Source organism: Coccinella septempunctata, chromosome 6 (genome assembly GCF_907165205.1).
Source record: "Coccinella septempunctata chromosome 6, icCocSept1.1, whole genome shotgun sequence".
In the NCBI taxonomy this organism is placed as follows: domain Eukaryota; kingdom Metazoa; phylum Arthropoda; class Insecta; order Coleoptera; family Coccinellidae; genus Coccinella; species Coccinella septempunctata.
Genome location: NC_058194.1, coordinates 9,944,557 through 10,084,118, shown reverse-complemented (window position 1 = coordinate 10,084,118; position 139,562 = coordinate 9,944,557). Strand labels below are relative to the sequence as shown.

General features: G+C 37.6%; 3 protein-coding genes across 3 annotated transcripts; 2 read left to right on the top strand and 1 right to left on the bottom strand.

Moving 5' to 3' along the window:
- Nucleotides 1–33,342: 33,342 nt before the first annotated feature.
- Nucleotides 33,343–34,788, top strand: LOC123315957 (zinc finger MYM-type protein 1-like). Its single transcript, XM_044901865.1, has one exon. It carries the CDS (start codon nt 33,343–33,345, stop codon nt 34,786–34,788), a length of 1,446 nt encoding a protein of 481 aa, XP_044757800.1.
- A 40,778-nt stretch (nt 34,789–75,566) lies between these two features.
- Nucleotides 75,567–136,120, bottom strand: LOC123315828 (8-oxo-dGDP phosphatase NUDT18). Its single transcript, XM_044901703.1, has 4 exons — nt 135,577–136,120; nt 135,224–135,508; nt 86,743–87,013; nt 75,567–75,788 (listed from the first exon to the last, which is right to left on the bottom strand). Exons 1-4 carry the CDS (start codon nt 135,834–135,836, stop codon nt 75,600–75,602), a joined length of 1,005 nt encoding a protein of 334 aa, XP_044757638.1. The 5' UTR covers nt 135,837–136,120; the 3' UTR covers nt 75,567–75,599.
- LOC123315827 lies at nt 101,790–103,288 on the top strand. The gene is made up of 2 exons (XM_044901702.1): nt 101,790–103,133; nt 103,187–103,288. The coding sequence occupies exons 1-2, from the start codon at nt 101,985–101,987 to the stop codon at nt 103,187–103,189; spliced, it is 1,152 nt and encodes a 383-aa protein (XP_044757637.1). The 5' UTR covers nt 101,790–101,984; the 3' UTR covers nt 103,190–103,288.
- Nucleotides 136,121–139,562: the final 3,442 nt, after the last annotated feature.

Here is a 139,562-nt window from a genome sequence, read left to right as displayed (position 1 = left end):
TCAGACAAACAGCAGTCGCAGAAAAAGGTAGAAAGTTCCAATTTTTATTCGTCCAGAGTCTTGAAAGCTCTTCTAAAATTCATTGATAAAGTATTGATTTATTATTGAGCGCTAAGTTGGGAAGTTGAATTTTAACCCAAGATTTTGGTTATGAAAGTATGTTGGTTCGCGCTTATTTGCATGTGTTTAAGAAATTGAAGATTTTTTGTTGGTCATCTTCGACCGAGTACGTATTTGTAGAGAAGTTCCAATTTTATTTTTCCAATAGATTTAATTGTTAAAGTTTTTCATGAGTTTCATTTAAACATCTCCCCAGAAATAATAATATTCAACTTCAAGACCTGTCCTTCGAGCGACGGGCCGAATCCTCATTATTTTTCCCCTTTCGAGGGCCTTCAATTTTTGTGTATTTAACATCTAAAAATAATCACCCCATGATCAGTGGAAAGCCGCTCTTCTACTGATCGAGATACTGGGGTGCGTTATTACACTGGTGACAGCGGTGGGATTTAAGTTGATTTTCTGGGGTAGAATACCAAAATTGTTTTGTTTGAGAAGTTGATTTTTAAAGTTTTAGTTGTTCTGGAGGGAGTCGAGATAAAATCCAATAATTCAATCGGAGCCATTGTAGAAGTATTGAGAGAATTTTGTTTTAAGAATTTTTGGGGTTTATTAAGGGTTGATTGATGGATTTACTTGCGATTATATCAATGAATTTGAGGACTTTCGGATGAAGGAACTCTGAGTTATTTCTATTGCCAAGAATAGTTTCATTTTGCGTCGATTTTTGTTTGTTTCAAGAGAATAATCGAGTTATTTTGTTAAAAGTGATAAGTAGAGTCGGGAACAGAAACTTTTGTTTTCGTTCAAGTCTAGCTGCCGTGATATTAGAGAAAGTTGAGTAGAGTTGGATAAAAGTTCGATAGTTACTCTTCGTTGTGGTAGATCAGAATTTTATTTCAAAAATCGGATAAGTTATCAAGTTTTTTAATCGGTAGATAGTTGGAAAATTTTATTCGTGAAGAACGTTGGTGTTCAATAATTTGTGGAAGATTTAATTAATTGATTGATGGAAACGTTAAGAAAAATTTATAAAGTAGTTGATCAGAATTGAAGATTTGAGTTTAATTCTTCGCGATAATTTTATTGTTTTGAGGGTGCATTCTTGGCTGATGGTGAAAGATATTTTTTTTTCTTTTATTGTTTTCAGGTGAATTATTTTTTTTGAAGTGTATATTACTGTGTGTTTTGAAATTTTTGATTTTGCTGGAATTTGATGGTTTTGAAGTGAATAATTTTTGAAATTTTTTTTTGTTGAGTATCAATTACGTAGGATTTTGAACGCAAAGTTGTGTGCGCGGATTTATTGAATTTAGACTTGTAGTTTATCGAAAAATTTTAGAAGAAAAGTCGTCAATCAAGTTATAATTCTTTGGCGTGTTTAATAATTCATTTTGTGTTTATCGGTGACTAGTCGAATGATCGGTAATTTTGTTACAAAAAGTGGGTTGGAGAATTAGTTAGTTTCATTCAAATTTTTTTTTTCTCTTGCGAAATTAAAATCAATTTAGAAAAAGCAGATAAGAAAAATTGAGACGTTTTTAATGCTGTTTTATTAGAATTTTGAACACGGATTTAAGGAAATCATTTGAATTATTTTTTTTGTTTTTTCAATTTGGAGGCTAAAATAATTTTGAATTTCGGTCATTTGAATTTAATTGCTTCAATTAAGTGAAAATTTTGGAATTTTGGTAATTTCAAGTTGAGTGTTTTGATCAAATAAACGTCAGAATATTTCCGAATTTTAAGTCAGTTGGATGTAAAATTTTGATCGGTGTTATTCACAGAATAATTCGGAAAGTTAGGACAAGATAGGGTTGCAGGTTTTTTTTTTTTTTTCAGGGCATTTTTTATTGAATTTTATTTTTGCTGTTGAGATATGATTTTTTTTTCAGGGCGTTAATTATTATTGGGATCACAGTTGCGTTCAGGATAATATTTTTTTTTGAGTGATATAATTTTTTTTTCAGGGCGTTAATTATTATTGGGATCACAGTTGCGTTCAGGATAATATTTTTTCGGTGATATAATTTTTTTTTCAGGGCGTTAATTATTATTGGGGTCACAGTTGCGTTCAGGATAATATTTTTTTTGGTGATATAATTTTTCTTTCAGGACGTTAATTATTTTGGGGATCACAGTTGCGTTCAGGATAATATTTTTTTTTGGTGATATAATTTGTCTTTTAGGGCGTTTCCATATAAGGTTGATATATTTTGAATAGAGAGAGTATTTGGCGTTTATAGTTTGATTAATTCTATCGTGTGTGCGCAGCGTATTTTGGGATTTTTTTTTTTTTGAATAGGAATACTTGATTCATACTTTGAAATATCGTAAACCTAATATAATTGTTTGTTTTGGTCGTTTAATTTGCGGAGTTTAAAGATAGTTTCGGATTAAATTGTTATTGAGGTTATTCACAAGGTTTTGAAAAATGTTGCCGGCGGCTAGTGCTAGTGCTACCACCCCTGCGGTGGCTGAGAAAGATGTTATGAGATTTCCGTTTATGTATTCGTTGGGGATGATTGCGACAACCCTTGATAGTTTTTCGGGAAAAGATGCGAAGCGGTACTTTGACAAATTAGAGTTGAGATCGAAATTGGACGGATGGAGTGAGGAAGAAACCCTCACTCTATTGAAATTAAAACTGATAGGCGCGGCGTACGAATATTTTAAGTCTGATGAGGCGTATGATAAATTGAAATACTCGGAATTGAAACAGCGGCTAATTTTAAAATTTACCCCATCAAAATTGCCAGGGGAGAGTCAGTGGAATTTAAGTCGTTGTTTCCAGCGACATGATGAAGATGTTTCATCATTTTGTACTAGGCTGCGGATTTTAGGCGCGGAATTACTCAGGGAAGATTTGGGCGGAGCATCGCTAGACGAAGAAGCGGGAATCAAAAAGAAAAATAAAGAGTTAATACTAAATCAGTTTAAAACAGGGTTGCGCAAAGACTTGATGAAGGATATGGGAGTAGCGCTATTAAGGGAAGAAAATTTGGACTTAGAAAAAGCGGAGAGACTAGTCATTTTACAAGAAACTGCAACCAGGATGATACAAGGAAGGGCATCAAACATCAGAATATCGGCAGTTCACACACACAAAGTGTGTCAGTTATGCGAGCTGCGGGGTCACTCGGCGAAAGAGTGTAAAAATAGCTGGAGGAGTCAGGGGAATGCAGAACAAAACACCAGAAAAGGGTGTTATTCATGTGGTAGATCGGGCCATTTCGCTAGAGAGTGTAGGAATTATAGTAGGTCAGGGCAAATGACTCAGGGAGATTGTTATACTTGCGGTCAAAACGGTCATTGGGCTAGGGATTGTCCAAGACAAAATCGTCAGGGACGAGAGAATTTTAGGGAAAACAGAGTGCAGAAACCCACAAACCTAGTAAGAGGGAGTGACGTTAATTTAGAAATGATTCAACGAAGGGGGCAGGAAAAGGTTCAACATTCAACTAGAGAAGGGAATCGAAATACGGAAGCTATTTCCAACCGATTGTCTCCATTTTCGAGGGAGTTCCAACCCAGGAAGCAAGAGGATAATATACATAGGTGTATTAATACTATCAGAATAGAAAATCCGGACCCAGCGGGGGTAGGTCACAAGGATGGTGATAGGTTGGCGAACCTAGAGTCACTGTTGGGAATCCCGGTGAGGGAAGATGAGAATGGAAAGGGAGACAAGAAGAATAGCGGTGAAAGGGAAGCAGCTTGGGAACTGCGAGAAGAAAGGTCTTCGATGGTTAGAGCAGAAGTTGCAGAAGGAATTCAGGAGAATTCAGGTGTTCGGAATGAAAAAATAAAGGGGAAACCGGTGGAGGCATGGGAAAAGGCAGCCTCAGATAAAAATACTAAGGATTTTGAACGTGGAAACTTAGCGAGAAATACGGAAATGATAGGGAGTAATGCTGAGTACTTACGTGAAAAGGGGCCCAGGGGGTCAAGGATTAGTCGACGCGTGCCAAGGACGGTCGCGACGGAGGAATGCCAGTTGGCAGAATCGAATATGGGAATAATCGATAACGTAGAGCAGATGATCGACGTAGATCAGGGGCGTAACTGGAAAACTGGTGTTTGCCATGAACAAAGGAGTTGCATGGAAGGAACTGGGAAGGAAATTCGGAAGAATTTAAAAATTAGTACCGGTTATACTAGGAAGAAACGAGGGGATGAAGATGATAACAGGGAACAAGGAAAAAGGTACAAGGAGAAGTTTACTGAAATAGTAGTGGATACGAACGAAGTGGAGTATCAAGAGGAAAATAGACCCAGGGGGTCGAAATCAAGTAAACGAGTATCATGGGACGTCAATACAGAGGAAGATCAGATGATGGAATTTAGGGTAGGAGACTTGGTATATTTCAAGGAGATATCTGAAAAATTGGAAAAGAAATGGTTAGGGCCATACAGGATCAAGGAAATGTTTGATTCGGTAACCTGTAGGATATGGAAATGTGGAGGATGGGAGGACAGAATTGTCAATATAAACAGGCTGAAACCTTATGTCGCTAAGGTTCGGAAAAAGCGCCCTGACGAACATCTGTCAGGAAGGGAGGAAAGATTTGAGGACCTTAGTATGACCGATTCGGAAATAGAGAAACCTCGGAGTTTTCATCCGATAATGTTTCCACAGGGGTATGGGAGACATACACGGAATTCAGACACGGGATTAGAGAGCAATGATGAGGAGGAGGTAATGGAGACCGATCAAGAGGAAGCAGAAAGGGTGGTAAGGAGGTCTACCAGGATTAGGCGTCCCCCAGATAGATGGAGCCCAACCTAATCAGATAGGAGATCCAGGGTAGCGGCAGGAAAATCTGTAGGATTGACCTGTCAGGAGAAGTGAATCGACTCCTGCCCTTTCGCAGATTCCAGGGGCTCTCACTGACCCGGAGAGTCACAACCTGAAAGGGGTCCTTCTTCTTTTTTTTTGGGTAGTGGCAGGACATTTTGGCTGATAGTCCTGAAAAAGGAATAATCGACCTTTCCCATTCCACAGATTATAAGTAGAATAACAAGGAGGTCCGGTAATAATGACTTATAGTAAGGGAAATGAACGGTATAAAGATGGGTTTCTTTAATTTCTTTTTTTGGGTCAGACGGACGCCAGGGTTGAGTATCATAACGAATCAATCTCCCGAGAAACCCTTGATCATTATATAGCAATTGTTTCATTTTCGTTCAGATTGAAATCGTTAAAGTTAAAGGTTGTTTGCTGTATTAAATATGAGAAGTTTTGGGAGAGACACCCACGAGTTGAAGTATTTTTAGTTAAGTTTCAGCTAGAGTCACTATTGAGTGATAGATTTTCGTAGGAGCAATGTCATTTCGGTTGTGGTAGGAGCGTTATGTTGGAAGTTAGATTAACGAAAGAAGGGGTTAATTTTGATTTGCTGATGGATGATTTTAAATATCATCCATAAAGAATATCGGGAACAGATGGGATGATAGAAATAATCCTTGTCGGAAAAGGATTATGAAGAAGCGTTGTGGTCACCCTTTAATGTGAGCACAACGTTCTGCATGCTATTTCATAAAATTTGAGTTTTATTTAGGTATATGTTAGGTATTTTTATGATTATTGTTTTCTCCATGATTAAATTGCATGCTCATGGGAGATGAATTGTTTTGTACGATTTTGCATGTGTTGTTTTATTTTGTTGTTCTTGTATTTAGTCGATAAGTTGGTTTTGGTCAATCAATATCCAAAAGGAGGTATCTTTGAAAGACAATCCATGGCAGATTTTCAACCAGAAGGAAGGTACAATCATCAGGTCATCATCAGTGGGATAACCTCTGAATGGTGATTAACCTTAGTTACCAGGTGGCGACGGCGATAGTATACCATAGTGCGGAAAACCGAATATTGCGGCTATTTCATTAGAAATGTTAAGTTGTGCGTCAAAGAATTAGAAAGAAGAAATGAGAGACATTCAACTCAAATGTGAACGTGTGCGTACGAGGGTATTCTGAACTGATCAAGTGCGGTTTATGGAACAATGTCGGTCCGCATATAAGGCTCGAAATTCATCATCCAGAGGTAGACGTAATCGTCATCAGTAGAACGACGATGGTTCAGCTTAAAAAGGTTCTTCGAGAGATGCGAGTGGAAGGCAACCAGAAGAGAATTAGATTAGAGACGGCGGGACATAGACTGTCCACTACATACTTTGACGTTCAAGAAGGAATAGTATAAGCTCACCAAACTGCGATTAATCAAAATGCATCACTCAGTAAAGAATATTTTCAACTTATGGGAGACGAATAACGACGTTAAAATTCGAGCAAATCCGACGTCGAAAGTAGGCTACCAAAAACAAATCGAGCAATATCCAGGGTTACACCCAATTTTACCAATAGTGATACCACACTGGACTGAGAGACATAGCCGGTAAACGATGCGCCGAATAATGTGCCGCGTCAACAAGGTCGAACTGAGTTTGTGTTTTCGTAACCCAGATGATCATACGATATGGACATTAGCACGGGTTGAACAGTGGCGTTCCGTGTAAAGAAGCTTTTCCACCTGAGGTAACTTTTGGTTTTTCACCTGAAGAGTTATTCCATATGATTCCGAGGATATATATGGTTGTGTGAGAATGTTCGCGATAGTGAGAAAGAATTCCGAAAATTGAACCTAAGGAACTCCATGTTGGAGATAGTGAAGTGATTGATGAAAAGATGTGGGTAGAAACTGTTTTGATGACCATTGTCCGAATAATGTACTATTTAGATTCAGTTTGTTTATGTTTGTTTTTCTTGTTATTTTATGTTAATAGAGCTTAAAGATGATGTGTGATTCAAAGGACTACTACATAAGTAGAGTTGTTAGAGCATTTGTAGGTTAAGTGATAAGGAAGGAACTGTAGCTTGTGAGGAAAATTTGTTTGTGAAACTTAATTTTTGGTGAATGTTAGTTTTAGGAAAGAGCAGAATATGATGGAGTTTGGACGAATATATGATGATTTAGGAAAAGTTGTGGCATCCAATGCCAAAACTTTTTAAAAGGGGGGAGTATTGTAATAAATCGGAATAAGAGAATTCGAATTAATTGAAACGAGGTTTCGCTGAAACCTTCATACATTGTAGCAGACGTGCTGCAGAGGCGATTTTTAGTTGGAAATATGATACTTTGAGGCGCTTGAGATCAGACGGTATTAAGTCGCGGGAGTTTAAATAATAACCTGATCGATAAGAGTTGAAAATGTTTTTCATGACACTCAGTAAGGAGATCTTTAATTGATTTCAATATCCGGTGATAGGGACTTCGGAACAAGCGAAAATGGTTAGTCATGTAGATTAAGAAAGATTTATTAGTCTGGAGACCCTGAGAGGAAAACAGTTCTCAGAATTCGAAGTAGCCGAAATTTTCTTGTAACCGCCGAGCTTGGGAACGCTGATTTTTCAACTCAGCAAGAATGATCGTCCAATGATTTCGATTTTGGGACGTTTTGGTACCACCCATAGCGTGGGAGAGAAAGACCGGGGAAAAATTACATCAAAAAAAGTTAGTCAGTCGGTCCGAGGAGCGTGATCAAAAATAATACCCCTTTAAGTCGGTCCGGGGAGCGTGATCAAAAATAATACCCCTTAAAAGTCGGTCCGGGGAGCGTGATCAAAAATAATACCCCTTTAAGTCGGTCCGAGGAGCGTGATCAAAAATAATACCCCTTTAAGTCGGTCCGGGGACGTGATCTGAAAATTATCGAAAATATACCCCTTCGAGTCGGTACGGATAAGTTGAGGAATTATAAGTCTTTGTAGAGTCAGTCATTCAAGATAGAGAAAAGGGACTTAGAATAAATAGGTTTTCACGAAGTAAGAGAAAAGTATAGGTAGATCACGGAATAGAATCGGAGACTCGGTCGGCTCATAAATATTTGGAAAAGTTCAGTATAAAGAAAAGTCCAGTCCTTTGTTTTGTTGGTTTTGTTCAAGTAGAAACGGAATATCGGGAAATAGGTAGTTAAAGAGAACGGAAATAATTTGAAGTTAAATTCAGTTTATCGGAAGTCAGTAAAGTAACATTCGAGGAGTGATCGTTAATTTTCTTGATTCGTAGTAAGACCAGATATAAAATTGTGTTGGAATTTTTGGATAGGGAATCTTAAAGCGAAAAACGTTTGCGACGGAAAAGTGCGGGAAGTTCGGTTGAGTGTAAAGAATTCGCCGATAAGTGCGGGTAAGGTCTGGTGTCGAAAAGTTCTCATCGGCAGCGTCAGACAAACAGCAGTCGCAGAAAAAGGTAGAAAGTTCCAATTTTTATTCGTCCAGAGTCTTGAAAGCTCTTCTAAAATTCATTGATAAAGTATTGATTTATTATTGAGCGCTAAGTTGGGAAGTTGAATTTTAACCCAAGATTTTGGTTATGAAAGTATGTTGGTTCGCGCTTATTTGCATGTGTTTAAGAAATTGAAGATTTTTTGTTGGTCATCTTCGACCGAGTACGTATTTGTAGAGAAGTTCCAATTTTATTTTTCCAATAGATTTAATTGTTAAAGTTTTTCATGAGTTTCATTTAAACATCTCCCCAGAAATAATAATATTCAACTTCAAGACCTGTCCTTCGAGCGACGGGCCGAATCCTCATTATTTTTCCCCTTTCGAGGGCCTTCAATTTTTGTGTATTTAACATCTAAAAATAATCACCCCATGATCAGTGGAAAGCCGCTCTTCTACTGATCGAGATACTGGGGTGCGTTATTACAATTATTTTAGGCAATGTTATTCTTGAAAGCTAAGAACCGGAGAAATTTATTTTGTATTCTATCAATTCTCTCTATATAGTGCTTGTATTGAGGATTCCAAATTATTGATGCAAGATTCAGGTGACTATAGACAAACGAAAAATACAGCACTAAGAATGTTTTATTATTTCTGAAGGTCTTGCAGTGTTGAAGAACAAATCCGAGCATCCTATTGACATCCCCCAGAATTTATTCGATATGTTGATCGAATAAAAGTTTTCTATCGAATATAACCCCCAAATCCAAAATATGGTCTACTTGTGAAAGGGAATAAACGGCCATGGTATATTGATACTCTTAGGCCTGCCGCAGACATGCAACTTTACGTTGCGCAACAGTTTGATTGCAAGCGGTACGAAGGCGCACACATACGCAATCGCTTAGTTTGTGTCGAGGATGAAACTATTCGATCGCAAAACTTTTCAGTTGCATGTCTGCGCGGCCCCATATTAATGCATTGTACTCACTTCTGCAACTAAACAGTTGATTTAAGAAAATACCCCAAAAAGTTTGTAACGGGGTTTTCTTCGGCGGACTCGAGCGCCAGCTATTCTTTAAGGGAGAATAGCAAACCTACCCCGGCAGCTACTAGCCGGAGACAGGGTTCCCTTGTGTCTAGGATGTTAGCGACGCACAATGATAGGCAGAATCAACGTATACAACTTTTATTTGTCGATTCGAAAAAGGGGTACACAACTAGCACTATTACAAAATTCAGAGACTCGAAATCGGTGAGAATTACAGGGCAAAAACTAACGGAATAACATTGGATCCGATCTCAACGGTATACGGGGGTTAACGGAGTTGTTCGCCAGCCAGAACCTGAGACGTACACTTGACGGACAGATATTGGACTTCAGCCGGGTTAGGGGATAAAAGACAGCACAGAAATACGGGTACGTCACCCCAAAGTGTCTTCGGTACCCCCTGGGCGTCCGCACCTGCAGGGTACTTTAATGACAGTAGGGGTGAGCTAGATAAGACGGGAAATTTCGGGAAAGGGTGAGCCACCCCCAAGTGTCTTCGGTACCCCCTGGGCGTCCGCACCTGCAGGGTACTTTAATGACAGTAGGGGTGGAACTCAGACTCGGGTATGAGAGACGGAAAAACTGAAGTTCCAATATTAAAAAAAATAACGGCGTGTAGTCTTACCTTTGGCTTGGCCACTTGCACTCGCGAAACAGAAAGTAATTCGCCCCAACGGCGGTGAATGAGGAAAAAGCAAAAAAAAAGAACTTGAACTCTAATATAAAGAAACAAAAAAAATCTTCTGAAAAACTCCGGCGGACGGCACTAATGATCGCAATTAGCAAGTCGACAGTCAGGAAATCTTAAGTGAAAAACGTAAGTCGCAAGTGAAGTGGCCTGCGGGGGAACATCTGATTTTATACCCACAGGGGGGGTGCGGAAATCAGATGTGCCCGACAGTCGAAATTCGGTAATTTTGCGTCGATGAAAACGTCTTAATTTCGACTTATCTGTGCTAGCAAACCAAAAAACTCGGTTATCTTCCAATTCAGGATGTTTTATACGGTGCGACATCGTTTTTAGGAAATAAAAACGGAATAAAAACGGTACGGTATGTTTACAATTCCGAACGATGTCGGAATCCTGAATTGGAAATTCGAAAAGATTCCTCGGAAATTAATTCGAAACAAAATTATTTAAAAAGGAAAACTAAAATAATTATTCTAAAATGAGGGAATAGGTTGGAAAACCCATTTTCTCATTACATCCCCTCGTCTCCGGTTGAAAAATTGAATCCACGATGAAATAGGGGATTAAATTTTTCACGGTGAAATCTACTAAGTCCGGTTAACGGTTTGACTATTCACGGCAAGACGATTGAGATCGGATTTACAATTAACAAGTTCACCTAATCTACTCCAGGTGGCGTATACTTGGCTAATGCTATCAAAGAGTTGGTTACTCTTCGACGCTATCTCGGTTACTCCCACTCTATGGTCCGCTCGGTGTGTTTCGATGATGCTGTCGGTGTCGGTGACGTGACGCAGTTCTGTAGTCTATCAGCTAACCTCCAAAGTCCAATTGTCAAATTTCGCCGGGTGGTTCCAAATTTCAATTTCCATTTCCATCGATGAAAGAAACGCCGGAAAATAGTGGAAACAGTGCAGGACGGAATCTTCAAAGTGAGTACCATTTCGATTTGTCATTCGTTGTGTTATTTCTGAACCATTTTAGGGTGGACTTCGCAAAGCCGGCTCCGGGCACATGTCATGGGGGTTAACAGTTACTAATATCGTCCAACCAGGGTAGTTTGGAACACTGGACAGCGTCGTTGACTCCCCCTGTGACGGTGGTGAGCTTCTCCGAGGGTGTTGGAGTCAGCAGCAGTTGGAGGTTGCATAAAAATGAGAGAAAAAGCATTTAGCATACTGATATCCTGGAGCAGAGCGATAACAGGGTGTTCGGTGGAATTTCGGAAGAAACGGTAAGTACGGTCGGTAGTTTTAATAAGGAGATACAAATATACTGTTCTATTTCACTTACCGTTCAGGCCAGTTTGTAATATCGGTGTCAGCCTTCTATTGCTCTTTTCTATTCGGTTATTGTATTTAACAGTGACACAGGGGTGAAACAGAAACAGACAGGACGGGTGTATCTCACTTGGTATTATCGGTCTCACAAATAATACAGAAAAATTGAATTAACTGTTACGGTTCCTGTTTTTCCAGTGAATTAACGGAATTTTCTGTTGTAGGTGTTCTGGGATACCACTTATCTACCCAATGACGGTCAGACGGTCCTGTTTGGTGGTAATAAAAGCTGCACAGAACAAACAAAAACTGTACGGAACAGAATCTTCCAACACTGGCAGACCAGGTTAGATCTATCGGTTATGGTGGAATCGCGGAAATCTAGGTATGTACATTCTGGCAGTTAATAAGGAGATACAAGTATAGGGCTCTATTTCACTCACCTGGGCACTTATTCAGTGAAAGCAGCGGTAGTACCCCATTACTAACCTATTTTCGGTGATAAATATTATTTTTAACGGTAATAGAGGGGTGAAATAGAGACAGACAGAACGGATGTATCCCATTTATTATCGGTGCATGCTATAATATAACGGTACGGTTGATTTTTATTTCGGTTGCTATACAGTGTACTTACTAATGATCAGACGGATGGAACGGTTTTAAATCCTTTACATGAATATTGGTTATTTTCTTACCACTGTCATCTTTCAGGTCATAAACAACGGGTGAAATCACTTTCACAACGGTATACGGACCAGAGAACTTCGGAGCCAACTTGGCTGCAAAGCTATCAACGGCGGACGACAGCGGATTAGCACGGCGCAGAACTCTATCACCGACATGGAAACGAACTTCTCTTCGACGTAGGTTGTAATGGTGAGCTTGCTGCTCAAACGCACGGTACAACCTGGTATTGACAAACTCATAGGCCTCCTGAAGATGACGGATTTGTTCTGTACGGTGAGTAAGATTTACTTTACTTTCTTCCGGGCTTCTGTTTGTCTCCTCGGTGTCTTCCTCTTGGGTGTTTGACGAGTAGATTGCCTTTGGAACTGTTAGTTCCCTTCCATAGTTCAGGAATGCCGGTGTAAATCCTGTAGATTCTTGTTTTGCGGTGTTCAGGGCGAAAGTTAGTTCACCTAATTTCTCATCCCAAGTACGGTGATCGGCTTCACAGAACTGGCCTATCATAGTTTTCAACGTACGATTGGCTCGTTCTACGGCGTTGCACTGTGGTGTATACGGAGGGGTGAAACGGTGAGCAATGTTTAGCTCTCGGAGACTGTTTTTGAACAGTCTACTGTCATACTGTACCCCATTGTCAGATATCACCAGCTTCGGACAGCCATATCGGAGTATAACTTGTTCATACAGGGCTGAATAAACGGTTTTGGCGGTGGCTTTCCGCAACGGACGGCATTCAACCCATTTCGTGAAACGATCCTGCATCACCACTACGTAAGAATTTCCCTTCTTGGAACGGGGGAGTGGCCCAACCACATCTGTACAGACCTCTTGGAACGGTGCATCAGTCATTCTATGTGGTTGCATTTTTCCAGGCGTCTTCTGTTGTGGTACTTTGTACCTTTGACAGGATGGGCAGTTTCTTACGTATTTTGCGACATCTCTGAACATCCCTGGCCAGTAATAATTCCGGGCTAGCCGAGAGATGGTTTTGGAGATTCCCAGGTGACCAGCTAATTCAGAATCGTGATTTTCTTTCAGGACCTCCAGTCGTTGTTCGGTGGGTACACAGAGCTTCCATGGTTGTCCGGATCCAACTTCAGTAAAGTCGGAAGAGTCCCAGAAGTGACGATACAGTTTCCCATCCTCAACGGCGAAGTCAGGGAAATCTTCTGGGTCTCTTTGTACCTCTTGGAGCTTTTTGTTGTACCAACTGCAGCGAACTTCGACGTCGGCCAGGCATACGGAATCTACAGACGGTAACGGGTTTCGGGACAGACTGTCGGCGACTTTGTTCAGAGCACCTTTCCGGTATTGGACTTCAAAGTCGAATTGTTGAAGGAAAACGGCCCATCGAGCAATTCTTCCGGACGGTGACTTGATGGAATTCAGCCATTTCAGACTCATGTGGTCGGAAATTACGGTAAAATGAAATCCTTCCAGGTATGGTCGCAGTTTCTCTATTGAGAAAACAATGGCGAGACATTCCTTTTCGGACACGGAGTAATTTCTTTCGGCGGTGTTCAAGGTACGGCTGACATAGGCGATCACCCTTTCCTCTCCATCGAGAACTTGGGTCAGGGCTCCTCCAAGGCCTACGTCACTGGCGTCTGTTTGCAGGACGAACGGTTGATTGAAATCCGGACAGGCCAGTATCGGTGATTCGGTCAGTTTTTGTTTCAGGAGGTCGAACGCTTTTTGTTGTTCCTCACCCCACTTCCAACGTGGTTTCTTCTTTAACAGGTGAGTTAACGGTGCAACGACATCGGAAAAGTTCTCTATAAAACGGCGGTACCAGCTAGCAACTCCCAGAAAACGGCGCAATTCACGGATAGTTTTCGGCGCTGGGAATGCTACGATAGAGGAAACTTTATCCGGGTCGGTACGGATTCCTTCGGAAGTAACGACATGTCCTAGGTATTTTAGGGATTTTCGCACAAAGTCACACTTTTCGGGATTGAGACGAAGATTGGCTTCTCTCAACCGCCGGAATACTTCTCTTAAGTTCTCTAGGTGTTCCTCGAAAGTTTCCCCCAGGACAACTATATCGTCCAGGTAAGCGAACGCCTCCGGTTCCATTTCTGGGCCAATAACGGTGTCTAAGAATCTCTGGAATGTGGCTGGACTAGCGTGAAGACCAAACGGCATGACGGTGAACTGGAACAATCCCCTTCCTGGAACTGTGAAGGCAGTAATCGGACGGCTTTCCTTTGCTAACGGTATCTGCCAATATCCTTGTTTCAGATCCAGTGTGGAGATGTACTTGGCCTTACGTAGTTTATCCAGAATCCCAGAAATGTACGGCAACGGGTATGCATCTTTTACAGACACTTGGTTGACGGCACGGAAGTCGATGCAAAAACGGTATTTTCCGTCTTTCTTCCTGACCAATACTACCGGTGAACTCCACGGTGACTTGGAGGGTTCAATCACTCCCTCAGCCAGCATACGGTCTACTTCCTGATTGAAGATCTCCTGCATTTTCGGGTTTAGGGGTCGGTATCGTTGTTTGATCGGTTCGGTGCCCGGTTTCAGTTTGATCTTATGTTCAATCAGGTCGGTTGTACCATATAGGTCCTCAAACTTCTTTAATTCTTCTTTCAGAAATGCCTCCAGCTCCTGTTTCTGAGACTCCGTCAGCTCCAACAGGTGTTCTTCGGCGGTGTGAACTTCTGCGGTGGTTTCGACGGGAGTCATCGGTTTCGAGATCAGACGGCCTTCCAGAAAGCACTCGGCGGTACTGAGGTTTACGGAAAACTTGAAAGTCGACAGAACATCCATCCCCAGAATAATGTCAACCGGTAAGTTTGGTACCAGTAAGAATTTCAAATCAGGCAGTGTGTAATCGGAAATTTGCACGGTGGTGGTGTACAGTTTCGGTGTGACGGTGGTTTGTCCGTTCGCTATTACGGCGAAACTGTTGTGCATTGTTTGTCCTGTGATTCCTTTATTTTCACACTGATCGGATACGGCCTGACTGCAGAAACTCCTGGTCGCTCCGGTATCTATCAGTGCTCGGAAGTGTTTGCCGGCTATTCTGACCTCTACTAACGGACGGTTATCATTACAGGTAGTCGGTGCCAGTGGAGTCAAGATTCCGGGAGATGTGGTCGACTCCGCCTCCAATCTCCCCTTCAGTTTCCCGAACACGGACAGTCTCGTGAGAGAATGTTTTCCCTCTGGCATCGGGAACAGAAGATTTTCGGTGGCCTGCGACATTCTCGACGCATGTGGCCATATCCACCACATCGGAAACACTGTGTCTGGAAGGACACTCTCCTCCCTGAAGATGGTTCCGTCCGGTCAGCGTGGTTATTTTCGGCTGGACGGCGGGGTGGCGGTGTTGCAGGTCTGGATCGACCTTCGGACCTGTCTCCAGAAGTCGGACGGTGAGATTCCTGTCGCTGGGATATTGACGCTCTGGACTTGGGTGGCTCTGGGCGGCTTTCCCTCGGCTGGGAAAGTCGTGTCTGGTTGGCTGGTGTCGGCGGCGATTCCCTGTGATCGATTGTTTGGTGAACCTGCTCTCCGGTGTCCATAGGAAAGCCTGCTTGGTATCGGTTCAGTTGACGGGGACTATACGTCAGGTGAGGTTCCTCCACAAAACCTGGTTTGGAGGGTGGCCGGGTGTACTGGCTCATCTGCCACTGGACCAGTTCAAAAACTTTTCCCTTACGAAGAAGTTCATCATAAGTTGTGGTCTCCTGGAAGGCCAAAGCTTGCTGTAAGGGCGGGATCAACCTCTGCCGGATAAGCCGGATCTGCTCTACCTCGGATGGTTTTGTATAGGTGAGTTTCTGGAATAAGTTCTGCATCCGGGTAACATATAGAAGTAACTTTTCTTCAGGGCCTTGTGTTCGCCTTTTTATTTCCTCCAACAGATTTTCCTCATAATTAAATGGCAGAAATGCTTCTTTCAGTTGGCTGCTAAAGTCCTCCCAGTCCTCGAAAGTACCTCTCCTGGGAATGAACCAATCCCTCGCATCCTTTCTTAGTAATTCATACACTGATTCGAAAACATGTTCCAGGGATACCCTACGGGATTCAGCCAGTCTCTCCACTTCTTCAAGAAATCCGGTTACACTACCAGTGCCATCAAAGGAGATGTTCCATTTGTGTACCGGAACAGTTGGTACTGTTGATCGAGACTCCGGTTCCGATCTGGCAGGTGTTGTGATAATTGGCCGGTCCGAATTTATCCACGGTGCAGGTAAGTGTGGAAAAGACACCCTTCGTGTGGAATTAATCCATCTACTTTGTGTCGGGCCCTCAGGTGTTGCTGTCCCACAGTCCTGCGACTGTGTGAGAGGTATCGCTGGTAATTGTTGCAGTAATGCTCTACATGTCTGCCTTGTCTCATTCATGACCCGTTCTAATGTTGGATTCCTTACAGGTGTACCGGTACGTGAGACATTAACTACTGCAGGAGGATCGACACCGTCTCCTAAGTCGATAAGTGATGTCTCAACCTTTGATAACCTCTCCGGTTGGATCGGTGACATCCCAGGTGAACTGGGCACCTCCTCATCCAAAAGAGACCTGTGATCTCGGTTGGATGTCTGCGGCTGTTCAGCATTACTCCTCCTATGCAGCTCCTCCAGTGTCTCCAACGCCTTATCTGTAGTCGCCTTCATTTGCTCAATCAATTGTAACTGTGTTGTGTCTGCGGTGACAATAAAGTTCAGCCTGCCTTGAATGTGTATTAATCTGGTGTAAATTCGCGAAAATTCGTTAGCCGCATTACTATGATTGAAGTTCTGAAGGGATTCCACCAAATCGGTTAGTTTATTTTGACAGATCTCAATCTCGGAGGCGGGATTCAACGATGTTGGGGGTAGTAGAGGTTCATTAGACTGAAGCACTTGTCGTAGCAGACTCCGTTTAGTCATCACAGTACCGGGTATCGATTGTCCTCTCAGTTGTAATTCGAATGTAAGTTCATCTCTGAGTAACCGGTTCACATCCATGTTCGACATATTATATTTAACTAAGTCCGATTCAGAACGCACCAATATTTCACACTCGGTATGTCTTTCACAATCCGTTTAAGTTCTAAGTCCAACCCGGTAAGTTAATCGTATTCACTTAAGTTCGAAGTGGGTATCAGTGCAACCCGAACAAAAATTAAGTCTAAGTCCCGGTGTATCAGAAAAAAAGTCTAAGTCCCGACGCACCAAAAACAATCTAAGTCCCGATGTATCACAAAAAAAATTTTTAAAAATTTTTAAAGTCCAACGTTACTCGAAAAAAATTTCTATCAGTCCCACTAAAGTCCGAAAATATTCGAGAACTACCGCACACAATCGCAAGTCACTTCGTATAGTCCGAAAAATTTCCTGAAATTCGAATAGCACCAAAACGCACAGGTTAAATTTCCAAAAAGTTTTCAAAGTTCAATAGCCAGAAAATAAATCACAACAATTGACTTTCAGTTTTCAGAAAAATCAGAAATAATCGGTAGGTTTCAACAGTAAAGGTCAAAAGAAAATAGAAAACAGGTAGATAGGTTATCAACAGGTAATAGGTGATTCCCTATTGAACCGATAGGTAAATCACACCTATTAAATTTTACCAATTGCGACAATAAATTTTCAATTTTTCAAAGTCCGGAAATTCACTCACCTTAAATGTGAAATTAAAACAGTTCAATTCAATAAATCAGAAATATGCAATTAGAAATCGGAAATAATTTTCACTGATATAACGGCGGAATAACAGTTCAGATTTCAACAACTCAATACAGTAATCGGCAAAAAGAATAATCACAAATTATTTTCAACGGGGTTCAACAGTAGGAAAAATTTCCAAAATATAGTCCAATTCAATTCACAGTATAACAGTTCAATATGGAGTGGCAGGGAATAAAACACAGTTCAAGTTTATTTTTCACGGTTTTCCGTTCAAGGAATAGTTACTCACTGTTCTGAGGTTTTACTCACTGTTTCGGGAATTCACTCACTGTCCGGTTAATGTCTCTCACCTCAGTTGTTTCCTGGTAGATTCTGAACGGTCCCTGCTCGTTGCGCCATTTTTGTAACGGGGTTTTCTTCGGCGGACTCGAGCGCCAGCTATTCTTTAAGGGAGAATAGCAAACCTACCCCGGCAGCTACTAGCCGGAGACAGGGTTCCCTTGTGTCTAGGATGTTAGCGACGCACAATGATAGGCAGAATCAACGTATACAACTTTTATTTGTCGATTCGAAAAAGGGGTACACAACTAGCACTATTACAAAATTCAGAGACTCGAAATCGGTGAGAATTACAGGGCAAAAACTAACGGAATAACATTGGATCCGATCTCAACGGTATACGGGGGTTAACGGAGTTGTTCGCCAGCCAGAACCTGAGACGTACACTTGACGGACAGATATTGGACTTCAGCCGGGTTAGGGGATAAAAGACAGCACAGAAATACGGGTACGTCACCCCAAAGTGTCTTCGGTACCCCCTGGGCGTCCGCACCTGCAGGGTACTTTAATGACAGTAGGGGTGAGCTAGATAAGACGGGAAATTTCGGGAAAGGGTGAGCCACCCCCAAGTGTCTTCGGTACCCCCTGGGCGTCCGCACCTGCAGGGTACTTTAATGACAGTAGGGGTGGAACTCAGACTCGGGTATGAGAGACGGAAAAACTGAAGTTCCAATATTAAAAAAAATAACGGCGTGTAGTCTTACCTTTGGCTTGGCCACTTGCACTCGCGAAACAGAAAGTAATTCGCCCCAACGGCGGTGAATGAGGAAAAAGCAAAAAAAAAAGAACTTGAACTCTAATATAAAGAAACAAAAAAAATCTTCTGAAAAACTCCGGCGGACGGCACTAATGATCGCAATTAGCAAGTCGACAGTCAGGAAATCTTAAGTGAAAAACGTAAGTCGCAAGTGAAGTGGCCTGCGGGGGAACATCTGATTTTATACCCACAGGGGGGGTGCGGAAATCAGATGTGCCCGACAGTCGAAATTCGGTAATTTTGCGTCGATGAAAACGTCTTAATTTCGACTTATCTGTGCTAGCAAACCAAAAAACTCGGTTATCTTCCAATTCAGGATGTTTTATACGGTGCGACATCGTTTTTAGGAAATAAAAACGGAATAAAAACGGTACGGTATGTTTACAATTCCGAACGATGTCGGAATCCTGAATTGGAAATTCGAAAAGATTCCTCGGAAATTAATTCGAAACAAAATTATTTAAAAAGGAAAACTAAAATAATTATTCTAAAATGAGGGAATAGGTTGGAAAACCCATTTTCTCATTACAAGTTTTTCAATTATTATCGAATGAGTATAGCCTGTATTGAATATAGGAGGTCTAGTTTGGATAAATCGAATGAACTTTTCCATCTAGTCACCGTCATCTTCGAATTCTTAAAAAGAAAAATTTAATTTGATGTCAAAAAGTTATTATGATCAATTACGAAAAATTTCATTATTCTGATGGTTTTAAGTAGAGATCATTATCTTGAAAACATTTTACGGCATAAAATGAATAGTATCAAGATTAATTTGAGGCCTAAAATGTTTCCATAAAAATATCAGGACCACTCCATGAGGATATCCAACAGACAGAAGTTTTTTCGAGGCATGCCAGTTGAAGAAATGAACTTATTGAGATTTTTTAAAGGTCATTTTAGCTAAGTAGAGTCGATTCTGCCAAAGTTTGACTCGTTCCTTTAGCCTAGAATTTATAAGAGTTATCTCTATATAGAAAAAGTAAAAACAAACAGAACTATGAAAATGAAAATGTTTGTGATCGATCTGAAAAACTTCAAAAAAATCTGAATTGGAATAGTTATTTTCACGTACCAAAGACTTCAAGTTTAGGTGTAAATTGATTACTTGAAAATACCTGTCCGATCGTGCCTAACTTTAGCTTTAACAAATATATACTCTCTTTGAGAAGTAGAAAGCTGAATTAATCCTACTCTAAAATATAACACAAGTTCTTTATAAATGATTGTAACATCGCAGTATCCATCAATTTTGAAATTCTATATTTTATTCGAAACACCTGAGTTAGGCCAAGGAATATTATATAAAGCCAACTCCCATATTACAATCTTTTAATAGAAACACTGTATTTCAATCATGCAAATGAACGAACGAATTCAATAGTTTATCTGTTCATCGCATGGAACATGGTTCACTTTGGAAGAGAGAACTTGCAACTATTCGATCGCAAGTGGGTGCAAATACACTACGAGCGTTGTGCTCAAAACAGTTCAGCAATCGTTTAGTTCATAGAACCTAGGTTTAGTTTATGTCGAGGCTGATTCATTCATTCATTGCTGCATCCCGTTAGCGGGAATAAATCTACAAAAAGAAGAAAAAAAAAATTGCAAACAGACTTGCAATTTCTTAGGGCTAGTTACGACTGTGTGCCCTCCTGTGACTGAAGAGACCCAACCGTGACCTGCAGATCCTTCCACAATCAGGGCATGGATAGTCACCAACCAGATCCGGCCGCCGCTGTATCCTTCTCGATTCTCCATTATAACTGTGTACCAAAGACCTCCACTGTGACCTGTCTGACGCTAGTTGTTCCCAGTTATGATTGGCATTAACTAATTTTAGGGATTGATGTAGTGTATCCTTAAACCGCTTATACTGGCCTCCTGGTTTCCGGGCTCCCTCAGTGAATACGCCATATAGAGCTATTTTGGGGAGTCTTGTGTCTTGCATCCTCAGAATGTGCCCGCTCCATCTGAGTCGGGCCCTCGTTACTTGAGTCTCAATCGTTGTACAACTCGCCCGTTGCAAGACTTCTGCATTCGAAACTTTGTGGAACCATCTGATGTGCATTATCTGTCTTAGATGACGTTGCTGCGTTTGTTCAAGCTGTTTAATATGTCGCCTGTAGGGCGTCCAGCTTTCGCATCCGTAAAGAAGCGTTGGGAGGACGACTGCTTTGTAAACAGCTGTCTTGGTCTTCAGACTTAGGTCATGATTTTGAAACACTCTGTCCTTTAGCTTCCAGAATGCCCGTGATGCCGATTTGATACGGTTTTGTATTTCCGTGTCTAAATTAGCCCTAGTGTTTATGAAGCTTCCCAAGTATTTGAACTGCTCGACCTGTTCTAGAGTTTCATTCTCCAGGCTGATAGCTGTTTGAAGGCTTTCTGGCGGACTCACCAGGATTTTGGTTTTGCCTATATTGAGTCTAAGGCCTAAAGCTTCGTATATATGTTTATAGGTTTCCATCATTATCTGTAGATTCTCTGAGCTGCTAGCGATGAGTGAACAGTCGTCTGCATATTGAAGTTCCGTGATAAACTTGGTATAAGGGTTTTTGCTCTGAGGCGCTTCAGGTTGAACAGGCCTCCATCAAATCTGAATCTTATCCCAACACCTCTTACGGGCATACTCATATCAGCAATCATCGATACAGCTATGGCGAAAATATTGAACAGTAAAGGCGCTAATACGCAGCCTTGTTTTATTACGGAGTTGGTTGAGAAATGGTCGGTTGTAAAGCCATTATGCTGTATTCTAGCGGTGTTGTTGGTATGAAGGCTTTTACACACTGCTAAGAATTTTTCGGCTACTCCAAGACGTGCCATGATTTTCCATAGCGCTCTCCGATTCACCGAGTCGAATGCCTTACTTACATCGATGAATGCTGTATAAATCCTTGATTGTTGTTCACGGGCCTTCTCTTGCAGCTGTCGCAGTGTAAAAATTAGGTCCACAGTACCTCGATTTGGTCGAAAGCCGCACTGGGATTCAGGTAATAGCTTTTCTAAGAGTGGAACCAGACGATTAGCCATAATCTTCGAGAGAATTTTACCGGCCACACTAAGCAACGATATGCCCCTGTAATTGTTGCAATTCGACGTATCGCCTTTGTTCTTATAGAGGTTGATAACTAAAGCGTCTCTGAAGTCTTGTGACACATCTCCCTTTTCCCAGATCTTGCGGAATAGTGTTAGGAGACTATTGACAATGTCTTCATCCAAGGCTTTGAATATCTCCGCTGGAATGCCATCTAGACCAGGTGACTTATCATTTTTCATATTTTTAATAGCACTTATGATTTCCGACATTGAGATTTCGTCATCAAGCGAAGTCATCGGACTATACGCAGGGAGCAGGTCTAAAATGGATAAGGCCGAGTCGTTATTTTGATTCAAGACCTGTGAATAATGCTCCTTCCATCTTTCGAGAATTTTTCTATCATCAGTTAAAATACCTCCATGAGCATCTCTTATAGGAAAGCTAGCTTTTCTGCTCGGACCGTAAACAGTTTTAATAGCTTCGAAAAAACGCCTGTAGTCATGGTTATCGGCGTAAGCTTGTATTTCCCTTGCTTTTTCTTTCCACCAGTTATCCTTGATTTTTCTTATTTCTTGACGTACCTCGCGTTTTATGTTTATAAAACTTTTTTGGGCTGCAACATCGCCAGGCTTGTTAATTGCGGTTTTCATCGCTTTGTGTTTTGCGTCCAAAAGGGGTGCGATATGAGTTTCGCTATCGGCAAACCAGTCTGGGGATTTTCGGGAGCGTTTTGTGCCCAGTATTTCTTTCGCTGTATTTGTAAGAGATGACTTGAAGCGAAGCCAATGAGTCTCAATGTCGTCGTTATAATCCGGTGTTGTTAGGCTATCTTTGACGGCAGCTGTGAATCTTTCCTTTGTAGAAGGGTTTTGTAGTTTGGAGATTTGAAGGCGCTCTCTTCGATACTTTGGCTTGCGTTGGTATTTTGGGCGCATTGAGATTTTCATTCTCGAGATTACCAGCCTATGATCAGTCCAGCACTCCAGATCTGCTCTGGGTTTAGTGACCAACACCTCTTTCAGATCTTTTCTTCTCACGATCACATAGTCGAGGGTATGCCAATGCCCTGAGCGCGGGTGGCGTCAGGTCCCCCTTGAATTGGGTCTCGTATAAAATAGGTGTTCGTTATACACAGATTGTGTTCTGCACAAAGAGCCAGCAGACGTTCTCCATTCGAATTAATGCTGTCTGTGCCGTGTTTCCCTATTATTCCCGGCCATAGTTCTGAGTCTTGGCATCTGCCCATTCTGGCGTTGAAGTTTCCAAGGAGAATAATTCGTTCCCGTTTTGGGATTTTACTTAATGTAGCAACGAGTGATTCGTAGAAAGTGTCCTTCAAGTTGTCAGAGGAGTTCAAATTGGGTGCGTATACTGCAATGATGTTCACAAACGTGTTATTCGCTGCAGGAAAGCTTAGGGTCATTAAACGTTCTGAGATACCAAGTGGATTTTCGGTAAGTTTGGCGGCCAGATCGTTTCTAATGGCAAAGCCAACGCCATGTTGTCTGATTTCGCCTTCCGGCAAGCCTTTCCAGAAAAAAGTATACGCTTGTTCTACCAAGCTACCTTCGTCCGAAAAGCGTGTCTCGCTTAAGGCAACTATTGCAATGGATGTTCGTTGCAGTTCCTTATCGATTAGGGCAGTACGCCTCTCTGGTCGGTCAGCCTTGTGGTTGTCTAGCAAGGTTCTGACGTTCCATGCTGCAAAAGCTATGTGCTTTTCATTGGTGTTTGTTCGATGATTCACTCGCTCAGGCACCCTCCCCCAGAGATCCGAATGGGAGGGTATTTTACCTCCGGATACAAATTTTGTCCTGTTCGACTGATTCATCTTTTTGTAGGAGCTGCGTTAGAAGGTGTTGAAAAGCTGCACAGGTAACGCTGTCAGTGCAAATTTGGTTGCGGCTACGACTAGATTATCTTGTGGCACAGGTATCCTGGGACGACAAGGTCTAAGACGTAACTTGAGCAACGCATAGAGCCATTTCCTGCTCAAGCCAATGTTTAGGCTAGCTAATTGTGGGAAACAGAGATATACCGCTCATGCCCAGGTGACCATATCTCATAACAGTTATGAAGCAGAAATGTATCCCGCGCTCCTTGTTTTATAACCGATATATCACACTAAGAGTACAAATAGAGAACGCTTATGTAGCAGCTATGCCAGGTCCGGATCTAGGGGGGGCAAGCGGGGCGCTTGCCCCGGGCGCCAGCCTAAGGGGGCGCCAAAATCAACCAGAGGTTGAAATTTTTTTACTTTTGATTTTCTCGGAAAAAATTAATTTCCTAGTGCTAAAATGGAAACTGTAGAATGGAAACATGATAAAACATCACTATGCCTAAAATATTTAAAATCAATGAGGGATCAATTAACTGCATATTATTCAGTCATCTACGAATGACCGCCACACTCGGGTGAAATAGGTTGAAAGATCTGATATGTTTACACTGCGTCGCAAGCAGTAATTTTTTTGCCTGGGGAATTGCCGACTCATCGCCTTCTCATCTGGAACTAAGGCCCAAAATTTCCGATTTTCTATAGACCATAACATAAAAACTAATCCTTTCAGCATAATTCTGTTTGCATATTCGTAATCTATGCCTTAGTAAAAACACCAATTTTGGTGGAAATCGGTAAGATCGAAATTTTTTCAAATTTTCCATAGATGTACCGAGTTTTTCACCATAATTTGAGCCCCCCTTTAACTTTGTTACTAAGAGAGGTACAAAAAAATGTTTTTTACAAAAGTTTCACGAAATTGATATTTTTTTCAAATGTTTTCACAAAATGAAATATATACAAAGTGGGCGGTTTTCTGAAGAATATTTTTGGTCTCCGATCAAAACCGAATTCATTCTGTACACTAATTCGAGGGCGTAGAACACGAATATGCAAACAGATATTTAAAAAAAAATTACTTTTGAAGTTATGGTCGATGGAAAATCGGAAATTTTGGACCTTCGCGGAAAAATTCATAAAATCTGAACCGTTCGAGATAGATGAATGAAGTGTGGATTTTTATATTTGCAAAGAACCAATTCATCACCAAAAAAGCAGCATATGACTAGTGCCTTTTTTCTAGCTGCTACAGCTCCTCAAAGTTGACCAATATGTCCGAAATTTTGCACTAAAAGCGATTTATTCCTCAAAATACTTATCCTCCAAAAATCTAATTGCATATTCGTGATCTACCTTGAATTAATATGTAAAATGATCCGGGTCGATATATGTAGTTACAAAAATAAATTTTTGTTCGGAATAATTTCGTTCATGAAGCGAGGGTACAAACGATAGACGATGGCGGGTTGCAAACGACATTCTTGTAAATACAAACTTTTTAATTTTTCTCTATTTATGCAATTTTTGGGAGTATTTTGGGAAAAGAATAACTTTTAATGAAACAATGAGAAAAAATATCTTTTGATGGAACAATGGGAAAAAAATATGAGTGATTTTTTCCCAAAGTAGGTACTCATCTTAGGAAAAATCTAATTGCATATTCGTAATCTATACGACCTCGAACTAGTGAAAAAAATAACTCGGGTTGAAAGTGATGACGAATATGCAATTAGATTTTTTTTCCTACGAACCTTAGAAGAGGGGGGGGGCGCCATCATGAATATTTGCCCCGGTCAGAAAAAATCGTAGATCCGGGCCCGAGCTATGCTCCTATGTCCGCCTCAAACAAGGAACACATCTCTTTTCTGAAAGGAGCATAAATAGTTCAAACATGGATCATGCAAATATTTGTTTCATGGGAGATCTATATATATATTACCTACATGTGTTATGTTTATTATGTTTCATTTGTTATTAAAAACGCTTTCAATAAAAAGATGAAAAATTATGGAAATTAATATAAACTATTGCAATAATAATGAACTCGAATTTTGATTTTTCAAATAGTGTGTTTATCAATCATTTTTAAAAATAAAATTCAAAAACATCTCACATCAGTTCGGTGAGGTATGTGAACGACTGAACTAATGTTCAAAAACAATATTATATATTTTCATACATTTCAGATTACAAAATTAGTGCACACTAATAGAACTAGAAAGAATAAATTACATCATGCAAACTGCTGGGTTCATGATTATTGTTTTCCAAGAAAGATTAGGACATGTCTTTCTGGTCTTTGCACTTTCCTGCATTCCATAAAAAGAGTAATCAACAGCTCATTAATCTTTTGGCTTAGGTCGAAAAGTTTTTAGAAGAATTTTGTCCACGTTATGCGTTATGAAAATGATAAGAATACTATATGCATATTTCATATCTTTCTGAAGAAAAAATATAGGTATATGATTTATTCATTTATTTCTACATATGAGGTACATGCAACACGTGAGAAAATAACCTATATCGAAATTTACATCAAACAGGACATTATTTATTCAAATATAATTTTTATATGCTGGATATAATAAAACCATAGCCTATTATGTTTTATAGGACTGCTATGAAAATACGAGAAATGATTTATTGACCTACAGTTCGATATCCATAGCACTTTCTTTTCAGTAATTCACCATTTCACTGGAAAATCACTATGACACACAAATAACTTATCAAACTTTCAATATCTGCACTTCACTTTCAGTAATCCACTATTCAACTGACAAAACGTCTAGGTAAATGATAATAAATAAATATTGAAACGACAGCAGTATCAATAGCATTTCTCACAATCCTCCATATTTGTTTACGTTTTACAGCGCCCTCGACGGTAGTTAAAACGCATATATCTATACTTCATTCAAATTTATTTTAGCAGTCGGTTGGCCATGAAATAATTTTCTAGTTTTTGTAACTAGAACGAAGTGAGGTTGGCACTCATGAAATGTAGTTAATGTCATAACGCTGTTGCCACAACTAATATCAATTTTTATTACGAAAATTCGAAAATGCCGAAAGTGATTGAAAAAAGAGACAGGGTTTCAGGAAGTGCTATTTAGAATTCAGGTCCGCTCATTCAAATAGTTATATCCTGATATTCTAAAATTCACAATACGTCAGACGGTAGCGAACATATTCAATGTAAGATAATTTTTATAATGTTTCATCTGAATCTAAAAGACTTATATTTCAGCTGAATATTTCCACACTCAGAAAGATTGTGAATGAAGAGGATGACAAAGAATTTCCTTCTATTGGGAGACCCAAAAAAGTGGTTGTTCAGAAGATATAACTTACACATTTATATTTTATAAGTAGATTTATTGGTTTTAACATTTACATACATATAAAACATTTACTTAGCTCGGCTTACATACAATTGAGGTTACCCGAATGTCATCTGGCCTATATCTTATTCTATGGTCATGACATGTCATAGATTTATAATCTTTATCTTCTCATATTCAAACACCTTCCCCTTAAGTAACGTGCGTTCAAAAAAATTCGTCGTCAAGTAGGCTATGGAATTTTGAACATCGATATTTCGTGTCTAAACGTAATTCTTAGCTCGTGCTTTACTATTTTCCAGGTGAACTGTCATTTTAGCATTTTGGGTTGTTGTTGAATTAAAATTATCAGCAAATTATAAAGATGGTTTTTACGGACGTGTGAAAGACTTTTACTATTGAATTCTACTTCAAAATTGGAAAGAAAATTGAAGGAAAATGGAAATATTCTGTTCCGGCGACTTCATTGAAGCCTATGTTGCTGTACTGTTTTGCGATGTGTTGACGAAACAGGTATGTTCAAACAAAAAAGGAAGTGGTATACCAAAAAAGAAAACTCTAGAGTTCAGAAATAATGAAAACATGGTGACAGAAGATCGACAAACCTCTCTTCAGATTTTATCTCAAGTGGATGGAGTATCCGTTGGCATATGCCACCCGATTTTGAAAAAAATATATCCATTTTTTTTCATAAAGATTGACATGTTATCAGAAAACTGAAAAAGTTGTGATTACCTAACCTTGTAGCATCCGAGAAAAATTGGAGTTCAGTATCATACTGAACTGATGCATACTGACAGTATGCATACTGACAGTATGCATCAATCAAAGGCAAAATGTGGACCTACTTTCTTTTATGGAACTTCAATAGCAGAACGTAATGAAGGAGAAAGCATCATGCCATTTTATAGCTGAATTGAATTTTAATAAATTGTCCAATAGCTATTTTCATGTAATTCAGTTCTTTTAGTTTAGTCATGGATTTTCAGTAATGACTGAATCAATTCAATATTTATAGAGAATTAATAAACATATTATTGAGAATCTTACTGTGATCTATTCATATGACTGAGGTAACTAGAACCTTCTTACAAAAAAACATACTACCACGATCAATTCAAGATTCATGTCTCTTACGTATGAAACTTACGAAGAACTTTTCTAACCGCCTCAGATTGTTTGGATTCTTGTCATCTTACTCAATGAAAGAAATGCTTTTCGAACGTTGGGTGAAATTTACAGGTAACCTTTTCTGAAAAGTGCCTTTACGTACAAAATTACGATATATAGGTTAATGTCATCATTGTTTACATTTTGGGAAGATGAAGTAATTCAAGGAAAGACATACGTTCAGCCACCGAACATCAGCCTTCAAAATTTCATAGCCTACTTGACGACGAATTTTTTTGAACGCACGTTATTATACCTGGAGGGTTTCTTAATTGGACGTCCAGATCTTGATCGACCGGTATTGTCTTTTGAGGGCTTGAGATTGTCAGCTCTATTTTCGGGAGCTTTGGACCTTACAGTTATTCCACATTTTGGACCATTATCGTGATGTTGGTCAATACTTATATCCACGGAAGTGGAACTATTACAATGGTTTCTATCTATTACAGTGCTATCATTTTTACAATTTACAGAAGTGGATATGTTATTATGGTTATTATTTTTTACAATGTTTTTATCTTTACAATTTTCATGGTCCGAATACAAGTCTGGATACAATTCTGGGTCCAATATGTACTCACTAATGTCAGTTTTGGTTAACGATAATTTCATTTGGTTTGTATTACGTCTAACTATCTTATTATTGCTTTCTTTTCTTACCCAGTACGACTTGGGTTCAGTAGCTTTCTCAATAACAATTGCTTTGTGCCAAATGGGATCTTTACTGGTTTTGATAACGACTCTATCCCCCTTTTGAAAAGTGGCAGGCTTTTTGTGAGCTCGTTTATCATAATTTGCCTTGACCTTTTTTTGTTGTTGACCCAGAGTTTCAAAAATGTGATTTTGGATTCTGGGTTCCAAACTACTGCTTGATGTTGGTAGTTGATCACGCAGTGTTCTGCTTTGGAGTATTTCCGCAGGGGATGATTTGAGGCTTGTAATTTCTGAGTTGTTGTATTCGAAAAGAAAATCGCGAAAGTCAACCTTTTTCTCTGTTGCTTTTCTCAAAATTTGTTTTGCGGTATGTACAGCTTTCTCGGCAAGCCCGTTGCTTTGATGCCATTCTGGAGTACACGTTGATACTGTGATGTCTTTCTCTCTGTAGTAGTTTAGACATCTTTGGGAAATAAAGGGCAGGTTATCAGTGATTAAAAATTGTGGGTATCCAAACTTGGTGAAGAGATTCTGAAATGCATCAATTACTGCCCTTGAGGTTTTGTCCTGAAGAGGTACAAGATCCATCCAATGGGAAAAGTAGTCGACGGTGATTAAATAAGGTTTGCTGCCATATTCGAGAATATCGCATGCTACTTTGTTAAACCTCAATTTGGGAATTGTGTGTGGCATCATAGGTTCTTTGCGGTTTCGTGGCATATATTTTTCACATACTCGACATTGTTTTATGTAGTTTGTGATGTCGGTGGTCATATTTATCCAATAAAAGAGTTTTCTTGCCTTGTTTATGGTCTTACTGGTACCAAGATGGCCCTTGTTGTGCAGTGTTTCAATTATCTGTTTCTGCATTGATTTTGGTACAATGATTTTGTCCTCATAGAAAACTATACCTGCTTCAACGTAAATAGCGTCTTTCATCTTATAGAAGGGTTTACATTCATCTGGGATGTGTTTTTCTTTTGACCATCCATTGAAATAATAGTCAAAAATTTTTGTTAGAGTTGAGTCGTTGCTAGTGGCTAATCTTAACTCAGTTTGTTTTTCTATACTCATGGGGAGATGTTTACTAACAGAATGTACCATCTCCAGCATTTCTGGGTCACTAGTCTCAATTTTTAGAGTGGACCGGGATAACATGTCTGCGAAGTGAATGTCTTTACCAGGGACATAGTAGACCTTAAGAGAGTACTTCAGGAGTTTGATCTTTAAACGCTGGAGTCTAACTGATCCAATTTTGCTAATGGGTTTTTTTATTATGGCAATGATAGGCTTATGGTCGGTTTGTACATCTACCTCATAACTGTATATAAAATTGTGAAATTTTTGTGTACCATAATAAATAGCTAACAACTCCTTTTCTGTCTGGCTGTAATTGACTTCATGATCGTTCATGTTTCGTGATGCACAAGCAACTAATTTTAGGGTATTGTTATGTTCCTGAAACATGCAACAACCAATACCATTTTTTGAAGCATCGCACTGTAAAACCGTTTTCCTTTTAGGATCATATGCAATGAGTGCTGGTGACTTCGTGATTATTTTCTTTAATCTTTCAAAACATTGTTGGTGTCTAGGAAGCCACTGGAACTCAACACTTGATTTCAATAATTCAGTAAGTGGCTGAATGTAATTTGCCATGTTAGGGATGTACTTCCGAACATAGTTAAAACTTCCTAAAATTCTCTGTAGTTCGTTTTTATCATTAGGGCTTTTCAATTTTGTCAAGGATTCTATTCTGTCTGGGTCAATCTCCATCCCATCTGCAGAGAAAATCTGGCCCATAAACTTTACCTTCTTTTTGCAATATTGTATTTTTTCTTTGTTAAATTTTGCACCTACCTCTTTAGCTCGCTTGAGCACTTCTTCAACTGTTCTATCATGTTCTTCTCTGTCTTTCCCCATAATTATCATGTCATCATGTAGAATTTGTATGTTTTCTATGTCGCCGAACTTATTTTCGACTTGTTCTTGGAATAGGTCTTGTGAATTTGAGAGTCCATATGGCAACACGACGTATCTATAAATACCGAAGGGTGTGGAGAAACAACACTTCCAGGAGAAGTCATCATCCAATTCCAAGTGGTGGTATCCTTCAGCCAGATCAAACACCGAAAAAAACTTTTTATTTACCATTTTTGAAAAAATTTCTTCTATTTGTGGAACCAGCCTCGGTTTCCTTACAATCTGGCTGTTCAAATCTTGTGGATCTAAACAAATTCTTAATTTATTGTTAGTTTTCTCGACAATCACCATACGATTTATGCTTGCACGGGGATCAATTTCGTCTACCTTCACAATGGCTTTGCGTTTAACTAATCTGTCTAACTCTTGTTTTAAATTATTCTTTATGGCAAATGGAATTTTTGAAGGTGGGTGACTAACAGCTTCAAAATTCTCTACGGTAGTGATCCTAAACTTTCCATTAAATCTTCCATAACCAGCAAAAATTTCAGAGTTTTCCCGAATAAATTCATCTCTTTCTATATTTTCATTTGAGAACTCTATGTCAACTTTATTTATTCTTTTTAAAAGGCCAAGGTCTACACATGCTTGACCGCCCAGCAATATCTTATCAACATCTTCAACTATCACGAAATCCTCAAACACATTTTTATCTTTGTACGAGCATAGCAAATTTACGACACCTAAAGTCCTCGCCTGAGTGCCCTCAAATCCCTTTATTATGAAATCATTTTTTCGAACTTTGAAATTCCTATCAATCATTGAAAAAATCTTATTAGGTAGTATTGACACATCGGCACCAGTGTCTAACTTAACCTTAAGTCTTTTGTTTTCAATGTTGACAATCTCATCCCAGCAGTTTTTTGACTTATTTACTAAATTAACATTGCCAATTATTAAGCTGTCACTAGAACTATCACTGTCAACATTTTGTCCGCAATCAACGTTTTTAATATTTTTAACCCGACAGGCAACAGCAAAATGGTTCAATATTCCGCATTTGGTACAAGGTTTACCGTATGCTGGACACTCTTTGGAACCATGTGTTGTTTGGCATCTTCGGCATTTAAACTTTTCTTTGTGCCCAGGCTTATCAAAATTTTTCCTCCTACCTTTGGGTTGATGTTTTCTCACCAGGTTCACCTCATTGTCGTCGTTGAACATTTTGCTCTGGTTCTTTGACATCTCGCTTGTTCTGCATACCTCTATGGCTTTGGACAGCTTCAATTTCTCGATCCTCAGCAGGGCCTCTCGAGTTGTGGGATCACGTATACCCATAACAATTCTGTCTCTCAGAGCTTTTTCCTCCATTGTTTGCTCTGAGTCCACCTCGTTATAATTGCAAGTTTTAACCATGTGTTTGATGTCCGTAAGGAAATGGTCGAAATTTTCTCCTTCCTTTTGGCATCTTCTTGAGAAGTTGTATCTTTCAAATACTTCGTTCACCCTTGGATTGACATACTCTTCGATCTGTTTTAGTGTAGATTCATAAGTATTTTCTGCACTCGATGGGGCATCAAACGTTGACATTATCCTGGCAGATTCAGTGCCTATTATATTTCTCAGAATTGATAGTTTTACACTATCAGCACTAGTGTTTTGACCTGTGGCTACCAGGTAATCGTTGAATGTGATCTTCCAAAATTTCCATTCTGTGCATGCGTTAGCACTTTGCAGATCAAAGTCGGGTGGTAGTTTCACTGGTCCATGTGACATCCTCGGTCAGGGTAAATTTCCTCTTTATGTAAAATCACGCTGCACGTGTTCTGGGTGTATTTTATCCAGGCGAAACACAGTAAACCTTGTGTTTTTCTCGTGAATTTTTATTGAAACGACTGCGCCATGTTCAGAAGATAACTTACACATTTATATTTTATAAGTAGATTTATTGGTTTTAACATTTACATACATATAAAACATTTACTTAGCTCGGCTTACATACAATTGAGGTTACCCGAATGTCATCTGGCCTATATCTTATTCTATGGTCATGACATGTCATAGATTTATAATCTTTATGTTCTCATATTCAAACAGTGGTGGCATTTGAGAATTTTATGTTTGAGTGAATTAATGCGAAAAGTTTACTACAGGATTTTCGATAAATGTCATCGGAGAATAAGTTCGATCCAGTGGCGTATATAGAGGGGGGGGGCGAGGGGGCCCGGGCCCCCCCCGAAATGAATAAAGAAAACTGAACTACTATAATAAATTAAACAGGCTCGAGAAGCATGGCTACGGCGTCTGATGTGAATATACAACAACTGTTTGTTCGCGTGACGATTTCTAAACTGGTTGGGAACCTATACGCAGGCTCAGATCTTAAAATTCGGAACATGCGTACCAGTTACAAATCTCCGAAGCTCTGATCATGTCTTTGAATCCGCGAACGGTTCTTTTCTATCTGCGCTTGCGTGAATAAAGCTAATCTGTAATACGCACGACACGGCTGAAGCCGCTAGGACAGTAGTTGATGATTACCTAAATCTCACGTTTGCGTTCTAATATCTAATATAATAAGTCGTAAGAGTATTTTAGTGTTCTCGGGTCGTAATTGAAAACTGACTAGTGAAAGAAAATCACAATGAAGAGACAAAGTTCAATTCAAGATTTTTTCACGAAAAGACAAAATGTGGATAGACCTGGAGTTGAAAATTTAGAAGCCCGCGTTGCCGTGGAAGGACAAAGTGAAATTGCTTTTGCCGATGTCTTTCAAACCAGCTCCTCTGGTCAAGATGTGGAAGGTATTTTTCAAGTTATTAAAAATGTAAACGATATTGGAAATTACTGTCAAAGGAGTTATATTTGTTCATTAACAAATGATGAAAAAGTTTCATTGTTAGAAAATGTATGGAAACCTCAATCTGGTTACAAATTTCCTACCACTTCGATTTCAAACCACACGAGATCCTTTCAAGCAAAATGGCTTGAAGAATTTGAGTGGATAACGTATTCAGAGGAGAAATGCGGAGCATTTTGTAAATACTGCGTGTTTTTCTCTCAGAGCGAACATGTAGGGAAAGGAAATCACCAATCATTGGGAATACTTGTGACCCAGCCTTTCATAAATTTCAAAAAAGCTAGGGAAATGTTCAAAAATCATCAAGATTCGAAATACCATAGGCAATCCATTTTGATTGCTGAAAACACAAAATCCTTGATTAAAAAAAAACGTGAAAGTGTTATTGATCAAGTGAATTCTCGAAGAAAATTAGATATTGAGAATAATAGAAAGAAACTGGTTGCTATAATTCAAACTATTAAGTTATGCGGAAGGCAAATGATTGCTCTCAGAGGTCATAATGATTCTGGACGAGTGAGTCTTGAAGAACCTGACGAAAATGACGGAAATTTCCGATCATTGTTGAGATACCGAGCTAACAGCGGAGATAATCTTCTTAAGGACCAATTGATCAGTGCTGGTGGAAAAACAATGTACACAAGCCCTGTCATTCAGAACGACATCATTAACACATTTGGTTCTTTGATTCAATCCAAAATTGTGGCAAAAGTAAGGAATTCTATCTTCTATTCTGTTTTAGCGGATGAAACCACTGATATAAGCCAAATAGAACAATTTTCACTTTGCATTCGCTATGTTGATGAAGAAACTTTCAAAATCAGAGAAGATTTCCTAACGTTTGTCCCCGTTCATGATGTAACTGGTGCAGGTTTGGCGAAAACTGTATTAGAGACCTTGTCAAATTTAGGTCTTGATTTGAACAAATTGAGAGGCCAAGGATACGATGGTGCTGCCACTATGAGTGGCAAGTTCAGAGGAGTTCAAGCTGCTATCAGAGAAAAACTACCATTGGCCCTTTATACACATTGTTCTTCGCATACACTCAACTTGTGCTTGTCAGATGCAAGTAGCATTTCCTCTATTAGAAACTGCATGGGTGTCATTAAAGAAATATGTGCATTCTTTCATGCATCAGCTAAGAACACAGAGATTTTAAAATCCACGATTTCAGAGTGCTTTCCTGATGAAAAGAGAAAGAAGCTGATTTCATTGTGCGAAACGCGATGAGTGGAGAGACATGACTCAGTTATTCTATTCAAAGAAATTTTAGAAGCTATCATACTCTCCCTACATAAGATAGAAGAATCTAGTGTTTCATCAACTAAAGCATTTGCTTTAAGTCGTGCCATTTGTACTTTTCCATTTATTGTTAATCTTTTCATTTTGAGCCAGATGCTGTCGACTACACACAGCTTGTCTGAGACCCTTCAGAAAAAAAACATTGACCTTAGTCAGGCTATAAGCAACATCACAACTGTTTTAGACCTACTGTCAAAACAGAGATCAAATGCCGAGCAAACGTTCAAACCATTATATGAACAGGTGAAGACAATAGCCTCCAAACTTTTTGTCACAGAGGAGCTTCCACGATTTTGTCGGCTTCAAACAACACGCAACAATGTACCTTATACCACAGAAGAAGAATATTATAGACGAGCAGTTTATGTGCCATACCTGGATGATTTTTGTGAAGCGTTAAGGGAAAGATTCCAATCTCATAAAGACACAATAATATCTTTACAAAACATTCTTCCACAATTTTGTATCAGAACAGACATCACTTCATTAGAAGCTGCATTGAAATTATATGAACCAGATTTGTCATTTAACGACATTGTGCGAAGTGAGTTTAAGCTGTGGCAAGAAAAGTGGAAACAGGAAAGACCTGAAGTTCTGCCAAAAACGGCGATTAGTTCTCTAGAAAACTGTGACAAAGATCTATTCCCCAACATTTATATCCTTCTAAAAATACTAGCTGTCCTTCCCGTGTCAGTCGCTACCTTTGAAAGGACTTTCTCTAGCCTAAGAAGACTGAAAACTTATCTAAGGAACAGCACATCTGAGAATAGACTAAATGGTCTCGCATTACTCTCTATTCACAGAGACATCACAGTTAGCGACGAGGAAGTTCTTGATAAGTTTGCTAGTGTACCGAGAAAACTGGGGTTTGTTTTGTAACCATCTATGTAAGCGAATGTTCAGCTAACCTCGTCTTCATGTCGTCAATTAATTTTTATTTTTTCCACTTATAATAAAATGAAATTTCTCATTGTCGTTTTTTTTTCTTGTTCAAAACATGATGAAGCCTTTTGTGAAAACCTCACTACTCTATCAATTTCTCGTCACGTTGCAGGAGTCCGTTAAATGGGGATAGTTCACAGACGTGAGTGTTGGCTAGAAATAGCAACCAATGGTAATTTTTTTTGCATCATAACTTTTGAGATTTGAAAACAATGTGTACGAGATATTGATGAAAAACAGGGAGACTATGCCCAAAGTTATCCTTTGATTCTCAATCGAAAAATTGCATCCAACCTAATCTAACCATTGGATCATTTGATGGTGTAAGCATCTCGGGGCCCCCCCCCGAAAATATTTTCTATATACGCCACTGGTTCGATCCCTAAAATGGATTTTTCTATTTTTCATTTGACTTGTCCTATACAATGTAAATGTCTTAAGGTACTAATAAATACCTTATTATTATTATTACATCAATGTATTAAGAGGCATAGCCACAAATACGCGCAAGTTGCCCTGTTACTTGTTTATTCATGTGAAATTTTTGTTCAACGGTGAAGTTGCATCTTAGCTTGAAACTTCCTTCAATTCCTTTTACTTATATTGATGCAAGATGATTTTTGTTGAAGAATTTAACATTCTTGTAATTATCTGTTAATTCCTTCGGGAAATACCCATTCCCAACCACTGCATCATATGCATTTTATCTTAATTAATATTTTTGAAATCTACAAATGATGTAAGCCAAAGAAGATAACGAACATTAACTCTCCTCGAGCTAGTGCATATTATGATATTATACTGATCTCTTGTATTTTCCATGCAAATAACTGGATTTGGTATGCCTTCAAACATTTTGTATAAACTTCAATTATGTTCGTCACATATTTTCCGAAGAGATTCGACATTGTGATAAAATACGTAATAACAGAAACTTTTACGTAGAACGGACAACATAGCATGGATTTAAAACCCAAAAATGTTTTGACAAGCTTCATAACCCCACATTTTCGTACTATACAGAGTGAAATGTGTCAAATTTCCATGGCCAACCGACTGCTAAAATAAAATTGAATGAAGTATATTATATTCTATATCGATAATGGGACTTCGAAAATTGAAGCCAGCCCGTGGCCGGAATCGACTTCTGCGCATGTGCAGAAATATTAAGAATAAAAATACCGGATTAGCTCTGTCTCTTTCTGATACATCGTTTTATGAACTGACAGGAATGAAATGATTTTACTTCACAACCATTCGAATATTTTCGACCTTAACCTAACAATATGTGAATCAGGTTTGCATTTTTTAGTATAATTTGTATTTCATCGTTGATTTCTAACAATTAGAAGTCACAAATCATGAAATTTCATCATTTTGCAGCACTAGACGCTCGGATTCATAACAATAGTGAAATATTATGTGTTTTCCACAGAAAACCTGCGGAGTGCGGAGATTAACAAAAGTGATGTTGAATCAACAAGAATTGTAGGACTCTGAATACATTTTTATAGGTTGTTCACTAACGTATATTATCTGCATTGTATATAGATAAGTCTGTTATAGTCTTGAAATTCAGTTGGGAGTTGAGGTAATACTTCTAGTTCAATTTATGATTGTTTTTTAATATTCATTAACTTTCGCCTCACATAAAATTCTTCTCAAAATTTGTACAACAATTTGAAATAAATCATCATTCGAATTCATTCAATCATTCAACGTCAAATATGAAGACAACCTAACTAATATCTTGATTGTCATTTTCGAACTTCTAATCATAGATAACCTGCTTCTAATTCGCGCATGCGTACAAGTGGATTCCTCCCAACGATTTGACTTCATTTTTTGTCGTAGTCTATAACACGTGTTATCAATATTGGTATAATAGATATATGTTAAAACGCTTATGGCACAGATTACAGAGTAGAATGGTTTATGGTGTCATGCTCTGTCGATGATCGCAAAAAAAATGATACATGGCAAATAAAGAACAATGTTACAAATATGTTACGTGGATATCTTGGAGCGGGTACATGAAATTTACAAAATGTGGATATAATTTAAATACAGCACAGGTACATCCCAAATATCGTATCAGATACGTAATGGTTACAGAAAAATAACACATAACAAAGTTCCCCATTCGATCTCCCGAGAAAACATAACAGATATGTTACTGGTCACCTGGGTGTTCGGTCGCCAGAGCCTCGTTCGTAAGAACAGGGTGCACCGCGAGTAGGTGAGGTTGGCATTTGAGAGGAGAGGCTATAATACGCATCCTTCTTCCTTACACCCCTGAAACTAGGCTGAAACTATTCGATCGCAAAACTTTTCAGTTGCATGTCTGCGCGGCTCCATATAAATGCATTGTATTCACTTCTGCAACTAAACAGTTGCAAAACTAAAAATTGCATGTCTGCAGCAGGTCTAAGAGTTGTACATTTCTACTAAACGTCATTTTGAGACAATTGGTATAGTTCAGGAAAATACTATTTTTGCACGGTAATTTAACAATCTATTCATATCCTTTTGAATTAAAACATTCTCCCCCTCTTCTGTAACTGCTCTGTAAAATTTAAGGTCGTCAGCCTACATTACAAAACTACAACAAACAAAACACGCTTCTAAATTGTTTAAATATATAATAAAAAACAGTGGTCCCAGCTGTGAACCCTGGGGCACCCCTGAAGTATTGCAGAATGAGGCAGATCGAACGCCATTTATTGTCACGAATTGAGACCTTCTTATATAAGAAGAAATCAATCTCAAAAGATCCCCGCAATGACTTATTTTATCAAAAACCTTTTTGAAATCAGTACAGATAACATCAACTTGAGTCTGTTGGTCCATAGACTCTTGAAGATACTGAGAAAAAGTCAAGAGATTAGTTTCAAGATTTCTTCCTCTTAGGAAACCGTGCTGCTGATCGATTATCATATTCTTAGTAAGAATATAAATGTATTTATTTGGGATGATGGATAATATACTTATTGTTGGCCTATTAGTTTTCTATATTATTTATCGGACCGCTTTTATACACTGGAGTGATCGATGAGATCTTCCATTGTTCCGGAAATGCTGCAGTACTCAATGAAAAATTGAAAATGTGAAGTAGAGGAAGTGCCAAAGATTGTGCACAATTTTTCAGGAATATTGGAGAAAGGCCGTCCGGCACCTATTATCTCATTCTCCCCGATAATATCACACAGGTGAAAGAGGAAGTATATTAAGTCGAAACCAGGTTTCGAGGGAGAAAACATAGAGTTTAAAGAACTTTCATTTCAGAAGAAAAGAGGCGACTTCAAAAGTTTTTGTTATAAACTTGGTACGGGTTTTTGCTCTGAGGCGCTTTAGGTTAAACAAGCATACTCATGTCAGCAATTATCGATACAGCTATGGCGAAAATATTGAACAGTGAAGGCGCTAACACGCAGCCTTGTTTTATTTCAGAGTTGGTTGAGAAATGGTCGGTTGTAGAACCAATATGCTGTATTCTAGCGGTGTTGTTGGTATGAAGGCTTTTACACACTGTTAAGAATTTTTCGGGTACTCCAAGACGTCCAATGTTTTTCCATAGCACTCTCCAATTCACCGAGTCGAATACTTAAATCGATGTAGACTGTATAGATCCTTGATTGTTGTTCACCGGCCTTCTCTTGTAGCTGTCGCAGTGTAAAAATAGCTTTTCTAAGAGTGGAATCAGACGATTAGCCGTAATCTTCGAGAGAATTTTATCGGCCACACTAAGCAACGATATGCTCCTGTAATTGTTGCGATTTGACGTATCGCCATTTTTCCTATAGAGGTTGATAACCAAAGCGTCTCTGAAGTATTGTGGCACATCTCCCTGTTCCCAGATCTTGCGGAATAGTGTTAGAAGACTATTGACAATGTCTTCATCCAGGGCTTTGAATATATCCGCCGGAATGCCGTCTAGACCAGGTGGCTTATCATTTTTCATATTTTTAATCGCACTTATGATATCCGACATTGGGATCTCGTCATCATGCGATGTCATCGGACTATACGCGGGGAGAAGATCTAAAATTTTCATTTAATTTATTATTAAACTGTACTAGCTCCATGAAATAGAATATATCAGTTATACTGGAGGAATGACCATCAACAAGTTGCAACCAATATATTGTCCTCGCAATTATGACTCACCCATTTAGCAATAGGTCAGTTGAAATCGCCACACATCAACAAAATGTTATCCCCGAAGACTTATATATTTAATTCAAGTTTAGAGGTGAATGAAGCAATAGCATGCTCATCACCAGGTGGTAGATAAACATAGCACAAATACATCTTAACATATTGTTTACTCTAACCATAACCCAGACATCTTCCGCTTCACTATTGAAGTTCATCAGCACTTCAGGTTTTAGATTATTTCTAACCGTAATAAATACTCCACCACCCTCTTTCTTGAAATAAGACGCAGAGCCGCGATCTCTTCGGAAAATTGAATAATGTTTTTCATCAATTAATTCGGAGTTAACCACTGACTCGTTCAACCATGATTCTGTTTTGAAAATAATGTCATGAAAATAGGATATGACATTCAGTTGGAATGAACATAGTTTAATTCGCAATCCACGATTCTCCACACATTCTGATAGGATTAAATTTTCGGCAAAAAATAAATTTTTGGGCTAAAGGCCATTTCTGCTTTTAAGATAGTTGTACGTGTTTTCATCAATCCTGTTATTATCCTACAACCTTTTTATAAGTTAATTCAATTTATTTTGTATAGTTATTGTTATATTGTTGGATGTTTTACTATTCTCTCGTAAATAATAATAAAATAATAATAATAAATGTCTTTATTTCACCAGAAATCTCAAGGGGAAATTCACCCAAAGGTGCTCTACCACTTAACCCTAATAGTTCACAAAAAATACATTTGAATATACCTAAATCAAAAAAAATTAGCAAACAATGCATATAAATTGAAGAAAGAAGAAAAAAATACAAAAATATAAGAATGTCAGCAAACATAATTCACGGAGACAATCAAGAAATCATGTCGAATAGGGATCGAGGAGATAAGCCTTAATTCTCTTCTTGAACCCAGCTCGATTCAAAATCTTGAATTCACTAGGAATACCGTTGTACAGCCTGTAAATATTATAACTGAAACTTCTTTCAAAAGTAGATGTTCTATGGTGAGGACATGATAATATATTTCTACGACGAACGTTGATATTATGAGCATCAGTTCTGTACAACAGTTTATTGTAGAGATAAGGTGGGCTTCTCGTCAAAATGATATTATGAAATGTACAGAGAGCGTGAAGTTCAAAACAAGTCTTCATTGGAAGCCAACTCAATTCCACCAACTTATGTGACACATGATCCAACTTCCTAATTCCGTAGATGAACCTGATGCAACAGTTTTGCACACGCTGGATCCTGCCCAGCAGCGTTTTCTGATCAAGACATAAACTGAACACAGGAGAACAATAAGTAAACCGAGACAAGACCAAAATCTCACACAGAAACTTTCTTGTATAAATGGGCAGGTACGATAATGTGGATACAGCAGTCTCAATGCTCCTTACGCTCTACGAACTACGCTCACCACATGTTCACGAAATCTGAAAGAATCGTCCAAAACCAAACCCAAGTCCCTTGCCCTATTAGCAAATTGAATAGCCTCATTATTTATTGTTGGCTTGACCTTATCCCTAACAATTGTTTTGTTTTTATTGGAACTGAATACTAGAGCAAACGAATTTTTTGGGTTCAGATTCAGTGAATGTTTTGCAGCTATGTCCGCTGATTGTTGTCAGATCGTCATTCATTCTCAATGCAGCATTATTAAGGTCACTCATTGTGAAATTGTAGTAAAGCTGGAAGTCACCTGCATAGATAGATAGATAGATAAATCTTCTTTATTTCAAATCTTACAAAGATGTTAATATAAGAAATGAAATGACGTCAAAAAAAGTCTAATTTCTACAAATGCAGACTAATGGAATTGAAATATTCATCTAAATTATATGGTTCCAATCGAACCAGCATTTTTCTTATCAAGTTCTTAAAAGTTCCTACATGATTACATCTCTTAACGTTGTCAGGCAGTTTATTGAACAGTTTAATACACATATGTAGTATGGACCCTTCTCTGTCATAGTTAATCTGTGTTGTGGAAAAAGAAGATCTAGATTTCTTGTATTATAATTACGTTCCCTATTGAATTCAAAAATATCCTTATCATTGAAAACAAAAACTAAGCACTCATAAATATATAAACCATAAATGGTAAATAAATTCTTTTGACGAAACTTTCCTCTACAAGATTCTCTGAAATATAATGTGTACATACATCTGAAAGTTCTTTTCTGAATAACAAATATTGAATTAATTTTTACATTACGACCCCAGAAAATAATTCCATACCTCAAAACTGATTCGAAATTAGCATGATACATTATTTTCACAATATTCTCATCCAAGTGATTGGACAGAATCTTTATTCCATAGCCAATACTGGACAACTTCAGACAGACCTTATCTATATGAGTTTCCCAATTGAGGAATTCATCAATATGAACACCCAGAAATTTGGTTTCTGATGAAAGTGGAACACTGTTGTCATCCAGAGTAATGCTATCAAGGGAAGCATTCGGAGCCTGTCTAGTATGAAAGAGTACCAGATTGGTTTTGGTCTCATTTATTACCAATTTATTTATATCAAACCAATCCTGCAGCAAAGAATGCATCTCTTGTTCTGCAAACAATCTGATTCAAATCACCCCCCTCAATTAAAATATTCGTGTCATCAACATAATTTACATTTAAGTACTCATCTATTGCCTGTGGTAGATCGTTAATATAAACTTAAAATAAAATAGGACCAGCTATAGTACCCTGACCAACTCCAAATTCAACATTTCGAATATCTGATTTTACATCATCACTCAAGCCTTTGAAATCAACTTGCTGCTTCCTACAGGACAAAAAGGATATGATCCAATTATTTGCTTTTCCCCTTATTCCACACTTATCCAGCTTCTGAAGAAGAAGCTCACGGTCAACACAATCAAAAGCTTTGCTTAAATCAAGAAAAAGCCCCAATGCAAAATTCTTATTCTCCAAACAATGTAAAACTGCATTCACAAATTGAAAAATAGCAGTGTTGGTAGATCTGCCCTTTAGATATCCATGTTGAAATTTTGAGAATAAAGTATTTTCATTCATGAAACATAATAGCCTAGTGATCATAACTAATTCAAAAATCTTGGAGAATGCGGGTAACAAACTAATTGGTCTATAGTTACTTAAGTCGAGTGGATCCCCTTTCTTGAACAATGGTTTTATCAATGCAAATTTCAACTGATCAGGATAAATAGAGTACCTCATGGAATTATTAATTATATAACAAAGCACATCTGAAATTGTCTTTACAGAATTCTTCACCAATTTCAAGGGTATACCATCGTAACCACAACAATACTTATTCTTCAAATGGTTAGACAATTCAACCAATTCAGTTGAACTGACTGGTTTAAGAAATAAGGATTTATCACATTCTGGAATCAGGCATTCAAAGGTCCTATTTTTCTGAGTATTTGTCAAACTTTGTACAACATCAACAAGGTACTGATTAAATTCATTGACAAATTTTGATGGATTTTCATGTATAATACTATTCTGATTTGAATTTTTTCCAGTAATTTCTTTACAAATTGCCCACATAGTTTTAATTTTACAATCTGATCTATGAATCCTATCGTTGTATTGTCTAGTTTTCTCATTTTTCAATAAAGTATCATATTCTTTTTTCAACCAATTGTATTCAGATTTACAAACAGAATTAAAACCTGATAAAACAAGCACGGAATCTAATTTTTGTTTAGTCTTTTCAATTTCAACATTCACTTATAATTTGTTTACTTTCGGTAACATCTTTCAGAAACATTTTTATTTCGTCTTCAGAAACATGATTACCGGCGATTCTTCCGACATAAATTCATTTTCTTCGCAGGGCTCCCTGAATTGGATTATCTTTATTTGTATTCTTAGTCCCATAGATTTTATTTGCATCTTTCATATTATTGTATTTTCTTTCCCTTCCTCTTCTGATAGTTGTCCAACCATCCTCGTTACTACTTGTAGAGGCTGACAATGGCAATTGTTTCTTCATTGGATCGATTGTCGTGTCTACACCCTGTTCTCTATTGTTTATATTTACATTGTTAGTTTTAGATGACGGCGCTGAAGATGACATTTGCGATTGTTGATAATACGCCACTTGGGTATTCCTGTTAACTGCAGAACTATAGGAAATTGGTCCAGATGTTGTATACATATGGACGTTACAATATCGAATGAACTTTACGAACTGACGGAAGAAGACCGTAATCAGGGTCGAAACGTTGACGAATAAGATGAAATAAATAAGAGAAAATCTTATAAAATCAATATATATATGTTAGAATTAAATAAAACACGTGGTTGATACTTTTTATTCACAAAGTAGGATGGCGGTCGGTTATCTAGCACGAGGAGGTGCTCTAACAAAGGGTCAGGTACAAAGCGTATCGCCCGACCAGATAGTTCAAGTAATTGTCTGTTCGGCCTGTTCGAAGAGAGGGCAGGTAATATTGGAGCACAGAGTTCACAGAGCATAGGTTCTATACTCTTATTCTTCCTTCGACATTCGTCGTCGGACATTATCAGTATATTTTAAGGGGGGTCAAATTAACATTTGCTAACACGGCCATACTGACCACTGAAACGTCCTCGTTTCACTTACTAGGCATAAACAATATCTTAATATCAAACAACTTTGTTAAAGGAAGCTTGTAAACATAAAACAGTTGAATCTTTGTGTACATGGCTCTGTTTGATGCGCTGGCTCGCGCTGCGGCATTATTATAGATGGAAAAAAGAGCCAAGCGAGAAAAAAACCACCACCGCTTACTGTTTACAGATCAGGTCAGCAAAACACTTGAATTTCAAAAGTTGATAAAATTGTCATTTACAACATATAAACTGTTAAATTAGGTTTGTGACATTGCACAGAGGTTAGCCTCAACTAGGGACTCCCGTCCGGACCTTACTTCTCAATTGCACAGAGTTAGCCTCACTAGCGACATCCCGTCTGGGCCTTACTTGTCAATATCACTACTGTAAAATTACACAGAAGTTAGCCTCTACTAGGGACTCCCGTCCGGACCTTACTTGTCAATTGCACAGAAGTTAGCCTCACTAGCGACCTCCCGTCTAGGCCTTACTTGTCAATATCACAACTGTGAAATTGAACAGAGGTTAGCCTCAACTAGGGACTCCCGTCCGGACCTTACTTCTCAATTGCACAGAGTTAGCCTCACTAGCGACATCCCGTCTGGGCCTTACTTGTCAATTTTACATATTCGTATTTAAAGTACCGAAAACTTATCATGGAATTTCAAGTGCTTTGGAAAACATTCAACATAAAATGAACATGAGACAATACAATGGATCATAACATAACAATAAGAATCTCATAAGGAACAGTATAGAACATAAAATCTGATGGACATGAGAATATTTCACTTCATCATGGCGCATCATTGAAACTAGCACTCACTCATCACTATTTGCTTTTTTTTAGGCCAAGATCTCATTGGTTCTATTCTGGACTCCTACTCTTCTCAAGGCATATAGATCGTTTGGTAGGACTGCTTGCACTTCGAAAGTTCCAATAAATGTTGGCTTCAGTTTTTCTTCATTCGATAGATGTCACCTGCCAGCGTTATACTATACTCCTGGATTGCTCAACGGGAACATTTTACCTTCTTGAGAGCGCTTGTCTTGTGTAAATCTTCATAAGAATTCACGTACAAAACAGATCAAACTTTTGCAATTGGTTTTGATTTTCCTGAAACATAACAAAGCGCCAGTATCTTATTTTCACTAGGTATGTTTCGACTAAGTTAGTCGACATGCTTGATATTTTTGTTACTTGACAACATTCGATTTATTCAATACTTTACTAATCGCTCGTCCAATCCTGACAAGTCTAGATTCAAATCTAATGTGCTAATCGATTGTTACGAACACTGGGTAACTAGAGTTTGACTGAACTTGTTTCTCTCTTTTTCTTAACAAAATAAAAATCTTCAGTATGTCCCTTTCTATCACAGAAATTACATTCAAGACTGGAATTTTCTGGATTAGACTTGAAACAACGTTTCTTTACAATAATCTAACTTTCTATGCCTAAATTTTCCACAGTTCTTACAATTCCCATGAAAGGTTTTGTCTGATTCTGTTTTCAGTAGCTGCTTCATTTTTCTAGTTTTCTACTATTATCTGAGACTAATATGGAGCGTCGGAATCCTATGAAGAAGGCAATTTCAGCTGCTGCATTTCATTCTTAGATTCTTGCACTAATAATCTATTCTTAACTTCTACATTAGTGATATCATGTGCTATCAAGCTCAACACAATTTCCCACGGAAACTTTTCACTTCACTTCACGATCAGGAGATCGAATTCAACTTGGCATGAGCATACTCTACTAACGAACTAAAATTTACACTACTTATCAACATGCTAGCTTTAAGCCTCGTGGCCGGAGTTCCTTTCTCAGGGAACGCTATCTCTAAATTCCTAGAAAATGTTAACCAATTTCTAACAATCGGTTTCCAGTTTTGATAAATTTTGGCTGCACGGCCTTTCAGGGCTTGCTCAGCTTTTAATACTACAACAGTATCAGACGTACCTGTTTCGAATTTAATTTGATCAACTTCCTCAATCCACTCCTTGGTTGAAAAGGATGTATCGTCGGGGTCAAACTGGTCTAACGATAATTATGCGGTCACCACGTGGTCGGTGTCGTTCCTTAAACGAAATGGCTTCACTTTCTTCGGGAGCTTTGTTGAGATTTTGCTGGTCCATTTTGGCTTATTCTTGTAGATTCTCACAAAACACAAACGATTTTCACTCACAAAATAGGATCCTCAATTTCTTTTCTCGAAAGAAGAAATTTAATCCCACTTCTGATGTTAGAATTAAAACAAAACACGTGGTTGATACTTTTTATTCACAAAGTAGGATGGCGGTCGGTTATCTAGCACGAGGAGGTGCTCTAACAAAGGGTCAGGTACAAAGCGTATCGCCCGACCAGATAGTTCAAGTAATTGTCTGTTCGGCCTGTTCGAAGAGAGGGCAGGTAATATTGGAGCACAGAGTTCACAGAGCATAGGTTCTATACTCTTATTCTTCCTTCGACATTCGTCGTCGGACATTATCAGTATATTTTAAGGGGGGTCAAATTAACATTTGCTAACATATATTTTTTTTTCCACACTTATAAGTGGTCATCTATGTTGGCCCGGGCTGTATCAGCCAAGGACCAGTACTGCCAATTCACAATGATGTTAATGGTAATGGTAATGGTAATGTTAAAAGTGAGCTACGATGTTAACGCTTAAATAATAATAAATTTAAGAAATATTTATCATTATCATTAACATTACACTTGACATTAACATTGATGTGAACAGTATCGTAGTAGCTCTATTATTTATTATTATTTAAGCGTTTACATTGTAGCTCACCGTTAACATTACCATAACATTAACATCATTGTGAATTGGCAGGTAGGCTTTTCACTGCGGAAAGACTATTTGGCGGATGATGGCCACCGTTCCCAACACCACAGCCTTCTGCATCCATAATAGTGTATTGTCTGCCAGTTGGAGCTCGGCCAGGTGTTTTGTGGTATTCACGTGTACGAGTCCATTACTGCTGATGACCAGCGGAAATATCCTCACCTGCCACTCAAGTTTCCACATTGTTCTCAGCTCTCTTGCAAGTTCCGAGTATTTAACGATCTTGCTGTTGTAAGCTTGTGCGATGTTGTGATCAAGCGGTACTGAAAAGTTTACTATGACAGCTGTTTTCTCCCGTTTCATCCACAGTACCAAATCTGGACGGTTGTGTTCTAGGGACCTATCTGTAACAAAGGGAAAATCCCAGAAGATCTTCGCTAGTTCGTTCTCAGTTACTGCTGCCGGTGTGTATTTGTGATGTCGAGTGAAGTTCTTGATTACTCCCCACCGCAATCCAATCATCTGATGAACTACCTTGCCCATACTGTTATGTCGTCCCAAGTACCTGGTGGAAGCAAGTGGTGTACAGCTGCCCGATAGATGTTGTACTGTTTCCTCCAATTCGTTGCAGACTCTACACTTCGTATTTTCGACCTGTTGTTTCATGATGTACTTTGAATAATTCCTGGTTGGGATAACCTGGTCTTGAATGGCCAGTAGCGCTCCTTCAGTGCTTGCGTAGAGGTAGCCAGCAGTGAGGTAAGTATGAGACTTTATTTTGTCTACTTCTACCTGGTTCATACTAGCGTGAAATCTGCCGTGCAGTACCTTGTTTCGCCATCTTTCTATCATCTTCTCATGTAGACTTTCTTCTATTTCAGGTTCTGGGCCGGCTAAATTGATGGCAGTATATTTTTTATCCCAAAACACCATTCTTTGATGGAGCGGTAAGTTGCAGGAGAGAAAATAGTTTCTCAGGGATTTAATTTCTTTTTCTGTTGCAGCTTCCAGGCTGAATAGCCCACGACCTCCCTCCGCCCGGTGAAGATATAGTCGTTCGATTGGTGAATTGGGATGTAATATGCCATACTTTGTGAAACTGACCCGAACCCATTGATCTAATCTCCGCAGCTAGGTAACCGACCAGGTAAGTATTCCGGAAGTGTATGTTAGGACCGGTATTGCCCACATATTAATAGCACTGATCTTGTTTTTAGCATTTAGCTCTGTTTTGAGAACTTTGTTGACCCGGCGTTTAAACTCCTCCTCGGCCACATCCATGCTGTGCTTTTGTCTGATCTCGAAAGACTGTTGAATCCCCAAGTATTTGTAGGTTTTCTCCAGACCGAGTGCACGTATCTTCGTGCCATCCATCAGTTCCAGATCACCCTCCTCTGCCATTTTCCCTCTCCTCACGTGAACAACTGAGCATTTATCAAGGCAAGATTTCATGTTTATGTCGGAGCTGAAATTTCTCACTAATTCAAGTTCGCCCTGTAGTTGAGCAGTTCCTCTAGCGTAGAGCTTCAAATCGTCAACGTAAAACAGGTGAGTGAGTTTGGCGTGATCGTCTAATCTGTAACCATAATTGCTCCGGTTGAGTATGTTGCTCAGCGGGTTCAACGCAAGGCAGAACCACTCCGTACTCCAGTTGTCCCCCTGGAAGATACCCCGTCTTATACTAATTTCTTTCGATCGGTATGACTTTGTTGTTCCTTTGACCGATAGTGTGGTGCGCCATGTGCTCATGAGATGCTTCCAGAGGTGTATTATATCTGGACTGATTTTATATATGCGGAGTATTTCAACAAGCCAAGAGTGCGGAACGGAGTCATAAGCTTTTTCGTAGTCTATCCAGCACATTGAAATACTTTTGAGTCTTCTCCTTGCCTGTGTTGTTGTAATAAATAGGAATATTGACGAGATATATATGCTTATTGAATTTTGGGAAGCGAAATTCTTTCTCGGGATCTCAGCATACTAGATAATTAATTGCATGAGAATAAAGGTTTTGATGACGAGTGTATGAATGATATTTTTCCAGTTAGAAGATAAGTGCCGAAGAAGTAGAGTTTCATGTCGGACTTGAGGCTGATTTTAAGTTAAAAGGAAAACGGTTTAGTTTAGACAATAACTCGCCCATAAGAGCTTATATATCAATTCAATATTCGAAGATAATTGATTCGGCGTTGTAAGAATTAGCAGGCTCTTGAGTTTTAACCGGCTAATTCAATTAGTTCAGAAAAATGCAAGGTTAGCGCGTCGTAGAATAATTCTGGATACACCCACGAGAGGTGGAGAGGAAATTTGGGTTTTTGGTCTAAGAAGGGGAATGATAAAAAGGAACCAAAAAAAGGGAAGGGAGTCAGTGGGAAGTTGGTCGAAGAAAATACAGGTCGGGAAAGCGGAAGTAGAATCCGGGATTCTAATAGAGTAGATTTGGAAGTCCGAAAGTAAGTTCGGCAGTCCGAGAAATTTAGAAGTATTTTTTTCGGAGTTAGGTCTCAAAAAGGGAGACGGGTACAAGCTATTCGGGGAATAGTGTAAGAGATTTAGTACCGTGGTTAAAGTCAGTCAGGGCGTAATAATTGCTTTTATTTGTGATATAGATCGGATATAGGATTTTAGGAATTTTGGATAGAGTCGAAACGAATAGCGTTAATCGTTGACGACGGAAAAGTGCGGGAAGTGCGGTTGAGTGTAAAGAATTCGCCGTACTGTGCGAGGAAAGTCTGGTGATCGAAAAGTTCACCAGCAACCCCAGGCGAACGACGGTCGCTGGTCGCAGAAAAAGGTAGAAGGTTCCAATTTTTGTTTGTCCAGAGTCCTGAAAGCTCCTCTAAAATTCATCTGATTTTTGATCATATTCTTATTGTTGTTGTGAAATTGAGAAAAGAGAATTTTTAATCCAAAATTTTTATTGATGAAATTTTAATGATCATTGCTTTGCGCACTTTGCATGTGTGAAAGAAATTGAGATTTTATTGTGGTCATTATCGACCAAATACGTGCTTGTATTCAAATTTCTGCAATAGATTTATTCGTTAAATTTAATAGATTTTCATTTAAATTTTCTCCCCAGAAAATATAGAAAAACATCAAAGACCTGTCCTTCGCGCGACGGGCCGAATCCACCATTTTTGCCCTTAAAGGGGCCTTCAATTTTGTTGTGTTAACATCTTAAAAATAATCACCCCTTGTTCAGTGGAAAGCCGCTCTTCCATTGATTCCAGATAAGGGGGTGTTTTATTTCACTGGTGACAGCGGTGGGATGATGTTAGTTGATTTTTCTGGGGTGGAATACTAAATTTTTTTTTATCTGAGAAGTTTGATTTTCAAAGTTTTGGTTGTTTTTGGAGCGAGTTAAATTGAATCTAATAATTTGCTAGGTGTCATCGTAGAAGTGAAACGTATTGGGAGAATTGCGTTTTAGAATTTTTGTTGTTGGTTTATGAAGGGTTTTCGAGAGAATATATGATGTTTTGATTACATCAATGAATTTGAGGAGGACTTTCAGATGAAGGAACTGTGAGTTATTTTATTGTCAAGGATAATTTAAGTTTGCGTCGGGTTTTGTTAATTTTAAGAGTTATTTGTGAAAAGTGAAAGGTACAGTTGCCAACAGGATTTTTTTTTTCTCTCTTTGAAGTTTAGCTGCGGAGATATTAGGGAAAGTTGTGTAGAGTTGAAAGAGTTCGTTAATTCCTCTTCAGTGAGTTAGATCAGAATTTTATTTGAAAAGCGGAGGTATTTATCAAGTTTTTTATCGGGCTATAATTCAAAATTTTATTTGCGAAAAGCATTGGTGTTCAATAATTTTGAAAGATTTGATTGATGGAAACCTTAAGAAGATTTAATAGTAGTTGATTAATATTGAAGATTGAAATTTAATTTTTCGCAAGAATTTTATTGCTTGAGGGCGCATTCTTGGCTGATGGTGAAAGATATATATTTTTTTTTTCAGGATATTTGTATATTACTGTGTGGTATTGAAAATTTTGAATTTGAAGAAGTTCGATGGTTTTGAAGTGAATATTTCGAAAAAATTTTTTTTGTTGAGTATCAAATACGTATGATTTTAGAACGTAGAGTTGATTGATCGGTTATTTTTGTAACAGAAAGCGGAGTCGCAAATTAGTTTGTTTCTTTCAAAAAATTTTTGCGAAATTATGATTTTAGTTAACGCGAATATGGAAAAGTAAGAATTTTTTTTGTGTTGTTTTGTCAGAAGGTGAACACGGAATTAAAAGTGAAATCTCTCTATTAAATAGTTCATTTTTCCAATTTGGACGTTAGAATATTTCGGAATTTCGGTAATTTTAATTTAATTGTTTAAAATCAAGTGAACGTCGGGATAATTTGGAATTTTAAGTCGGTTTGATTCAATTTTTCTAATTGATTTGATTTACAGAATAATTCGGAATTTAGGACAAAATAGGGTTGCAGGATTCTTTTTTCAGGAATTGTTTATTGAATATTATTTTCTGTTGAGATATAATTTTTTTTTCAGGGCGCTATTAATTTTTCGAGATATTAGTTACGGTCAGGATATTTTTTTTTGTGATATTATATTTTTTTTTCCAGGACGTTTCCATTGAAGGTTTTTCTTGAATAGTGAGATTATTTGGTGTGTAGAGTTTGACTAATTCTATCGTTTGTGCGCAGCATATTTTTATTTCGAAAAAGGGAAACTTGATTTTCAATATCTTTGCGGAATTTGAAGATAGTTTTCAAATTTTATTTTTATTGAGGTTAGGTTTCGAAAATGTTGCCGGCGGCTACTGCTAGTAACACCACCCCTTCTGTGGCGGCAAAGAGTTCTGTGCAACTCCCGTTCATGTATTCGTTGGGGATGATCGCGAACACTCTTGATGGGTTCTCCGGTAAAGATGTGAATAGATATTTTGATAAATTGGAATTACGCGCAAAATTAGATGATTGGAGTGAGGAAGATACCCTCATTTTACTAAAACTTAAGCTTGTGGGTGATGCCTACAATTTTTTCAAATCGGATCCTACTCTACAGTCCCTGGCCAGTTTATTAGACGCACTGAGGATTTTTTTTATATTTACTGGTATTGCTCGAGGAAAAAGCGAAATATTTGAATTTCATTTCCACAGAATGTTAGTTTCATCTACGACTCTCATTAAATTGTTCTATTTGGCATTTATTTTTGATGTTGTAGTATTAGTACTTAAGTATGAATCAGTACTATGTCTTCCAGTGGACTTCTTGCATTCTGCAGGTTCGGACGTTATTTCGATAATCCACATATGAAATCATTATCTTCGAATTCAGCAAACCGAACAATCCTGCATTGATAGTATGAAGCACTCATAGCTACACAGGGTGGCTCAGCAAAATATTAGAATTTCATGTTTAATCATCAATAAATCAATATTTTTTATTGAATATGATATATTATATGTGAAAATCATTTACAGATGAAGTATATGTAACATATACGTTCAATTTAATAATTCAATATCGAGATTTTGCATCGAATCAATGCGTCTAATAATATGGCCAGGGACTGTAATTTCTTTAACGTATACTGATTTAAAAAATAGATACATACAAAAATTCACTTCAGATAGATTGCCGGGCGAATACCAGTGGAATTTGAGTCGTTGTTTCCAAAGACAGGACGAGGATGTGTCCTGAGTCGTTGTTTCCAAAGACAGGACGAGGATGTGTCCTCGTTTTGTACCAGATTGCGCACAATAGGGGCTAATTTGTTGATCGAGGATCTGGCCGGAGCAAAGAAAGAGAAGGAGCCTGGCATACGGAAGAAGAATAAGGATTTAATTTTAAATCAATTCAAAATTGGTCTCAGGAAGGATGTCATGAAAGAAACCGGAATTTTATTGTTGAAGGAAAAGGATTTGGATTTGGAAAAGGCCGAAGAATTAGTGCGGTTGCAGGAAACAAACAATAGGATGTTGCAGGGGAGGTTAGCAAATATGAGGATATCAACAGTTGACTCTGTAACAGTGTGCCAATTGTGTGAAAAGGGGGGACATTCGGCGAAGGAATGTAGAAGTACCTGGCGAAGTCAGGCAAAACCAGAGAAAAATATCGAAAGGAAGTGCTTTTCTTGCGGCCAAATGGGACATTTTGCGAGGGAATGTCGGAAAAACAGGGAAATGGGACAAAAGACACAAGGATTATGTTATAACTGCAATCAGCAGGGACATTGGGCAAGGGAATGCACCAAGGAAAATTCATTTAAACGAAAAGAACAGAGGCAGAATTTTGGAAATGGGTCATGGAGGAGGGAGGAAGTAAGTAAGAGCGGGGATAGGGATAAAAGGTATTCCAGCAATAGGGAAACACTTGAATTATCAGGAATTAACATTTCTACCGGCGCGATTCCGAAGCAATCGCGATCGCCGTCTAGTTTTCGATTGGAAAATTCAAAGGAGGATGGGCAAAATCCAGTTTTACAGGTCGACGGACATGTAAAGAAACTGTCTCAGGTCGAGGGAGATATACGGAAGGGTATTAACAATATTAGAATAGTGGTACCAGGTATATATGGTCGAACGTCGGGAGATATACCTAATGTTGTAAAGCTGAGGGTAAATGGTATTATTAGTTATTGTATGGTAGATACGGGGGCCGCAGTGACGCTGATAGGAAAGGGGTTGGTATCGAAGGAGGATATAGACTGTGAAGAAATGGACAATTATCAGTTGACGAGTATAACAGGGCAACTTTTGAGAACATGGGGTGTGGCCGAGGTGGCCATAGGACCCGAAAATAGATCATGGGGGACGGCCTGGAGGGCCGTGGTGTGTGATAATTCCACATTAGGGGATGTTCAGGTGATTTTGGGAAGAGATTTCATGTATGCTAACCAGGTGCATATCGATTATGTTCATGGCCCTTTCATAACAATCAGAGGACAAATTTTCAAGTTATTATCGAGAGAGATGATTGATAACTTAGAGAATCCGGACCAAGCTGGGGTAGGTCACATGGGTGGTGATGGGTCGGTGAACCTAGAGTCGTTGGTAGAAATTCCTATAAGGAAAAGGGATAGCGCCGTTAAGAAGGAAATTAAGGAGAATAGCGTCGAAAGGGAAATCGCTATGGAACACATTTCGAAGGCTAAAATAGGAGTTGTGAATCACAGTACACAAACGAGTTTCATGATAGGAGCTGTTGAAGGAATTCGAAAGAAATCAAAAAATAGTAATCGTGATACTAGGAAGAAGACGATAGATGATAACAAGAAACAGGGAAAAGGGGACACACAAAGGTTCAATGAAATAAGCAGTTCAAGAATATACAGGAATGAAGAGGGGTATCAAGGTGATAATAGACCCAGGGGGTCGAAGTCGACTAAACGGGTGTCATGGGACATCGATGCAGAGAAATGTCGAATGGCAAAGTTTAAGTTAAGGGACCTGGTATACTTAAAAGAGGTATCTGAAAAATTGGGTAAAAACTGGTTAGGACCGTACAGGATAATTGAAGTCTTTGATTCGATAACCTGTAGGATACGAAAATGTGGAGGTTGGGAGGAACGAATTGTAGATGTAAATAGGCTGAAACCTTATGTCGCTAAGGTTCGGCAAAAGTGCTCCGAAGGAGATCTGCTAGGAAGAAACGAAGGATTTAGGGACATCTGTGAGACAGATGCGGAAATAGGGAAAACTAAGAGGTTTCATCCGATGTTGGTACCACAGGGGTATCAGACATATAATTCAGACATGGAATTAGAGAGCAGTGATGAAGACAGGGTAGAACCAGAAAGGATTGCAAGGAGGTCTACCCTGATAAGGCGTTCCCCTAATATGTGGAGTAACCTAATTGGATAGGAGTCAGAGTACAGTTTTAGGGTAGCGACAGGAAAATATGTAAGATTGACCTGTCAGGAGAGTTGAATCGACTCCTGCCCTTTCGCAGATTCCAGGGGCTCTCACTGACCCGGAGAGCCACAACCTGAATAGGGTCCGTTTTTTTGGGTAGTGGCACGACCTTTTGGCTGACAGTCCTGAAAAAGGAATAATCGACCTTTCCCAGTCCACAGATTATAGGTAGAATAACAAGTAGGTCCGGTAATAATGAATCATAGTGAGGGAACTATGACCGGTATAAAGAAGGGTTTCTTAATTTTTTTTTGCGTCAGATGGGCGCTAGGTAGCGGAGAAACCTTAAGTCATTATATAGAAGTCAGTTTATTTTCATTCAGATTGAAATCATTTAGGTAGCGGTCTTTGCTTTATTTCAAGAATGGTAGTTTTGGGAGAAATGTTGTAAAATAGACAGACGTATTTTGAGTTAAGCTGGACCTAAAGTCATTATGAGGGGATAGATTTCATAGAAGCAATGTACTATGTGTTTCTGTTAGGAGATTCATGTTGGAAGTTAAATTAACGATGAGGGGGTAATTTTGATTTGCTTACTAATAATATTCAGTAATAATGAAGTACATATATCGGAAAGAGATTAATTATCTGATAGAAATAATCCTGTTCGGAAAAGGATTATGAAGAAGCGTTGTGGTCACCCTTCAATGTGAGCACAACTTTTTGCATGCCATTTAAGATAAGATTTGAATTTTGTAAATATCTATGATAAGTCTTTTATGATGATTGTTTTTACCATGATTGTATTGCATGCTCATGGGAGATTGTTGTTGAGATTCGTTGTTGTATGATTTTTGCATGTGTTTTTCGTTGTTGTTATTTCTTGTGATTAGTCGATAGGTTGGTTTTGGTCAATCAATTATCCAAACCAAGGAATCTTTGAAGACAATCCAGGGCAGGTTTTCAACTAGAAGGAAGGTGAATCATCAGGTCATCATCAGTGGAATAACCTCTGAATGGTGGTTGACCTTAGTTACCAGGTGGCGACGACGATAGTGAACCAAAGTGCGGCTAATAGATCGGAAATTACGGCAATTTCATTCGCAATGTTGAGAAACTTTAAGAACTCGAAAAAGGTTTGCGCCTATCAACTAGAAAGTTCGGAAATTTTTCGTAAGAATGGGACTGACATTCAATTTAATATATGGACTTGTGCCTACAAGGATACTCTGAACTGATCTAGTGCGGAAAATGGAACGATGCTGAGATGGTAATTGTGATTATTAAAACGACGATGGTTCAGCCCAGAAGGAAGATTCTTCGAGAGATAGAATAGAAGGTATCCAGAAGAGAATTCGATAAGGGACGATGGGGCATTAACTGTCCACTATATACCTTGGAGATCAAGAAGGAATGGAGTAAGCTTAGTGTACTGCGAGTAATCCCATACATCACTCAGTTGAGAGTTTTACCAAGGGGAGTAAGTGCGAGCAAATCCAACTTCGAAAGTACGATGCCAAAAACGTTGAAGAAGAACCATCTCCAGGGTTACGTCCATCTTACCCACAGAATACCACACTGGACTGAAAGACAAAGCCGGTAAACGAGGTGCCAAGTAATGTGCCGCGTCAAGAATTCTGAATTGAACAGAAGAGTGTATGTTCAGATGATTATACGAAATGGACACTAGCACGGGTTGAACAGTGGCGTTTCGTGTAAAGAAACTTTTTCCACCTGAGGTAACTTTTGGTTTATCCACCTGAAGAGTTATTCCATATGATTTCAAGGATATCTGTGGTTGTATGAGAATGATCGCGATAGTGAATTTGAAATCCGATAAGTGGACCTTAAAGACTCCATGCTGGAGAAGTGAAGAGGTGGACTCCAAGAACTTGATTGATGAACTTTGAATTTTGCTGTTTTGACATGTCATGTTTTCAAATCCTAATGACACTAATGTTTGATTTTGATTGATTTTGTTTATGTTGAGGAAATTTTTTTTTGCTTGTGAATTATGCTTAAACGCTTGGCACATTTAGTATAGGATGTTTGAGCCTTTTGGTTGGGAGACGATGGACTAGTGGACAAATGAAAGCCATGATAGGAATAGGGAAAAGTTATGGCATCCAATGCCAAAACTTTTTTCAAGGGGGGAGTATTGTAATAAATAGGAATATTGACGAGATATATATGCTTATTGAATTTTGGGAAGCGAAATTCTTTCTCGGGATCTCAGCATACTAGATAATTAATTGCATGAGAATAAAGGTTTTGATGACGAGTGTATGAATGATATTTTTCCAGTTAGAAGATAAGTGCCGAAGAAGTAGAGTGTCATGTCGGACTTGAGGCTGATTTTAAGTTAAAAGGAAAACGGTTTAGTTTAGACAATAACTCGCCCATAAGAGCTTATATATCAATTCAATATTCGAAGATAATTGATTCGGCGTTGTAAGAATTAGCAGGCTCTTGAGTTTTAACCGGCTAATTCAATTAGTTCAGAAAAATGCAAGGTTAGCGCGTCGTAGAATAATTCTGGATACACCCACGAGAGGTGGAGAGGAAATTTGGGTTTTTGGTCTAAGAAGGGGAATGATAAAAAGGAACCAAAAAAAGGGAAGGGAGTCAGTGGGAAGTTGGTCGAAGAAAATACACGTCGGGAAAGCGGAAGTAGAATCCGGGATACTAATAGAGTAGATTTGGAAGTCCGAAAGTAAGTTCGGCAGTCCGAGAAATTTAGAAGTATTTTTTTCGGAGTTAGGTCTCAAAAAGGGAGACGGGTACAAGCTATTCGGGGAATAGTGTAAGAGATTTAGTACCGTGGTTAAAGTCAGTCAGGGCGTAATAATTGCTTTTATTTGTGATATAGATCGGATATAGGATTTTAGGAATTTTGGATAGAGTCGAAACGAATAGCGTTAATCGTTGACGACGGAAAAGTGCGGGAAGTGCGGTTGAGTGTAAAGAATTCGCCGTACTGTGCGAGGAAAGTCTGGTGATCGAAAAGTTCACCAGCAACCCCAGGCGAACGACGGTCGCTGGTCGCAGAAAAAGGTAGAAGGTTCCAATTTTTGTTTGTCCAGAGTCCTGAAAGCTCCTCTAAAATTCATCTGATTTTTGATCATATTCTTATTGTTGTTGTGAAATTGAGAAAAGAGAATTTTTAATCCAAAATTTTTATTGATGAAATTTTAATGATCATTGCTTTGCGCACTTTGCATGTGTGAAAGAAATTGAGATTTTATTGTGGTCATTATCGACCAAATACGTGCTTGTATTCAAATTTCTGCAATAGATTTATTCGTTAAATTTAACAGATTTTCATTTAAATTTTCTCCCCAGAAAATATAGAAAAACATCAAAGACCTGTCCTTCGCGCGACGGGCCGAATCCACCATTTTTGCCCTTAAAGGGGCCTTCAATTTTGTTGTGTTAACATCTTAAAAATAATCACCCCTTGTTCAGTGGAAAGCCGCTCTTCCATTGATTCCAGATAAGGGGGTGTTTTATTTCATTGTAACGACATTATCAATTACAAGCAGCTCTTTACACCCTCTGGCTTTCTTCTTGCAGCCATTCTGATCCCAGGCCAGGATCTTGTTATTTCGGATATGAGTGCTTATTTTGAAACCAATTACGGAGGTAAGGATTTTGTACGCAGATGACGAGGCACGTGATAGGCCCATGATTTTGTGGTCTGGTAAGATCGCCTTTCTTGGGTAGCATGTGGGTTATTCCTCTTGTAAAATATTTCGGTACTTTTTCAGGATTTTTGATGACTTCCTGTATATGTAGTGCCAGTCGGTTATGAGCTGTTGTGAATGCCTTCCACCAGTAATTGCTGATTCCGTCCACTCCAGGGGCAGTCAAGTTTTTAAGGCGTTTGACTGTCTTGGCAATGTCTCCCCTTGTAATGATTACACTTGGCATCTGCGTTTTATTCTCAACACTTTCTCTTTCAGTGTTTATCCAACTGGCTTGGGTATTGTGTTGTTCCTCCTGAGACCAGATGTTCGCCCAGAATTCTGTCATTTGGTGTTCCGGTGGTGGTTGTTTTGATGTATCTGTGTCGCCCCCGATACCGAGGTAGAATAGTCTCTGGTTCGTGTAGAAAAGTTAATTTTGTTGGAATCTTAGCGTCCGCTTGTGATATCTGCGGAGTCGGCTGTGCCAAGGACTGCAATTTTCTGTTTTAAGATTTCAACATGTTTCTTGAGGTCTTGTTTATATATATATATATATATATATATATATATATATATATATATATATATATATAAACAAGACCTCAAGAAACATGTTGAAATCTTAAAACAGAAAATTGCAGTCCTTGGCACAGCCGACTCCGCAGATATTTTTTAAATATATATATATATATATATATATATATATATATATATATATATATATATATATATATATATATATATATATATATATATATATATATATATATATATATATATATATATATATATATATATATATATATATATATATATATATATATATATATATATATATATATATATATATATATATATATATATATATATATAATATATCTCATAAAACAGCAGAGAAAAATTCGGTTCACTGCATTCACTTAGAGTGTCGAGGTTATTGGTTATCCCTTGTAAAAGTTACAAGTTCAAGAATCTTGAGACAGCTATAACAAGGTTAGAGAAAATCGCGATCCACTGAAAAACAATACAGCAGAGCCCTTCAAGAAATTTTCCAAACTTTTCAGATCTACATGAAATCCAGGGAAAATCTAAGATCCTCAATAGTGCAGCGCCGTGAAGAAATTTTTCAGAGTCTGGGAAGCCAAAAAAAAATGGAAAAACATCAATTATTATCATTATATCCATAATATTATATACCGACAGAAAAAACTTTTCACAAAATTGAAAAAAACGACCATTTTTAGGTACCATTACATCCATGATAGTATATACCGGTATATACAGAATAAACTTTAATCTACACCTTTGGGGAGATTCTATTATATCACCAACTATGTAACTGCTTATTTTAAGCACTGTGCAACGTAAAGCTGTGCGATTTTACAGCCAATACGGTGAAATCTGTTAATTGAATCGCACGGCGAATAGCCAATAAGATTGGTTCATAGTAGTTACCACGGAAGCGAATAGCATCCATAATATTTTGACGTTTCGTAATTGTATCTCAAATTGTTACTAGTTTTTGGATTTGACAAGATCCTTTGAAGATGACGAAATTGTTGTCAAAAATGTCCAGTAGCAGCGAAGTTGAATTGTGCACACCACCCGATGTAGTGGAGAAGGCGAAAAATTAATTTATTACCCGCAAAATCCCGTGAAAGATAGGAAACAGTTTATCAAAAACTCATGGATTGGAAGCAGAAACACGAAATCAATTCATTTTCGGAAAATGGTATGGCAGCATATTTTGATCTGTTCAAAACAATGAAGCTATCGTCAGTTTTCTTCAATTTATTCAATGCTAAGGTCAACAATTAACATGAACACTGGTAACATTAATATTGCGACTAAATTGTTGGCTTTACTAAAAAGAAAATCAGATGTCTTTCTCTAAAACGCTCCAGATAGCAGATATTTGCTTACGAAGGTAGATATACACGAATTATATAGTATATATATAGTAAATAAACAGGCAAATATTGATACTTTTTGATTCCATGTAGTTTTAATTATCGGTATAAGTGTTGCTTGTAGAAAGCAGGTGTTACGCAACTTGAAGCCTTAAGACGTGCAGGTTACGGAAAAATGTCTGATAATTCATATTTGAAGATTCAAAAACCAAAACGCAAAGTTCATTTGCCGTTCCCGAGTCCTTTCATCCGGTTTGTAAAAACTAGATTGATCTACGTCCTGCAGGTCAGCATGTTCAGACTCTGCCATGTAACATGCCAAAACAAGTGGCAGAATATCTGTGCTTAGAGAATCCCAAGCAATACAAAGGCCATTGCTTCAGTTAGGCGTTCTTCTGCCACAATTTTAGTAGATGCTGGTAGCGATATGATAGCATTGAAGAGACAGCGGTTGGCGGTCATCAGCAGTGTCCTAGAGTTATGTAGACAATTCTATGAAAAACATGACTGCCACCTCATCAAAAATTACATGTGCCTAATACAAGTGAAAACAATGATATTATTTTTGTAAATACAAAAAATCAGACAACCAACTCTTGTTATTAATAATTGCACAGTATTAATTAATAATAATTATTACAATTGAAATGTGAACTAAACTATAGGTACTTATTATAGTTGTATGATGTTTTGTAGTTATTCAATTGATTGATTAAAGATATATTCAATTAATGGAATTCTAAGTTTCATGAGAATGAATGCGTTCGTAGAAAGAGTATAGTACACAACTCGAGTTGTATGACAACTAATATGCTCCTTACAACTCTTGTTATGTAATATACCTACTATTTAACTTTTTGGTCGGCAACACAATTGAAAGCAAGAACCTTCAGGAAAAAATTTAAAACAAAAAACTACTTAAAAAATAATTCGGTGCACTTGAAATAACTCTCTGGATATTGAAACAACCCCATGCAGAGGAATTTCAGGACAAATCTACTAGGGAATAATATACCCAACAGCCTCCGTGATTAGAATTGAACATCAGGCTTTTTACTGAATTTCAAAAGATGATTTCGATGGATAATAATCCATTTTACTATAATACTCGCCTAAAAATTGGTATACCGAAATCTGTTAAACACACTTTTTAAACTTTCAGTTGCAATATTTCATTCAGTTAGACATTCATTGATAATATGTAATTCAAATACATGAATATTACATGTTTCAGTGATTTTCGCCTGTTCCTCGAAATAACCATTATATCCATAAAAGTATATACCGGTATATACCGTATAAACTTTTCAGTTCCCCAAAGTGCACGCAAGGTGTATATATATATATATATATATATATATATATATATATATATATATATATATATATATATATATATATATATATATATATATATATATATATATATATATATATATGACTAACGTTGAGTTCCAAGACATTTTGTACATATGGAAAGAGCATATACATCCGATTGTATATCGGTTCATTTTACCATATATTAGTTCGAGAAAGCTTTGGTTACATCAAACTCAATATACTCATTGTTGTTAAACTTTTATATCAATTTTTGCATGCAATGTCTAGTTCCAAGACATTGCCTAAAAAAGTTGTTTAATGTTGATTGCCTAGATTTCCTCATTTTAAATAATTATACATGGTGGACATGTGTTGATTATATGTCCTGAAGTAATAAACTTAGTAGAAAATGTTAGGATACGAAATTTCTCCTACTATGAAAAAAATTAAGAATGAATTATTTACTTTAAAGTCCTAACCACACAAAGTTCCTTTCTTCATCGGCCTTAGGTACCTTTTTATTATTGAATATTTTTTCGTCACAATTCTGATTGGTATTGATTAAACTTATCTTATTTCAAATCAATTAGTTTCCGAGAAAGCGAATTCCAAAAATTACTCATCGCATGTCCGGCTTCAAAAAAATAATTAGGTAGGCTCCGTGTCGAAACAACACCCTGTATATCATTATACATAATTTTCAAAACGAGCCTCTATTACACATGCTCTGTAAGTACGTGACTGTCCGCTCAACATTTGAAACCCCTTTTTCAACTACATTTGATTTCTACCGATTGCCCTGAAACGTGTAGCAAATCTTCAGATTCGGTGACAGTACAATGTACAATTATCTTCGTGTGATGGAAAGACTCGGTTAGTTGAACACAGTATATGGTGACTTGATCAGTTTTTTCTCATAACTGCCTCAATTAAGGTATAAAATGAAGGAGCTCGGTTGTTCAGTTCAGGATGAGGCCGAGATTTAAGATGATCCTAGATTGATCTGACCGAACTGAACTGAAATGTCAAAATCAATCTAGGATAAACTTTAATCCCGAACTGAACAACTGGGCCTATTCATGTAGAGTTTCGGATTTTGCGAGAATCTACTACTTTTTCTTCAAAACAACAACTGCGCTGAAGGAAATGTGATTGACTGTTAGCGACACATAATATCAACCATCTAAATTCTTTAGTCTATACAATTTTTTTTGAACTCTCATTATACTATGTAGCAGTCTGATACTGAAATCCGTCATTTGACAAAATGAGTTGTCAGTTCATAGACTGACCAACATTTTCGAAAGCTATTGATTTATTAATTAAATCAATCTATAAATGGTCCTAAATTGACAGTCGTATTGTGAACAACGATATGCAGCGGATTATCTAAACACGAAATAAATTCTGAAATGTTTCGGATCATGAGGTTAATTGAATAAGTATCTTTTTCGTATCATTTGTTGAACTTCATTATTCTGAATATTCTTCAATGAATGAAAATATAATATCAACACACATAATTTTTTGATTTATTCGTCATCAAATCATTAAATAAATCGTTTCTCGAAAATTTTCGAGTCTTGAGGCAAATAGAATATTGAATTATTTACATCATTACTTGCTGAACTTCAAAGTTCTGAATGAATTAAAATATGAACTTGACAATATACGAGACAGTTTTCGCAAGAGTTTCAATGAAATCTGAAAATTTTCATCATTCTGGAGCATTCCGGACATCAATAATTCTCGAATCATCCATGGCGTAAATTCAATTTTATCCAATATAACACGCAAAACGAAATGTTACTCGAACGCATCTTGAGCAATTCGTTCCTAAAAAGCTCGAATCAGGTAGAAAAGTTTGAACCCTTCTTATCAGCATTAACACGTGTTTTGCAGTAAACAGATGCCGATTTCATTTCGGGCAACTTTTATATCAATTTTTGCATGCAATGTCTAGTTCCAAGACCTTGCCTAAAAAAGTTGTTGAATGTTGATTGCCTAGATTTCCTCATTTTGAATAATTATACATGGTGGACATGTGTTGATTAAATGTCCTGAAGTAATAAACTTAGTAGAAAATGTTAGGATACGAAATTTCTCCTACTATGAAAAAAATTAAGAATGAATTATTTACTTTAAAGTCCTAACCACACAAAGTTCCTTTCTTCAACGGCCTTAGGTACCTTTTTATTATTGAATATTTTTTCGTCACAATTCTGATTGGTATTGATTAAACTTATCTTATTTCAAATCAATTAGTTTCCGAGATAGCGAATTCCAAAAATTACTCATCGCATGTCCGGCTTCAAAAAAATAATTAGGTAGGCTCCGTGTCGAAACAACACCCTGTATATCATTATACATAATTTTCAAAACGAGCCTCTATTACACATGCTCTGTAAGTACGTGACTGTCTGCTCGACATTTGCAACCCCTTTTTCAACTACATTTGATTTCTACCGATTGCCCTGAAACGTGTAGCAAATCTTCAGATTCGGTGACAGTACAATGTACAATTATCTTCGTGTGATGGAAAGACTCGGTTAGTTGAACACAGTATATGGTGACTTGATCAGTCTTTTCTCATAACTGCCTCAATTAAGGTATAAAATGAAGGAGCTCGGATAGTAAAATTTAGTGAGCCACGAAAAAACCAAATCGAAGATGGACGCGCCATAAGATGGCGTTTTACATAGTCCATTTGCACAATTCCATCGTCATTTCCCAATGACGATCTGAATATTTTATTCTCACAACTCGCTCAGTTTTGTTATATACAGGGTAAGTCAAAAATGTGTACCGAGCTTTCTGGGGGTGATAGTACATTGAAAAGTAAGTATAGTCTGATATAAACTCCTAGTCCAAAATGCATAATGAGGTAGATATATCCTTCCAAAGTTGATAAAATTAATTTCTCCGCATAACTGTTAAACGGTTGAAATTTCGTGCATAAATGAATGTTGTTGAAATACATTTTTTTATTACACTTCTATATTTCTGTCTGATATTGTTAGAAAGGGTGTTCTTAGAGGGTGAATCATAATATTTTTGGTACTTCTTTCATTGTATTCGTTTTGTTGAAAAAAATAGAAGCATTCGGTGGAGCGAAGAAAATTACATGAAAAAGGTACTCTTCTCCAAATACAAAAAATCGAACCGTTTTCGAGATATTTGAGTTCTTGTTGTCACATGATGTCAGCAGATTCATTCATCGCGAGATCCATCCTTCTTCATGTAATTTTCTTCGCTCCATAGAATGCTTCAATTTTTTTCATCAAAACGAATACAACCAAAGAAGTTGTCGCAAAAAATCACGATTCACCCTCTAAAAACACCCGTTATAACAATATCAGAAATGTAGAAATGTAATAAAAAAAAATGTATTATAAGAAATACATTTATGCACGAAATTTCAATCTGGTGGAATATACCGGTTAGAACTTATGCGGAGAATTCTTTTTAATTTTATCAACTTTGGAAGTATATATCTTTCTCAATATGCATTTTAGGCCATGAGTTTATTTATCAAACTCTACCTTTTTTTCAATATACTATCACCCCCAGAAAGCTGAGTAGGTACACATTTTTGACTCAACCTGTCGATTAGGTTAGACTAGTTGAATACAGTACACTACTAAAAAAGTTTCAAATTCTAAATGGCCACCACCAAAAATTGGTAAATGGAAAATTTTATAGAACTCCCTTAGTATGGGTTTCAAATTTTCAGCTCAACTCATAGAATAGAGTAGAGTAGAACAACTTTTCTTCTCCCAAATGAAAAAAAATCGTTTAAATGAATTTTCTCCAAGACTGATGTAAAGTAAAGCTCTTCTAGTTTCGAATTGTTTGATCACAAAATGTAAGCATTCCATCACTTGATTATTGATACCGAGTGTGATACATAATAAAATATTGCAGCACCTGATTCCGAAAGCACTTTGACTGAATTTCATACCATCACTTGTTACGTAATGAACATTAGGAAATACATTCGGAAACATAGAGAATAAAATCTTTGATGATCTATCAAATTCTTTGGAGTATTCGAAATGTTTTATTCATTTTTCAATTGAATGATTCAATATTTAGCGTGGCGTGGAAAGTATATTAATCTGTATCTCGGTTAGCATGAAAATTCGATACTCTGATGATTCACTCGCATCGGATATTCATTCTTACCTTGACACATAATATACAACTCCCTTATGTTACAACTGCAGCTGCAGGAATGTCCTGGTAATTGAACATTTTATATGTTCAAAAACCATCTCTCTCATGCATAAATGGGTTAATATACCTGAACAGAACGAAGAAAGTAGAAGGGAAACAGGGTGTTTTACGGATAATTGCACAGGCTTTCAGTGCAGATGCAGGACATTTTGGAAAGTCTGAATCAGTTTTCGAAATATGTCCTGAGTATATTCATTCGAGAGATGTTTTTTGTAAGTATGTCATCAAAAACTTTCAGTCGGCATAACTCTTGAACACCTTTATAGGTTTTCGTGGAAATGTCAACAAATAAAAGCATTGGAAAATGACGATGATTCAATTATAATGATTTTTTGATAGCGCGGGTCCGTACTGAGAGTTTTTTTATTTCACATCTTGTAGAACACCCTGTACATCAAATTTTCAAAAAGCACAATTATCTCCAAAATTTACACAAAATTAAATGTCTTTTCCAACAAGCTTTCCATACAGCACATGACGTCCAATAGACGCCCATTTTATATCCAAATGAAGTACAAACATCCACGGACCTTACATGGTCCAAGTCCAATGGATGTACATTTCTGGACCTTTACTGTACGTTCATAAATGGACGTTTTACGGATGTCCATTTAACTTTAAATAAGGGATGTTGGACAAATATCTATATGCGTTTCTTATTGGACATCTTCTGGATACACAAATCTGGATCTTTATTGTACTATCGTAAATTGTACGATAGTGTACGTCCATTCAACGTACATTTTTGGATCAACGTAAGTTATTCATGATTGTACATCTATTGGAAGTTCGGATCTGGATCTGAATATCTGCTTCCAGAAATTGTACTCTTATGTACGACAACTGGATGTATCATTTCAGAGTATCCATAATTATTCATTTCTCAACATTCGTAGGATGTACAGGACCGTATCTTATTTCTACAATCAGCATGGTTATTCAGCAATATTTTTAGATTAACGTGAATTATCCATGATTTTACATCTTTTGGATGTTCAGAATTGTATGTCAATTATTTGCCTCCAGAGATTGTACTTTTCTGTACGACAACTGGATGTATCGTTTTCGAGGGTCCATAATTGTACCTATATTTCTCAACATTCGTAGGTTGTGCAGGACTGGATCCTATTTGTTCAATCAGAAAGTGTACGTTGATGTACGTCCATTCAACGTACATTTTTGGATCAACGTAAATTATTCATGATTGTACATCTATTGGAAGTTCGGATCTGGATCTAAATATCTGCTCCCAGAAAGTATACTTTTCTGTACGACTACGACAAATAGATGTATCATTTTCGAGAATCAATAATTATTCATTTCTCAAAATTCGTAGGATGTACAGGGCCCGATCTTATTTCTACAATAAGCAATTGTAAGTTAATGTACGTCCAGTGGATGTACATTTTTGGATCAACAAGAATTCTCCATAATTGTACTTTCCTGTATATCCATAGGAAGCCCAATGCACTTTCAATAAGGGACGTCCGTCGAACATCCATATACGTACGTTATTGAACATCTTTTGGATATTCAGAAATGGATCGAAATATCTGTTCTTAAAAATTATACTTTTCTGTACGACAACTGGATATATCATTTTCGAGCATCCATAAATTTCTGGATGTTCAGGACTGAATCCAATTTGCACAATCAGAAACTTTATGCTTGTGTACTTCCACTGATGGATATGCAATACTGTATCATCGTGCATTATCCATAACTTTGGGTGACCAGGCGTCCCTCATTGTGACGGACAGTCCGTCAATCGTCCAAGAAGTCCGTCACTGGAAAACGTCCGTCGAAATGTCCGTCAAAATCTTGAATTTAATTCAGTATATTTCTAGAGAAAATTTGAGATGGATAATTAAAAAATTAAGTGCAAATTTACGGAGGATCTTTCAAAAGAATTTCCGTTCCCTAAAAAAACAAAACTTGATTTTCCAATGTATACGAAGGGTCAATTCAGCATTGTATTTGGAGAAATGTTTCAAATTACAAACATAAAAAAATAGTTAATGAAGCGTCTTCCTCTCTAACCAAATATTTCAGACATTCGAGTTTTGGACAACGCCTGAAGCCCTATTCTCATTCCACAGTGTAATGAACAACCATTATATTAAGATTATAATATTTTCGTTTTTGTGTTGTGATAAACTTGTATTATTTTTCTGTTTTCAATAAAAAAAAAATTAAGCATATACAGAGTGAGTCTTTAACTCGTACAAATATTTTACAGTAGATTCTTGAGGTCAAAGGAAACACTTTTTTCCTTTACCATTTTTTCCAAATCGGCTCGGTTTAAAAGATAGAGGTTGTTGAAAAACATAATTGAATGTTATTATGTTTTCGAGTATGTTGTCGTTCATAAATAAAAACTATAGGTGAAATTCGAAAAACAGGCGACTTTCATCGCATGCAATTCTTTTAAAATCTACCTATATCTTTTTATCAGGGCTAAATCGTAAAAAATATTGTACATGAAAATTTTTTTCTTTCGACCTCAATAATTTACTGTGAAATATTTTTACAAAGCAAAGACTCGCCCTGTATATAAATATATACACATTCACCAGGTCCGTCCGTCATTGACGCCTATGCAGTGAAATTTCCGAATGTTTATATAATGAATAGAGGACAAAAAGAGCTTTAGGGAGCCCCGAAGACGTTATAACTTTAGAATTTTCATCGAAAGTTCGCAAGTTGAGAAATTTACCTATTTCATATTTTTTCTCGAAACTCAATGGACATATCATCAAGATCAAGTATCAGTCGCTTTAGTACAGGTCTGCCCTTGCTATGAATTTCTTTCGTATAAGAATCAAATACATGTATATAATACCGTATAATTGCATTCAGTATGAATATTTCCTCTTTCAAATATTAAGAATGAGGGGATGAATCTATAATAGAAATACCACAGTTCTTTTACATTCCACTGGAAATGCGTTTTGATAGTTTGGAAATAACAGGAATGTGTATGTAGTATACTCCATTCACTTTTATTTTAGCACTCGGTTGGACATAAAATAATTTTCTCAAGTTTTTGTAACTAGAACGGAGTAAGGTTGGCACTCATGAAATGTCGTTAATGTCATAACGCCGTGGCCACAACTAATATTCATTAACATTACAAAAATGACGAAAGTGATTGAAAAAGAGAGAAGACAGGGTTTCAGGAAGAGTTATTTAGAATTCAGGTCCACTCATTTAAATAGTAGGTAACCCTACACCCTCTTTCTACAATATATCTGACCGTAGCAAACATATTCAATGTAAGCGAATTTATATAATGATTCATCTGAATCTCAACGACTTATATTTCAGCTGATTGTTTTCACAATCAGAAATATTGTGAGTGAAAAGAATGACAAAGAATTTTCTTCTATTGGGAGTCCCAAAAAAGTGGTGGCATTTGAGAATTTTATTTTATGGTGAACGAATGCGAAAAGTTACCACCTTACAGGATTTTCGATGAATCTCATCGTGGAATAAATATATAATTATTATTATATGAAAGTATTAAAAATAAACTTCTATGAATGCGATCCAACCTATTAATTGTTAATTCATCTGTTCCTCTTGCCTTGAAACTTCCTTCAATTCTTTCGACTTCTATTGATGCAAGATGATTTTTGTTGAAGAATTTAACATTCTTGTAATTATCCGTTAAGTCCTTCGAGAGATTCCCAACTACTGCATGTTGATTTTTTTGAAATCTACAACTGATGTAAGGTATTCAACTTTTATCTAAAGAAGATAACCAACATTAACTCTCCTGAAGCTACTGCAAATTATCTGTCAATAATTTCGAAACACCTAGGTTTGAATCAAGCTTACAGGTATACATTTAATCTCACTTATTTTTGTCTAGTCTTTCCAATTTTGTGAACAAGATTTCAAAATATTCATATACATTAAATTTTTTCGAGGCGGACCTGAAATGAGAAATTTTTTTATTATGGTAATCGATAGCACTCCTGACATTGAACATACGAATCAAATATCACGAAATGTATGTGGTGGTTGATAAGTCAAAATTAATTCGAAAAATTTAGAAAATTAGTTAACCAGTTTGTATCATGGTTACAAAGAATGGTAGACCCATAAATACCATGAGTGTATGCGAATTTCCCAATAAGTCACCCTGTATAATAAAATTTTTGACATTTCTCGAATTCACGATAGCTTAGGAAATTAATATTTAGCATATATCAGTAAATTGAAGATGGAGTCCTTTGACGTATTTGTCCTCCATTCATTCGAAAAATAAGCCACTATGATGACTATATTACTTTTCAACAAATTTTCTCGTGAAATAGTCATGTCGAATACTAATCGACATAAAAATTCAGGCTTAATATTCAAGGATTTTGTTGTTCGGCAAATTCGCCCATGACATTTTTTTCCAAATCATTTGCCTCATGGCTCGTGATTATCAACATTCGCAAAATTGCCATGCACCAAGCTTTCATATTACAATCGACAAACTTTGCTGGCAAAATTTCATCTCTGGTGCTTTTACATATATGAGAAAACCATTTCCATTCCTTGTGTAAATGGAAATGCTTCTGCAATATTTCTGGTTATAATACTGAGAAAAGAATATAGCACAATATTCTATAAAACGAAAATGAGATAATGAAAACGTATTCAATCTTTTTCGCAGGTGATCATTATTTCTGATTTGCAGGATTTCGAATGATATATAGTGGAATTTGAAAAAACGCAATTGGGATTAATTAAACGTGAGAAATACATATTTCTATATTTGAAAACTACAATGCCAAGACCGTCCTGGAAGTAAGCAGTATATTACCCTAATTAGGGTCCTGGAAGGCAACATTAGTCATAATTTCAATTCCAAGACTGTCTTGGAACTGATATTTGGGTCCTGGAAGTCAACATTAGACATAATGTCAATTCCAAGACCGTCCCGGAACTATACAATTGTCTTGGAACTAGCCGTTAGCTGATAGGAAATGTCACGGAACTCGACGTTAGTCATATATATATATATATATATATATATATATATATATATATATATATATATATATATATATATATATATATATATATATATATTTAAAAAAATTCTTAAAAGCAAGCTGAACTCTAAAGCTATGTTCACGGCAATAAATATATGGGCGGTACCTAGTCTAACCTACTCCTTCGGAGTTATAAAATGGTCTAATACAGAACTAAAAGCGATCGATACTAAAGTAAGAGTGCTCATGAGCAAGTATGGTATCCACCATCCCCACGCATCTGTCAATAGACTGTACATGCCTAGACACTCTGGTGGCAGAGGCCTACAGAATATCGAAATCACTCATCAAAAGGCGGTGAACGAACTCAGAAAATACTTTCAATCAAGAAACTCACCGTTCTTCAAGACGATATGCAGAGAAGACCATAACATCACGGCCCTGAATCTAAGAAGTACGACGGACCCACCTCGGATGTTGACGCTTGAAACAATGTCTGAAGAATGGCATAGCAAACCTCTACATGGAAGATACCCAGCAGCGCTGAAAGAGAAAAGAGTCAACCAACAACATTCACTTACTTACCTCACTTCGGGCTACCTGTTTCCAGAAACAGAAGGACGCATTACTGCAATACAAGATCAAGTCATACCAACAAGAGCATATTTAAAACACATAACTGGAAAAAATATACTTACCGATAGATGCCGTAAATGCTGTCAAGCTCTTGAAACAATCCAGCATATCACGTCGTCTTGCTCCATTCTAGCACCAAAAGAATATACGAACCGCCATAACGCAATGGCGAAGGTGTATCATCAAGCCATTGCTATCAAAACAGGTCTCATAAACTCCACAAAGAAAATACACGAGTACGTACCTGCAACTGTACTGGACAACCAAGGCTTCAAACTTTACTGGGACAACTCAGTTGAAACGGATAGAATGATAACACATAACAGACCTGACATCATACTGTTTGACAAAGAAAAACGAAAAGTTACAATAATAGATGTAACAGTACCAGCTGACGACAACATCAGTAGAGCGTATTCCGAAAAACTGAACAAATATCACGATCTTGCATTTGAAATGAAAGAAATGTATCAGTTGAAGACGATCTCAATTCTCCCCTTGATAATTACTACCAACGGACTTGTTGAAAGCCACTTAGTCGATAATACCCAATCTTTAGAACTTGATTTGAACCTCATTAGCATAGCACAGAAGGAAGTGATCCTGTGGACAGCTAGGATTGTGAGAATGTTCCTGACAACGACCTAAGAGAATTTTGGTCAGATATGACCCGGTTCCTCTTAGTAACCAGAACCCTAGATGGTGAAAAAAAAAAAAAAAAAAAAAAAAATATATATATATTATTTTTTTTTAAATTTCACACGTAATGTGGTGACTCAGAGCCTCTCGGGTTCCTTTCGAACCAAGAGAAGATCCGTTCGTTAGTGAGGAAAGATGATATTGACTGTCCCCAACAATACCGCTTTCTGCATCCATGAGATAGTATTAGGGTGCAGTTCTAATTCTTTCAGATGTTGAACGGTTCTTTTAAGCACAAGTCCATTGGCACTTATAATCAATGGTATTATTTCAACTTTTTTTAGCCTCCACATATCTCTTATCTGCCTTGCCAACATTTCATATTTCCTTATTTTTTCCGCATAGGTTTTTACCATATTCTGGTCTTGTGGTACCGCAAAGTCGATAATTGTTGCCGTTTTAGTTTTTTTATTTATCACCACCATGTCCGGCCTATTGTGCTCCGCTCCCAGTTCAGTCAGTATCGTGAGGTCCCAGTATATCTTCGTTTCATCGTTTTCCACAACTGCTTCCGGAACATAGAGATGGTGCGGCGTGAAGTGTTGTATGAGGTTCTTTTTCAGGCACATGAGTTGATGTACCACCTTTCCCATGTTATCATGTCGTGATAGGTATCTTGTGCTGGCTACTACTGAGCATCCTGCTAGTAGATGTTGTGTGGTTTCCTCAGCGTTATTGCACAGTCGACATTTGGTGTTTTCTACTTGTTGTTTCATGATGTGTTTACTGTAATTTCGGGTTGGTATCACTTGGTCCTGAATAGCGAAGATCGTTCCTTCTGTTTGTGGAAAGAGGTAACCTTGAGTCAGGTAGGTATTGGAGGCTGCTATGTCTACGTCTTCCTGGTGCAGGTTTGCGTAGAACCTGCCGTGCAGTTGTTTACTTTGCCAGCTTTGTCTGAGTTGTTCTGCATGGTTTTCTCTATCCTGTTCATCATCGTTCGTTTCCTGTGCCATACTTTCCTGTGCTGCTACCCATCGATGTATTGGTAAGTTTGTGTTATTGAAATAATTTTTGATATTAATTTTTTCTTGTTTACAGGTATCTTCGATGGAACACAAGCCTCGACCTCCCTCTTTTCTGGGTAAGTATATTCTTTGAACAGCAGAGTTAGGGTGCAGTAGGCCGAACTGGGTCAATGTGGTTCTTATTTTCCTATCTATTAGTTGCAGGTCCATTTTAGACCAAGCGAGTGTTCCTACTGTGTACGTGAACGACGGAATAGCCCAGATGTTTATGGCCATTATTTTGTTTTTAGAGGACAGCTGTGTTTTCAAGATTAATTTTACCCTCCTAAGTAGTTCTGTTTTTGCTTGTTCTTTATTCTCTGCTTGTCTGATTTCAAATGATTGTTGTATCCCCAAATATTTATATGTTTCTTCAGTGCTTAGATTTATATATATATATATATACAGGGTGTCCGGGGAGTAACTGTACATACTCATACCAGAGATAGAGTTGGACTAGCTGATTACGGATTGACTATAAAAAATTAATTTCTGGATTTCCCTGAAAAGCTACAGGGTGATTTTCCAACTTCATGGAAATACTTAGACCATCATAAAATTCAAACTTATTGACGGATATTATTGAAACTTGGGAGGTTCTTGGCACATGCTAAGGTTCAGTCAGAAAGATATCAATTATTCCATCATTCCAGGGCCGGACTCATTAATCTCCATTTAAAGTATTCAGGGTAAGAAAAACACTTTGTATTTCGAATTACAAATAATTGATTAGCTTTTTAGAAAGAAGCTAAATTATGCTTCAATTTTTGGTACCGCTCAAAGCTGCCACATCAACAATCATTTTTTTATGAATTTTTTAATTTGGATAAAGTTCGAAAATTGCAATTTATTTACCTGAACAGGACATAGTCATCTTGTGCAGGTCGAAAATAAATAATAAATTTTCTTAAAAAAGTCACTGAAGGTGAAGAAGACTATAATAATTTGTTGATATACTGGGTGGCCACCCCAGACGCGGATTTCACTTTGAGGGAGTAAATGAAGGTATTTTGGTGATGTGTATAGAGTATACAGAAGCATATTTCAAAATTATTCCTATGTATACTGGGTGTTCGACAACAATGATATAGACCAAAGTTACACTTCTTCCAGTGAAGAGCTGCTGAACAGAATAATCAACGCCAGAAATAATGGCGATATGATTCGAAAGGCTGTATCCAATTTGAAAATTCGTCAAGAGAAGTGTATACAAGCTGATGGTTTTCATTTCGAACCACTTTTGAAATATCGTTGACTCAGCAATTCATTCGTTCCTATTTTTATTTTTATTAGGTACTTTTTACTGTATTTTAATTTTTTTCATTTGTTATTGTTTCGTTATTGAAGTGCTATTGAATGCAAATTCAAAAATTCATAAAAAAATAATTCTTGATGTGACAACTTTGAGTGATACCGAGAATTGAAGCATAATTTAGCTTCTTCCTAAAAAACGAATCAATTATTTGTAATTTGAAATACAAAGTGTTTTTTTTTGCCCTGAACACTTTAAATGAATATTAATGAGTCCGGCCCTGGAATTATGAAATAAAGTTTCAATAATATCCGTCAATAAGTTTGGATTTCATGATGATCTAAGTATTTCCATGAAGTTGGAAAATCACCCTGTAGCTTTCTAGGGAAATCCAGAAATTAATTTTTTATAGTCAATCCGTAACCAGCTAGTCCAACTCTATCTCTGGTAAAAGTATGTACAGTTATTCCCCGGACACCCTGTATATACTCATTTTCAATGAATGGGGTATCTAGGTTGGATTCAAATACTCTAAATTTATTCAATATAAACGTTATTTTACTACGACCATTAAAAATAACCTTATATATATATATATATATATATATATATATAAAGATATATTTCATTTTTATATTAACTATTATATATCAATTATAAAATCTGAATACACTGAATACAATATAAATTTCAACAAATAACATGTAAAGGTATAGTAGAGTTCTTATTCGAAACCCTTTGCAACAGATTATCCCCCAATTCTGTAGACGTTTCATGCCAAACACATTTTCCGATAATAGGGACTTCTTCTAGTGGCGGTTTGAAAACGACAAGAAGCGTAATACAAAGACCATCTCCATTTGAATAATGATGCTCTACCTGCGAAAAAATAGGAGTATTAGGATTATCCAAAAAAATCAGATTGTGTGTACAGGGTGGGCAAAATTAGTGATACCTGAACTACAACTTCTTAACTCAACGAGATAGAGGAAAATGAATGGCACATTACGTTGGTCTTTTTTCGAGAAACTTATAATGCTATCAACTGCACTCCACTATCTTCTTTTGTTTTCGAGTTAAAGGCCAAAACTGAAATTTTGGCGATTTCAACTATGGTCATTATCTCCGTTTCTGTTTGTGTTAAGATGTTGAAATAATAACATTATGGGGACACTTTTCAATCAATCCAGTGGCGTACTATGATTTTTCCAACAGGTTTATTTGCTGAGCTATAACAAAAAGTTGTGTTTTTTCGTATGAAAACAGTAGTTTTAAATGATTTTTATGCCCTCCTTTTGCTCTCATTTTGCAGCAGGGCACTGCTGGTGTAATATTACACCAGCAGGGCACCTCAACGGATCTTTCCAATATTGGTATCATTCGAAAGCTCTCGTTTTGCTCACCAGTCCGTTCGTTTTGTTCAATATCTGCGTTTTACTCTCGATTTGCTCTTTTCGAATCTGCGATTCGTTTTTCTCTACCACTTACCGTTACCGAGATATAGATAATCAAAAGTTGAAGGAATTATTAGTTTCTCGAAAAAATGGCGACCGTAATGTGCCATGCATTTTCCTCTATCTCGTTGGGTTGAAAAAGTTGTAATTCAGGTATCGCCTAATGATTCAAAATATACCTATAAGAAGGTTAAAGTTGCAGATCTATAAATCCAAAGACAAAAAAGTTATTGTTATGATGATATATCTATCATCTATCCTCTCTATCGAGAGGAACTCATAAAACATTAATTTAGTGTCCTCTATATTAATAATATAGTTGTCGTCCTTTTTTTATTTAGTGAAGAAATTTTCCATTTTTTCTGATGACACGACCCATATAAAGCTTGAGCTGGAGATGTTCTATCTTCTCGAGGACTATTTCTTAATGCGAGCAAACCGTCATAGAATTTTTCTTCGTTTAAATTTCCACATTCGAAACTTTTTATGATTAGAGGTTTTGGTTTTTTACCTGGTTATATGATATGAATGAATGGTTTTTTCTACGACTCAAAGATCGACTAGTTCTAATTCGATCATTCTCTTTGCCCTCCAAAATTTCTTTAAATTTAGCTTTATTCACAATTTTCAGAACCAATTTCACAATATGGATTACTTCTCGAGAAAAGAAATTCATCAATAATGTTATCAACTGATAGTCTGGAATACCCTTCGAAGCTTGAATTGACAAGTGATTTTAAAATTTTGTTCTCCCAATCTCTGAATTCTGGATATGTTAAAGAATCATTGAGATTCTCAGGTCCTGATACAGATGAAGAAAGACATAATCTTGGACGATTTGTATCCCGCTTCTGTTCATCTCTATCATTCACACTACTTGAATTTGTTTCAAGTAACGAATTCATTCTTTTGGGCATACTTCCACAATACAAATTATCTTTTTTATTCTTTAAGGACAATTATTAAGTTCGTATTGCCGACTGACTGCGACATGTTATAATAGTAAATAGAGATGAACTTTCAAGACATTTGAATATTATTTCTCCATCAGCGTGTAGAGTGTAGTATGAAAAGAAAAACACTCTGGTCTTAAGTATGATCTTTAATCAGCTATCGATTTCGTCAAAAAACTTATACCATCATCAGGCTGTCCTGAAATGACACTCATGTATATAAAGTACGTCCCGACTTTGAAGTGTTCATTGTAGATCGGATAATTGAATTCACATGCATACAGATTTACTCTCTTAACTCTAGTTTTCTTGTATTTTGTATCTATAGACCTAACACGCCACCACAAGCTAGTATCGAAATTTTTCTTGATTCTATTGAGCTTATTTTAGATAAACGCCTTAGTGAAGGGGTGAATTTCATATTGGCAGGCGATTTTAATGTGGATTTGATGACTGATTCCAAGCCAAAAAAAAAGGAATTGTGACTTTAGTTTAAAGCTACGTTTCATGGGCAACTAGGGTAACCCAACTCTCTGCTTCCTGTCTTGCTTGATAACACAAGCATGGATAATAAGGATTAATTCAAATGCATACCGCCCGCTGATATGAATATCAACAAGTGTTACGATCTGAATTGAACTAGCCAATCTGCCATCGTCAGGACCCTAATTGGAATACGCCCCATCTAAGAAAAGCAGTGGGGATTGAATCGGATATCGTTTCATACTGGGTGGCGCTTTGTGTTACTGGATAGTATTCAGTAGCGCTTGCCAGTATGGAATAAGAGTCCATCAATTCCAAACGTTCTACATCGGAGAAGAAGCTATGTTGCTCTGACGAGGTCAAATAAGACCAAAACCATGGTCAGCAACTGCTTTTCTTCAATGGAGCGTACTTCTTTTAGGGCCCTGACGATGCCAAATTGGCTAGTTCAATTCAGAACACTTTTTGATATTCAAATCAGCGGGTGGTATGCATCTGAATAAATCTTTATTATTGTATTCATTGCCTCACCGTTTAGGCGTGATCATTCTTGATTTTAATCACGAATATTCAATAAATGATAACGGGAATTTGGAATTTTCAAAAGGCGTATCCTTCAATTCTAAAAAATCTGTAACTTTGCCAACGTTTCGGACATTATTTGTCCTTTCACAAGGCTGCAATAATACAAATATATTAAATCAGGTACTCATCCAGACGAACAGACTCTCACCTCGTTATAACTCTTAAAATATAATCTCGGCAATGAATTTTGGTTTTGTGTTTTCGATCAAGGGTTAATTGTTCATTGTTTATCTCATCTGTCCTATGTCATCAACAATAATCAGTGAGATGGTAAATCTGTTATTTCCCAACAAGTGGTCTTGGCAGTTCACAACACATTAAAAACTATACAAAACATAACATTTTTAAAAACAATAAAAGCTGGTGAAGCACAAAATCTGATTGATATCATGAATTAACAATGTAAGTTAAAAATTGTAGACTAAAAGTATCACGGGAATGAAATGGTAAAAAGATGGTGAAAAACAACTACAGTTTATTTTCAATAAACTCCACACCCCCCACCAAGTAACCCTATCGTTCCCTATTATTAAACTGTTATATATCACACTAAGATGTTGGGTGTCTTCTCTGAAATTCACAGTATTGTGTGTTCTGATGTTAATGATTTCACTTATCAGCCTTCTGTTGTAGTGTGACTCAATGTTCAAAATGTTGACATCTTCAAAATTGAACTTGTGTCCTTCCATGTGCGTGTGTACTGTTAGTGCTGTCTTATGTGTGTTGTCAAGTTTTTCAGTATCGTACATGTGCTGTTTTACTCTTTCAAAAGAACCTATTTTATATAATGATGAACAATGAAAAAATAAAAGACAGAATCCAAATATCCGTTATATCAACATCAACAACACCGATGTAGTACTGAAAACAAAATTTGGGTATTTGCTTAAATCCAACAACAATAAAGAAAAACTCGGAGGAGACCTACAAAATCAAAACAAAATACTTTCTTTCAAGGAAACAAAACAAAGGAGATAATGGAACACAAACAAACATACACCGTAGTAATTGCTGGTATGGAAAAAATATTAGCGATGAAGAACTTAGTAAATTCCTGAGAGAAAACGATCTATATCACCGATATTGCAGACGAATACTATCTCGACAATTTAATTCTCCAACAAGCTTGATACGTTTCATCACAGGTCATGTGAGAACATCTGAAGAATTATTAAACAATGGATTATTCTACAAACACCGTCATTATTCGGTATATCCATCTGTCTCAAATTCGATCACCCAACAGAGCAATAATACACCGCAATGTACGAAATGTCGTGGACTACACAAAACTACCGTGTGCAAATCCAATCAACCACCCATAGTTCGGCATATAGCGACGAAAATCACCAGGCTTGGTCCTTGAAATGCCCACTACACCCCAAAAAACCTATAGATGGTATCCCAAATGCTAACATTGCCACTCAATAAAAGATCAAGAGACATCCAAGAATCTTCGAAGAAACAAAAGAGAATACACTCTTCAGTCACCATACACGATATCATACTCGACACATTTATCAGGAAACTTAACAAAACAAAGAATATAAATAGAGAAGAACTTATACAAAATGGATATAAGCAAATGAATGGTCTACTCCACTCTATATTATTTAATTTATGCTCTATGCATTTCGGCAAGGTAACTTGTCATCATCAGGTGCTCGATGAAATTGTTAAAACGTCAACAATGTTACCCACTGACTATCTTCATCTCTAACACCCAAAATGCCACTCTGAAGGATCATCAGCTTGGATATAAATAAAGCCTTTGACAGTGTGTGGCACAAAGGTCTCTTATTCAAACTAAACAAGATGAAAAAACCCAGATATCTTCTGAATATCATAAGAGATTTCTTGGAAGATCGCAAACTATTAGTCAGTATTATTATTAGAACAGTAAATCATAAATTTTTGCACCACAACAAGGTACACCGCAAGGTTCTCCACTTTCACCACATCCGTTGTTCGGGCATATTTAACCCTAATAACCCACTACATTATATTTTACAGTATGCAGACGACACTCTTATATTATCCCACGAGAAGAAGTTGACAAAATGTATAGAACAACTACACGAACTATTGAAAAATATAGAAATATGGTTCCGTACTTGGAGATTGAAATCAAATCCATCAAAATCCCAGTTCATAATCTTCAATCATAAAATATCAAGCAACTCTCCAACAATGTTCATAAGTAGTGAGCGAAAACATCCACAAGTGGCAATAAAATACCTTGGTGTCTATGTAGACAATAAAATGAATTTTAACCAACACACTAAGCAAATGAAAAAAAAAACATCCAGGGCAAAGCATTCCTCCAAACTTGTAATCGGCAACCAAGGCCTTTCTGTTCAAAATGCAGTCAAAATCTACAAGTCAGTATGCAGACGAATTTTAATTAATTCACAGTCCGAGTCATTCGCTTGACAAAGGAAGACGTGCTACAGTGCTCCTAGTGCTATAAAAGAGAAAGCGGAAGAGAAAGTCGAAGTGAAAGTGCCCACTAACAAAGACAGAAGTTTTTTTCGTTGGTACTGCAGAAAACATCAGGTGAGCTTATTTTTCGTATCTTTTTTCTGATTTTTCTCATAGCGTAGAAAACTTTCGGCTTTATACTATAGTTTTATATTATCTTCACTGTAAGTGAAGATTCCTGAATATTTTATTATTTTCAAATTGTTTGATATTTTGAGATTTTTGAGTATAAAACCATGTCGGAAACCTCAGATAATGAGGGTTCCTACATGGAAGCGACCGATGCTGAAGAATTCAGCGAAGGCGAACACAAGGAGCTTGTAAAGCTCAGAGAAGAAAATGGGCAGTTGAAAGCTCAAATTGTCCAACTGACCGAAACTGTGACACAGTTGATCGGTGAGATGCGCCTCTTGAGAGAGGAAATGACCAATGACCCGAAATAATATACCAAAATCCCCCACTTACGCCACTATTACAAAACCGGTAGCGGGTTCCAAAAATAATTCCCTTAAAGGAGTTGTTTCACAGCCCGAAACAAGAAAAAATGATGCAACGTTGGCTGCGAAGGCCCCAAACGCGCCCCCAACTAAACGCGCGCGAAAAGAAAGCTCCTCTTCTGATGAGGAGACCGTCAAGCAGACAACGGGAGTACCTAAAAGGAATAAAATCCCACCCATCACGATGATGGGTACATCAGATTGGGTAGAGATCTCAAATGCTCTCTATACCAAGAAATTCAGCTATAACCGGGCTACTGTAGTGAAAGACGGAATCAAGATTATAGCCATAACTGTAGATGTCTACAGAAAAATAACTAAATTCTTCGACCAACTTGGAAAGGAGTATTTCACATACCAGATGGAAGAGGAAAAGAAAATTTACGCCGTCATTAGGCATCTTCCAATAGACGCAGATCTGGAATTGATTAAAAATGACCTGAAAGTCCAGGGAATCGATGATGCTGAGGTGTCTAAAATGACATCAAACAAAACGAAAAAGCCGATACCATTATATCTGGTTAAAACCCAAAAAAAGGAGATATTCGACATCCAACGACTCTACAACCTTTGTATTACAGTCGAACCAAAAAAGAAGGCAGAAAGTCCAAGCCAGTGCTTTAGGTGCCAAAGGTACGGACATGCACAGAACAAATGCTCCTTCCCGTGGAGATGCGTGAAGTGCTCAGGAAGTCATAGCAGCAATGACTGCACACTCACCAGAAAAGGTGAAGAGAGAAATGCCGCATGCGTCTTATGTGGAGAAGAGGGCGATCCAGCTAGCTACAACGGATGTAGCGAGTTCAAGTTGGTGACCCGAAAGAAGAATCCCCGAAAATCAGTTGAACAGATAAAGAAGGTAACAAAAACAACAACTTCTGAACAAAAAATTAAGGAAGTAGCGGAGACCCAACCTACAGAGCAGGAAAAGAAGAGGGAGACTCCAAAACCCGTTCAGAAAAAAGAAGGACAGAAGAAGCTTACAATGAAACAGGCTGTGAACAGTCAACAGGAGAAAAAAAAGATATCTGAATCAGCAGATGATTTAGATATCATCACGGAAAAAATTTTCAACAAGATAATGTTGAAAATTGAGAGGGAAATGGAGAAAAAACTCCAAGCATTATTTAGTAAACTGAATTAATGGACCTTGCGGATATTAGGAAGAAATCCCTCAAGATAATCTCGTGAAACATAAGCGGAATCAACACTCGGAAAGCCGAGATAGAACAAATAATATCAGAAAGACAACCTGATATTATAGCCCTACAGGAAACAAGAATAAACCGGAACAGACGACTGAATTTCATGAATTATGACACATATAGATGTGACAGAATTACAAACACCGGAGGAGGAGTAGCAATATTGGTGAGAACAGATCTGAAACACCACTTTAAAAGTAGATCCGACGAAACACAAGGAAAAACCGAAAAAGTGACGATTGTTGCCGAATTAAATCGGCAAAGAGTCGAAATAACCTCGGCGTATAAGCCACCACAAAACAATCTATTGGAAGAAAAGATAAACAACGTGTTGGAAGGATCACACCCGAAAATCTCCATCGGAGATTTCAAGTGTAAATCCCCATTATGGAACAGCATAACAGAGAATAGAAATGGCAAAAAACTCAAGGATTTCGCCGAAAAACAAAATGCCATAGTGATTGGACCAGAGCTACCGACATATCTTGCTTTTGGTAGAGGAATACCAGATGTAATAGATATCGCGATATTGAAAAATATAACTCAAGAATTCTCGATTGGAACTTTGGAAGATGGAACCTCAAACCACAATCCCGTGGAATTGACAATTGGAGAAGAACCAAGAGAAAAACTGCTGGAAATAAGAGAATATACCAATTGGGCTAAATACAGCCATTTAATACAATCGGAAATAACAGAAATTCCAACAATAAGCACTCCAGACGATCTGGAATGTGCGGTTGATAAACTGGAAGAGATTATATTGAAAGCTTACGAAAAAGCACGAGAAGAGTGAAGGGACCAGCACCAAGTCATCCGCATGGCGATACGCCCAAAGAAGTAAAAGATCTTATACAAGAAAATCGAAGACTCAGAAGAATATATAGGATGAACAAAAATGATCTAAATAGAAGGAACCTCAACCGACATAGCCAAGTTCTGAAAAATGCCCTGAAAGATCTAAGAACAAGCAGATGGAACAAAAGGGTTCAAGAACTGAATACAGTCGATCATTGTGCATGGAGAATGCAAAAAGCCTACGACGAGAAAAGACTAAAATTCCACCTTGGCTTATACCAATACCGATAAGGCAGATGCATTGGCGGACTCGATCGAACGAGAATCGAGAATAAATTACAGGATAGACGACGATAATGAAGATTTGGAAGAACTGGTTGAAGAAATGGATGAATTACCAGCGACTGTTGAAATAGACAAGCCAACATCGCCAAATGAAATAAGGGAAATAATTAGAAGTTTGAAGAAGAGGAAAGCTCCCGGAAGCGATAAAAAACGAATGTTATGTTAAAGAAATTACCTAGAAAAGGTATAGCCGCTCTAACAAATATCGCGAATGGAATTATGAGGACAGAACACTACCCAGAAAAATGGAAAAAAGCAGAAGTCATAGTATTCAATAAACCATTCAAAGAGAAGAAGTTTCCACAAAACTACAGACCGATAAGTCTACTGTCGGCGTTAGGAAAAGTAGTAGAAAGAATTATCGCCACGAGGCTAAATGAGGAAACCGAAAGTCTGAAACTAATACCACCAGAACAGTTCGGATTCAGAAGAGAGCATTCAACAGAACAACAATTATTAAGGCTCACAGAGTACATAACAGAGGGATTCCAAAATAAACAAGCTACAGGTCTTGTTTTACTAGACGTCGCCAGAGCATTTGACAGAGTATGGCATGAAGGATTAATATATAAGATGAGATGTGCTGGATATTCGATCAAAATATGCAAGTTGATCAGGAATTATCTCAAAAATAGAAGATTTTACGTGAAAGTGGGAGGAGAATGCTCCTCAACAAGAGATATAGAGGCTGGAGTACCCCAAGGATCAGTACTTGAGCCACTTCTGTACAACATATACATCCACGATATTTCGAAAAATCCAAGAACCATGCTAACGTTATATGCTGACGACACAGGCATAGCAACTCGACACCGCAACCCAGAAGTAATAGAACGAGTTCTACAAGAGACGATTGACAAAACAAATGACTGGTGCATAAAGTGGAAAATCAAGCTCAATGGACTACAGATGAGAAGACTGCGACCCACAACGAAACTGGATGTTGACGGCGAAGAAATCGACTGGAAAAATGAAGCCAAATATTTAGGAATAACGCTTGACAAAGGACTTACTTGGAAAAGTCATATCAAACAAGCAATCGACAAAAGGAAAGCAGCGACGAATAGACTCTATCCTCTGATAGGAAGAAGCCACATGTCGAAAGAGACAAAATTGAAGATAATCAAAGCCGTTGCTAGGCCTCAACTGACTTATGGATCAGTTGCCTGGGGTTTCGCGGCAAAGAGCCATATAAAAAGAATTCAGGCCACTGAAAACAAGTTGCTACGATGTGCAATAGATGCACCTTGGTTTGTCAGGAATAGACAGATTTATATGGACTGATTTAATCGATGTCTTTTATATTCTCACCTGAACCTACCAAATTAATAAATTATTATAAAACACATATTAGTGAAGATCTGGTCCCTGAATCCCTATGCATTTCTTATGGGACTAAAAATCCCGCGTACTTCTCGTCTGTTTTTGGATATTTAGCGAATTTCTTAAGATTTATTTCTGTTGGAATGTGTTCTATGAACCTTTCTTAACAAGATGAAAACAAAATAAAATGGTATATTTTTTTAATAATGGATCAATGTGAAAATGGTCTTCAAGATCCATGAAAGTTTGTCGTAGCTTCATTTCGTTTCTAACCTCTGAAGCTGACATCCTTCTAACGCGCAAGCGTAGCATGTCATTTTCCTTGTTATGTTTCATGATTGACGTATAACAGAAATGATCTACGACATACGAATATATTCCGTATAATAATGTGTTTAATTTTGATTTTAGGAAATATAAAAGTATATAGTATATATATATATATCACCAAAATAGGACATCCGAACAATCCACTATATAACCCAGCCAACGAATACCTTTATGAGAAAACGAAAATAGAACCAATAAGCAGCAGAATACATAAACTAAACAAGAAATTCATCAGTCAACAACATAACATTGATACAATAGAACCACTATCACATAGCATATCTCACCTCGAAAGACCCAAAAGAAAATTACCAGAACAACCTATATTTCAATACCTACTTACAATACCTCTCTCTCTCATAATGAAGGCACCCAATTTTGCCTGTCTTTTTTACTAACATTTACTTCTAGCTAGCGATATTCCATCTTTTGGTTGATTCTTAGGTAGAACAATTTGAATATGGATCTCCCGCCAATTGAGTTATTCTAACCTCACTAATATGGTCTATAGTCATTTCATAGAAATTACAGCAAATTCAACTAAGAACTTTCGAGTTGACAGTAATCACTTAGAGACACAAGGTTTTCACAAGTCATATTTTATGTTGGATATACGAGTAAAAAACTTGTTGTATAATATTTTCAAAATGATCATTTAGCGACGACAGGCAAGAAAAAAAATTATTTTTATCTCTGTGTTTGTATATTTCTATGCGGTTCAGAAGTGACGCATGCCTGTGGTGTATCTACATCATCAACTTCTTTAGTTCAATGATCTACATCTGTCCTCCACCCAATAAGTTTTTTCCAGTTTTTACCTTGTTCCATTTTATATCTTGGACTAATGAAAGTTTCGATGTATTGGATGAAGATTCATGTTTGTACTGCATTTTGTAAATTGTAGCGTATTGCTGTATTTTATGACAGTAAGATTTTGTTCTATATGTATGTCATTTCCTTTATATACATGAGTGTCATTTCAGCCTTATGATGGTATAAGTTTTTTGCCGAAATCGATAGCTGATTAAAGATAATACCTAAAACTAGTCTGTTTTTCTCTCCATATTATAGGACATTTATTCCTCTATATCATGACAACTATCCATATCATAGTAACTAGAAAACTTGTATTACAACAGTTATGGAACTTTTCGAAATCGTCAAAATGACATATGTTCACCGAGTCCTGAATGGTGAATACCATTCATTGTTTCTCTGAAAAAGAACTCGGAATGTGCCATGCGTTTTCTTCTAATTCTTATATAGATGTGGAGATCCCCTCAGTAGACAACAATTTTACAATTGAAATCATTATGAAATGTAATCGACAAGAACCATAATAATTGAAAATTGAACGCGTTCGAGAAATCAATACTCACGCTGAGAATACCGTGAGGTTTGTGTATAGGTACTCCGGCACCAAATAAATCCACCATAAACCTCCTTAAAGTGGAATGAAGCGATTTTGCAGGGTGAATTTCACAAACAGGTAAATGCCAAGACGTTTTTTCACTGAGCAAGACATGAACTCTGTTGGTAGATTTCTTCCTTATCACAACCACAAGACGTAGGAGAATTCTATCATGAGACAACAAACCAACCATAATGTTCTCGTGCCAACCAGAGTTATGTTGTCTGTTTTTGTATTCTCTGTAATGATAAGAAGATGTTACTGTATTGTTTGATATAATATTTTGTCATACATAAACTCAAATTGTTCTGCCGTTAAATAAACAAACTTGAAAAGTTCGACTAGGATGTTTAGAGGACAATATCCCTATGGGAATTCCTTCTTCCTAATACAGAACTTTCAATTCTTTAAATTTATTTTTGCATTCTCCAAAACTCTTACGTTCTTGAGTTTGGGCGGTTCAACTGTCTGTTCAACATCGTCTTTTCACGGTAAGTTCAATTATAACTAATCGAAGTTTAATATTTAAAGGTTGCTTAGCGGTTGCCTGTTTGCACCGGGGAATCATAATCGTTGTTTACTTCAATCATCGATAGGTTTGGCAACACCACTTACAGCATGAAAAATACAAGGTTTATATTAGTGTTCTGTGGTTTCACCCAAACACATCATAGAAGAAGAATTAATAAGAAAAAGAATTCAAAGTTTTGTGACTAAAACTCTGTTGTCAAGGTGCATAAAGAGCCTCCTTTTTTTATTTGTGCAATGTATTTCGATATTCAAAGAATTAACGCGGAATTCAAAGTACCTACATCTAAATGGTCACATGGCATTTCAAACGCCAAACTCCCAAAATTTCCTGGTATCAGCGGCAAATTAAGTACAAGGTCAACCGAACAGTAACAAGGAATTCCAAACAACAAAGTTAGTGACATAAGACTTCCTCTTCTCAGCAGCGAATTAAGGGCATTACCTACTTCCAATGCCTCAGGCCATTTTCAGGTATCAACAACCATACGCTTCAAAGAAGTCCTCCAGACCAATATGAATTCTTTCAGTACCGATTCATCGGCAATACAACGAACAACCATTAAGTATTGTCAATTCTGCGAAAGCGATCAGGGCAACGATAAAAGCCCAGAATTGTTTAAAAAATCCGTGCGAGAGCGAAGCGTTTGTAACCCTTCTGATCCTTCAATAATGCAGGTAGACACTCGCGATTCAGATATTGCATATACGTTGAAATAGACAGAAGAGGTTCAAGAAATTACAGAGTCTGCATTCAGCCACCATGCGTCATCCAGTTCTCGTGGAAAAGAATTTAATCTAAGTACTCCCACGTTAGCTAGCAAGAATCACAAACGTCGAGTTGTCCGGATTCAACAATTGGCAAACCCTTTTAGGCCCAGGTTCACAATATATGGTTAACCCAAAGTTATGTAGTGAGATTACTGGTTAGGAAGCGTTTTACATGTATTGGGTGTTTATTGGTTATTATTTACGAACATCGTGGACGATTATGATGTGAATACTTATAGTAGTGATGAGGAAACAGTGAGGCCCAGAAGATTTTGAGCTAGGAGGAATTATTTTGAGGAATATGTCGATCTGGATTTCTTCTGTAGATTCAGAAATACAGTGGAAAGGAAGACATTTGGAAGCGAAGAATCGCAGCTCCTTCAATGAGAATATTAAAAGTATAGATGCAAGCAATGATTAAGTCCACAGTTTTTTTTACATAACATAACTTGTAATGAAAATGAAGGACAACCTCCTTCAAGAGGAGAAGAAGAAGCAATGAATTTATATCAAAATGTTGCTGTGCCCCCTATAGGGGATTAAGAATTATTTTCAAATAATAGAACTAGAAGAACAAGACTGAATCTTATTAATAGTTATTATGCAAGTATGTCAAATCAGAGTGATGAAATTTGAATTTTTGAAATAGATCAAAGCATTTCACTTCAAACTCAAATAATCAAAAAAAAAGGCTTTTGAAGAATTGTTGAGGAAGATACCTCATAGATAGATATAAATTATTTGAGAAACTTCAAGTTATAAATTCAAAACTCAATTTTGTTTGAACTTTTCAATAAAGTAATAATTTCTATTGGTCCAGCACAGTTGCACTGTTTATCCTTATTTCGTACAAGAAAAAACGAACGCTTCAGCTTCACTTGAATCAAAATCCAAATGAAAAATAACCTCTAGGCAATTATGAAACTCAAGTCGACACAGAACATCAAATATTCGTATGGTACTCATACGTTTTATTCGTTTTCTGTAATATTCATAAGAATTTCTAAAGTTCTTGTTTCACAGAAATACGAAATGTTAGTAATAAATAACCCAAAAGTAAATATATCGTACACGAAAAACATTACCAACCCTCAGAAAACAATTTTAACTGATGGTCATATAACCATCACTCATTTTTTTGTTGTGAAACGAGCAGCTTTTTAAACCTTGGGTTAACTCACAGGTAGTGGTTAGCAAACCACCACTGGTTACCAATGATTGTGAAACAGAATTTTTGATTTAACCACTGGTCACTACATAACTTATATATTGTAAAACTGGGCCTTAGTGGGAACCAACCGAAGGTTAAAGAAAATACGGTCATTCCATCTAGGCGGCTACCCTTTGATTGTGCCACTAATTCCTCATGGTTCATTGCTAAGCAATAAATCCATTAGTCATCGGGTAGTCCAGTTATTACTGTCTAGAGATGTTCTAGTTCTCAACATTCAATCTCCCTCCTTTCATCCGACCAATTCTTGCGCTTCAAGATCCCCTTTTGTTCCTACACGAATTAAATCGAATTCGTTATAGCTGGTTCAAATTTTCAAGAAATATCGCTAAAATCGTGAATTAGTTTTTATTTTCAATCCCTTATTTCAATTGTTCGTTGCATTGGGCGCAAATATTCATTCTTCGAATTGTCCGGCATTCTGCACCTGATAACGCGTTTTTTTCCCTGGAACCGTAGTTACCTTTTCCTAACTCCCCTCGGAAACGGTACCATCAAAATGGGTTACATGTCAGTTTCCGACTGACATTCATTGCTGAAGATTGCCAGGCTTTTACCGCGCATACATGATATCACTGAATGAATCTCACGATCCTTCCATCAGCGTAAGTTACTACCTGAATTGAAAAGCAACATAATTCAAGATTGGCTCCTATTCCTATACCACCGCACTAAAGTTAGTGCTTTGGTGAAACTTTGGGAAGCTCTGCTATTTGCTGTTAAAAACATCACAACGTTTTTCTATGCGTACGATTGCATCGCTCGAGAATAGCAGCCCTGGAAGAAAGCGGCCGCGATCCTTCTCGATCCAAGAAGGGCCGGACTGGTTACACTGTCCGCTGCTTAAGCCTGTTCTGTCCCAGAACAGATTCCGTGAATTTCTCCGGGGACCGTGGCGAAACCTGCACTCATCATCATTCCTACAGAAGCCTTTCTGATAGAAGTAGCACTCCACAGTTTTTCTAGGCTCCTTGGTTTGCTTTGGGTTAAAATTGCATACTAGGATCCGTATACAAGTCTCCTGAAATACCACCTCCAGAACGCTTCGCACAACCCGCGAATTCAGCTGGTCCAATCCGCAACCGAGCTTGGGAACAGCTAATTTCCTAACTCCAAAGCGTTGAAGGTCTTTCAAGCTATGTAGTGCACTCCATAGATTCTGATAGGTTAGCTTCTGATCGAAATGTTGCTTGGTGACTAGGTAATAAATGAACCGAACTTCAGCCTTCAATTTCAAATCTTTTCCGATTCTTGGCTGCTGTTGCAATAGTTCTTCCTGACGTCCAAATTTATTTCTGAATACTCTTGCTATACCTCGCTACACAATAAGCGAGATAGTATTCCTCAGAAACTGTAAAGAGGTCTTGATGTACTTCCTGTGTGACGCCGATCCGTGCAACGCGTGTCTCACCATAGCAATCTATAAACCTCTGGTAATCAGTGCTACCTTGCACTGGAGCTTCCACAAGACGTACCTCTTCTTCGTTCTGCGCGTACGGGGCTAATCGGTTGAAATGGACGACCTTCGGTTTTTCTATGGGGAGCTTCCTTATCCTGGAAACTACATTATTTATCTTCTTGATTACTTCATACGGCTCCTCCCACTGTTTCTGCAGCTTCGGAGAAAAACCTTCCCTCCTTTGTGGATTATGTAGCCACACCAAATCTCCAGCGGTGAACCCACCTTCAATAGCCTTGATGTCGTAGCGCATTTTCATTCGTTCACTTGCTTGCTGCATTTGATTGCGCACCTTGTCATGAATGTAATCCAGCATTCCGAGTCATTCGCTTGACAAGAGAAGACGTGCTACAGTGCTCCTAGTGCTATAAAAGAGAAAGCGGACGAGAAAGTCGAAGTGTCACAGTGCCGTAAAAGAGAAAGCGGAGGTGAAAGTGCCCACTAACCAAGCTACGGAATATTTGATTCTGTCTGTGAAGTTTGTGTAGGTTCTATATTTGTTATCGGAATTTTAATTCGTTAAAATTTTCAAAGTTGGTGTTCATCCTAAGTGTCCAGAGAATTTTCTCGTTGGTACTGCAGAAAACATCAGGTGAGCTTATTTTTCGTATCTCTTTTCTGATTTTTATCATAGCGTATAAAACATTCGGCTTTATACCATAGTTTTATATTAGACTATTTTAGAGAAGATTTCTGAATATTTTATTATTTTCAAATTATTTGATATTTTGAGATTTTTGATTATAAAACCATGTCGGAAACCTCAGATAATGAGGGTTCCTACATGGAAGCGACCGATGCTGAAGAGTTCAGCGAAGGCGAACAGGAGGAGCTTGTAAAGCTCAGAGAAGAAAATGGGCAGTTGAAAGCTCAAATAGTCAAACTGACTGAAACTGTGTCACAGTTGGTCGGTGAGATGCGCCTCTTGAGGGAGGAAATGACCCGCAATAATATGACAAAATCTCCCACTTACGCCGCAATCACAAAGCCGGTAGCGGGTTCCAAGAATAATTCCCTTATAGGAATTGTTTCACAACCCGAAACAAGGAAAAATGATTCAACGCAGGTCGCGAAGACGGTATAAAAATCATCGCGTCAACCGTAGATGATTTTAGAAAAATCACTACATTCTTCGAGCAGCATGGTAAAGAATTTTTTACCTACCAAATGGAGGAGGAGAAGAAGATATATGCCGTTATTAGGCATTTACCAATCGACGCTGATCTTGCGTTGATTAAGGACGACCTGATATTCCAGGGAATAACAGGTCCAGAATGACATCGAACAAGACAAAGAAACAAATACCTCTCTACCTGGTTAAAACCCAGAAAAAGGAAATATTCGAAGTGAAGCGACTCTACAACCTCTGTATTGTGGTTGAGCATAAAAAGAGGCCTGAAAGTCCAAGCCAGTGCTTTAGGTGCCAAAGGTACGGACATGCACAAAACAAATGCTCCTTCCCGTGGAGATGCGTGAAGTGCTCAGGAAGCCACAGCAGCAATGACTGCACACTCACCAGAAAAGGTGAAGAGAGAAATGCCACATGCGTCTTATGTGGAGAAGAGGGGCCATCCAGCTAGCTACAAAGGATGTAGCGAGTTCAAGTTGGTGACCAGAAAGAAAAATTCCCGAAAATCAGTTGAACAGAAAAAGAAGGTAACAAAAACAACAACTTCTGAACAAAAAATTCAGGAAGTAGCGAAGACCCAACCTACAGAGCAGGAAAAGAAGAGGGAGACTCCAAAACCCGTCCAGAAAAAAGAAGGACAGAAAAAGCTTACAATGAAACAAGCTGTGAACAGTCAACAAGAGAAGAAAAAGATATCTGAATCAGCCGATGATTTAGATATCTTCACGGAAAAAATTTTCAACAAGATAATGTTGAAAATTGAGAGGGAAATGGAGAAAAAACTCCAAGCATTATTCAGTAAACTGAATTAATGGACCTTACGGATATTAGGAAGAAATCCCTCAAGATAATCTCGTGGAACATAAACGGGATCAACACTCGGAAAGCCGAGATAGAACAAATAATATCAGAAAGACAACCTGATATTATAGCCCTACAGGAAACAAGAATAAACCGGAACAGAAGACTGAATTTCATGAATTATGAAACATATAGATGTGACAGAATTACAAACACCGGAGGAGGAGTAGCAATATTGGTGAGAACAGATCTGAAACACTACTTTAAAAGTAGATTCGACGAAACACAAGGAAAAACAGAAAAAGTGACGATTGTTGTCGAATTAAATCGGCAAAGAGTCGAAATAACCTCGGCGTATAAGCCACCACAAAACAATCTATTGGAAGAAGAGATAAACAACATGTTGGAAGGATCAAACCCGAAAATCTCCATCGGAGATTTCAACTGTAAATAACCATTATGGAATAGCATAACAGAGAATAGAAATGGCAAAAAACTCAAGGATTTCGCCGAAAAACAAAATGCCATAGTTATTGGACCAGAGCTACCGACATATCTTGCTTTTGGAAGAGGAATACCAGATGTAATAGATATCGCGATATTGAAAAATATAACTCAAGAATTCTCGATTGAAACTTTGGAAGATGGAACCTCAAACCACAATCCCGTGGAATTGACAAATGGAGAAGAACCAAGAGAAAAACTGCTGGAAATAAAAGAATATACCAATTGGACTAAATACAGCCATTTATTACAATCGGAAATAACAGAAATTTCAACAATAAACACTCCAGACGATCTGGAATGTGCGGTTGATAAACTGGAAGAGAGTATATTGAAAGCTTACGAAAAAAGCACGAGAAGAGTGAAGAGACCAGCTCCAAGTCATCCGCATGGCGATACGCCTAAAGAAGTAAAAGATCTTATACAAGAAAATCGAAGACTCAGAAGAATATATAGGATGAATAAAAATGATCTAAATAGAAGGAACCTCAACCGACATAGCCAAGTTCTGAAAAATGCCCTGAAAGATCTAAGAACAAGCAGATGGAACAAAAAGGTACAAGAACTGAATACAATCGATCATTCTGCATGGAGAATGCAAAAAAGCCTACGAGGAGAAAAAAACTAAAATTCCACCCCTACACGGAGAAAGGGGAATGGCTTATACTAAGCATGGGCAAACTACGGCCCGCGGGCCAGGTCCTGCCCACGTGAAAGTCTAATCCGGCCCGCGTCAAGATTTTGAAACAATCACCAGTATTTTTGTTTTCTAAGTTTGACCGCCTGATAAGGAAAAGCAATGTCACCTAATACCGAGTTGTCTCAAAGCGTAAGTTGCGTACTGTTTATTATCATCTTAAAATGTTGAAGATTATACATCGAAGGCGACAAATTAGCTGGAAACGTATTAGGTGGAAGAAGGACTGATAAATGGGGGCGTCATGGCTGCTGAAGTGAACCAAGTCCATGCAGCCTAGTTTTGGGATACATGACTTAGGTTAGAATATAAGCATATACTTACATTCACTTTACACAAATCTAAAGAAGTCATTTTTGAATTAATTGGTGATAAACAACTTCTATGTCATGTATCTCAAAACTAAGCTGCATGGACTTGGTTCACTTCAGCCCTGAATCCCTCAAATAAAAGTCCACCAATTTGTTATTCCAATTGCATAGTTGTGCTCGTGGCTCAGCCTTAGTACTGCGTGTGTATCTGGCAATGCTGGCATTATTTCTTGTAATCCCCAGAAAAAGCAAAAGTCGCCAAATCTCCTTCGATGTTCCAACGACTGCATCACAGAACACAAATAGTGATGCATGGAATCCAAAACTTGCAACGAACGGTTTGTTGCTGAGCTCCAAACATGAAGGCAGTATTCAAGTGTGATTAATACATGAAAATTTATTCATTTATTGGCTTCTGCGTAGTTTGAATTGATTAAGAAACGGTTTCCTTCTAAATGAAAATTTTTGAGCTTTAAGAACGGTATTAATTATTGGATCTAACATTAATTTTAGTTTAGCAAAGTTTGCGCGCAACTTAGCATAGTTGTAGTGTTCTAGTTCTCTCAATTCTAAACTAAATTATTTTGGATTTGCTTGGGACCTCGAGTTATAGCAGTCAACAGCACGGTTACTGAGATGATGATATTATGCTCGTGGTGGTTAGTAACGAATCAAGCATTAAAATTTTCGTTTGGTTCGTTGTCAACGTCTGTGTAATTCGAAGTATTTTTGACTTTTTGATTTTCATTGATGAGAGCAACAAGATAATCACATATTTTTCAAAAATTTCAAGAAACAAAAAATCACGTCCTTCAAAGTACCTTTGACTAATATTTACAACATTACTACTGGAGGGAGGAACACCAAATATGACGGGCGGAATCTGGTATCGTAGGCATATTTAATGAATAATCATAATATCTCGGGAACAACTGCATATTGTTATGTGAACTGGTGTTTTCCACTCTGAAACTATGAATAGCAGCGTAAGCAACCGACTATAAATGTGGCTACAGATTACTCTAACGTGACGTGGGCCTATGTCATAATGCGCATGATTCAAAAATCTAACATCGGATTTTGCGCGGAAGCGTTCAATGTGGGAACGTGGGAATGCACGTGTCAACGTCACATCTGACTAATTTAACGCTTCCGCAAAAAATCCTATATTAGATTTTCGAATAATGCGCATTATGACTTGGGCCCACGTCACGTCAGAGTAATCTGTTGGCACCTTTAGTGACCAGCTTTTAGCATCATCACGGCCAATTTCTACCAGAGTATGGACAATTCTTAGAAGCTCAATCACAGTTTCATTTTTCACATACTCTTTCGTATCCTACCGAACAATAATTAATTTTTGTAATTTTTTTTACTTTTCTAGGATGTTAGTCATGTTTGATGTAAAAATCGAAAAAAAGTTAATCACTTGTAAAAATGTGTATTTTTTTTGGCCCGTCTAGGTAATTTTTCATTTTATCTGGCCCTCCCCTCAAAAAGTTTGCCCATGCCTGGCTTATACCAATACTGATAAGGCAGATGCATTGGCGGACTCAATCGAACGAGAATCGAGAATAAATTACAGGATAGACGACGATAATGAAGATTTGGAAGAACTGGTTGAAGAAAATGATGAAGAAATGGATGAATTACCAGCGACTGCTGAAATAGACAAGCCAACATCGCCAAATGAAATCAGGGAAATAATTAGAAGTTTGAAGAAGAGGAAAGCTCCCGGAAGCGATAAAATAACGAATGTTATGTTAAAGAAATTACCTAGAAAAGGTATAGCCGCTCTAACAAATATCGCGAATGGAATTATGAGGACAGAACACTACCCAGAAAAATGGAAAACAGCAGAAGTCATAGTATTCAACAAACCATTCAAAGAGAAGAAGTTTCCACAAAACTACAGACCGATAAGTCTACTGTCGGCTTTAGGAAAAGTAGTAGAAAGAATTATCGCCACGAGGCTAAATGAGGAAACCGAAAATCTGAAACTAATTCCACCAGAACAGTTCGGATTCAGAAGAGAGCATTCAATAGAACAACAATTATTAAGGCTCACAGAGTACATAACAGAGGGATTCCAAAATAAACAAGCTACAAGTCTTGTTTTACTAGACGTCGCCAGAGCATTCGACAGAGTATGGCATGAAGGATTAATATATAAGATGAGATGTGCTGGATATTCGATCAAAATATGCAAGTTGATACGGAATTATCTCAAAAATAAAAGATTTTACGTGAAAGTGGGAGGAGAATGCTCCTCAACAAGAGATATAGAGGCTGGAGTACCCCAAGGATCAGTACTTGGGCCACTTCTGTACAACATATACATTCACGATATTCCGAAAAATCCAAGAACCATGCTAAAGTTATATGCTGACGACACAGGCATAGCAACTCGACACCGAAATCCTGAAATAATAGAACGAGTTCTACAAGAGTCGATTGACGAAACAAATGACTGGTGCATAAAGTGGAAAATCAAGCTCAATGGACAAAAGAGCCAAGCAATATTACTACAGAAGAGAAGACTGCGACCCACAACGAAACTGGATGTTGACGGCGAAGAAATCGATTGGAAAAATGAAGCCAAATATTTAGGAATAACACTTGACAAAGGACAAGTCATATCAAAGGACAAGTCATATCAAACAAGCAATCGACAAAACGAAAGCAGCGATGAATAGACTCTATCCTCTGATAGGAAGAAGAAGCCACATGTCGAAAGAGACAAAATTGAAGATAATCAAAGCCGTTGCTAGGCCTCAACTGACTTATGGATCAGTTGCCTGGGGTTTCGCGGCAAAGAGCCATATCAAAAGAATTCAGGCCACTGAAAACAAGCTGCTACGATGTGCAATAGATGCACCTTGGTTTGTCAGGAATAGACAGATTTATAAGGACCTGAAATGGGAAACCATAACGGAATTCATGAACAGAAAAGCAGAGAAATTATTCGAAACAGCGAAAAACCATCCGAATCAAGAACTCAGGAGAATAGTGGACTACGACCCAGAGGAAGACAAGAGGAGAATGCGAATTTACCGAAGGAGACCAAGAGATCAATTAAAAAGAGATTAAAATAACAACAGAAACTTATTGAAAAATTCAATAAAGTGTTAATCCAATAGAGGATAAACACATAAATCCCAGCACGATAGTGTGCGAGAAGAAAACCGACCAAGAGATGAACGGTTTATAGGCAAATGCCCGGAACCAAAATTCAAGAAGCAGTAGGGTTTTTAGTGGGTCTCGAGCTCAGGAGAGTGAGAAACCCCACACTGTTCCCCCTCAGGAGATGAGGGTGGTTCGTCTGAATGTAATCCAGCTTGTTCCTCAATTTACTAACGTAGTCCTTCCCATCTACGTCTTCTCCAGGCAGCCTTATTTCTCGGCCGAACATTACACTGGATGGAGTTTTCTTGGTAGATTCTTGAACCGAAGATCTATATTATAGATAAGATAGATAAGATATATATTATTATTATTATTATTATTATTATATATGGCATGGTGAAAAGATGTAAATATTCATCCCAGTCCCGCTGGTGATCAGAAACTACTTTGGCTAGATGTTATCCCATGGTCCGATTCATTCGTTCGACCATGCCATCTGATTGTGGATGAAGAGGTGAAGTCCTTGTTTTGTGAATCCCCAATTTCCTGCATACTTCTTGGAATAACTTCGATTCAAAATTTCGGCATTGATCACAATGCAGCTCTAGAGGTATTCCAAATCTGCAGAAGAATTCTTTAACCAGTTTACCAGCTACCGTACATTCCTCTTGATTAGGTATACCGTAGGCTTCCACCCATTTTGTGAAATGACCCATCGCCAGACGCCTGTGAGGCACCTTATCGAACGCCCTAGAAAAAAGTATATCACGTCAACAGGTGATCCAGAGTCCAAGGCCTTAGTCCATTCGGCAACGTACGAGAGGAGGTTCGTTGTTGTGGAATGCATCTAGCATTCTGGAAACTAAAGGGCAGAGTATTTCAAAATCACGACCTCAATCTGAAGACCAAGACAGCTGTTTACAAAGCAGTGGTCCTCCCAACGCTTCTTTATGGAAGCGAAAGCTGAACACCCTACAGGAGACATATTAAGCAGCTTGAACAAACGCAACAACGTCATCTAAGACAATTAATGCACATCAGATGGTTTCACAAAGTTTCAAATGCAGAGGCCTTGCAGCGCGCGAGTTGTACAACAATTGAGACTCAAGTAACGAGAGCCCAACTCAGAAGGAAATTAGGGTTTGATAGCACCGATTTTTTTTCAATCTTTTAGTAGTTTTTTCTGGGTAACGGGATACAGCAATGAATGAATGAAAATAAATAAGGCAGCAGTCCAACAATGGTAGTTGAACAACAGAATAACCCTCTGGAGAAACACTCCTGGACTTACTCAGTTAAAGAAATTCGTGATGATTTCACCGACCAACAACAGAAAACTGCTAAAGCTGTCACGAGCTGAGCTTCGGGTGGTAGGTCACTGTACAAATATCATTTATACCGTATAGGACAATCAGCAGATGAGATTTGTAGGCTCTGTTGATCAGAAGCAGAAACAGCTAAACACATGGTATGCAAGTGTCCAGAGCTGGCGGACCTAAGAACCACTCATATGGGGAAACCGTTCCTTTATACTCACGAGGTAACAGCCAAGGCCTCTAAGGATGTTGTCGGTTTTATCAAAACCATTGACGACCTTCTTGGATTCCTATGAATGAGTAGGCTAAAGAACAAAAGATCTACATGGTCGCAGTTACCGAAAGACTTATCGAGCCAAAACGATTCCGGTTCGAATAATTATAAGCTGTATTCGGGTTCGGCTTTCGGACAGTCCGAGAATGGTTCTAGAACTGCGCAATTCTCGGACAATTTCTCGGACCGTCCAAAAGTCGAACCCGAATACAGCCATAATCATAAGGAACAACGAACATATGGCCTTCATGTTCCAATGGATCACAATGGGGGCAGGAATAAAGCACGGGCAAACAATAGACCAAGAAAACGAAAGGCTGATTCGTGAATCTCAAAAGCACTGGAACAATTTGTTTGAGAAATTGAGTGATATTCATCAATTTCTTAGCCTCTAATAATCTGGCGTTTAGAGGTCACAGAAAGTACTCAAGACAGATGGGGACATAAGGAATTCGGGTTATTTCATAGACTTATTCAAATTGGTTTCCAAATATGATCCTACATTACATGAACACATGAGACGTATTAATGAAAAACAACTTGCAAACCATTATCTAATCCTGAGCAACGAAGTTTGAAATGAATTGAACACATCGATGTCAAAGACAGTTATAGTCCATTCAAGAATGATTGACATCCCAGTAGGTCTTGAAAGTGCAAGCGCAGCTTAATATTTGATCACAAAAGATTTCTAAAAATTTCTGTACTTTCAGTCACAGAACTGGAATATATCAATGTAAACTAGAAAAGTATATGAAAATGAAAAATATTCAAACTTGCAGCATATTTATCAGCATTCAAAATTGACACAACCATGTTTCCAATTCGTACGATTAAATTGAGAACATAAACAACTGTACAAAATTCAAATAACCTTCGGTAGGTGCATAGATTCACATAATAAGTCTATAGATCAATGTTTATTCACAATACCTGAATTCGGCAACACAAAATCTGAACTTATGGGCTATTACCCGAGATGTCAATCATTCTTGAATGGACTATACCTATGACGTGATAAGTAGGGTAAAGCAAGAAATATATAACTTTTTATTGCTCCACTGTAACACTAGAACCCCGGCTAGCTCAAATCTTTCAGTTCTAACGTATAATAATAAAAAAAAGAAAACCAATCAATATCTTTTTGTTCTTCTCTACTTGGCAGGGTTCAACAACAAAATAATGCTGGTTATATATATGTTACGGCTAAAGATAGGTGTCAGCATAAACTTAAGATTAGCCGGTTAAACTTAGGTTTATATTCGAGGACCGGCTAAAGTTCGATAAATATTCATCTGCGTCAGGAAATTCCATCTTTAGCCGGCTAATGTGCACATTATCCAAAACGGAACGGCTGAAAATGTAATCGATGGACACGTGGAGGGATGATGTCTTTTGAATAGTCGGATAGGAGAAGACGAACGTACGCGGCCACGTTTTTGTTTCGATTTTTAGAATTTAAATATGCAAAATAGCATCGAATGCTATTGTACTGAAGTTTTGTTACATAACGCCCATTGGTTTTCAACATTTGTTTAGGAGATTAATGCTCTTCAAATCGAGCCTTTCTAAAATCAATTCACATACACAATAGGACAATAGGAACGTGGATAGTCAATTGTCCTGTGAAAAACCAGAAAGTGGCCTTACAAGGAAATGAAATATTAGACATAAGATATAGAATATTTTTTCTGTGAACAAAAGTATATTTTTACTACCATTCAATAATTGGGTTTATGGAAAAACAATTCCGAAATTGAAACGATCATTTCTAATGTTTCTTTTCAACCTTAATACTTTCGCTAGAATGAACAAAACAAAGTAAATGAACAGGAAAATAGTTGAGAACACGTTTTCTATCTGATTTTGTTAAAAATTTCCTGAAGGATTCATGTGCAGTCATCGTAAATCTTGTCAGCCAAATAATCCAGTTAGCTACAATCAAGGTTATCAAGAGTCATTCGGGGTAACTGAGCGCAGTGGGTAAGTGTGCGCAGTGCGTATATCTCGACTATGCAATGTATGAAAGAGGGGTTCATTTGGGTGAAGCAAGTTCGCAGAATCGCCAAATTAGTTTTTCATAGGAGTGCGCCGTGCCACGTTTCTTTAACTTTTTATTTGCAATCAATCAAATTCACTAGTTTTCTTATTAATTTTTATCTCTGCAAATTCTGCCAGGTCCAAGTTCCGAGTCCCACGGTGTTAAACAATATTTTATTCGATCATGGGCATATTAATCTAAATATATAATAAAAAATTTTAGGTTCTCTTAGCTGCTCAACTCTATAAGAACGTTAATTCAAATTTTGGCTTACTGGGGCGGGTAAGTGTGCGCATAGATTCATTATATGGGCATTAGTTCAGTGAGGAATAAATTATGACATTGTTGATTTTCTTGCTTAAGACTCGATCAATATTGTCCTATTTGTTCAGAAAAATATGAAGAGCCACCAACAGGGGAATGTATCAAGTGTTGTGTTGACCAAGAATTGTGGCACGAACAATAATGCAGTGCTTGTAAAAAGGCGCTTCTGTATTGACAATAAACAGCATTTCTCTAATATGTTAACATTTTGATGACATTATTTTGTAAATTGTTTTGATTGTGTGGTTCACTAAGCACTGCGTTCACTTACCCCGTGAGGGTGCGCACACTTACCCGCAATACGGGGCATGTGAACGCACTCCGACTTTCTCTATTAAATTCTTTTTTGCGGAAAGAAAACGTTTTGTTTATTTGTTTTTTGACGTTTTTTCATAGATTAGAAAATTGTCTATCTTATAAATATGTTTCAATTTTCCTAGCTTCAACATTTGAAACAGGGTATGGCTTGAAAGGCAAAAGTGCGCACAGTTGCCCCTGTTGAAGATTAAATTTCGTTACATTATTTATTGTTTTGAATGTTCGAATCAAGTAATTTTTGAGTAGTTGACAGTAGAAATAAATATTGATTGAAACAAGTTGTCAGTCAAAACGAGTAATAAATAAAAGATTTTTACACAAAGGGTGTTTTTGTATAAACCCAAACATTAGTGGTCCTTCGGCATAAAAGTAACTAAAATATGGAGCAGTACGGTGTAGTTACAAGAAGTAAAAGCAAATCTTTACAAGCTCTTCATACCCAACCTTGTTGTGTGGAGGGGAAAGGAGATGGAATAGTATTGGAATCCAGGGTCGCGCAGAATACTACAGAAAACAGGTCTGAAGTAATATCCAGAGCGATGGTTCCACCTCTTTCATCGACCAGTGTTGTGAGGAATATTTCGGAGCAGAAATCAGGAATATCAAGCCGATCAACAAAGAGGAAGCAGCACAAGGTAGCAGCTTCAACTGGTAAGTCCCACTCTAAACACTCTAAATGTACATCACGTAGAGAGCTTGAGAGTCAAATAGAGGCCAATAATGAATTGTTACAACTGGCAATAGAAGAACAAGAAATCGCTAGAAGGAAGATAGATTTAAAAAAGAAATTAATAGAAAGCAGATTAGCCTTACAGCAACTTCATCTCGAGGAAAGGAGTGTTGATGAATCGAATGATTTGAGTACAATTGATTTGAATGTTCTACAAAAATCTATTGGTGGAAATGCAAAGGTAGAGCAATGGTTAGATGATAATACTTCTGTAAAATCTAAATCTGTGAGTTCTGTCCATTCTGTAGCAGTTTTCAATAGGAATTCTCATTCGGAAAAAAAAAGTGATCCTCAGGGAAACGAAGTAAATAGGGATGCTGATACTCTCAAAATATTCTTAGCTCGACAATGTGTTGATAAGGATTTACCTATGTTTTCGGGAGATATAAAAGAATGGATTAATTTTTATATGCAGTTTCGTAACACCACTGATTTATTAGGTTTTAATGATTCCGAGAATATTTGTCGTTTAAGGAGATGTTTGGTTGGTGAAGCTAGACGTTCCGTAGAGGGATTACTAGTATCTTGCACGGGTACTGAAGAAATAATGCGTATTCTGCAAAATAGATTCGGCAGACCTGAATTAATCGTGAAGGTATTAATCCAAGAGGTTAAATCTTTGCCATTCATAAAAACCCACGATTTCAATGCATTGGCATTATTCTCAGACAAACTTCAAAATTTGGTGTCAACTTTGAAGAATCTCAATATGAAAAATTATCTGACGTGTCCACAGCTTTTGGAAGATCTTTTGTGTAAACTGCCATATGCTATGCAAGTATCTTGGGGAAAGAGATTAGTAAGTAAGCAATCTACAAATTGTTTAGAAAATTTTCAAAGTTGGATTTTTAGTGAAGCAGAAGCAGTTAATTTTGTACGAACGTTGACTCCTTACAAATCATCGAATTCTTCTAATTATGTAAACAAAAATAAAATTAATTCAACTTCAGTTACTTCAATGGCCAAAAATAGGAAACTATGTAGATTATGTAATGGTGAACATAGTTTGGAAAACTGTCAGAAATTCAAAGATTTATCTCCAGAAGACCGGTGGAAATTTGTTAAATCTAAGGAATTATGTTTTTCATGTATTAAGTCTGCTCACAGAATAAATAAATGTTCGAAGAAGAAACAATGTGGTATCAATACTTGTCAGAAATTTCATCATGCTTTACTGCATAATCAAAAACTTCATCAGGAGCATGATCAAGAGCAAGAATATTCTGATACTCACAATGCATTGGAGAATCGGCTCGTTGCTCACACTTCACGTTCAAGTAATGAGATTTTGCTAAGGGTAACACCTGTTACAATTAAAAATGGTAATAAGTCTGCTAGGATATATGCACTTTTTGATGAAGCATCTACTATAACACTTATAGATGAATCTCTTGTAGACCGTTTAGATCTCAGAGGTGAGAATACTGTTTTAGGAATAAGATGGACAGATAGGAAATCGAAAAAAGAAATCTTAAGTAAAAAGCTTTCGTTTGATATTATAGGTGCAGATGAGAATGTACATAAATTGAATGATGTTTACACTCTTCCTGACATGGATCTTCCTGTTCAATCTGTGAATGCAAAGAAATTAAGAGAAAAGTGGAAACATCTTAGGAACATTGATTTTGCTGATTATTTAAACGTAAAACCTCAACTCCTCATAGGTCAAGATAACTGGGATCTGATTGTTACTAGAGAAATAATAGAAGGTCCGAAAAATTCTCCGGCTCTGTCCAGAACTAAACTGGGTTGGATTCTACATGGAAACCTGAGAGAATTTAGGGGTAGAGTAGATAAAGCGATTTTACATATCAGACATCAAAATTTGGATCCTTTGGATGAACTCCACAATTTGGTAAAAGATTTTTTCACGACTGAATCTCTAGGTGTAAAAGTATCAAAAAATGAAATTTTGTGTAAAGAAGACGAAGCAGCACGAAATTTAATCGAAAAAATTTCCCATAGAAGTGGTGAAAGGTGGGAAACAGGCCTTATTTGGAAAACAACAGAAGTGTATTTTCCTAATTCGAAGCCACTTGCAATTCAACGTTTAGGCTATATTAATGAACGTATGTCAAAAAATAAGAGTTTTTCTGATGCATACGAGAATAAAATAAAGGAATATCTTGATAAAGGTTATGCGAGAAAATTGGAATTGGATGAAATTGAAGGAAAAACACAGAGGGTTTGGTACTTACCTCATTTCGGAGTTGTTAATGAAAACAAACCAGGAAAATTGAGATTTGTTTTAGATGCTGCTGCTAAAGTTGATGGCACAAGTTTGAATGATCTCCTTCTGAGAGGTCCTGATTTATATAACTCTCTGGTTGAAATATTGATGAAATTTAGAGAAAGAAAATTTGCCTTTTGTGCGGATATAAAAGAAATGTTTCACCAGATAAAAATAAGGAGAGAGGATCAATCAGCTCAAAGGTTTTTGTGGTATGACAAAATCAACAATACAATAGCAGAGTATGCAATGGAGGCAATGATCTTCGGAGCAGTATGCTCACCATTTGCTGCTCAGTACATCAAAAACAGAAATGCTTCTGAATTCCAAGATGAATATCCACGAGCAGCTAATGCTATCAAATATCTTCATTACATGGACGACTATTTAGATAGTGTAGATACCGTAGAAGAAGGAATTCAGCTGATACATACCTACCTTGACAAAACGCACGAAATGGTTCGAACAGAATCAAAATTTGAAAGAAGGTGATTTAATAGTTTTGATGGATAGTAAGTTACCAAGAAACAATTGGCCTAAAGGAGTAGTGTACAAGACGTACCCAGGAAAGGATGGTAAAGTTAGAGTTGTAGACATTAAATTACAAAGTGGTATTTATCGTAGACCAGTATCCAAGCTATGTAAGGTAGAGTGTTTAGAGATGGGTGAAGAAATAGGTTCTTCACGAGGAGGAGAAAATGTTGAAGATTAAATTTCGTTACATTATTTATTGTTTTGAATGTTCGAATCAAGTAATTTTTGAGTAGTTGACAGTAGAAATAAATATTGATTGAAACAAGTTGTCAGTCAAAACGAGTAATAAATAAAAGATTTTTACACAAAGGGTGTTTTTGTATAAACCCAAACAGCCCCGAATGACTCTACTACTATAAATACTTATGATGATATTTATTTGACCTTCGGTATTTTGCAAATTATGAATAATAACAAGATGACAGATACCATTAACTCTACAGTTTTCCTTCACACTCAAAATACCAAAATAGTATGTTCGTCTCAAATTTTGTCATCAGGCATTTAGATTTTTAAATTCGCTAATAATAATGCGTTGAGACACAATAGAAACCAATATAAGTTCATTCTCAATTTCTCAACTACTTAACAGCTTTTATGCTATTAATATGTGAAATTCATACAAAAGATGCATTGCATTAATAGTTAGATTAAATTACTATTTTTTTACATATTTTTAATTGTCTAAAATTTGCACCCCTCAAGCCTTTCCAATATTTTCCTTCTTTTCAATTAGCTTCTACATTTTTAGCCGATGAGCTGTGCTTACACTTAAGTTTAGCCGGCTAAAGATAGGAGAAACTAACATTAGCCAATACCCGAAGCTAAACCTAAGTTTAGCCGGCTAATCTTAAGTTTATGTTCGCACCTATCTTTAGCCGTAACAGATATATTACTTTCCTACTCAAGGCAAAACCACCATTTTAGTAAAATTTGCATATTTGATAGAATTCTATGAATCCATTGACCAGAAAATTGTCCACTAACAATAAATCTCCATCTTTATGATACGAATTGAAACTTTCCATTCATATAAGTTTAAAGTTATTTGGATATATGAAGTGAGGATCAATAGTGATGGGCTATTCAATAGACATAATGAACACTATTGGTCAAACCAAAATGAAAATATTTGTAGACAAATGAACAGGCAAGGACGGTTTGAATTTGATGTATGGCTTGCAATTGTAAACGAGATTTCTGGGACCTAAAATATATGAAGAAAATATAGATAGGCGGGCTTATATGAATATTTCAGAGAATTTTTTTGAGGAGTATATTGAAAATATTCAGTGAATCAAGGTTGCTTTCTTATCAGCAGGATGGCGCACATGCCCATAATTCGCTACGAACTAAAATCAAATTGAATAGTTTATTCGATAATCAGTGGATGGGAACGCATGGTCCTATTGCCTGGTCAGCAAGATCACTACACCTCAATCCTTTAGATTTCTTCAGGTGGGTATATGTTGAAATTAAAATTTTGAAGACTCCAGTCATTAATAGGGCTGATTTGGAGCATAGATTCAGAAACGCCATCAGAAACATTTCCCCAGTTATGCTCTTGAATTCAGTGAATTCTGTTAGAAAAAGAAGTAGAATTTGTTTACAGAATAATGGAACTCAATTTGAGAAGTTGAGTTATATTGAAATTTATCATAGAAATTCTGTTCGATATTTAGTTAGTTATTTTGGGAGGTTTCAAGATTCAGCAACTGATGAGCACTTTAAACACTTGTTAAGAGTATTTAAATATTTAAAATCCACAATGCATATAAAATTAAGTTTTTGTTATTCAAATGATTGTAAGCTAGTAGGTTTTTCTGATGCCGATTGGACAAATGACTATGACAGAAAGTCAATAAGTGTGTGTATTAAACTTTCGATAATCTAAGTTCTTGGTGTTCGAAAAAACAGTCAAGCACCGAATCAGAATTTTTAGCTGTATGTGTAGCATCATGTGAGATATTGAACATCAAAATTTTTTTAGATAACTTGTCTATTGAACTAGAACAACCATTCTTTATCATGAAAGATAACCAGAGTATTGTAAAGCTTTCGAGAAAATTTGAAAATAATAAGGGAGGTAAACATATAGATGTAAAACTACATTTTGTTGTAGATTTAATTACTATGAAAATTATAGATGTTGACTACATTTCCACAGATAATCAAATTGCAGATGTTTTCACAAAATCGTTGTGTTTCATTAAATTCAAGAGGTTCAGAAGTATGTTAGGACTTGAATAATAGTTTGTCAATGTCAGGTTTAAGGGGAGGTGTTAATAATATTATATTTTAGAATGAACCTGCCACTGAGACCATCACAAATAATTCTAAGTTTATTTTATGTTGTGAAAAGTACAAAAATCTTTTGGATTTAATCAGTATTGAGTATTAAATCCACATATTTCAAATGGGTTTAATACTCAATGGTATTACTAACAAAAAGTTTATACATATGTATTTTCTCAATCTGACAATTTAAGCTTGACGAAAATATTTAGGAGGGCTCCAAAGGTGCAAAAAAAAAGTCACGTGTACATACTCGGGCGAGCTGGCTTTTTTCTTAATTTGAAGCTAATGAATAACGGAAAAAAATATAATCTGACAGAAATTGGCCACAAAGGTCACAAAAATTAGAGATTTTTTGAATTATCTCCTCTCCTGGGCTTCAAATTGTTTTCGCATAACATTTTCTACAAATTTTGTCCGAATCTATTTTTCTACGTATGAACATTTTTGAGATATTTGGAGATGAATGTACATTAGTCTGGGTTTTTACCTTGGCCTTTCCTGTGCGGCTAAGCTTCCTCGCTCTTATCTCCCACTAGTAGCTCGAAAACGGTATGTAAAATCGCTTCATACAAAAGTTGTATGGAATTTTATTATCTACAACTTCAACTTCATAATGAGTACAGAAAAGATTAGGGGTACAGGAAGGGAGATATTTTAAGAAAATGCTTTTTTATCATCTTCTAACTGTCGGATTAAGGAAGCCCCTCCCCTGATGTTTGTCAGATTAACACTTCTGCAACACCGAGATTAACCATCTGTATTGAAATCTGGCACTCCCGAGTATGTTCAGGGTGGGCTAAATTCGTTGTCTACTGAGGGGATCTGGAGAACTATAGCAGCTAGAAGAAAACGGATGACACATTTTCGAGCTCTCATTTCATGACTAATCCAAATCTGAAAACCGAATTGGCCTATCATTTTTAGATTTCGAGTTATAAACAAAAATTGAGATTTTGATGATTCCGAAAAGTTCTCATAACTATTTTGTCTTTGAAGTTTCAGACCTGAAACTTAAACATTTTTAGACACTTTCATACGTAGAATCTACTGACGAGATTTTTTTTTCAATTCAAAAATAACAAATTCAATAAAAGTTTGCATTTAAAAAAATGAAGGTTCACCTAATGATTCGAAATGAAAAAATATTTTGAGCTCATCAGTGGATTTTACGTAGAAAAGTGCATGTAAAAATGCATATAACAAAGGGGAGGATGTGGAGTTGTCCTGTGTTGATCTTAGTAAGGCTTTCGATAGCGTCCCTCACGATATTCTGCTAAATAAACTACAATACTATGGGGTGAGAGGCAAGGCCTACGAAATATTCTGTTCATATGTGGATAAACGTTTCCAAAGAGTCAGATGGAATAACTCATTGTCAGGAGATCAAGAAGTCCTCTCGGGTGTACCACAAGGTTCCATACTGGGACCCATCCTTTTCATCCTATACGCAAATGATCTCCATTGTAACATCAGAGCTGACAGGATAATGAGCTATGCTGATGACACTGCATTTTTGAATATAGGTAGAGGTACGAAGGCTCATCAAACCGAGGGATCCCTAGCTGACGCAAGAGCGTGGTTTTCTGCGAATGGAATTAAGATCAACTCAGACAAAACCCAAAACTTTGTTTTCACCAGCAGGGGACAATCCGATCAATGCCTCACATACTTGGGTGTAACGATTCATTCCTCCCTCAGCTGGAATATACAGGGGTCAGCATAAGTCAGGCAACCAATTTGCATCAGGCAAATTTGCATTAAAATAAATAAATGCAGCGTCAAAATATATTTTTTAAAAAATAATACAAAAGGTATTCGAAAAAGGGTTACTGTAAGTGTACTCCCGCACACATAACGCGTAGTGCGGCGGAGCTCCATCCTGCATGAAATGGCGGATGTCGAAATTTCGAGAGCGTTGCCTGACTTATGCCGACCCCTGTATATATTGATGAACTATGTGGAAGTTTGTCGACTGCCATATACCTTATAAAAAGAATGAGACGAATTGGAAATACGGAAACAGATAAGCTGATTTATTATTCCGCCTTTCATAGCCGAATGCTCTATGGCATCATTATATGGGGACAAAGTAGTGGCATTGAAAGAGTACTCCTCAAACAGAAGAGAGCAATAAGAGCGATCTATGGCATGAGACAAACAGAGAGCTGCAGGCTTATCTTTGCAAGGGAGAGAATACTCACAGTCACCTCATCCTTCATACTTTCTTGTGTGAAGTACGTACACCAAGAGAAGGAGAAGTTTGAACTAATTCCAGCTTCCATAACTATAACACTCGTTACAAAGAAAACTTTGCACTTCCATGTCTTCGCTTGAAGAAGCTACAGCAGGGTACAAATCTTACATGTCTCAAATTGTACAATAAACTTCCTCAAAATGTGAGGAATTTGAGTAAGAACAAATTCAGTGGAGAAGTTAAGGCACTTTTATTGGAGAAGACGATATACACGCTGGATGAATTTTTAAATTGTTAGTCGGTATTTGTCATGTGATTGTGATATATTATTATGTATTATTAGCATATTTTAGTTTGACAAGCCGTGTATGTTTTGACGGTAACTTTTTATAGTGTATACCTTGATTGTACTACTATAAATAAATTATTAAATTATTAAATTAATATGAATTATCAGAGACCCGTAGGGCTTATACAGTATCTTAATCTGACACGCTCGAGTATGTACACCTGACGATTTTTCTTTACATCTTTGAAAACCTGCAGATGCTTTTTCCACCGCTGAAAGTGCATATATCACCTTTTTTCTTTCTACCATCTAATCTTTAAAATGCGCTAGGTCTCCACGACGCTCGCGTAAATCCCGATTTAGCATCGTCCGATCCCCAACTATAAGGATCGTGACTGGATAAAATTATGTGAGTAAATGTAAATCAATCCAAAAATGGATTCAGATTGTTTGAATTTCAAAACGTTTGAATATAAAATAACATATTTCATTCGGGGTAGAAGTGACTCTTCGTGGCTCGGTTTCAATTACCAGCCTCCTTGCGTTCGTCGGGTAAATTCAAGCTCGCCGTGAAAAGTGACACTTCTCCTCCTTATGAAATAACATACTACAGTGGAACCTCCATAAAACAAATGGGGAGGGAACAAGTGAAAATTCGTTATATCAAATAATTTGTAAAACTGAGGTTTGTTATATTGAGGTGAGATTGGTCTAAAATTTGTTATATCGAGGTTTTACACACCTCAACATTACGTACTCATCTTGTTTTAGCGAACAACTTTTCTACGACTGATAAAGAACATCGTTTACGTTTCTCAGCCATTGCAACTAGACAAGCCAGTACTGTTTACCTTACTTGCCATCAAACAACTTTGACTGTTTCACGAAAAAAACGTGTCGAAGCCTGTCGCGACTGAATTACATACTATGGGATTGAGAGTCATATTGGTGGGAACGTATACAGAGGTTTTGAGTTGACAAAATTCGTTAATTAGAGGTATTTAAACTTTTCTTTGATAGTTGAAACTTCGTTATAAAGAGGTCGTTATAAAGAGGTTGTTCTTGAAAATTTTTCGTTATGTTAAGGTATATTTTACATTGACTCTTATGGGCAATTCAAGGGGAACAGGAAATAATTCGTTGAATCGGGGAAATTGTTATATTGAGGTTCGTTATACTGAGGTTGCACTGTATTTCGGTTTCATTCAGAAAATTTTTGTGCTTTTTTCAAGTTCCAATGCTGGGAATAGATCAGAGGCAAATTAGAATTTACTATGAAGCCTTTATCAGATTGAAGATGGGAGAGCAGAATCGAGGCAGTGAAAGCCGTTTTTGGCACTTTAATAATATATTAGAAAGCATTGAAAGATAAAAGCTTAAAAAACGGAACATTCAGACACCCTCAGTGACTGTGATTCATTAGTGAATGAAATGCTCAGTTTTGAGGGTATCATATGACTACATGTTTAGTATGAGATATTGAGTCGTATGCATAAAGAAAAGCATTTGCTTTTACTATAATACTATCTTTGTCAGTTGCTTATAAAGTGTATAGTTTCCTTTCAATAAACTGAAGTGAAAGCATTCACTACTTCTTTATGCATATGGCCCATTATCATAAGCAAATTAAGGCAATCTAAACAAATCCATTTGAATATCGCTCTTCAATATTTGCGTTCACTCTCTAACTGAATCAAAGAATATCGACGAGTCCCCCAAAAGCAGATTTTTTTAACACCACGATTGATTCTATAATAAGCAATATACAGGGTGACTGGTGATGTAAGGGACAACGGCTAAGTGGAGATAGAGGAACTAAAACTGATTGAGAATTTGGGTTTCAAATGTCCCATAAGGTTATTCGTTTCGTAGATATAGGGTGATTTATGAAAAAATGCTTAATCTATAAACTCCCATATCTCCGTTAATATGGTAAATTTTTTGCTGATAGTATTTCACAATCTTGTTTATAGGAAATCACCATCAGCACAAGAAAAAATTGCAGGCCCGTATTCAAAAATTTCAATTTACTTGTCAGGTGAGGAATATCACACGGTATATGAGATAAAATGAATTCAAATACAATGGCGGCTCTGCCATGAGAGCACATGAGCACGTGAACCCCCAAACAAAGTAACGTAAAATCAAATTTCCTCTCTTAACTAACCAATAAATTACCGTTCTCAAGTTACAATATTATTTCGTACCTATAGTATCTATTTATGAATAATACGAACATGAACCATCGACGAAGACTTAGCAGTGCTTTTCTCTACTCTTGCCGTCCACATACGTCGGTCGCACGTGCGAACGAGTAGGAGGGGTTTACGACGAATTGCTAGACAATTTTTATGAGCGGGCGGAGGGGGATGTACGCAGTTTTAACTGAAGCAGGAGCACAACTTCGCTGTGCACAAACGGTGAAATCTATGGAGATCACGTTCGGACTATTTATCCCTCGACACGCGACGTAATTCATTAGGTGAAGTAGAAATTATACGTTCATTGTTTGCATTATGAATGCAACAAAATTTGCTGTGGAATTTTTAAAACAAAATTTTAATTCATTGAGTTATGAAGAAAAACTCCACATTAAAAAAAATGGTAGACGAAAATCTGAACGGCATTACTTTTTTGCGCAGACAAATTTGAACAGTATGAAAACCGTTTTCCAATGCAGCATTTAGATACAACAGTGGACGCATATCCATTTTTTGATAAAATTAGGTTGAAAACCGAATTAGAGATTATTTACAGAAGACCTGATTTCAGGAATCTTAGCGGTGCTCTCAATTTGTTGAAACTTATCATTAAAAATAACCTATAACTGATATATTCTGCCACATTTTCCCTTCTCCAAATACTTGTGGCAATTCCGATGACGACAGCTGAAGTAGAAAGAAGTTTTTCAACATTGAAGAGAATTAAGACCTTTTCAAGAAGTTCGATGAATGAAGAAAGACTTACGGCACTAGCGATGCTATCTATAGAAAAAAAAATTATTGAAAATTTTAACGATGTGGTTATAGATAAGTTCGCTGCAAAGAAGGAAAGAAGAATGGATTTCATTTTCAAACACTGTACAGAATGGTGAACAATTATGTAAATTCGTGAACCTTTCTCATTCAATAAAATCATTGGATTTTTTAATTTTATGAACCCCTGCCTCTTAGGCCCACGAGCCGCCACTGTTCAAATAGAAATTTGAGAAGACCGAGAAAAACTGATGATCTGTTTTTGTTGATGGCACAAATTTTCTGTTGTTATTATGATATGTTAAAATCAGAATAGTACAGTATTTTTATATTCACATCATGAAAAATAATAAATTAGATGTGCACCGGCTGTCACAAATCGGTCAAATTTGCGTCGATGAAGACGTCTTAATTTCCACTTATCTGTACTGGCGAACAGAACCTCGGTTATCTTCCAATTCAGGTTGTTTTATACGTTGCAAAATCGTTTTTTAGAACTGAAAACGGAATAAAAACAGTGCGGATTGTTTACAGTTCCGATCGATGTCGGAATTGGAAACTGAAAATATTCCTCTCAAAAATTAACGCAAAATAAAATTATTTAGAAATGAAACAAAAAGATTATTCTAAAATGAGGGTGCATTTTTGCCAAAAACATACATCCTCATTACACCTTGAATTATTTATTTCATCTCGGGTCAAATGAGCTTCATCTGTGAAGATTGAATTGGAAACATACCAGGTGGATTATCGTTCCACATTTTTCAGTTCGGTAGAATGAACAGAAGTTCTGGGAGTAATTAAAGTAAATCAAACTTATCTGCCGACTAGTTTCGATTTTATTCTAAAATCATCCTCAGAGCTCTACAATGAAAGATACATTTTAAAATATAGCATACACAACAAAAGAAAAAGGGGGACATTACTGAACGGTGTGAATATAATTTTTAACTATAATAAATAAAAACAAGAATTTCAAATGATGATGAGATCACAGCTTTTATAAAGTTGTTAAATATCTAGTTTGAAAGCAAGAAAATGGTCAAAACTCTTTTTGCGTTGATGGAAGATATTTCTTATTGTGTTTATATTCACCAGAGGATTTGAAAGAATTTCGGAAATTTACTTACAGTTTTAAATGGTCTGAGTCATGTAATCAAAAAATTAAAACAAATACACCTCACAAAATATCGAGAGTGAAACGTGAGTGAATGTAACATTGGCGCAGCTAAACCGATATTTGGTTGGTAATAAGCTGAAACTCAATGTTCGTAAAACTAAAGCTAAGATCTTTACTACCAGAAGAAAACTGGAATGTATAGATTCAAATATCCTGTCTCTTCAGTTGAATAATGAAGAAATCCAGTTTGTATCTTCATTGAAATATCTAGGCTTTCAATTGGACAACCTGTTGACCTGCTGAACACTTTTTGTACATTAAGAAAAAAATATCTAAAAAACTATATTTTTTCGCAAGGATCAGTGAGTGCTTGTCAATGCAGTCGAAAATTACCGTGTACAACTCAATTGTTCAGCCTCATTTCGATTATTGCCCATCAGTGTTGTTCCTATTTAATAAAACTCAGAAAAATGAACTGCAGAAATTGCAGAACAGGGGAATGCGGATCATACTGAAGTGTGGCAGGCTTACAGCTGTCACATGCATGTTGGAGTCGTTGCAATGGATAAATGTCGAGTAGAGATTATACTACATGACAATGTTGTTTGTTTTTAAGATTCTGCATGGCACTTCATCACCTTACCTGGAAAAATTCATCACCTATGGAAGGGAAGTGCATGGTTATCCAACAAGAAACAATTGTAATATATACATTAGGAAAACATGCAATGCTGCTGCTAGGAATTCTATTTTCTACAGGGGATTTGATTTGTTCAATAGGTTGCCTGTGGATATTAAGACCTCTTGCACCATTTCTTCGCTCAGAGTAAATTTATCCCATCATCTCAGAAGTGGACACAGTTGGGAAGGATAATTAGACTAAATGGGATTTCCTTTTTCTTTTTTTGGTGTTTATGGAGGTGTGATTGATTTTTTTTTCTTTAAACTTTGTGAAAACAAAGCCCATAAATGAACCTTACGCACCAATTTTGGATACTCTGAATGCGAGTCCGGGAAAAATGATTGACATACGAACCATACACAACGTCACAGTAATTGAATCTCGATAGAATCAATGTTTCACACAGCATTTTCTTGATCTCAATCGTCAAATACCTCCGTGCGGAATGAATCAATTTGAGAATGAAAAAAGCTAATCACGTAATCTGGGATACATGGTCTGAAAAATTCAGCTCTCTATCAATCAACAGACCCAGATCTCTAGCACTGTCATATGCCTTCAGCCTTACTCCTTCGACACATATGTTCAAACTGTTCACAATATTCTCATAATCTCTCTTGCCTGTAAAGACCAACATTTTACTTTTATCTGGGTTTATGTTCAAATTATGGTGCAGTGAAATATTCCGTAAAACCTCTAAGTCGGAATTTATTCTGTCGGAAGACAGCAATATGTCCTCCGGCAAGAACCTGAATAACAATTGCGCATCATCAGCAAATAGTTCGACCATGCCAAATTTCAACCTAGAAAAAACATCGGCTGTGTAGATGATGTACATCAGAGGACCAAGAATAGATCCCTGTGAAACTCCAGCTAAAACATCCCTCTTGCTAGAAAGCCTATCACCAACCCTTATAGTCTGCGTACGGAGTGCCAGAAATGAAGATATCAAAACCAGCGAAGAGGAAGAGAAACCATAGTATCTCAGCTTCGCACACAACAACTTATGATTGATAGTATCGAAGGCTTTGCTGAAATCCAGCAGAACGAGTACATCAATGAATCCCCGATCAAGATCACGGAAAATAGCATCAGTCATCGACAGGAGACATGCAGCCGTGCTACATCCCCTCCGAAAGGCAGACTGATAGGAAGGTAACAACTCTTTTGCATCAAAGTAACAGCTCATCTGCTGGTAAAGTACCTTTTCCAGCACCTTCGATAGAACAGGTAAAATACTAACAATTTGTAAATCCGACACGGTCTTTGGTTCTAGGACCTTCGGCAAGGGAACCCCAACAGCAGTTTTCCAGGTGGTCGGAAATACACCTTTAAGAATGCAACTATTCACTAGGTGCAGTATGAATGGATCAATAAATGGCCTACAAAAATTGAGCATCCCAATGTCTATAGAATCTGCACCCATTGACTTGGTCTTGATTCCATTAAGCAAATCGGTAACCAATGCTTGCTCTACAATGCGGAATTCAAACGACAATGACCGGTCAAACTTATTATCATTATAGAAGGAAGTTCTCTCCATACACAATGCATCATTCGTGGTGGCATTGAATTGTGCAAAATAATCATTAATTACTTCTGGGTCAGACAATTCTTCAGATAAGCTCGACCTAAATCTACAAGAAATCCCAATATTTTTCAACGCCATCCATGCTTTCTTACTTCCTTCTTCCTTATCTCGTGCGATTGTTGGAAATTTATTTTGAATAAGTGCACTCATTCATTTGTGAGTACTTTTCTGCTTACTGGGTTTTCTTTTTTTTCTGTTTTCATTTGTTGATTTTCATAAAATCGACAAATAATTGCTGGAGTCAACAATCTCTTCTGGGATTCGATATTGGTTGCGCCGCGCACACTCCTACTACCACAGGTCCATTCAATACCGGCTGCCAATCAATCAGTCACTGCACTGCGGTGTTGTGTAGTATTAGTACTCTTCCCTCGTTCTGGGGAGTCACATCGCTTGCTGCGGTTGCTGGAGAGACTTACGTACTTCCTATAACACTCTCACTATCCTTGATCCGTGGCCCGCCCTTCTGTGCTCAGTCTTTCTTACAGGCCCAAGAAAGCGAAGATTGTTAATATTTGTTGTTTCTTTACCCTAAAAATGTCACGATCACTACGTAATACCGCAGCTGGCAATCGTTGAATCTCGTATGGGGATACAAGTAACCCCTCTCCTATTAACGACAATCCTATTACTATCCATCATTTCAATACACTTATGGAAAAGATTAATGAAATGGCAACTAGTGTTTTGAGAATAGAGGAACGTCAAAACGATATCCTTACTCAGCTTTCGACTTGTAATGCCGCTATTACTAAGCATTCCACTATGCTATCAGAGCATCGATCATGCATTGATGAAAACAAAGATCGAATAAAAGCTATTTCTGAAGCTCAAGCGAACCTCACTCATGCTATTTCTGATATCAGATCACAGATCACGAACCCGAAGACTAATACATCCGAGGACCCAGCAATTGTTCCGGAGTTGCTCGATCGGATCAAAAGGTCTCATAATATTATTGTTGCTAATGTTCCGGATAATGGAGACAAATCTGTAGACCCTGTCTTAGCACGGGATATTGTAGATCTCATACAAAAAAATGCCAGTGCCTACCTGATCAGTACTCGACGACTTCCGTCCAAGGATAGCAGTCGTCCTCGCTGGTTGAAGGTGTCCTTTTCCAACACGAAGATTGTGTCGAATATCCTCAAACATAAATCTTCTCTTCTGGGACACTCGCAATATCGTAATATAGCTATCTACGACGACAAAACGAAATTGCAGGCTGCGGAGCTGAATGCTTTACGTGAGGAACTAAAACGACGACAAAGAAATGGTGAAAGGGATATAACGATAAAATACTTTAAGGGTTCACCTAGGATCGTTCCTACGGGCAGTTCTAACAACCAACCAAAAAACTAAACAATTTACATGTTTGGCCAATCGTTTATACCAATGCTCAATCCCTCTCATCAAAACTGTTCGAATTGCAGGCTTTTGTCCAACTTAACGATCCATATATTATTTTCATAACCGAGTCTTGGCTCCAACCTTCGACCGATGACTCAGTTTGTTCCATACCCAACTACACCATATATCGCTGCGACAATGTTGACACTCTTGGATACTGTGGAGTTTGTATATATATTAAAGATGAAGTAGTCAAAACTTTTAGTATCAAATCATCAACCCATAAATGGCCTGGAATTGATAACATTTTCCTTAATCTCTCTTCCCCCAACCTATGTCTGTTCATCGGATGCATTTATCGACCGCGCCCATGCGAGTCCGACGCCAAGCTTTGCGAATACCTATCTGATTTGTCCATCCATTCCAAAAATGTTCTCATTACTGGTGACTTCAACTGCCGGGACATCAAGTGGCCTTCGGGACAGTGCGCTGTTGGATCCCCTTCACACCATTATGCCAAATTATTGCAAGACTCTAGCCTGCAGCAGTTAATTTCGAATGCAACCAGATATAGGGAAGGTCAAACTCCTTCAACTTTGGACCTGTTTTTCACAAACGACCCCAATTTGCTATCTTCAATAGAATAACTACCACCCCTTGGAAAGTGTGACCACGTTGTTCTACTATCTGAACTACAATTAAATATACCAAGTTCACCCCAATCCACCAAGAGGACCGTGAAGAGAACGAACTACGAAAGAGTTAAAGAGCTACTATCGAGAGAAAATTGGCATGAGGTTCTTCCTGAGGGTGCTGATGTCGATGAGTTGTGGACAACATTCTCCACGATCTTCAGCAGGGCAGTTTCTCTGAGCACAGAAGAGAAAATCATCAAATCAAACGTCTCTAAACCGTGGATCACTGGGAGATTCAATGAAATGATTAGGAAGAAAAAATCGCTGTGGCAGAGGTATCTCCGAAGTCGCTCCCGAAATGATTATTTAAACCATAGGTCCTTTTCAAACTTTCTGTCTAACGAATTAAGAAATTCCAAAAATACCTATGAACACCAACTAGCATGCTCTAAAGACAAAAAAAGGCTCTTCAAGTACTTGCGATCTTCATCTAACAGCAAAGTGGGCATTCCTTTAGTCAGAAATGGTTCCAACTCATTATGCAAGGATAATATGGAAACTGCTGATGTATTTTCGGAAATATTTTCTGCTGCGTTCACTTATGAACCTACAGGTCCAATTCCTATTCCGCAGACATCCCGTGAAACTTCAGAAATAAACAACATTCTATTTAGTGAAGACCTGGTTATGAAACATCTTTCCGAACTGAAACCCTCCTCGGCACCTGGCCCAGATGGCATTTCCTCGTTCCAATTGAAACAGTGCTCTGAAGCACTAGCAGTCCCATTGTCCATCATTTTCCGACAATCATTCACCTCTTCTAAACTACCATCTGCTTGGTTGTCCGCCTCTATCACACCTATTTTTAAGAAAGGAGACAAATTGGATCCCAAAAATTACAGGCCAATTAGTTTAACATCAGGCACTTGTAAGGTGATGGAGAGAATTATTTGCAATGCCATTTTAACTTTTGCAGTTGATCATAAGATTATCCCTAAAGAACAACATGGATTTTTACCTGGGAGGTCCATCCTTACTAATCTTTTACCCTGTATCGACGATTGGACTAAGGCTTGGGACTCTGATATCCCTGTGGATATCATTTACCTCGACTTCGCCAAGGCGTTTGACCGTGTGCCCCACCGTCGGCTCATTTCTAAGCTCGAACATCTGGGTATACGGGGTGGTTGTTTATCGTGGATAGAATCTTTCCTACATAATCGGACATTTCGTGTCAGAGTTGGGGAGAGCAAATCATCTGAATATCGAGTGACCAGCGGTATCCCACAGGGTACAGTGCTTGGTCCTCTTCTTTTTTTGTTGTTTACGTCGGATCTTCCCTCCTCTCTTCGATCAATGTGTGCATTATTCGCTGATGATACGAAGCTATACAATTTTCCTCTTGCTTGCGCTGATGTCCTCAGGAAAGACCTAAGTACCTTGAATGAGTGGTGCAGGCAATGGATGCTGCCTCTTAATTTGGACAAATGCTGCGTACTCCATATGGGCAAGAAAAATCCCAAAACCGAATACTTCATCGACGGCAGATTGTTGAAGAGTGTTGACGAGCACTGTGATTTGGGTCTAATAGTAACAACCAATTTTTCCTGGACCAGCCATGTAACATCCATTTGTAATAGAGCTAAACAACTATGCCACTCATTGTATCGTTCTTTTCATGGGTGCAGCTTACAAACGTGTAGGCTTCTGTATCTCTCGTATGTTCGCCCGATGCTGGAGTTTGCCGGTCCCGCTTGGTGGCCTTCACTGAGGAGGGATGTGGATGCGTTAGAAGCTATTCAGCGCACTTGTACACGGCTACCGTTTGGTCGTGACCGTCCAGGCTACGATGCACGACTCCGGCTTCTCAGTGTCCCGAGGTTCGAGCAGCGTCGTGAGCGAGGTGACCTCATCCTTGCCTACCGAGCATTGCACGGTTATGCTGTTGCTGATCTACAGTTCATGTTCAAGAGGAACTTAAATCACCTACGGGGACACCCCTTTAAGCTTGCCAAGGAAAAGTTCAGAACTATCGTCCGACAGAACTTCCTATCGAACAGAATATTTGAGCGCTGGAACCGACTGCCAACCGACGTGGTGACCGCTACATCGGTTAATGTTTTCAAGAATCGCTACGACAGGTGGATCTCTTCTCTTTGAATTTTGTTTTTTCTTTTTTTAATTTACTTTCAAACATTTCATGTATTGAGTTTATAGGTACCGTTACCTCAACTCTCATTATATTAAATAATAATAATAATAATAATAATAATAATAATGTCTGGCCTGCCTGGCAGCTATCTGGTAGATGGCCTGCCGGGTAGCCATCGTAACGACGTAGACGGTGCAGCCAGCCACGCCTGCTGTCCGCAGTCCCATCCCTTTTTCCTCTCTCTTTCACATCCTTTATGGGGGTGCTCTTTCTGCTCCCATTTCTCTACCCCTCACCCAAACCGAGAAAGGGGAGCACAAACCCATGGAAATGGTGATTACGAGAAGCCTCGGAAACAAGTCGCTGCCTGGGGATCGTCAGGGCATGTCTGGAGCCGGCGCTGGACATGACAGCATGCGGGACGTCGGTGGCAGGATGTTGAGGAAGCGGGCTCCTGCTGCAAAAGAAGCTACAGCTCCAAAGCAACAACGGCAACCAACGAGTCCAATTCAATTGCCGACTCGAACCGCTGAAGGTGCTGCGCAGGATATTCAGCCAGTGCTCACCCAAGCGGGGTTAGTTAGAAAGCGCATGAAGTGGACAACGTCCATGAATGAAACTATTGTGCGCATATATAACTCCATCACGGGACTAGGGCAGAACACGAACAACTATAGGAAAAGGCTCCATGAGGAATTCTGCAACGCCTACCCAAATCTCAATGTCACTGAACAACGAGTGGCAGACCAGTACCGCGTAATTCTGAGAAATAAACTAATACCAACGGCCCGAATCGACGCAATTAAACGGGAACTTCAGCGTCCGCTAGCAATAGAGAATAACACCAACACCTCTGATGAAATTCACATGCCTGGGCAACAACACCTAGAGGACATTGATACTGAAAGTCCATCTTGCAACCCAAGTGAGCCTGAACTCAAGGACGATAGGGAAGAGCTCCACCGACAAGTTATCTCTGACATGAGGAGATACTTCGCCGAACTGGAAGGGACAGACCCTCTTCATCGAATAACACCTCCCCGACTCAATACATCCAAGAAGCTGTCACTTATAATCGACATCTTGAATAAGGACGTTTTACCTGAATACCTACAGAACGAAAGTTCATTGGAATATCTGCATCTAGTTTTTTACTGTGCAGCGCTGACGACAGCCAAAACCATAGGGGCAAAAATTCGCGGAACGAACAACAATGGTCCAAAATTACACAAATTACACGCTCCAGCATGGCAGAAACGTCTTCAACACAAAACAGAAAGGCTAAGAAGAGACATTGGACGACTGACGGAGTACTTGAACGGGAATCGAGGAAGAAAGGTTGTGAAAGCTGCCAAAGAGATCATGGATAGAAACAGGACACATACAGAACGAGAGACGGAGAATGCTACAGCTCACCATTGCCTCGACACTCTGAAGCAAAAATTAAGTCTGTATGCAGAACGCCTGAGGAGATATAAAAGCAATTATAGCCGGAAAAGAGACAATAATTCATTCGAAAAGTCGGAAGAATCTTTCTACCGGTCACTCACATCGTCGGATGGAGAAAATGGAAAGTTACCACCAAAGGAGGCCATTGAACAATTCTGGACCGAACAATTATCAACGAAACCTCACTTCAATGGAGATACCGGATGGATTGAAGATGAAAAATCTGAAGCTATAAAATATGAGCCGATGCAGCATGACATGATCACAATTGAAGAAGTGAAATCAGCTATCAGAGGACTGCACAACTGGAAAGCACCTGGGCCTGATGGATTACAGAACTTCTGGATCAAGAAACTTTGGATCATGCATGACAAATTGACCTCCGCAATAAATGATGTCATTGAAAATCCTGAAAGAATGCCAGTATTTCTTACACATGGCACAACATACTTGTTACCTAAAGACCAAAGGAATACAGAAGACCCATCCAAGTACCGACCAATTACATGTCTTCCAACGATGTACAAATTAATCACATCGTGCATTTCAAACCGAATTCACAACCATTGCGAAAGGAATAACATCATCGCCATGCAACAGAAAGGATGCACCAAAGACAGCCGAGGGTGCAAAGAACAACTAATAATAGATTCAGTTATCTGCAATCAAGCGTTCTCCAAGCGAAGGAATCTTTACGCTGCGTACATAGACTACAAAAAAGCATTCGATTCTATACCTCACGAATGGCTCTTGACGATCTTGAAGATTTACAAGGTGGATCCCAATATTGTTAAGTTCCTGAAAAACGCCATGTCAACCTGGCGTACTAGTCTTCAAATGAAAGCAGCAGATTGCTCCATTACAACAGGAGCTATTCCAATAAGACGCGGAATTTTCCAAGGAGACTCGCTGAGCCCTCTGTGGTTCTGCATGGCCCTGAATCCCTTGTCTCATAGATTGCATTCTACCGACTACGGATTTTCCATCAAGAGCGGCAGTAGAACTATGATGAAACTGAATCATCTCCTTTACATGGACGACTTGAAACTCTTCGCATCTACCAAAAAACAAATGCAACTGATGCTGAAAATGGTGGAAGGATTCTCGGAAGACATCAAAATGAAGTTTGGACTAGAAAAATGTCGACTGCTCAACATAACGAGAGGGAAAATAGAAGATGGTACGTTCAAACTCAAGGAAGGTGCAGAAATTGAAGCATTAAAGGAAGGAGACACATACAAGTATCTAGGCATAAAACAGGCAAGAAAAATCAATCAGACCCAGATGAAGAAAGAATTAACGGAGGAGTTCACCCGAAGATTGAGGAGGATAATGAGAACTGGTCTTAACAGCAAGAATCTGATAAAAGCGATTAACACCTACGCTTGCTCGGCGCTGAGCTATTCATTTGGTATTATCTCTTGGACGACCACCGATTTAGCAGCTTTACAGAGAAAAATAAGGACGATGCTGACTAAACACAATAAACATCACCCCAAAAGCTCAATAGAACGGACAGAGCTGCCACGACATCTTGGGGGTAGAGGAATTGTTGATTTGTCCAACCGTATGTCCCAGGAAATTGAAGGACTTCGAAAATATTTCTTGAGCAAGGCAGCTTCGTCAGAACTCCATCGAGTAGTTTGTGTTGCTGATAGTTCTACACCATTAAAGCTACAACAGGATCACTTGGAAACCGTCGAACACTCTGCAGAAAGTAAAATGCAGAAACTGATTGGCAAACCTTTGCATGGGAGGCACCAGAACGAGGTCAACCATGATTACGTCGACATATCTGCGTCGAACTACTGGTTGACTTCCGGAAGGTTGTTTCCTGAGACAGAGGGCTTCATGCTCGCCATCCAGGATCAGGTGATTCCAACAAGAAATTACATGAAGTACATCGCCAAGGATGCCTCAGTGGCGGACGATAGCTGTCGTTATGGCTGTGCGACACATGAAACTATCCAGCACATCACCGGCGGATGTCAGAAGTTCGCGGGCACGGAGTACAAAAATAGACATGATGCTGTTGCCAAGATTCTTCACCAAGAATTGGCACTAAAACACCAACTTCTAACTTCGAAAAAGGTTCCTTATTACAATTACCATCCGGATGCTGTGCTGGAAAACGAACATCACAAGCTCTACTGGGATCGCACGGTTCTCACAGACCGAAAAATAACCCACAATAGACCAGACCTCATATTGCTCAATAAGGATGAGGACAGAGCACTATTCATAGACGTGGCAATTCCAAATAATACCAATCTTCTAGATAGGCACACTGAAAAAATTTCAAAATACAGAGATCTCGAGGAACAAACCAGAAGACAGTGGAAGCTGAAAGATATCAAGACCATCCCTATTGTCATTTCATCTACGGGCCTGATACCGAAGAAACTGCTAGAGAACTTGAGGAAACTTCGGTTGGACGAAAATATCTATAGAGTCATGCAGAAGGCGGTACTGCTCGGAACGGCGAGAACTGTACGCAAGTACATGGGGAATGCAGAGGAACACCGTCTGCTCCGACAGGAAGTGCGGGTGGAGCAGGAATCCAACCTACAGCAGGGAGGCGAGGAGCGACCCGGACCCGACCACCACCACGAGCCCGAAAACCTGGAAAGGGCTCCAACAGAGCTTAATCCTTTTGATATCTGAGATATCTGGGATAAGTGAATTTTCCTCTGGAGAGGAGTGTGAAAGCCGCAAGGCTAAAGTCATAATAATAATAATAATGTAGCCTCAGCAATAAATGACTTCTTTGACTTACGAATCTCAAAAAGGACCTTATTTCTCAAGTTTTTATATTCCTTCCACATGTCATCGCTCCGGCAGCTCTTAAACCTGTTCAAGGCGCGATCACGTTCTCCCATCAGATGTCTTATAAAGTCAGTAATCCACGGAGCCTTAGGACGAGAAACCTTTCCAGTCACAACAGGAGCATGCTTATCAAATACGCTCAGTAAAAAGCTGTTGAAAATTTCTACCTTATTATCAATATTCGACTCGTACAAAAACTCATTCCACCTCTTATTTTGTAGGTCCTCGAGAAACACATCATTATCGAAATTGGAGAAGTCCCTGTATTTTATTCACCTGGAAACTTTTTTCTCTCTCACCAGTTTTACCTCAACAAATGTAAGACTATGATCACTTATGTGATCCACGTTAACAACACCGGAAGACTGGATCATTGAACTCGGGCAATCAACAAAATAGGATTCACCAACGAACCTCCACGTGATGTTATCCTAGTAGGCTCACTTATTATCTGATCAAGGCCAAACGAAAAGAAACAATCAATAACCGGGCCTCTACCAGTCAACAGATCCACATTGACATCACCCAAACAAAACAAATAACTTCTCATAGGACATAATAAACTCAACATCTTATTCATGTCGTCAATAAAAGGACTCAACTTAGATGGTCGCTTCTTTTTATCAGGTGGTCGATAAAAAATAATTCCAAAATTAATCTGTTAGTTGTTTTCCATCTGCCTTCTTCAGATGTTTCGAGAGGTGTATTTGTTTCAATTTTTTGATTACATGACTCAGACCATTTGAAACTGTAAGTAAATTTCCGAAATTATTTCAACTCCACTAGTGAATATAAACACAATAAGAAGTATCTTCCATCAACACAAAAAGAGTTTTGACCATTTTCTTGCATTTAAACTAGATATTCAATAACTTGTCTATGCACTCGATACACCAGCATATTGTGACGGGTAGGATAAAGATTAGGGCGTATGAAGCTCCGAAAATATTGGGGATTTTGTAGAAAAATTGCATCAACTTGTAAATGTACAGACCAGACAGTGTAAGTGGTCCATTCTTTTTGAAGATGCCTCTACAGGATTGTCTATAAGCTAATCCGAATATTGTCCGAACCGTCATTTTCTGCAATTTGAAAACTGATTCCGCATGCACACTGCCACCCCAGAAAATCAATCCGTATGACAGGAGGCACTGAAAATTCGCATAATAAACAGCCATCAGAAAAGATTTAGAAAATTCAGATCTCAATACCCTCAAAGCATAAATCACTGATCTAAGTCTGGCAATTACATTCTCTGTATGATGCTGCCAACTGAGCTGTCAGTCGAGAGTAAGACCCAAAAATTTGGTCTGTCCAGCGAGTTCCTCAGGGGGGAAAGCAGACACATCGACTGATAGGGAACGGCAATGAGAAAAAACAAAATGCGGTTGGTCTTTGATATGTTAATTCGCAAATTATGGAGTAGACACCACTCATCTATTGAAAAAATTATATCATGTGCAAGGGTCTTCAATAAAAGTGAAGATTTGGCTTTTATCAGGACATTAGTGTCGTCTGCAAAATTGGTGAAGAATTCTTTCCACATGGGAATGACATTAGGCAAATCATTAACATATATTAAAAACAAAAGGGGTTCAAGAATACTTCCCTGCGGAACACCCTGATTTATGATGACGCTTGATGAGCGGTATGTTTTTTCATCAATAGTTACCGAAACAATCTGTGGTCGATACCTCGAATAACTTCTGAGGAGATCAAGTTGTTTATCTCTAACACCGTAATGTTCTAACTTACTCAGTAAAACTTCATGTACAACAGAATCAAAAGCTTTTGTAAAATCTATAAATATGCCCAATGGCATAGACTCATCTTCAAAGGAGCTGATGATATTCACGAGAAGCTCAAGCATTGCAGTCTCCGTGCTTTTGCCCTTCATGTAACCGTGTTGTCTTTCATTGATCACTTTGAATTTCTTGTAAAATCTATAAATATGCCCAATGGCATAGACTCATCTTCAAAGGAGCTGATGATATTCACGAGAAGCTCAAGCATTGCAGTCTCCGTGCTTTTGCCCTTGATGTAACCGTGTTGTCTTTCATTGATCACTTTGAATTTCTTGAAGAATTTCAATAATCTGACACATAGAATTTTCAGTTCGCTAGGATCGTCCTTCTTATACAGTGGTTTGATTATTGCAGTTCTTAACAAATCAGGAAAAATGCCTTCTCTGAAACTGTTGTTAATTATGAATTTGAGAGGTTCAACTATGAAATGAATTGATTTTTTTATCACATTTATGTCTATATCATCAATGCCAGTACTTTTCTTCCTAGATAAGCTTTTAACAACTTTCAGAATTTCAGACTCATCTACATCGAAAGAAAAGAAACTTTTACAGTTTCTAGAACCAAGGCATTGGTTTTGTATCGTACAAGGAAAAGAACATCCATTACAGGTGGAAAAATAACTACTAAGGCCCGGTACCTTTGTACCTAGTTTGTCTATGCCCGGTACTTTCACCTTCGAATAAATTTTATTCAAGGTGAATAAGTATCTGTCAAATAATTTCCTATCTGAAGGATATCTTATTTCGGTGCTTTCAGATGAAATTATTTCACAAATAAATTCAATTCTATGAAAGCACGGTATACTACTTTTCACTTATTAATGTAAAATAAGACACCGCATTGTCATTATTGTCATAATTCCAACTAGAAAGCAAATACTTCGTGAAAATCACATAAAGAATAACCAGACATCAAGAATTTAAAAAATTCAACCAATAATGAGGTACTGACATTCGATCTATGACAAATAAACTCTTATTATCAAGTTTCAATGACAGATTTATTCGATGAATAACACTATCTGAAAGTGAAAAGACAGCATTTTTACTTATCCTACGAATAAGACTTATCTATCGAATAAATGTGTGGGGTTTGTTAGATCCCCCATCAGGCGCCTCCCCAGGTGGCGGATAGGGGAATGCCTCTCAGACATGAGTGGTACCGAGGAAATAAAATACTCGGGGCGGACCAAAATCTAACACTGATGAAAGGCAGCAGTTTCATCAAAATCAGGCTTTAGCACGAGAAAATTAATTTCGTAGTGGTAAAGTTCTGAAAACCAGGGAGCGGAGCTGAAACAGCGGTACGATCTCTGTACTGCGGTACAGAAAAGAAACGGAACTCTTACTGTACTAATGATTTTCCAAAGAATCTAAATGGCTGATGAAAACTAAAAATTGGCCCTCAGTCCGGGGCACCTCTTAAATGAGGAGAGGGTGCTAAGAATCTCCCCGTCGTCATCTGTTAAGATTCTATCTGAAACACCTAATGTTAAATTCAAGGTATACCATAGGACTGTACGTATTGCTACTTGGAACGTACGCAGCCTCTTTATGTTGGGAAAGCTGGCCAACGTTGAAGCAGAAATGAACAGGCTCAATATCGACATCTTAGGATTGAGTGAGATCCGCTGGCCAGGTTCAGGAATACAAAAGACTAGTAAAGGAACCATCTACTTTTCAGGTAGCAACGACCCAAATCATAGATATGGAACAGCAATTATGGTCACGCATAACATAGCCGCATCTGTAATTGACTTCGTACCTCTTACAGATCGAGTGATGCTGCTGAGGATACAAACAACACATAGAATAATGAACCTTATACAAGTTTACGCGCCTACAGAGGATAAAGAAGAAGCTGAAATCGAGCGTTTCTACAGCAGCATCGATGAAATAATGCGCCTCACAAAAAAGGGCGAAATAACGATAGTTCTGGGTGATTTCAACGCCAAGATTGGATCCGGAGCAGAGGGAGACGCTGTAGGAAGCTTTGGTCTCGGAAACAGAAACTCACGAGGGGACAGACTGGTTCAATTTTGCAATGAAAACAACTTATATGTCACAAATACCTGCTTCAAACTGCATGCAAGACGGCTTTATACTTGGCGATCCCCTGCTGACTCGGAAGACCGAATAGTAAGAAATCAAATAGATTTTATTTTAGTAAACCTCGACTATAAAAAATATGTCAAATCGGTGAAGACGTGTCCCGGCGCGGATGTTAATAGCGATTACAATCCAGTGTTAATGCAGTTAAGAGTTAGAAGATTTTATAAAGGGAAAATATCGATAACCGTGCAAAGAATAGACTTGGAAAAATTAGAAGACGAAAAATTCCGAACCGTGGTAGCACGCAAGTTGGAGAATAAATTGGAGGAAATTAGAGAATGTGATCAAGAGGAGGCGGAAACAACGTGGAACAACATGAAAAACGTATTAACGGACGATCAAGAAAAAGAGGTAGGATTCCCAAAACAAGACCGGAGACAGGAATGGATGACTGCTGATATTCTGGAGCTAATGGACAGAAGAAGGAAATGTAAGACAGACCCAACAAAATATAAGGATATAGACAGGATTATTAGAAGGAAGTGCAGGGAAGCAAAAGAGGACTGGATGTCTGGAAAGTGCCGGGAAATCGAAGAAAAACATGACGTATTCAATATACATAAAAGAGTAAAGGAAATAACCGGCAAATATCGTAAACATCAAGCAGCTGTCTTGAAAGATTCGGATAATAAAATTGTCACAGGAGTTGAAGATAAACTTAAAACATGGAAAGAATATATTGAAAGACTATATGATGATAACAGATGCCAGACTCCCTTACTTACATATGACAGGGAGGAGGAAGGCCCACCTATTACCAAAAGCGAGGTTGTTTACGCCATAAAGAGTCAAAAAGACAGGAAAGCAACGGGACCCGACAAAATCCACGCAGAGGTCATTAAACTAATAGCCGAACAAGACGGAGAAGGATTAAATTTGTTAACATCGCTTTTTAACAAGGTATATGGTAGTAGAAGAATTCCTTCGGATTGGCTTAAATCAACGTTCATTCCCTTACCCAAAAAACCAAATTCCATCCACTGTGAAGATTATCGCATGATTAGTCTGATGTCTCATGTGCTTAAGATCTTACTGAGAATAATTCATACTAGAATATATAAAAAATGCGATTTTGTAGTCGACGAAAAACAGTTTGGGTTTCGAAATGGAGTAGGTACTCGTGAGGCACTTTTCTCCGTGAACTTGTTGACGCAGAGATGTCGGGATATGAATGTAGACGTGTTAGCTTGTTTTATAGACTACCACAAAGCGTTTGACTGCGTAAAACACGAAAAGCTAATTAAAATCTTGAGAGAGATTGGATTGGACGAGGGCGATATTGCAATTATATATGAACTGTACTGGGGCCAATTGGCAGAAGTCAAAGTTGAAATGAACACATCAGAATCAATAGCAATAAAGAGAGGAGTGAGACAAGGCTGCATATTGTCTCCGCTACTATTTAACATCTATTCTGAGGCAATATTCAAAGAAGCCCTACAGGACATCAAAGGTGGAATAAAGATTAATGAGTACTAATCAATAACATTAGATATGCAGACGATACCGTTATCCTGGCAGACAATGAGGCTGACTTACAACAAATATTGAATAAGATAGTTTCTCACAGTGAAAGTTATGGTTTGCACATAAATACATCAAAAACCAAGGTACTCGTGTTTGCAAAAAGACGCCTAAACGCCTCGATAACAATAAACGGAAAACATGTTGAACAGGTGTCCTCGTTTAAATACTTAGGTGCTGTTGTTAACGAACAAAATGACTCAAAACTGGAAATAAGGGCCAGAATTGAACAAGCCAGAAGAGCCTTTATAAATATGAAGCGATTCTTCATAAGGTCAGATCTCAGCATGGAACTTCGCATAAGGATGATAAGGTGCTACATATTCTCCATTCTTCTGTATGGTTGCGAAAGTTGGACACTTGATCCAACCATGGAAAGGAAAATCGAAGCATTTGAAATGTACCTGTACCGAAGAATATTGCGCATATCATGGATAGCAAGAGTAACTAATGCCGAAGTACTTGGGCGCATGCACAAAACAAAAGAACTGATGCTCTGCATTAAAGAAAGAAAAACCCGATATATAGGCCATATCATGAGAGGTGAAAGTTACGAGATACTGAGGCTTATTATAAAAGGCAAAGTGCATGGTAAAATATCTGTGGGGAGGAGACAAAACTCCTGGCTTAAGGACCTGAGGCGATGGTATGATTGCTCATCAATTGACATCTTTAGGGCAGCGGTTTCAAAGACCACATTGGCCAATTGGATCGCCAACCTTCGACGATCGGAGACGGCGGATTAAGAAGAAGAAGATCGAATAAATTTATTTATTCGCACGTGAAAGTACCGGGCCTAAAATTCTCAACTATGGTATCAGGAGATTCCTTCATTTGCATGAATCTAATGGTCTAATTGATTCTTATTTTTTCCAATTTTTTCGTTAATGATTGACCATAAGGTTTTTGACTTATTGGTAGAACTATGAAATCTGTTCATGTTTAATTTTTTCTTTTCTTCTCTTAAATTGTTATCATACAATGTTTTAACCTTAGAATGAAGTGGTTTTAATTCTGAGTTTTTCGATGAAATTGTATACAGAATATCAAGCAAGTTTTTGATATGAGAAATACTATCATTAGGATGTTTGAATCTAGATATAAATTTGCCTGGTGTTTTTTTAATCTTCGTAAATACTCTCGAATTTATCATGAAACAAGGACAATCCAATCTTGTCTGGACAGAATGTCAGGAAACTTATTCATATTCGTTTCACAAAGCATACGTGTTTCAAATGTTAAACTCTTCCCCCGAGTGGAAAAACAATTGAACTCGAGAATCTGGGCTGAATGATCTGAAAGATGAGGTTGTTCATTATGTGCAGTGAATGTCTCATAATTTGTTACGATATTATCTAAACAAGAATCAATTCATGTGGGCTCAGTAATCGCCAATTTTGCAGCAAGAGCTGATGATATTAAGAAACTTTTGTTTATTACGATAGTTATTGGTGGACTCTAGATGAATGTTAAAGTCGCCTGCAATGAAATAAAATAATAATAATAATAAATGTATTTAAGTCCATCGTCCTGAGTCCTTCAGCCAGTGAAATAAAAAGCATTCATGTCGGTCAACTTCTGTAGTAAAATTGTGAACTTCTCAAAAAACACTTCCAGGTCGGATCTTGTAATAAAATAAAAGCTGTGATCTCATCATCATTAGAAATTCTTGTTTTTATTTATTATAGTTTAAAATTATATTATCTTAAATGATGTTTAGTTCATTGAAATTCTGTGCTCAAACGTAGTTTAAGAATTTAATCATTGATTACTGAAACAGTGCCATTAAGATTGAAACTTAAAGGTGGCACAACTTTTCTCAATGTCGAAACTTGCCTCGTCAAAATACATAAGATAGGACCTGTCCTGTACAAAAAAACAGGCCCGGATCTAGGGGGGGGGCAAGCGGGGCGCTTGCCTCGGGCGCCAGCCTAAGGGGGCGCCAAAATCAACCAGAGGTTAAAAATTTTTTACTTTTGATTTTCTCGGAAAAAATTAATTGCCTAATGCTTAAATGGAAACTGTAGAATGGAAACATGATAAACCATCACTATACCTAAAATCTTTCAAATCAATGAGGGATAAATTCACTGCATATTATTCAGTCATCTACGAATGACCGCCACACTTGGGTGAAATAGGTTGAAAGATCTGATATGTTTACACTGCGTCGCAAGCAGTAATTTCTTTGCCTGGGGAAACACTCATCTCCTTCTCATCTGGAACTAAGGGCCAAAATTTCCGATTTTCTATAGACCATAACATAAAAACTAATCCTTTCAGCATAATTCTGTTTGCATATTCGTAATCTATGCCTTAGTAAAAACACCAATTTTGGTGGAAATCGGTAAGATCGAAATTTTTTCAAATTTTCCATAGATGTACCGAGTTTTTCACCATAATTTGAGCCCCTTTTTAACTTTGTTACTAAGAAAGGTACAAAAAAATGTTTTAAAGAAAAGTTTCACGAAATTGATATTTTTTTAAATGTTTTCACAAAATGAATTATATACAAAGTGGGCGGTTTTCTGAAGAATATTTTTGGTCTCCGATCAAAACCGAATTAATTCTGTACACTAATTCGAGGGCGTAGAACACGAATATGCAAACAGATATTTTAAAAAAAATTACTTTTCAAGTTATGGTCGATGGAAAATCGGAAATTTTGGAGTTCGCGGAAAAATTCATAAAATCTTAACCGTTCGAGATAGATGAATGAAGTGTGGATTTTTATATTTGCAAAGAACCAATTCATCACCAAAAAAACAGCATATGACTAGTGCCTTTTTTCTAGCTGCTACAGCTCCTCAAAGTTGACCAATATTTCCGAAATTTTGCACTAAAAGTGATTTATTCCCCAAAATACTGATCCTCCAAAAATCTAATTGCATATTCGTGATCTACCTTGAATTAATATGTAAAGAGATCCGGGTCGATATATGTACATAGTTAAAAAAATAAATTTTTGTTCGGAATAATTTCGTTCATGAATTGATTTTTTTTTAATTATGCAATTTTTGGGAGTATTTTGGGAAAAGAATAACTTTTAATGGAACAATGAGAAAAAATATCTTTTGATGGAACAATGGGAAAAAAATATGAGTAATTTTTTCCCAAAGTACTCATCATTAGATTTTTTCTACGAACCTTAGAAGGAGGGGGGGGGGGGCGCCATCATGAATATTTGCCCCAGTCAGAAAAAATCGTAGATCCGGGCCTGACAAAAAATCAAATTCCACTAAAGTGTAATGGAGCCAAAGTGACTCTCAAAATATCATTTTGTCACGTATTGAAAGTGCAATTCTTTGGCTTTCCAACTACATCTGCAACATCCCACATTGACTTCATAGCCTTTTTAAGATTAGTATTAACACGTTGACTGTCCCATGCATCACATATGATTCATAAAGATTTTCGCCAGGAGTCCATGAGTCGTATGTGATTCATTGATTCATTTGACATTCAAGATAAATATGGTTACTTTTCATGAACGCTGCAGTGTGGTCGGTTCATATGGGCTGAACGTCTTGTAGGAATATGTATTAATAACCTCAATCATAATTAATCATACATGATTCAAGAAACATCAGCATCAAGCCTTCCATTGGACTTGAAAATTTTGAACATGAACAGTTCCTTAAAACCCTTTCGCTACCTGCGTACACAAATGTGTACAGCGTTTTGAATCCTGCTGTAACGCTAACCAAGAATGATTTAATCGATCTGCTCCCAACGTACACATTTGGGTATGCATTCAGCATGACGGGGTAATCTACAGTGGCCATTTGAACCGGTCATTCATAAACGGAACTTGAATCTTCACAGACATCTTCGGTTAAAGGTTAGGGCGTGTTGAATAGATCACTACAGACAATTTACTTTGCATGTGAGGTAGCTCCTATGTAGTTGTAAATTTCATTCATAGTTCATGAAAGTTCCTATTTGGCATTGAAAGTGGAACAAATACAATTTGATTGATATTGTCGTCCGTAATTTACTTTGAAATTGTGTACACAATTGTGCACTGCAGACACTACAGACACTACAGACAATTTACTTTGCATGTGAGATAGCTCCTATGTAGTTGTAAATTTCATTCATAGTTCATGAAAGTTCCTATTTTGCATTGAAAGTGGAACAAATACAATTTGATTGATATTTTCGTCCGTAATTTACTTTGTGTACACAATTGTGTACACAATTGTGCACTGCAGTAGTAAAGTGTTGTAAAATACGTATAACAGCAATTTTTAGATAAGGTTTTTATATTTATTTCATGCATTAGTTAGTCAAAATTTAAGCCCCTCACTGAAAAGGAACTATTAGAATGCATGGATAATTTGTCTGATCTGAAATTTTGGATTTACTGCACTTCGGAGCTTATGTGGGGAGAGCATTGATATTATTATCAAAATCAGGACCAAAGAAAAGGGGACGACCATCTGTTGTAACTGATGGCGAGTCACAAATGCCTAGATCTTCAACTAGACCAAGACCAGAAGTAAGACCCCTTAAAGATATTTGTTTTGATGGAATGAACCACCTACCTGAGGTAGATGATAAGGGCTTCGCATCGAGATGTAAAAATGAAAATTGTGCTGGGCGATCACGTAGCATGGGTTCCAAATGTAAGATATATTTATGTCTTACAAGAAAATCGAATTGCTTCATGAAATATCATTCCAAATGATGATATTTATGCAATTATTTTGATTTATATGGTAATACATTGAATGAAGAATAATTAAAACAAATGATAATAATAAAAATACCTTACGTTTTTCGTATTGATTTGCAGTCTTCTTCTACCATCGTACACATTCGTGTACATTTCAAAAACTTGAAAACAAACAAAAAATTGAAATAAGTCTTTATTCTAAAAAATAAATAAAAAATTTAATGTCTAAATACCTAATAGCAAAATTTTAATTTTTAAATTACATATTCGGTAGTCAAAGGGGTTTAAATGGCTGCAGAATTAATTTTTTCATAGAATATATATTTTATCACTCAAAAGCAACCCTTATCTTGGTATAAATGTGTTGGACGTGAGGGGTGAGAAAAAAATAGAATGGGGACAGTCAACGTGTTAAGGATGAATTTTCAAAGCCTGAATTTTACCTTGCTCTCTCGATGAGTGGAAGTATATCATCAGCTCTTAAGGTTACTTCATTTAGATCCCCAATCCACTTTGCTTGTAAAGATTCCTGGTCCGCCTGTGAAACAGTTTTTAATTTTCCACCAGTGACATGTCCTATATATGAAAATCTAACCCAGAATCCTTTAGCACATTCAACTTTTAGCAATGTCGTACATTCCACAATCAAACCTGTTTCCTCTAAAACCTCTCTTATAGCAGCATCATATAATGTTTCGTTTTTGTCCACTCTACCAGCTGGTAAATACCTAAAAAATTTATGCATTGAACTCATAGCTCTTAATCATTATAGTTCATCAGAATAAAGTGAAATTACCATTTACCAGCACAACTCTCTTTTGCTTCTTGAATCATAAGTACTTCATTCTGCTCATTTATAACAAGAACAGCAACAACATATGTAACAGTTTCTTTCAATACGGGCTTGAAGTTAGGACTTATGCTTGGTTTAACACCTTGAATTTCCAAAGTAGCATTTTGTTCTTCTAATGTATAGTCACATATGGCAGATTCACTATTTTCCAATGGTGACCCCATAAGAACTTTTTCAATATTCAATTCTACACTATCAGGCATTTTTCAGTGTGCTCACTTTTAATCTTATTACACTTGTTTTTATTTTTTATTTGTTTATGTATTCATTGATTAATAATAATTAATGTTATCACTTGTCATCTCACTCCAACCTTCTAACCTCACAAAAATTGAGGAGGACATAACAAGGGAAATTCCTGACTTGAAGAATATGTTCGTGTTTTTCGTTGTTACAAGATACGAAAGAGTGGTATTTTAGTTCTTCAAGAACTCCAAGAATATTCATTTGGCAATCTGTAATAGATTCACGAAATGTAGGTTGATACCACAGAACACTAATATTGTTCATACTTTGATACTTTTGAGATGATAAATATCATCATCAGAGACAGAGACTGTCATCAAAGATTCCTCTTTGCTGTCATCATCATAAATATCAAAGAGTTAATCTTTGTAAATATACTCCAGGCCAGAGACAACCTGCTCCAGGCCCTCCAGGGCTCCTCTAGAGTCCTACTCGCGAAGTTCCCACTTCCCACCAGAGATATATCTCTGGTTCCCACAGATTACAGAGTAGTTCCTCAGCGAAGTACTCTAGAAAGTCTGGCGAAGTCCGAAGCCGAAGCAAAGAGCAAAGACTGCAAAGAGCCGAAGCTACACACTACCATTGAACTCTATGGGAACTGGAATGGCATCGCGATACAGGCAAAATGAGGAAGAGTGAAAGGGAAGATGTAGAGCAACCTTTCTCTCTCGCACGCCGTTGCTATTAGCAACGTAAACATTTCAATGCGGGAATGAAAGAATGAACTATTCGAACTGAAAATATTTGAAGGTTTGATACTGATTGGAAAAATTCACTTCTTTCTCTATTCCCAAATTGTTCAAATCTTTCAACGAGTCGGTTCGTACTAAAAATAATTAATCATTAGTTTGTCATTCTAATCGAAATTTCTAAAAATTTTGCACTTTTTTTAGTGATTTATGATGTTAATCATAATTTCTTGAATTTCGGGAACGAAATTTTTAATAATCAACCTTGCAGCCTTGATGAATTACTAAAATAGAAGCTTTAGAGTTCAATGCACACTACACACAAATTTGTCTATGCTACACACTCGTTCAACCAAAGTTCCTCTTTGGTTCAAAGTTCCTCTTTGGTTCAACTTCGCGAAGCTCATTCGTTCTGGTTGGTTCTGGGCCGATTACAGTACGAGTAGTTCTGGGCAGAGACCTTTCTCTATGGTTCTAGGGTGCCGATAGCGTGCGTATTTTGAAAATTGTTCGCTTGAATTTGAATACCCATCTCAAATAGCTGCCAAGCCAAAGAAATCAAAAGCAAACCAAAACAGATTTTAATTTTGTATATTTCTACAATAGCCTCTGTATGTTGCAAATAGCGAATCCTTAAACCTTTTTTTTCCAATTCTTCAACGGGCACACAGCCTCCCAAGATGTCGCGGATGGGCCATAGAGATCTTGTCTCTGGGATGGGCACACAAGCATCATATAAATATATGTATCGAATCCTCTGCGCAGTTCACAGATTACAGAGTAGTATGTTTGTAGTATGTTTACCATCCCTGAAATAATAAACCATGGGAAGAAAAAAAATATAAGGCCAATTTTACACTTGGGTTAGTTACCTAACCTAACTCTATAATCTTTGATTGTTTCCGTTTGCAGTGTTTCCAGGAACGACATAAATCGATTTCAAGCGAATAACTTAGTCATCATTGGTAATTACCAACAATAACCAACAATGACCAACTGCATTCAAGTGCTTTTGGTCATTATTGGTTATAATATCGGGACGTCATAAACTAGCCCTTCAACGTCATCATTTTGGACCGCAGATAACCGGAGATGACCATACTTGAGAGCTGGGTTAAACTTCTGATTATTGAAGTGAGGTTAGAAGTTGTGAAGGGACATAACTAAGGGCAAAACCAGCAATAACCGCGGTTATTAGGAGTTATTCGCTTGAAATCGATTATGATTTGCTCCTGGGTCCACTTTAGATTGCTCATACTCGTATTAATCAAAAAATAACGCACCGGCACAAACGACGTCGGTCTAAAGGTAAGCGCACGTACAACGGCATCGGACGGACGCCGGACGGTACGGATCGGAATAAAATACTTTCAACGGAACCGAATGGAACAACGCACATATGTCCGACCGATGCGTGCCGTGCCAGCCGATCCCGAAATATGTGCGATACCAAGATTGCCGCGGCATCTTCGTCATTTTGCAAGTCTCTACCTACAGCAGCTCATTTGTTGTAACGGTTGTCATTCCAATAAGCAAGGCAGAAATATGAATTTTCAAGAAAACTGTGGGTATGGAATTATAATTTATCACTTTTCTTCAGTGGCTCCTCTTATGGACTACAATTGAAGAACTAAAATAGGACCAAATATGAGTACATATTCTACAAAACCTTCCTTCTTCTACATTCATGTATATCATTAATCCACATTCGTCAACACCTCCTTCGTTATTTGAAAATTTTCTTCTTCCAGAGCAATCGCAATTTTCTCAACGCTTGAAGATATATTCGCAAATAACCTATTCTTCCGGTTCCGGCGATTCCGATGTTATATGTGCGATACCTTCATAAAAATTCCGCCGCTTCCGTGCCGTTCCTTCCATGCCGTCCGTCCGATGCCGATGTATGTGCGCTTACTTTAAATGAGCTACTTTGTCTTCGTGAATGAGAACTGAAGTCGGCCGAGTAGTGTAGAGAGAGAGGTTCTTCAGTAACGCACTTCGTCCAACTTCGGACCCTTTGACTCGAGCGCAAACGCCGACAACAAAAACAAATGGAAGTCGGGCGAGGCGAGGTAAAGTTTGACGAGATAAGCCGAGGTGCCTCTATACCGGGTGTCCCAGAGCTTTTAGGCCAGCAGATATCTCAGTTACCTGCGGAAAAAAAAAATTGAAAAAAATACTTGTCGTAGGAGACCATACGCTCTTTCATGCAGCATAGCAAAATCCACCCCCTGACAAACAACCCCTGAGAAACAACCCCTAACTTTTGTTTTTCAAATGGCACCCCCATGTTTCTTTGGCTTCAACTGACAGCTCTTTTTAATTCTCAATCAATGATATATCATAATATGTAGTTGTAAAGATAGTCACTCGATAAAATTGAATTCGTTAGTGGGTACTGTTAATTGGACTGATCGAATTAGTCCACATTGTAGAGACAAGAAAAAGTGGATGTTGAAAAAAAAGAGTCAATAAAATGTTAGAACTTTTTGTGCTTTGTTTTATTCCTACGGTATCTGGATGACAAATTGGTATCAGTCGTGATATTGTTGTTGTATATCAAAATGCCTTTTATCTTCATATTTTTATTTTCCATAATTCTGCATGCCATTCTAGCTACCATGATACATCATTGAATGAGAAATGAAAAAAAATGTAAGTTGAAGCACAACAAACATGGGGGTGCCATTTGAAAAACAAAAGTTAGGGGTGGTTTCTCGGGGGTTGTTTGTCAGGGGGTGGATTTTGCTATGCTGCATGAAAGAGCGTATGGTCCCCTACGACAAGTATTTTTTTCAATTTTTTTTTCCGCAGGTAACTGAGATATTTGCTGGCCTAAAAGCTCTGGGACACCCGGTATACTATCGTATTCGTTCAACTTCGCGAGTAGTGTAGAGGAGCCATCAAGATTTCTTAGGCCCGGTACTTTCACGTGCGAATAAATCTGTCATTGAAACTTAATTAGAAGAGTTTATTTGTCATAGATCGGTACGT

Coding starts and splice junctions, on each gene's coding strand:
- LOC123315957 (XM_044901865.1), top strand. CDS start 33,343: ATGAAGAGACAAAGTTCAATTCAAGATTTTTTCACGAAAAGACAAAAT.
- LOC123315827 (XM_044901702.1), top strand. CDS start 101,985: ATGGAGCAGTACGGTGTAGTTACAAGAAGTAAAAGCAAATCTTTACAA.
- LOC123315828 (XM_044901703.1), bottom strand. CDS start 135,836: ATGCCTGATAGTGTAGAATTGAATATTGAAAAAGTTCTTATGGGGTCA. Junction 135,509..135,576: donor GAGAGTTGTGCTGGTAAATG/GTAATTTCACTT, acceptor TAAATTTTTTAG/GTATTTACCAGCTGGTAGAG. Junction 75,789..86,742: donor AACCTCACGGTATTCTCAGC/GTGAGTATTGAT, acceptor ATTTTTTCGCAG/GTAGAGCATCATTATTCAAA.